The sequence below is a fragment of the Notolabrus celidotus genome, chromosome 19 (genome assembly GCF_009762535.1).
Source record: "Notolabrus celidotus isolate fNotCel1 chromosome 19, fNotCel1.pri, whole genome shotgun sequence".
Taxonomy (NCBI): domain Eukaryota; kingdom Metazoa; phylum Chordata; class Actinopteri; order Labriformes; family Labridae; genus Notolabrus; species Notolabrus celidotus.
In genome coordinates this window covers 6887209-7030350 of record NC_048290.1, presented here as the reverse complement: position 1 = coordinate 7030350, position 143142 = coordinate 6887209, and the positions used below count along the sequence as shown (strand labels likewise).

At 40.7% G+C, this 143142-nt stretch overlaps 2 protein-coding genes and 1 long non-coding RNA gene across 5 annotated transcripts; all 3 read left to right on the top strand.

The window, feature by feature from the left end:
• Positions 1-46408: 46408 nt before the first annotated feature.
• LOC117831566 lies at positions 46409-47511 on the top strand. Its single transcript, XR_004635031.1, has 2 exons — positions 46409-46972; positions 47103-47511. It is a non-coding gene; the product is annotated as an uncharacterized LOC117831566 (long non-coding RNA).
• A 27081-nt stretch (positions 47512-74592) lies between these two features.
• On the top strand, positions 74593-84925 carry zgc:63972 (protein CutA homolog). Of its 2 annotated transcripts, XM_034709727.1 has the most exons (6): positions 74593-74973; positions 75484-75632; positions 77987-78046; positions 78843-78888; positions 80311-80360; positions 83322-84925. In XM_034709727.1, exons 1-6 carry the CDS (start codon positions 74869-74871, stop codon positions 83422-83424), a joined length of 513 nt encoding a protein of 170 aa, XP_034565618.1. In that variant the 5' UTR covers positions 74593-74868; the 3' UTR covers positions 83425-84925. The 2 variants fall into 2 exon arrangements, with proteins under 2 accessions (XP_034565618.1, XP_034565619.1); XM_034709728.1 differs by lacking the exon at positions 77987-78046.
• A 4190-nt stretch (positions 84926-89115) lies between these two features.
• On the top strand, positions 89116-141625 carry si:dkeyp-72a4.1 (uncharacterized protein LOC100148058 homolog). Of its 2 annotated transcripts, XM_034710034.1 has the most exons (5): positions 89116-89269; positions 91063-91478; positions 112221-112345; positions 124313-124439; positions 141520-141625. In XM_034710034.1, exons 2-5 carry the CDS (start codon positions 91439-91441, stop codon positions 141609-141611), a joined length of 384 nt encoding a protein of 127 aa, XP_034565925.1. In that variant the 5' UTR covers positions 89116-89269; positions 91063-91438; the 3' UTR covers positions 141612-141625. The 2 variants fall into 2 exon arrangements, 1 of the variants encoding a protein (XP_034565925.1); XR_004634981.1 differs by lacking the exons at positions 112221-112345; positions 124313-124439; positions 141520-141625 and adding an exon at positions 109126-110297.
• The last annotated feature ends 1517 nt before the right edge of the window (positions 141626-143142 follow it).

The window sequence follows — 143142 nt, the reverse complement described above, 5'->3', positions numbered from 1 at the left end:
TACAGCCAGAATGAGTCACTGCCTTATTGTCAGTACTGGTAGCTCCACCCAATCAATAATAATGGATACAACCCACATGAGATTACTACCTCATACATGTTCCTGATGATGACTGATAACTGTCATTAAATGGGATGATAACAACACATAGCTCTTGCTTTGAGTTTATACAGATTTTTTAACTCTATTCCCTCCTTTTTTAAAACCACTGAGAAGTGATCTGTGTCAGCATCCCTCCCTCATCATCTTCATAACCTTCCTTCACCACATGACGGGATTAAAACCGGTTGAGCGGGCCTTCTTCAGCAACACACCACTCATCACTTATTAACTAAACGAGTACTGATGCAGCCGTTCCTGCAGCTCCCTATTAAGACAGCTCCTCCTGCTCTCTCAGGACCCCTGCCTGTTGAAATAGAATGCACCCACATGTATTACTGGAGTTAATATTTTCATTATTGACACGCTCGCTGTTATCGTTGTTTGAATTGAATTAACCCGGGGTGGATTGTAAAGAGGTGAGCCAGCTGATATTAAAGCCTTGGCCTTTAGATCAACATAACTGAGGTTTTCCAGGAGATTGGAGTAATGCTCTTGTCCTCTCCATATATGGGAGTGTGACCTGAGGCGAGAGAGTTTGGCTGAGGCAATAAGGCAGAAAATCTAATATGGTGGCACGGGCTGTCCCACTGGGCTGAGCTCTGTCAAACAGCGAAGGTAGGCATCTTTCTCTCTGTGTGTCTCCTCTCTTTTCTCCCACACATTTTCCCTCCCCTCTTCTTTTACTTCCTCCTAATGTATGCTTGTACACCCAAGCACTTTCCCAAACATAAAGTGATAAGCCTTGAGTCCTGTCTAACTACGACCTTAACCTCATTGCAGGGTTTATTGGGCAGCTTTCGCCAGAGAAGTAACCTCATTTTGCCTGGAGGAATACAGAGTCAGCTATTTGTTTGGCTGCTTCCAACTCCCATATACCTTTCTGTCTTTTCCCACTGTCCACCCCCTCCTCTGTCCCCCTGTTTGTTTCCACGATATATCAACCCAACCCTGACAATACACACACACACACACACACATCTGCAGATGGTTTAGTGGCCTGCTGCGCACCGTCGGATATGGTTCAATACCTCTAGGCAAAGAATAACATTGTCAACTTTCTGCTGAATCGCAGACGTAAAGTCCAAACGCAGCACAGCCATCGCCATTCACAGTGTGGAATTGTCTGCACTCGAAAGCAGGTAAAGGACGATTGCAGCAATAGCGTCTGCGATGGCCATGAGTGAGGACAAAAGAGAGGAGAAAGAAACTTTCATTTATTGTGTTACAGCCAAAGCGCCGACTCAACCAAGTAACCTTGTCTGCTAATTTTTTTTTTTAAAGCACTAGTCTCTCATGAGTTGTGTTATTGGATGTCAAATATCTCTTTATTTCCATCTTTCCATTTGATTTCCGCCTCACCACAAAGTGTCTGAGTGCAAGGACGGGTCCCACGACGGATTATTCATGTGCAGCCGTGAACAGACGTTCCTACAGACGGGGGGAGAATTACAGGCTTATTTCCATAACTTCTCTACATCGCTCCCACTCTCTGCACTAACTCAGCGTCATCCCGCACAGCTGACTGCACACTGAACTCCCAGGTCCTCCAGGGGCACGAGCGCACCACCTCAGCCAGCCCACTTTGGCACTCAGGTGTCTCGCACGATTGCTGCACACTTCACATCTATGATACTCGATTCTCTGGCAGAACATGGATGTTGATTATATTACCTTGAATGCTAAAAGGAAGTCAGTAGTCAATTCCCATGCATTATAAAGCTGCTGGGAGTGAGTTCCTACTAGAGATGACAATTTCCTGTTTAGTATCTTCCTGCAGTCTCTGTCTGTGTTTATCTTTGTCTTGTCTGTCCATTAAGACAGTTGTCTGTTAATCAGTGTCTTCCAAACACTTCAATTTGAGTTATTTTTCCCCCTCGCCAGCAATGATTACAAAGAGCTAAGGATAAGTGGCTCGATATAGCACTGAGAGAAGTTGGTTGGATAAGGAGCGTCTGAATTTGAAACCAGAAACAGCTATTCATACTCCTTCTCAGACATGAGTGAGAACATTTTGTTTCCTGAACCTAATCAAGAGTATAAATAAACCCTCTTATTTAAAAAAAACTTCATATAACACACATATTTGGTGAATTATATGATATTAATTAAATAAATAAACATACGCCTTATGTTCTATGGGTGTACTGACTGAATGCAGAGGCTCTGTGATGTGATGTCACTATAACTAGCTTTTAGTGGTTTGACTGTCATAAAATTACAACTTCAAATATTTCTACATTCATATTATTTTAGCTGAGGATCTTAACTGCTCACAAAGACCATCGTTGAGTAATAATTACCTAATATTCAGCATTTTTTAGCCTATTTAAAGACAAAACTCTGACCATAACCTGTTCCCACACTGGTTAGCTTTGCTAACTAGTTTAGCATGATCATTTTATGCATTCATTTATGCTTTTAGTGCTTCAGCAACTATGATTTTGCCTTCTAATCTTGCTTTGTAGTACACCCTTCAACATTTTTCTATTTTAAAATCCATTTTCGGTTTTAAAATGTCTTGCCATTATTGTATTTCTGCTTCTTGTTTTCAATCGCTGTCAAGCACTTTGAATTGCTTTTGATTTGTATGAAAGCTGCTATATAAATAAAGCTTGATTATTTTATTTTATTTGCAAGGTTTTTTCCTCGTAGCTGCATTCAGGCTAAGTGCTAACACTAATGGTGCTACTCAGTGCTTCCTGCTATAGTCTGCCTCATTAAAGGTGACTGTAGTGACTCCACCTACCCTCACATCAAGTATATTTAGCATGTGTTGATTGGATATTTACTTGCAGGGAGTTTCAAAGGCAAATGTAAACAGAGTTAATTCAGAGAGTAATTTAATGCATGAATGCTAGTTGTAGCAAAGCCACTAAAATTGCAATTTGCATGTGTATTGAACCATGGATGCCATACCGAGTGATTTAATATTATTTTGAGAACTGTTGCATCCTTGTAGGCATTTCAAACTATGCGGTTAGGATAAAGAATGACCAGTCAGCAGAGGCAGCTCCAAATATTTTAGCAAGTGAGAACACATTGTGTCCATCTATAATAGTTGGTGGTTGTCTCTCAATCAGAAGGTTGGCGGTTCAATCTCAGTCACATGCCACAGTCTACTTGGCCAAGAAACTAAACCCCAAACTACTCTGTTCACATGGTCAGTGGTGTTTGAACGTATATGCATTACATTCCTTATTACGGATGGTCCCCTACAATCTCTTCCTCTGCCATCAGTGTGTGAATGGGTGAATGTAAAAAGTGGTGTGAAAGCACTTTGAGAGGTTGGAAAGGCCAGAGAAGCACTATAAAAGTAAAAGTTCCATTTACCATGTGCCATTTGAGTGCCTGTTTTATGGATGGAAATCCGGCACTAGTTTGACCCATCAGTAACCCCTTTCTTCCACCAAAAGTGGACTCCAAGATTTGTGTGTCAACCACAGCAAAGGTTACATATTTAATTTCCTTTTTAAATTTAGTTTTTGTTTTCCAAATACATAATTCAAGCACATTACATGCCGCCACTTTTCTGTGCTCTGTTAAGTTTTGGTATCTTCAAGTATTTCTTTGAGACAATCTTTAGTTATCGGGGAATGTTCATTTTGAAAGTCACTGGCAAACAATCAGTTTTGTGGAGCTTGGGGGACTTTTGGTTTCATCAGTCACATCTTCTGTCTGTTTGTTTTCCTTTTCTTTTCCGTGGCCTTATCTGCTTTTAAAGAAATGGACGTTTTATTTGATCAAACCATCAATTCAGGAGTTAAAGTGGTTTTGTACTTGGCACTCATTAGAAACAAAAGTTTCAGCAGGAGATTACAAAAGAAGAACAACTTCTTCGGCACTAAGTTTCTGATTATATTATCATCTGGATTTTTGGCAGTGTGGGACAGGGCACGGAAGTGACTTTATAAAGTACCTATTGAGGCACACAATGGCCTCATCCATCTTCTTTGCTTTCCTTTCAGCTCTGATTAAATGAGTGTGATGGATCTGGCCATCATTAGGGAGACTGAGGGCTGGCGGATTGGAGCCATCACAAATCAGCTTTATGTGGGAAGAGCATGGAGTGGCAGTGACAGCTTTACAGCTCCTGTGATATTAATGGAGTGGACCGTTTTACATTGCATGGCCCTGCAGCCCTTTTTCACTTCAGATGTATGGTTACCATAGGTCATTATAGATCTCGAGGGTGCAGGTTACAGTAAGAGAATTTCCATTGGTGTTCTGTAGTCAGCACATTACTGGATGTCCAGAAGGGTGCTGGAGTTTTTATTTAGTATTCTCATCCAGAATTCTTGATGTTAATGCTGACCCAGTGCCTCAAGCCATGAATTATATCTAATAGTTGGAACCCTGACAAATCTAAGCCCATATATCTTTTTAAGAGAAATGTCTCCATGTTTCTGTTGCTCAGTTTTCTTGCTACTTTCCTAATGTACTAATGATATGTAGTTTACATAGCAATTCATATGGTGGTTTGGAACTCTGGTTGACTGTTTGGAGAACACAGCTCTATTTTTGCTTTTCTCAGCAGCCTAAAGTGTGATCTCACCGCAGATGGTGTCACCTTCACAGGTCGTCCTTCAACCCTACAGCTCATGCATCCCTGTTAGGGATTCAAATCTACACTTAAAGGCCTATAATGCTCCAAAAAACATCTTCGGTGGAAATCATATTTGTTCAGGTGGAGAAGAAAGGGTCAGTCTCACAATCTGAGAATCATTTCCAATCTAATTGAGGTTGACATGTAAGCAGCAACCTTGGGTGCCAGTTTGGCTCAATTAGTAGTGCAGGTGACCCATGTACAGGGGCTACAGTCCTCGTTTCATAGATTGATTCCAAGTCCCAACATGATATAGCGATGTAATCCCCCACACAAGGCAAAAAAGTGTTATCCTCCTATGAGGAATATATGCAAAAGACATATAAGCTCAAATGTATCAGTACTGGTGTAAATTTTCTCCTTTGAGCAACGATAAAACCTGTTTTCACAACATTTCACAACACTTAACGCCAAAAAAAATGTTTGGTTGATTCACATATAGTGTCAGCAAAGTGCACTACAAGCATGGTTGTGTTATTCTTAATGCAAAATAAGACTTTGTCTCAAGACAAAGCTGACAAAATGAGGAAAACCATTGGATCTGCAGGAGACTTTATTCAGCTTAGAACAGAGATGAGTTGACCCGGTCTCATCAACTGGAATTTACAGGCTTCAAATCATTTCTTATTCTCTGAAAGTGTTGCATGCTATAAGTAAACTCCTACAATACACAGAGCCATTCTATAATTCATGCTATCAGCTCATATTTACACTCTGATATGATCAGCTTTATTACTTTGGGAACACTCTAGAGGAGAACATTACTATTAGAGAACATGGTTCAATAAATCATTGCTATCAGAACATGCATTTTAATTAGGGGTCGACTGATCATTGGCCTGGTTGATCATCTGGGAACGGCGGTCAGCATTTGGTTGATTATTTGTATTGGCTTTTTCTTTCTTTTGTTTACAGATTGACGATACAATAATCAATTAAAAAATGCCCTACTTTGGCTCTGCTGCAGGTGTTTCCTTCCTACAGCTCTGTTTCCACTCATCACTTTGTCTCTACAAATGTCCCGCCAACAACAGCTGGTTAATACTTACATGAACTGTAAAAGGTGTACAGTTTTCAGAGATAAAAATACCCTTTAATGCTGTTGTACATATTCATCCATGGTAATAAATCAGCATGTTTGCTTGTTTGGTTCTAGATAAATCAAGTTCAGTTGAGTCAGCATTCCAATATGGTGACTGCCATTACTGGGCTTCAGAATGTCTCTTCAGAAACAAGTGTTAACACTGAGGCTTAGTCCCCTTTTTATACTGTACATATGTATAACCTGTATATTAGTAATAGGAGTAATAATAACTATTATAACAATACTGATAATGATAATAATAATAATAATAATGATAATAGTGATGATGATACTAATGATGATAATAATGACAATAATAGTAATGAAAATAATGATAGTAATGATAATATTAATATTGAAGATGATAATAATAATAATAATAATAATACTGATGATGATGATAGTGATAATATTGATAAAAAAAAATAAAAAAAAAATAATAATAATAATAAGATGATGATGGTAATAATGATAATAACTAGTAGTAGTAGCAGTAGTTGTTCTAGTAGTATTTCTTAACAGTCCTAAAAGAGTCATCAACAGCATATCAAATACAGTATCAGTGATGTAATCATGAAACAAAAACAAAAAAATCCCCTAAAAAATGTTTGAAAATTGTCTGTTTAATTATGAAAACACAAAGCAGCATGCCACTGCTCCTGTCACAGTAACTGTGTCTTCATCTATCTGAAGAGACCTGTGATAAAGATGTATGGTGTACTCTCTGTAATGAGGACAGCTTTTGGGGACATTTTTAAAAATGTATACGGTTACTCAGCTGATGTAAACACATCAAACTAGTTTTCCAGCAATGTGTCACATTTTCAGAAACTTTTATCTCACAGCCTTGTCACAATCCATACTTTTTGATCCATAATGCCATGGATCTGTATCAATATTTTAGAGTTTAGTTTTCATCTTGTCAAAATGTTGATATAGAGAAACCCAAAAAGTTATGATAAAAGCACAGACTTATTACCTGTTTCTACAGTGTACTGTAGCATTTCCTGTGCATAGAAGGGTCAACTTATGACATCTTACAATTAATCAGGTTCAATCAACTCAAGCAAACAGAACCAGAATCAACTCAAGCAAACAGAACCAGAATCAACTCAAGCAAACAGAACCAGAACCAACTCAAGCATACAGAACCAAAACTAAACTCAGGCAAACAGAACCAGAACCAAACTCAAGCAAACAGAACCAAACTCAAGCAAACAGAACCAGAACCAACTCAAGCATACAGAACCAACTCAAGCAAACAGAACCAGAACCAACTCAAGCATACAGAACCAAAACTAAACTCAGGCAAACAAAACCAGAACCAAACTCAGGCAAACACAACCAGAACCTACTCAAGTAAACAGAACCAGAACCAACTCAAGCATACAGAACCAGAACTTAACTCAGGCAAACAGAACCAAAAACCAAACTCAAGCAAACAGACACAGAACCAACTCAAGCAAACAGAACCAGAACCAACTCAAGTAAACAGAACTATAACCATCTCAAGCAAACAGAACCAGAACTAAACTCAGGCAAACAGAACCAGAACCAACTCAAGTAAACAGAACCAGAACCATCTCAAGTAAACAGAACTAGAACCATCTCAAGCAAACAGAACCAGAACTAAACTCAGGCAAACACAACTAGAACCAACTCAAGCAAACAGAACCAGAACCAAACTCAAGCATACAGAACCAAACTCAAGCAAACAGAACCAGAACCAAACTCTGGCAAACATTGTTAATGTCCTCAGTGCAGGTTGGCATTGAGGAAAATCAGATGCCTCAGCTTGGATGGGCTCTCTCAGAAGGAACAGATGAAGCCACGATACACAACCTCCCCTCCATCACCTGTATCCTACATCCTCACGTGTGATTGGCAGCATGGCCGCCTCTCTCTCGATGCGAGCCGGCTCTTCTGATTCAGTATAAAGCATCGGCTCTCAGAGCCGCAGCTGATCTGTTGCGTTCCGACCTGCTGGATCAGAGACACAGCCAGAACGCAACGGAGCGGATCTAGTGGGAGTTAACACATTGAATAGAATAGAAACCTATCAGGTGCCGTGACGGATTGGAGACGGACTGGACACAGATCTGGTGGAATTTGACCGTAAGACACGTGTGTAATGACTACTGCACACATACTTTGAACACTTGGCAAGATGATGGTGACTGAATCTTTGAACTTGAGACAATAATAAGCTGTTTGATCACATAATCATCCTCAAGCAGGAGTAATGAAGGAAGGAAATCTGGTGATGTATGTGCTTAGCCCCGCGCAAGCTATGTAAATATGTTATGTAAGTGCACTTACAATTAACCCTGAGATAACAATCAATTGTTTTTATCCCTCATTAACACATTTTAAAAAATGTTTTGCTTTTGTTGCTATTGACCATGAACTAGCACGAAGACACAGCAAGGTATTGTTGTCATTAGCAACAGGACCAGAGGTAGCACAGAAGCTATGACAGATTCACCACACCTGGAGTGGAGGTCACCTTTCTGGGGGGGGGGGGGGAGAATGGCATTACAGCTGCAGTAAATTCAGGCAGATTGTTCTCAAGTGAGCAAGCCAGGAGGAAAGCAATATTAGAGCAGCCGAAAAACAAAAACAAAAGTAAGCCAATAGGAGACACAGTGGGGTGTCAGGCTTTTGCTTTCAGAAATGAGTTATTTCCAAACCACGGGCAGCCACTGAATACAGAGCAGAAGACACACAGAGCCCCATGACTGCAGTGTGCGGCTTCCAACAATGTGAAGTGTTGCTTGAATCTGTATTCATTTCTCTGTGTGCGTCTGTGTGTATTTCTCTGATATGTGTGTAATGAAACAATGTCTCTGTTTGAAACCTCTCCGGCAGAATTTTCCTAGTGTGAAAATCCATCCACCCAACACGAGCTAACATTTTACTCATTAAAGTCTTGAGAGGTTTGCAGTGGAAACACCAAGCAGCCTACAGAATGCTCCTCTGTATGAAGATGACAGCATGTGCATTGTTGTTTGTGTCTGTGTGCGTGTTTGCTTGTTGTTTTTTTATGTATGTTTGGTTTTACCATGTGTTATTTCTCATCCCTTTGTGGGCTTTGACATCCACATTGCACACAGACTACTGAAGGACTGACTGTAATCTACACACTGTCTCCAGTGAGTCATACATTTTAGTAAAGCGATTCATATGCATTCAATGGTTTGTCACCAGTGAGGAAGTGATTAAAGGGGAATTACATGAAAAGCATAGTATTTTTGTGTATGCATGATCATGTACTTAAGAAGAAAAGAACCCTGGAAAGCATTAATTCATGCACACAGTAGTGAATTAACTCTATGGGTTAACTCAGCAGTTAAGAATCAGACATTTCCTGCAGGTTTAAAATGATTCAGGAAAGCTTTGAAAGCTTTTTGAAATAAAATCAATTAACAGAAAAGCAATTTCAGGGTCATAGTCACTAGAGGTGCATTTCGACCAAGAGTTCCAGGGTCTTTCAGCCCCCAGAACTACTTTACCCTGAACTAAAAGGTTCCTGTGCCCCCATTGTTGTCTGCGTTTCGACTGCGGGGCCGAAGCCCGGGGTAGATTGTGCAAATCAGGCCAGTGACGTATGGAGGAAATAAAAAGTAAACGCACTACACCACCAGACCAGTAGAGGGCAGTGAGTCAAAGACGAATGCCATTCATTACAGATGACACCACAGAAGATGTTTCAAACCAGCTTTAGAATCCTTTTTAACTCAAAAAGCCGTGGCAGAGATCGCCGGTGTTTTAGTGTAAACAGCGACCCCGTTAACTGCCGACTTTCAGCGGGATGCATCCCTCATAAACGTCTTTAGACGATGATTAAATACTTATCTGATGAGGATATTGAATCTTAAAACTACCTCTGTGTTTCAACAGCTGTGTAAACTCCACAAACACTGTTACATTCAACTGAAGGTCTCCAGTTTACAGGGTCATTTTTAAAACCATTACACCGGGGCTGAGAGAAGACTACTGTTACAAGCTGCTAAATCAAGTGAATCACAGCTTCTTCTTTTAAAAAGTACACACTCATACAAAACAGATACTTTTTTGAAACTCTGTTCAACCAAAAAATGATCTGTATCTGTATTGGGATAGAAAACCAAAAGTGGGTGTTTTATACAGGAAGTCATTAAAGGAAATCAGGTTAATTCTGGCATTGCTGTCACTTTAATTTGTTGCTGTCTCGTTAAATAACCATGAAAAACTTTCATAGCCATCACAATTCATTAAATTTGATTTGTTAGGCATGGGTTTAGCCTAATGGTTAACTTCCACTCCCAGGTTCAATTCCAGCCTGCAACCCCTTTCCCGCATGTCATTCTGCCACTGTCTCCCAGTTTCCTGCTCTATCCCCTGTGTTCTCCTGTCTAAATAAATGTGTAAAAGCCCCGAAAATATAACTTTAAAACATTCTGATTTGGCATCCACTAAGACACAAGGCATAACAAGATGCCTCACCAGGCTTTCATCTTCCAGTGACTGCCGACGGTAGCTCCTCCTATCCTTTGCCTCTCTCCTCTCAATGCAAGACTGAGTTACAAATGAACAAGAGAAAGATGAATCTATACTATGACTGGTTTTCCTAAGTGAATGCCCCCTACCCCAATGCTAGACACTGATAGATGGCTACACCACCAGTGTGCAGCCCACTGCCTGTGTGTAGAGTGACGAGGTCAACAATATTTGGTGAATAACTTCAATAATGTGGACTAAATGAAGTGACCTTCTACTGGGGCTTTTTTGAATGGATGAAACTGACACATCCAGCAGAAATGACAGTTTCTTAGTTGTATTTTAACGTAGTGATGGGAAGTTCGGCTCTTTTCAGAGAGCCGGCTCTTTTGACTCGGCTCCCAAAGAAGAGCCGGCTTTTTCGACTCCCGAACGGCTCTTAATTTATGGTCTTTTGTAGACGTATATTTTACCTTAACTTTGAAAAAAAATAATGGTTTGTGTTGAAAACACTTTAACGTAGTGTTTTTATGAGAAGCCTTATAATTGCCTAATTTTGTGCATTTATTCTGTTACAAAACCATTCCTACTATTGTTTAGTATTTCAATCAAACTTTTTTATTGTACAAATTAACAAAAAACTGCAAACATAACCAGAGAGCTAGAACCAGGGGTTTTAATTATGGTTAGGGTTAGGGTTATGATTAGGGTTAGGGTTATGATTAGGGTTAAGGTTATGGTTGTGATTAGGGTCAGGGTTAGGGTTAGGATTAGGGTTAGGGTTTGGGTTATGATTAGGGTTAGAATTAGGGTTAGGGTTAGGGTTAGGATTAGGGTTAGGGTTAGGGTTAGGGTTGGGGTTAGGGTTAGGGTTAGGGTTAGGATTAGGGTTAGGGTTAGGGTTGGGGTTAGGGTTAGGGTTAGGGTTAGGATTAGGGTTAGGGTTAGGGTTGGGGTTAGGGTTAGGGTTAGGGTTGGGGTTAGGGTTGGGGTTAGGGTTGGGGTTAGGGTTAGGGTTGGGGTTAGGGTTGGGGTTGGGGTTAGGGTTAGGGTTAGGATTAGGGTTAGGGTTAGGGTTGGGGTTAGGGTTGGGGTTAGGGTTGGGGTTAGGGTTAGGGTTGGGGTTAGGAACCAGTATCAAACTCAAGCAAACAGAACCAGAACCAAACCAGAACCAGAACCGATCCAGAAGCGGAACCAGAACCAAACCAGAGTCGAACCAGAACCAAACTCCATCAAACAGAACCAGAACCGAACCAGAACCGAACTTGAGCAAATATAACCAGAACCGAACCAGAACCGAACCAGAACCAGAACCAGAACCGAACTCGAGCAAACCGAACCAGAACCGAACCAGAACCGAACTCGAGCAAACCAAACCAGAACCGAACCAGAACATAACACAAGCAACCAGAACCAGAACCAACTCAAGTTACCAGAACCAGAACCGAACTCAAGCAAACAGAACAAGAACCAAACCCGAACCAGAACCGAACCAGAACCGAACTCGAGCAAACCGAACCAGAACCAAACCAGAACCAAACTCAAGCAACCAGAACCAGAACCAACTCAAGTTGCCAGAACCAGAACCAAACTCAAGCAAACATTGTTAATGTCCTCAGTGCAGGTTGACATTTTGTAAAATCAGATGCCTCAGCTTGGATGGGCTGATCCGATTTCTCCTCTCCTTGAGTATTTGCCCTGTCTTCGAGAAGACTCTCTCAGAGGGAACAGATGTAGCCAAGATACACAGCCTCCCCTCCATCACCTGTATCCTATATCCTCATGTGATTGGCCGTATGGCCGCCATGCTGACCAATCAAAACAAAGTTCTGCTGTGAGGAGAGCTGGGGCTGAGCACTGTGAGAGCTGAGCAGCGAAAGGAAAAAACTGGGAGCCGGCTCTCTCTCGATGCGAGCCGGCTCTTCTGATTCACTATAAAGCATCGCCTCTCAGAGCCACAGATTTTGATCATGACACATCACTAAGGGTCAATTGTAAATTGAAGCCAAAGCTCTGTTGCAATGGGCTCTGATATACTGCACTGGTGATGTATTTTGGAGCCAAAGCATACACTGAAGCTGTCAATTTCTTCTTTGGCCAAGTAAATTTAGTGCTACCATTCATGTCATCAGCCCCTTTATCATAGAGTTCTGAGTGACATTGGTTGGCAAATCTATTTTGAGTGCTGTTTTTTTTTTTATTGAAATATATGCATTTGGAGCCGGCATATCAATAATTGTATCAAACATGCCATGACAGTAATATATTGCCCTATAGATACTTTGTTCCACCCCTGTAGCAGTAAGTCAAGAAATATCACTGAAAAGCAACATTGCATGGGGTGCCGGTTGGCCTAGCAGTTTAAGCATGAAAAAAAAGAGAACATTTTAAATAAAAACCATTGGTCTTTGTCATACACAATTCTTCCCCCAACAGGGCTGCAAATCTCAATTATCCCTTACAAGACTGATCTGAGATACATAAGGTGATAGAAAATGCCATGTGCATTGAGAAATGTGTCTACATTGTTCTTATAGCAAGTAAGGACAGAATTTGTAGTTCTTGTTCAATGCAAAAAAAAAAAACATGTTTTAAAGTTCAACAGCAGCCACTTTCAAGCTTCATGAGTTTGGATACAGGTACTTTAACACAACAGTAGATATGGCGTGTGAGTGTTGTATTGAGATAGATCTGAAACAATCTTAACCTGTCATTTAAGACGTATGACTCGAAGCAAACTGTTTTTTCTCATCTAACCAACCAATTTAGGCTGAATGCATGGGCAGCCAACGCTTTTAAACACTGACAGTATGGCATCACGACACAACAGGTCACCCGGGACAGGTTTGGCACATCCTTAGATCCACCTACTAAACAGAAGGTGAGAGACAGCACAGCCAGCACATGTAGATCCTAAAGCATCAGCTCTATATGCCTCCTGTACAATAAATCTCTCACGCCCACTGGTCCCCTCTGAGTTCTAACATGAACCTGAAGGGAGACCTGAGCATAACACCAGACAGAGAGGAATACATTTCCACTCCCCAGCCATCCTTTCTGCAAAGCAAAATGTGGGAGGATAGTAAACCAGCAGAGGCAGGTCTAGGCAATGCTGCACATATGTCCTCCTCACGTTCCACTGATGTAGCCTGTTGATGCCGATAGGGATGGCCCTTGCCTGCCAAAATGTCAGCTTGATTTGCCCATTGCAAAGACAGCGGGAAAGCCTATGTTTAGACCGGGGGCTTAGCATGTGTTTGCACACTTGTCGTCCCATCAAATGTTGAGAAAACCAGACATGGGGGTATTTATTGAACATCCCCAGGCCAGTGCTTGCACCGATTTCGACAGCATTCCACCTTTCTCTTCAAGAGAATCCAAGTGAGCAACATATCTACCCAAATCTCTTTTGAAGAGAGCCTTCTTCAGGGGAGAGGGAGCAGTTAAAAAACAAGAAAGCAAAGTTGTGTTTTCTTACTGGAGAAAAAATAGGTTATCTGGAGGCCTGTGTTTTTGTTAAACACCAATGCTTTTTCAAGGCCTTTAACATCTGATACACCATCGGCTTAAGCCTCTGCATGAGATGTTTCCCACTAGCTCCAATGGAAAAACCTTCCGTAGCAACAGAAGACACTCAGAGTTGTTTTGACTGGCGTAGTGGAAAGACTGATAAAGTCCCCTCGGGATGGCAGTATAGGGCTGTTGTGATATCAGATTTTCACTTCATGATTATTGTGGCCACAAAATTCACAGTTCCTGGTGTTGGTAGAGCTTGCTTTAATCTGGCATCTCTCACATAGACTGTATAGAATATGGACGTAGTATCCGTGTTGTCATCCCATCTGTTCCAGAGCGCTGTTTTGAAGCCAATCATCTGCGGCAGCCATATTGGAAATGCAGAACTCAACCAGGCAGAGTGTGACGTAAAAGGGTGGCGTGTGAGCCTCCCAACCAACAGCTATGTGTTCCCGTATGGGAGTCAAGTCAGTAATCTTAATATCTTCTGAACCGTTGCGTTATAAAAAAAATTCCCCCCCCGTACAGTGTGTGCCAATAGAGAAATGAGCTACAAAGAGCCAAGATGTTTTTGAACCAGGCCGTAAACATGTTTATTAATGCTGCAAAGATCTCCTTTTTTGAATTGGTGTCTATGTGGTTTCCTGTGTTTCTGCAGCCAGCCTCAAGCAGATTCTCGATGAATTGCAGTTTATAACACTTCTGCATGGGCTTCATTTTTGAGACTAAAGGTTCCCGCTTGATCTCTGCCAGGGGAACTGGCGCACTGACACACTGGGATCCTAGCTCAACCCCCCCCCCCCGAACCCCTTCATCACTTACTTTAACTCTGCCTGTCCCATTAAAGTTACTAACCAAAGACCTTTCAGGAGCCCCTGAGCTCCATTGTCTCGTAGATTCCTCTGAGCTGCCGTAGACTTCCTCCTGCCGCGGATGTTCTGGACTCCAGCTGATATCGATGTGCTGGAGTCCAGCGGCAACAGCTTCTACTACTCGTCTCATCACTATCATCTCTCTCTCTTACTCCCCTATATCCGTCTTTCCAGACCCAAGTCAGTCGAGGCATGATGGCTGTCTAACATGAGTCTGGTTCTGTCTGAGGTTTCTGCCTGTTAAAAGGAAGTTTTTCCTCAACACTGTAACTAGCTAAATACTGCGATGTGCAATGCTCATGATGGATTAAGGTGGGGTCAGACTGAGTCTTACCCTGTCTTGAAGTTGGGTCTCTGTTCATAATTTGACATAGAGTGGTCTAGACCTCCTATGTTTGTAAAAGCGTCTTGAGATAACGTTTGTTGTGATTTGGCGCTATACAAATAAAGATTGATTGATTGATCTCTCATCATGATTTGAGTGGCAGTAGTAGCCACTCAATGGGGTAACGACTAGCTAGCTAGCTTGTTGGTGAGTCTTCTTCTACTGCTGCTACTTCTTCCTCATCTTTCCTATATTGTATGGCTGGTGGCTATCAGCTTAAAGAACTTCTACCAACCCGTACTATGAACCAATTAGTTACATGGTATTACTGTATGTTTATTTCTAGCACAATGTCAATATTTCTTATATCTTAAAGATGGTTATTATCAATGCTAGTATATTGCAAAGCAGTTTGATGCTAACTAGTTAAACAGACAGAAGCTACCGTTTGCGCCTAACAGGGAGAGAAAAAGGACGTGACAACGTGTTGGTACTTAATAGTCTGAGTTGAGGACTAATCTTTCAGACGGGAAAATTAGACTGTTGGGACTTTCACTGGGGTGGAGGGGCAGTCCTTGGTGGAGCTGCCCCCATATGGCCTCGCTGTCATCACAGCACATCCCGCCACATGAGATTACTGGAAGTGATCCCACCACTGCTGGCATCACGCCATCGCCAGACGGCTGCTGGTGTTGTTGATGAGTGGAACCAAACACTGCCAGTGTAGGTCAACCTTGCTGATCAAGCAAGGGCAGGAAGAGCAAAAGATTATCCTGATTTACTCAGTGCCCAGATGGGAAGTTATCAGCTTACAGATATGTGAGAAAGATTGAGTAAGCCTTCGGAGCCTCTACACTTATTCCCCACTTTTCCAATGCTTCTAGCTGGATCAGAATGGAAGCAAGGAATTCCTTACACCCTTCCCTCTACCTTCATTGTCAGGCTTTTACTGGGAGATCCAGAGACATCAGAGAGGATTTGTAAGTGCTCGAGTCCACCCAAGAGTCTACAACCATGTTACATTTTCCAAGTAAACCTCGTCTAACTACCTGAACTGGTGTCTTCCATTATGATTGATGGGTAGTTTTACTCAGGGTTTCTTCTGAGTATCTGAGCTACTCACATTGCCCTGTGAGTTTTTTGCCCATAGATGCAGATTTACAGCAAAACTGCTTCAGTTAACAAAAAAAAATTCGTCCGAAAAAATCTGCTCCGACGTGACTGTCAACTCCTATACAACCCTCTTGGATGCCATTCAGCTTTGATGCTTTCTTTGGCATCTTCTTTGTTCGCCCCAATGCAAACTCAATAAAAGAGTTTCTCCCTCTCTCAAACTTGCAGAGCCACTAGAGTATAGGACAGCCTTTGGTATTTCTGCTGCAGCAGATATTCCAGTGAACTAAGATGGAGCCTGTCACCACTAAGGGTATTAGCAGAATGTGATTTGGTATTTTCTGCTTTATGGGGCCCCCCTGCAATGTTATCTGGCAGTGGAACAGAGGACTTGGGGCTGTCATTTTGCATGGCATCAGCAGAGACAGTGTGCAGATAGTGTCAGCGCTGTGAGATCACAGGTAGAAAGGGGTCTCTCCCTCTGGGATGGGGCGATGGTAATAAGACAGCTTCAGAGAGGCAGGAAAATACAGGCCGACAAGCAGGGCTTATCTGCACTGTCACTACATTCCCATGTAGAGCATATGACATGAAAGAAAGGAGGTAATATGGTGAAAAGAAGCATAAAAGAAGCCATAGAACCAATGTCATGTAGAGATTATACCCTCCTATCCATCCTAATTAGAGATTGTATTTGCACTTATAACACAATGTGCAGAGATTTTTCGAACACTGCTGTTTAATGTGAACTTACATAACGGGCTTACCTTGGATAGCATTAACGCGCCATGAATATTACTCTAATGCAGACAAGGGAAGAAGAAACTTGCATAGAAAGATAGTGAATGCAGTGAAGCGGAAAACATTGAAGATTAGGTGATGAGTCAAAGGAAGAAAAGTAATCAAACTGAAGAAGCTGAAGAAGAAAGTAATAGAAAACCTTGTCCTTGTGAATATTTGTAGCATTCCTCATACTGCAAGAATGTCCCTGCTCTTACAGTCACTCATCTTCAGACATCACTAGTAGTAGATTGGTAAAGAACAACCTTTTTTGAGTAGGAGTAATCTACAGCCATATTGTTTTCTTCGTTTTATCTGCTCAGGTATCTCTACATTCTGCTTTGTTGCTCTTGACAGATTGGACCTTGTTTGTTTGTCTGCAGAAATGTCAGACAGGAAAACCGCCAAATGTCACTGCCAGACCTCCAGCAAGCAATCTATCTTCCCCTCTGGCTGTCTGTCTGCCTGCCTGCCTGTCTCCCTCTCTCACGCACACACCTACTCGCGCAAGTTTTTCATATTTACACCAAAGTCATCCCCAGACAGCTCTCTTGAGAAAAGCAAACGTGTTTCTTAATCCACCTGCAGAGGAGAAATCAATAGTGTTTTGCTCACCCACGCCGAGAAAAATATGTGAACACGGTCTCATCTGTCCAGCTTACACAACTAAATTGTTCCATGGTATTAATCCAAATATCAGGCCTGATGGCAGACTAGAGCCATGGGGCTGGTGGAGGAGTGTGAAGCTCAAAAAGCTTGTTTTGTTTATGGCATTTACTCAGAGTTCTCAAGCCTTCTTTTGAGGTATGTTTTATTTAAAGGAGCACTGCACCAATTTTGCACAGGAAGTTCAGATAAATAGTCATGAGGATTGTCCTCTGCAAGTGGAAAAGTTGAATAATATTATTTGTGACTTTAGGGGGGGCATTGTCAAAGTAAAGAAAGTAACTCAGATGGTGCCAAATGCTATTGGGATTCTTCAAGTCAAGCCTAGTACATCTGAACACATGGAATAATAATTTAAAGCCTGTATTCCAGAGAAATGCTTGTACATAAGGGACAAGGTCGAAAAGCAATACTGGGTGGCTGTAATCTTCAGGCCCTCAGGCATCTCTGCATTAGAAACAGACATGACTTGGGGTGCTTGTGGCCTAGCGGTCTAAGCGCCCCACATACAGAGGCTACAGTCCTTGTCGCAGGGGTCGTTGGTTCGATTCCTGGCTGGTCTACCATTTCCTGCATGTCTTACCCCGCTCTCTACTCCCCACATTTCCTGCCTCTCTTCAGCTGTCCTATCAAATAAAGGCAAAAAGGCCAAAAATATAACTTAAAAAAACCCAGACATGACTCTGTACTGAACAGAGAGACAGAAATCAAGAGCAATAAAATAGGTGATAGTAATATGAAATATTTAACCCTCCTATTATCCTTGGGGTTAATTGGACCCCATTCAATGTTTAACATCTCTAAATGAATGACTAACATCATTTGTTTTGGCTTTCATTTCATGACTTTTCCTAATTTAAAGGGGACAGCTGGGAAAACAAAAAATTAAAATGTTGATATGTTCCAATTTCCTATAAAAAAAAAAAAAAAATATGCATCAGTGTTCCTTAAGGTCAATTTGACCCCGGCTGTATATATCATTAGAAATATCAACATTTTACACGCATTTGTTTTTGGTTGTTTTGGATGATATTGAGGTCACTATAACCAAGGACACTTCCTCATGTGACTGCAGGAGCTGGGATTGAACCGCCAACCTTCACCCACCATGTCTCTAAAGACATTCAATGATGTGTCCTATGTCATATGTTTTGATAACAGAAAAACAAGGCAGGGCCCATGAGAGCATGACAAACTTGCAGCAGTTTGATGTTCTGTTTTACAAATAAAGTCCTTCTAAATGCTTGAAATTGTGTTTATGCTTGAAATATATTTTATTTTAAGGGCTATTAAGGTAGTCAACAAAGAAACATAGAGTAACTGACTCATAAATCTAGGTAACAATCAGTTCCTGTAGGTTTAAATTGCTGGGGTCAAATTGACCACAAGGAAAAAGACGTTAGTAAATTTGAGTGTAACATTTATTTCACAAAATAAAATCATTACAATAAAACAAGACAGATAAATATCAGAAAAATACAAAAACATCAAATAAAAAATTAGAAAATATAAATGTTGTTTGCTGTGGTCCGCTTTATAATAATGCAGTCAGAACAGAGAAGGGCCCATGGGAAAAATGCAACAACAATGTTTGATTGTATTATCTGAACCTGAACAAAGCAAACAAGCTACAGCAGTGAAAGCACCTTGAAACACCAGATAACATGCTGAACCATTTTCAACCTGTAAAACACAGATTTTAATCATTCTGATACAAATGTCAACATTACAAACAGAATTGATGTTTTGTCACAATATTATTTTAGTTTACTGCTTGAATAAGGTGAGCTGTTCCCTCCACAGGACGCCATGTAAGTATTTACTGTGCTGTGTTCCTGACCTGGTTTTTGCTCTTTGAAACATCTCTTGTGGGAAATGTCTGTCGAAAAATGTACACCATAACAGGAGAGGCACATTTTAGTTGGATGTTTTAGAAACTTGCATGAAGCCAAAGGGGGAGATTTAGAGTCAGAGGATAATTCTCTAAAGTGTTTATGACTATAATGACACCTTTTTCATTTTCAAGTTGCTCCAACGTTGACAATAGACAAATTTAAATCAATAACAGCTTTACAAAAATATCTGAAGGTGCCACGGCCTCTTTTGTACATTAAAGATTAATTTTAAAACTAATGGAGTGGCATGTAATCCAAAAATCATGCTCAATAGCCCCCAGAAAGAATTGTTCAGATCAGTTGGAATAAATAATCCCTTGCATCTCCCATTTAAAAAAAGGTACATCAGAACACATGGAAGAATAATTTAAAGCCTATATTTAATTGAATACAGAGCAAAGACAACATATGAAGTGTATGTATTTTGTATTTTATAAAAAAAAATTATGCCAGCGACACATTTCAAAACAGATGAGACAGGAACAACAAAACACTGAAAATGTTTTGTAATGCTAAGAAGTGACATCTGAAGGAACATCTCCTTCCTAATCAGACTAATTAGCGACACATTTGTAACATGACAGAGTGTAAAAAGGAAAGTCCAGAGAGGCTGAGTCTGTCAGAAGGAAAGATGGGCAGAGATTTATCAATCTGTGAGAGACTGAGTGAGGAAACAGTTCAGTAATGACAGAATAATGTTCCTGAGTGTGAAATTGTAAAGAATTTAGGCATTTCATAATTTACAAGATATCATATCATTAAAGGATTCAAAGGATCTGGATAAATCTTTGTACAAAAGGGACAATGTCGAAAAGCAATACTGGATGGCTGTACTCTCCAGGCCCTAAGGCAGCACTGCATTAAAAACAGACATGGCTCTGTAGTGGAAATCACTGCATGGGCTCAAAACCACTTCCACAGAAACCATTGTCTATGAACACAGTCCTGAGTGTGAAATTGTGAATTTAGGGATTGCATAATTTACAAGACATCATATCCTTAAAAGATTGAGAGAATCTTGAGAAAGATGGCCATAATATTCAGGCCCTAAGGCAGCACTGCATTAAAAACAGACATGGCTCTGAAGTGGAAATCACTGCATGGGCTCAAAATCACTTCCAGAAACCATTGTCTATGAACACAGTCCTGAGTGTGAAATTGTAAAGAATTTAGGGATTTCATCATTTACAAGACAGTCCCTCCAGGATTTCGTGGGATATTTTTTTGTGATTGTTGCGGCCCAAAAAGCCTGAATTTGCGACAGCTTTTTGAAAAAATTGCGGTGAAAGTTGCGTTTTTTTTTTTTTTTTTTTTGCTTTTCTCCCCCAATAACATCTCAGGGGCAAGTAAATATGCTAAATTACAGAAAACATTCTTGATGTGACCACTGTGACTGTATTTTGATTCTCTTGATTCATAGAAAAATGCCATGAAAGGTCTGTATTGCACATTTACGACGGTCCCTAAATGCACCTCGCAGTGACAGAGGCACAGTCAGTCAGTTCACGGCACTCTGAAATGAATCTGCATCTTTGATGATGAGGAGTTGATCCAAGCTTACTGAATGTGTCTGATGTTTCACCAATAGCAGCAATAACATCAAATATCAAACAGACGTCCCCCGGTTGTGTCTTTGTCACTAACGCACACCGGGGGTAAAAATCATCAATGAAGATGAGACAGATGCATGGAGGTGAGGAGAGCTGGTTCATAAAGCACACCTGCTGCAGGTAGAGACCAAGCTAACACTGAGCCCCTCAGATAATAACTCTAGTATCTATAAATAACAACGTTGTCATCGTCACTTGTCCTGCCTGCTGTCCTCGCTTTTCACCCGTTCTCTGTGCGTGTTCTGCTGTTGAAAAGTGCCGATCAAGTGAGGACTTGTTTTTGTTCCAAGGAAGTCAAATTGATGATGAAACGGATGACGTACAGGGGCTGAGATTAATGTAATTGGCCAAATTTGCGGGAAAGTTGTGGTGATTGTATAAAATTGCAAGGCCGCAAAAAAATCGCGCAGATAGGTTGAATTTGCGTTGGAAGATGCGATCGCGAAATCGCAACTTCCTGGAGGGACTGACAAGTAGACTCGCGTCTACTCGCACCTCTACATTCACTTTACATGTAATTCAAACGCACCATTACTTTCTGAAGAAACCATAGATTGTAAAAAATACGGACGTAGTATCCGTGACGTCACCCATGTGTTTCTGATGAGCTTGTTTTGAAGTCAAATGGCTGCAGCAGCCATATTGCTTCTGTCGAGCCAGTGTGACGTAAAGAGGCGGGCTTTGAGCCTCCTAGCCAACACCTGCAGTGTTCCCACAGGCAGCTCTGCCTCTCATTGGAAGACTAGTAATCTCAATATCTTCGAAATTGCTGCGTTAGAAAAAAATTCACCCTCCTCACAGTGAGAGGACATCAAGAAATGAGCCATCCAGACTACACTCATCTTTTGTACCAGGCTGTAAACATGTTTATTTCTGCTGTAAAGATCGTCTTTTTCCCATTCATGTGTATGTGACTGCCGGTACTTCCGGAGCCAGCCTCAAGCTGATCCTCGATGAACTGCAACTTTTAACACTTCCTCATTGGACAATATTTTTAGACCGGAGGTTGCCGCTTGGAAAAAAACACATAAAAGAAAAAATTATGGAAAAAGTCATGGAGACGGTGGGAATGTGGGCTGTATGCATTACAGCGGTGAGTTTTCGCCGGTGTCATGCTTGTGTTTGTTTTTACTTCCTCTTACGTCAGTCATCCGAGTCAGCTCGCGTCTTGATTGGCTTTTGCTCCGGTACACATGACATTACACACTGTGTGTGCTCGGCTCCTCTCAGAGCATCCCACACACTACAGGATTTCTAGTCGCAAATATTAAACATGTTCATTATTTACGGTCTCTCCTTCTGGTGTCTTCCGAGCGGCTCCGACCAGACAGAATCCCTCTTAACACACCCCACACCACAGGAAAATCACACACAATGTCTTTTGCAAACATCCAACAATCAGGCCTTAGCTGGCTTTGATCGTAAGGGGGAGATCGGGACAAAAATTAGCCTGATTATCCTGTAGTGTGTACCCGCCTTTAGACACATGAAGAACTTTGGGATGCTAATTGACACAGCAATCCCAAGGCTACTTCTGGTTTGACAGAGGACCGAGGTAATATTGTTTGAGAGCTTTGAGATGTTTGGCAAGTCTGGATTGACGTTATAATATTTAGGAGCTTAAGGACCAGTGTAAGTGTGCTCACACTTCATGTTGTGTTATTCATAGCTGTTTTCATTGTGCCGCACCGGCAATCAACGATGTGGCTGCTCCACGCACCGACTTTCTCCACAGCTTGCAGCTTTAATTCATTTTACTGTTAACCTGTTATAATCTATCACTGTATAACATTTTAAAGCTCTTGTGTAGAGTTTTTTAATGGTTTTAAAACAGCCTGAAATTAATACTGTTACTGTTTTATATGCTACATAATCAAATGAGACCATAAAAGACAAAATACATTATTTCTATTTTGTTATTTTAATGCCTGAAAACTGCTGGCGGTAGGTGACGGATCAAGTCACTTATTAGGCTACTGAATTACCCAAAATGTCTTTGTTTGCATTTTCTACAGCAAGCATTCTTGTTGAGTGGTACTTTTCACTGTTAGCGGACAGCAGGAGGACATTTTTCATTTAAACTAACATAGACAAGTACAGGGGAAAATGGTTGGAAATAAGAGGTACTGCTTAGTCCACAGGGGGCGCTAAAATGGACAGAAACCTCTTCTCTTAAAACTAACCCTAAGATGGTTGAGCTTTAGTAAACAAAATAGTCTGTATTTATGAGATTTGTGCATTTTTTGTTGTTGTTTTTTTGTTGGGCCTCCTCTATGGACGCCAATATGTACCAAAATTAAAATGAAAAAGCAAATTTGAAAATTGAATTGCCTTAACAGAAATGCTTATTAATTTTCCAAATATGGGAGCTAATTTAACGGGGCATTTTTTGAAAATTAAAAGCAATTGTCATTTTCTTTTTCATTTTAATTGTGTGAAATAATTTGCATTGTTGAAGATGACAATTAAAATGCAAATAGGATTTTTCAATATTCATTTAAATTATAAGTCACATAATGCAACCATATTTGGAAAATTAATAAGCATTACTTTTAATGCAATCTAATTTTCAAAGTTGCTTTTTCATTTTAATTTTGGCACATGTTTGTTTCCACACTTCACATGTTTACATTTGAATCATAGCTTTGAGTGTCACACTCTATGGTCACACTGTGATGTCACAAAGCACACCGGATGGGACATTGAAACTCTTGTGAGCAGTGACATCATATGAAATACAGACATCAAAGGACTGTTTCCATTCAGAGAGTATGTAAACCAGGACCGACTGTCCAAGCAGTCATATCATCTCAAACCTTCACTAGTGCCTACACTGTGAGACAGAGACCGAACACAATCGACAAAATGTTTCACAAACTGCAAAAGCGGAACCAGAGGGCCTTCAATGGCAATAATGGCAATGCTCAGCAGAGTGACTACATGGATGTCGACAGACAAAGACTCAAAATGACAAGGGGAACCTTGAACCAGATGCTGAGGGACGAGAAGGAGGAGAAGATGCAACTCCAAAAAGAGCTAGAGGAGGTAAAAACTCAGCTAGCTAAGGAGAGAGCGAAGTCAAGGAGCATGATGCTGGTCAATAGAAATGCGCTTAAAGTGGAGCCATCTACCAGCGCTAAAGAGGCTTCAACAGAGCTCCAGGCAGAGAGGAGGAAGAACGAGGCTCTGCAAGAAGAGTTGAGAAAGGCCTCCGCTGCTCAACAGAAGCTGGATGCCCGGTACAACAGCAACATGAACAACAGAGGCAAGATGGTGCAGAGTCTTCAGTGTGAGCTTGACAAACAAATGGAGGCTCACACTGCCAAAGAATCACAGGATCAGACTACTATCAAAACTTTGACAGCTGACCGTGATGCCCTCCGCCTGAAGATGAACCAGGAAGAACAGAGGTTCCAGGCAGAAATGAACAACGTCAGGAAGGTGGTGGAGAACCTTCAGCATGAGCTCCAAGAACAAATGCAGGTTCATGCTGATAAAATCTCTCAGGACCAGTCATACACCCAGTCCATGACGGCAGAATATAACACCATCTGTCAGAGAATGGCGCAGGAGATGACCATCCTGCAGCAAAGTGCCGGCCAGAGAGAGAGTATGCTGCTGACGGAGATGGAAAACCTCAACACCCAGCTCCATTTCCAGAACACTCAAACCATGAATGAGACCGGATTGGAAACCTTAACAGCAGCGATCCAGGAGGAAAGGAGGAAGGCGGCTTTACTCCAAAATGAACTGGAGAATTACAAAATGGCTCACCGGAAGCTCCTTGAGAGGCAAAGATCTGCACAGAACAAATACATCCCAAGAGCAGTACAAGAACGGTTAGAGCAGTTCTGCAGAAACCTCGAGAACTACTACCTGGAGAAAGTAAATGAGCTGAGCCAGCAGCTCTGTCTTCAGGAGCAAAAGAATGCAGAGCTCTCGGAGGAACTAGAGGCCGATGACAGACCTCCAAGAAGGAAGAAGCGCCGCTTGAACACCTAATCCTCCTGTGAACTTGTGGGTTTCCTCCCACACATCCAAAAACATAAGCATCAAATAAAAAAATAAAAAAAAACTTAAATCTGGGCTTCTGAAGTTGTATTCTACAGTAGAAAGGTGTGCTTCTGAAGTTGTATTCTACAGTAGAAAGGTGTGCAGCAATGCCATTAAGAGCCTGATATTAAATGTGAAACTTTGTCATAAAGGTTAAAAAGTTCAAATAGAAATGTAAGTTAGAGGTATCTATCTTTATTTCAGATATATGCAGTCTCAGGTTTCAGATACTTTTTTATCAACATCCCAACTTAATAGCATTGTGAAGATAAACAGCAGGACTCACTGACTGTGTGAAGCTAAACGTGATGTTGTAAAACTACAAAATGAGGTGTAACAGTGTGAATGAGAGTTTTTTCAATGGAGTGGGATTTTATTTTGGGTGGTAGCTGACCAGAGCTGTTCATTTATTGGACTGAAACTTGGGATAGCTTGTGAAATGTTTCATATAAAAGAAGCATCTCCTTACTTTTACATTGAGCCGTCATCTCACAATAGACTCGGTTTAAACAGAAAAATGAGTTGTTGTTTGTCTTAACTAAACTTTTGTGGACATTTAAATTGGCTACATTTACATGAGACTTTTAATTCCTCTTTAATTCAGAATAAAACCTTGTAAACACCTAATTCTGAATGAAAATGACCAATCTGAATTAAACTTAAATCCGAAGTAAATGGCTGGTTTATTCTGATTTTAAATCCAATTGAATAATTCCTCACTCATGTATACGTTCATTCCTAATTCTTTAAATTAATTCAGGTCGTTCTGCGCATGCTCATTCCCTTGTCCTGTCGCCATGACGCACATATTCTGCGCTGGCAGGCACATATTCCAGGATGGCCGCCCAAAGCAAGCGTTGGACTTGAGCTGAGACTATTTATTTAATAGGAGCCTTAGGAGAAAAGGATATCATGAAAAGAGAGGGATGTGGCAGTGGGAGCAGCCGTTGCACTAACCGTTAGCTTTGATTTGCCAAAGTACGGTCTTCTGCATCCGTCGTCTATCTCTCTTCTCCTCCTCAGCTGACGAAAGTGAAGCAGTATGTTTGTGTGGAGCGGCTTATTCAAAAATCAAAGCGAATAAATTGTACTTATTGTGTGGTCTTCCATGTTGTAACCGAAAATAAAAGAAGCAGGAACTGGAGTATTTTGTTCAGGGGAAGACATGCCACCAACAGTGACCATCAGCTCTGCCTATCTCTCCAGGGCTCAGATATTCAACAGGTTCAGGAGACAAATTTGCTCGGTGTGACACTTGATGAGCAGTTAACATGGGAGAAACATATTGGCAACATTGTAAAGAAAATGGGTTATGGGATCTCATGTATTAGAAGATGCTCCCCTTTTCTCACCCCTGCCACTAGAGTGTTGGTGACACAGGCACTAATTTTATCTCATCTGGATTACTGCTCACCAGTCTGGTCAGGTGCTGCCAAAAAAGATCTGTCTAAACTTCAAATAGCTCAAAATAAAGCCGCAAGAGTCGCTCTGGCCTGTCCATCAGGTGTGTGGCTGAGTATAGACAGTATGCATGCCAGTCTTTCATGGCTCAGTGTAGACAGGAGGTTGGCATGCAACCTTGCAGATTTTATTAGGAATATTTGTTTTAGTAAACAACCAAATTGTCTTTTTTCACAAATAAAGTATGTGAGGGACCAACACAGTCACAGTACCCGGCAGGCTGTTCAGGGTCATTTAGTTAAGAAGAGACCAAGAACTGATGCGGTGAGCAGATCTGTTATGTATAGAGTAGGGATGTACATTTTAAGTTTTTTCTGTGATCGATTTTTGGAAATGTTAACGATCAATTATCGATTAATTGATAAAAAAAAAAACATTATTATTCTTACGTCAAAAACAATGCCAAATACGTTGTTATCCCCCTAAATTGTATTTTCTACAGCAACAAAATGCATATCACTGACGGTATTGAATACGGGCACACGTTTGACACGCAGAATATCAACGATCAGGCTCATTAAAATATTCTCAGCGGACATAATCTTATAAAGTGAAGGCTCATAATACTAATAGAAAAGTACTTCAGACTCACAGTGTCCAGTTTTCTGTCTACTCGTTCTTATTGAGAAAAATAAACACGTGTATTCGGTCAGGTGTCAGCCAGGAGCGCAACCGGGTCAGAATCAGTCCCGCTGGAGAAAAGCCCAGACGGCTCTGATGTTGCTGGTCTGTAAACGTAGCGTACCAGAATTTCCCACCTGTCTGTTGCCTTCGTATCCAAATTTAAAAGCAAATGTCATTTTCTTTTTCATTTTAATTGTGTGAAATAATTTGCATTGTTGAAGATTACAATTAAAATGCAAATAGGATTTTTGAATATTCATTTAAATTATAAGTCACATAATGCAACCATATTTGGAAAATTAATAAGCATTACTTTTAATGCAATCTAATTTTCAAAGTTGCTTTTTCATTTTAATTTTGGCACATGTTTGTTTCCATACTTCACATGTTTACATTTGAATCATAGCTTTGAGTGTCACACTCTATGGTCACACTGTGATGTCACAAAACACACTGGATGAAACTTTGAAACTCTTGTGAGCAGTGACATCATATGAAATACAGACATCAAAGGACTGTTTCCATTCAGAGAGTATGTAAACCAGGACCGACTGTCCAAGCAGTCATATCATCTCAAACCTTCACTAGTGCCTACACTGTGAGACAGAGACCGAACACAATCGACAAAATGTTTCACAAACTGCAAAAGCGGAACCAGAGGGCCTTTAATGGCAATAATGGCAATGCTCAGCAGAGTGACTGCATGGATGTCGACAGACAAAGACTCAAAATGACAAGGGGAACCTTGAACCAGATGCTGAGGGACGAGAAGGAGGAGAAGATGCAACTCCAAAAAGAGCTAGAGGAGGTAAAAACTCAGCTAGCTAAGGAGAGAGCGAAGTCAAGGAGCATGATGCTGGTCAATAGAAATGCGCTTAAAGTGGAGCCATCTACCAGCGCTAAAGAGGCTTCAACAGAGCTCCAGGCAGAGAGGAGGAAGAACGAGGCTCTGCAAGAAGAGTTGAGAAAGGCCTCCGCTGCTCAACAGAAGCTGGATGCCCGGTACAACAGCAACATGAACAACAGAGGCAAGATGGTGCAGAGTCTTCAGTGTGAGCTTGACAAACAAATGGAGGCTCACACTGCCAAAGAATCACAGGATCAGACTACTATCAAAACTTTGACAGCTGACCGTGATGCCCTCCGCCTGAAGATGAACCAGGAAGAACAGAGGTTCCAGGCAGAAATGAACAACGTCAGGAAGGTGGTGGAGAACCTTCAGCATGAGCTCCAAGAACAAATGCAGGCTCATGCTGATAAAATCTCTCAGGACAAGTCATACATCCAGTCCATGACGGCAGAATATAACACCATCTGTCAGAGAATGGCGCAGGAGATGACCATCCTGCAGCAAAGTGCCGGCCAGAGAGAGAGTATGCTGCTGACGGAGATGGAAAACCTCAACACCCAGCTCCATTTCCAGAACACTCAAACCATGAATGAGACCGGATTGGAAACCTTAACAGCAGCGATCCAGGAGGAAAGGAGGAAGGCGGCTTTACTCCAAAATGAACTGGAGAATTACAAAATGGCTCACCGGAAGCTCCTTGAGAGGCAAAGATCTGCACAGAACAAATACATCCCAAGAGCAGTACAAGAACGGTTAGAGCAGTTCTGCAGAAACCTCGAGAACTACTACCTGGAGAAAGTAAATGAGCTGAGCCAGCAGCTCTGTCTTCAGGAGCAAAAGAATGCAGAGCTCTCGGAGGAACTAGAGGCCGATGACAGACCTCCAAGAAGGAAGAAGCGCCGCTTGAACACCTAATCCTCCTGTGAACTTGTGGGTTTCCTCCCACACATCCAAAAACATAAGCATCAAATAAAAAAACAAAACAAAACTTAAATCTGTGCTTCTGAAGTTGTATTCTACAGTAGAAAGGTGTGCTTCTGAAGTTGTATTCTACAGTAGAAAGGTGTGCAGCAATGCCATTAAGAGCCTGATATTAAATGTGAAACTTTGTCATAAAGGTTAAAAAAGTTCAAATAGAAATGTAAGTTAGAGGTATCTATCTTTATTTGAGATATATCCAGTCTCAGGTTTCAGATACTTTTTTATCAACATCCCAACTTAATAGCATTGTGAAGATAAACAGCAGGACTCACTGACTGTGTGAAGCTAAATGTGATGTTGTAAAACTACAAAATGAGGTGTAACAGTGTGAATGAGAGTTTTTTCCATGGAGTGGGATTTTATTTTGGGTGGTAGCTGACCAGAGCTGTTCATTTATTGGACTGAAACTTGGGATAGCTTGTGAAATATAGCATCTATGCTTCTTTTTTTCTCAAGAAACAGGGTCATATAAAAGATGCATCTCCTTACTTTTACATTGAGCCGTCATCTCACAATAGACTCGGTTTAAACAGAAAAATGAGTTGTTGTTTGTCTTAACTAAACTTTTGTGGACATTTAAATTGGCTACATTTACATGAGACTTTTAATTCCTCTTTAATTCAGAATAAAACCTTGTAAACACCTAATTCTGAATGAAAATGACCAATCTGAATTAAACTTAAATCCGAAGTAAATGGCTGGTTTATTCTGATTTTAAATCCAATTGAATAATTCCTCAATCATGTATACGTTCATTCCTAATTCTTTAAATTAATTCAGGTCGTTCTGCGCATGCTCATTCCCTTGTCCTGTCGCCATGACGCACATATTCTGCGCTGGCAGGCACATATTCCAGGATGGCCGCCCGAAGCAAGCGTTGGACTTGAGCTGAGACTATTTATTTAATAGGAGCCTTAGGAGAAAAGGATATCATGAAAAGAGAGGGATGTGGCAGTGGAAGCAGCCGTTGCACTAACCGTTAGCTTTGATTTGCCAAAGTACGGTCTTCTGCCTCCCTTCTCCGGTCGTCTCTCTCTTCTCCTCCTCAGCTGACGAAAGTGAAGCAGTATGTTTGTGTGGAGCTGCTTATTCAAAACTATAATCAAAATCAAAGTGAAAAATTGTACTTATTGTGTGGTCTTCCATGTTGTAACCGAAAATAAAAGAAGCAGGAACTGGAGTATTTTGTTCAGGGGAAGACATGCCACCAACAGTGACCATCAGCTCTGCCTATCTCTCCAGGGCTCAGATATTGAACAGGTTCAGGAGACAAATTTGCTTGGTGTGACACTTGATGAGCAGTTAACATGGGAGAAACATATTGGCAACATTGTAAAGAAAATGGGTTATGGGATCTCATGTATTAGAAGATGCTCCCCTTTTCTCACCCCTGCCACTAGAGTGTTGGTGACACAGGCACTAGTTTTATCTCATCTGGATTACTGCTCACCAGTCTGGTCAGGTGCTGCCAAAAAAGATCTGTCTAAACTTCAAATAGCTCAAAATAAAGCCGCAAGAGTCGCTCTGGCCTGTCCATCAGGTGTGTGGCTGAGTATAGACAGTATGCATGCCAGTCTTTCATGGCTCAGAGTAGACAGGAGGTTGGCATGCAACCTTGCAGATTTTATTAGGAATATTTGTTTTAGTAAACAACCAAATTGTTTTTTTCACAAATAAAGTATGTGAGGGACCAACACAGTCACAGTACCCGGCAGGCTGTTCAGGGTCATTTAGTTAAGAAGAGACCAAGAACTGATGCGGTGAGCAGATCTGTTATGTATAGAGTAGGGATGTACATTTTAAGTTTTTTCTGTGATCGATTTTTGGAAATGTTAACGATCAATTATCGATTAATTGATAAAAAAAAACATTATTATTCTTACGTCAAAAACAATGCCAAATACGTTGTTATCCCCCTAAATTGTATTTTCTACAGCAACAAAATGCATATCACTGACGGTATTGAATACGGGCACACGTTTGACACGCAGAATATCAACGATCAGGCTCATTAAAATATTCTCAGCGGACATAATCTTATAAAGTGAAGGCTCATAATACTAATAGAAAAGTACTTCAGACTCACAGTGTCCAGTTTTCTGTCTACTCGTTCTTATTGAGAAAAATAAACACGTGTATTCGGTCAGGTGTCAGCCAGGAGCGCAACCGGGTCAGAATCAGTCCCGCTGGAGAAAAGCCCAGACGGCTCTGATGTTGCTGGTCTGTAAACGTAGCGTACCAGAATTTCCCACCTGTCTGTTGCCTTCGTATCCAAATTTAAAAGCAAATGTCATTTTCTTTTTCATTTTAATTGTGTGAAATAATTTGCATTGTTGAAGATTACAATTAAAATGCAAATAGGATTTTTGAATATTCATTTAAATTATAAGTCACATAATGCAACCATATTTGGAAAATTAATAAGCATTACTTTTAATGCAATCTAATTTTCAAAGTTGCTTTTTCATTTTAATTTTGGCACATGTTTGTTTCCATACTTCACATGTTTACATTTGAATCATAGCTTTGAGTGTCACACTCTATGGTCACACTGTGATGTCACAAAACACACTGGATGAAACTTTGAAACTCTTGTGAGCAGTGACATCATATGAAATACAGACATCAAAGGACTGTTTCCATTCAGAGAGTATGTAAACCAGGACCGACTGTCCAAGCAGTCATATCATCTCAAACCTTCACTAGTGCCTACACTGTGAGACAGAGACCGTACCTACACTGTGAGACAGAGACCGAACACAATCGACAAAATGTTTCACAAACTGCAAAAGCGGAACCAGAGGGCCTTTAATGGCAATAATGGCAATACTCAGCAGAGTGACTACATGGATGTCGATAGACAAAGACTCAAAATGACAAGGGGAACCTTGAACCAGATGCTGAGGGACGAGAAGGAGGAGAAGATGCAACTCCAAAAAGAGCTAGAGGAGGTAAAAACTCAGCTAGCTAAGGAGAGAGCGAAGTCAAGGAGCATGATGCTGGTCAACAGAAATGCGCTTAAAGTGGAGCCATCTACCAGCGCTGAAAAGGCTTCAACAGAGCTCCAGGCAGAGAGGAGGAAGAACGAGGCTCTGCAAGAAGAGTTGAGAAAGGCCTCCGCTGCTCAACAGAAGCTGGATGCCCGGTACAACAGCAACATGAACAACAGAGGCAAGATGGTGCAGAGTCTTCAGTGTGAGCTTGACAAACAAATGGAGGCTCACACTGCCAAAGAATCACAGGATCAGACTACTATCAAAACTTTGACAGCTGACCGTGATGCCCTCCGCCTGAAGATGAACCAGGAAGAACAGAGGTTCCAGGCAGAAATGAACAACGTCAGGAAGGTGGTGGAGAACCTTCAGCATGAGCTCCAAGAACAAATGCAGGCTCATGCTGATAAAATCTCTCAGGACAAGTCATACATCCAGTCCATGACGGCAGAATATAACACCATCTGTCAGAGAATGGCGCAGGAGATGACCATCCTGCAGCAAAGTGCCGGCCAGAGAGAGAGTATGCTGCTGACGGAGATGGAAAACCTCAACACCCAGCTCCATTTCCAGAACACTCAAACCATGAATGAGACCGGATTGGAAACCTTAACAGCAGCGATCCAGGAGGAAAGGAGGAAGGCGGCTTTACTCCAAAATGAACTGGAGAATTACAAAATGGCTCACCGGAAGCTCCTTGAGAGGCAAAGATCTGCACAGAACAAATACATCCCAAGAGCAGTACAAGAACGGTTAGAGCAGTTCTGCAGAAACCTCGAGAACTACTACCTGGAGAAAGTAAATGAGCTGAGCCAGCAGCTCTGTCTTCAGGAGCAAAAGAATGCAGAGCTCTCGGAGGAACTAGAGGCCGATGACAGACCTCCAAGAAGGAAGAAGCGCCGCTTGAACAACACCTAATCCTCCTGTGAACTTGTGGGTTTCCTCCCACACATCCAAAAACATAAGCATCAAATAAAAAAACAAAACAAAACTTAAATCTGTGCTTCTGAAGTTGTATTCTACAGTAGAAAGGTGTGCTTCTGAAGTTGTATTCTACAGTAGAAAGGTGTGCAGCAATGCCATTAAGAGCCTGATATTAAATGTGAAACTTTGTCATAAAGGTTAAAGAAGTTCAAATAGAAATGTAAATTAGAGGTATCTATCTTTATTTCAGATATATGCAGTCTCAGGTTTCAGATACTTTTTTATCAACATCCCAACTTAATAGCATTGTGAAGATAAACAGCAGGACTCACTGACTGTGTGAAGCTAAACGTGATGTTGTAAAACTACAAAATGAGGTGTAACAGTGTGAATGAGAGTTTTTTCAATGGAGTGGGATTTTATTTTGGGTGGTAGCTGACCAGAGCTGTTCATTTATTGGACTGAAACTTGGGATAGCTTGTGAAATATAACATCTATGCTTCTTTTTTTCTCAAGAAACAGGGTCATATAAAAGATGCATCTCCTTACTTTTACATTGAGCCGTCATCTCACAATAGACTCGGTTTAAACAGAAAAATGAGTTGTTGTTTGTCTTAACTAAACTTTTGTGGACATTTAAATTGGCTACATTTACATGAGACTTTTAATTCCTCTTTAATTCAGAATAAAACCTTGTAAACACCTAATTCTGAATGAAAATGACCAATCTGAATTAAACTTAAATCCGAAGTAAATGGCTGGTTTATTCTGATTTTAAATCCAATTGAATAATTCCTCAATCATGTATACGTTCATTCCTAATTCTTTAAATTAATTCAGGTCGTTCTGCGCATGCTCATTCCCTTGTCCTGTCGCCATGACGCACATATTCTGCGCTGGCAGGCACATATTCCAGGATGGCCGCCCGAAGCAAGCGCTGGACTTGAGCTGAGACTATTTATTTAATAGGAGCCTTAGGAGAAAAGGATATCATGAAAAGAGAGGGATGTGGCAGTGGGAGCAGCCGTTGCACTGTTAGCTTTGATTTGCCAAAGTACGGTCTTCTGCCTCCCTTCTCCGGTCGTCTATCTCTCTTCTCCTCCTCAGCTGATGAAAGTGAAGCAGCATGTTTGTGTGGAGCTGCTTATTCAAAACTATAATCAAAATCAAAGTGAAAAATTGTACTTATTGTGTGGTCTTCTATGTTGTAACCGAAAATAAAAGAAGCAGGAACTGGAGTATTTTGTTCAGGGGAAGACATGCCACCAACAGTGACCATCAGCTCTGCCTATCTCTCCAGGGCTCAGATATTCAACAGGTTCAGGAGACAAATTTGCTTGGTGTGACACTTGATGAGCAGTTAACATGGGAGAAACATATTGGCAACATTGTAAAGAAAATGGGTTATGGGATCTCATGTATTAGAAGATGCTCCCCTTTTCTCACCCCTGCCACTAGAGTGTTGGTGACACAGGCACTAGTTTTATCTCATCTGGATTACTGCTCACCAGTCTGGTCAGGTGCTGCCAAAAAAGATCTGTCTAAACTTCAAATAGCTCAAAATAAAGCCGCAAGAGTCGCTCTGGCCTGTCCATCAGGTGTGTGGCTGAGTATAGACAGTATGCATGCCAGTCTTTCATGGCTCAGTGTAGACAGGAGGTTGGCATGCAACCTTGCAGATTTTATTAGGAATATTTGTTTTAGTAAACAACCAAATTGTCTTTTTTCACAAATAAAGTATGTGAAGGACCAACACAGTCACAGTACCCGGCAGGCTGTTCAGGGTCATTTAGTTAAGAAGAGACCAAGAACTGATTCGGTGAGCAGATCTGTTATGTATAGAGCCATCACACTTTGGAATAATTTACCAGTCACTATAATTGAAGTCCCAAGTAAAGCCAGCTTTAAAAGACTCTTAAAGGAACACCTTAATCAGAACTCTAACATTAATGAATTTGTCAAGTCAAGTCAAGTCAACTTTATTTATATAGCACATTTTAAAACAACCAGTGTTGGCCAAAGTGCTTTACAAGGTAAAAAGTAAAAATTACATGAAGACAACCATAAACAACAACATAACAGGATATTAATGTCCTCTTCACGAGTAGAAGGCCAAAGAGAAGATGGGTCTTCAACAAAGATTTAAAACATTCAACAGTTGGGGCCGATCTTAATTGGAGTGGCAAGCCATTCCAGAGCTTGGGGGCCGCTGCTGCAAAGGCTCGGTCTCCCCGGGTTTTAAGGCGACTTTTAGGCACATCCAGGAGCAGCTGGTTTGTTGACCTCAGTGCTTGGGTTGGGTTGTGAGCATGGAGAAGATCAGCCAAGTAGGATGGTGCCAATCCATTTAGGGCCTTGTATGTTAAAAGTGCAACTTTAAAATCAATCCTGTGACGGACTGGGAGCCAGTGGAGAGCACGCAGCACAGGTGTGATGTGCTCCCTCTTTTTCCTGCCAGTCAGGAGGCGAGCTGCCGCATTTTGTACAAGCTGCAGGCGCTGAATAGACGCCATGTCTAAGCCCACATACAAAGAATTACAATAATCAAGCCTAGCCGTAATAAAGGCATGTACAACTCTCTCTAGATCCTTAGGAGGGAGATATGCCTTCACCTTCACTATGAGTCTCAGCTGAAAGAAGCTGGACTGAACCACAGAAGAGATTTGTTTCCTAAATTTGAAGGCTCTGTCAAAATGAACTCCAAGGCTCTTTACAGAGGAGTGAACATTTGCTGCGAGAGAGCCGAGAGTGCTCCCATCGAACTGTTGGGGCTGTCCAAATACAATGACCTCAGTCTTTTCCTCGTTAAGGTGCAGAAAATTTAGGCTCAGCCATAACTTTACATCTTTCAAACAGTTGAATAAGGACTGCAGGGATCCATTCCTCTTTAAGCTGAACGGCATATAAATTTGAATGAATTTTAGTAAACATCCTGTTTTGTTTTTTTGATTCATTTTATTGCATGTTTGAAGCATTTTTCATTTTTTTCTATTTTATGTTTGTAGCATGTTTCTGTTTTTGTATTTCATGTCTGTAGCATTTTTCTGTTTTTTGTATTTTATATCTATATAGCATTCACAGTTTTTCTTTGTAATGTTTGTTAAATTCTTAGGTTTGTATTTTATGTATATTTTGTATGTTATGTTTTGTTTTATGTAGACCCCAGGAAGAGTAGCTGCTGCGTTAGTGGCAGCTAATGGGGATCTGAATAAAGAAAGAAAGAAAGAAAGTCTGTTTTCTTCTGGTAGACATAAATACGTCACGCCCGCCGGCCCTGTCCAATCAGAACCCTTCCCGACCACCAGACCTTAAGCGGAATTGAATAAAGACGATTAAACGTGTTTACATGTAAACCTCAATTCGGAATTACTAGTTCCATGTAAACGCGAAGGAGAATACTTTAATTCTGAACAATTTAATTCTGAATAATTAATTCCAAATTAAAAAACATCATGTAACCGTGGCCATTCACTGAGATCTCAGTGGATTGAGCATCAAACTCCCCTTCAACAATCATGTGGGGGTTTTTACTATTACAAGCCTACTTTCTGGATGCTTTAAACACCAAAAATGCAGCCTTAACTCACACAACAAGGTCAGCCAAAATATTTAGTTTGAAGCTGATTAAATATTGAAAAATATGGAGAAAGAATATGATCTATGTTGCAGCTCAACTAATCTCATCTTTATAGCTGCTTTCATTCGTCCCAGGCTCACGCTTGAAGCATGAAGCCCAAGGTGCGTTGTCAATAATCAAAAACGAATCAATAACAGCTTTAAAGGTGACATATTACTCTCTTGTTCATCAAAATATATTGGTCTAAGAGGTCCCCAAAACATGTCTTTAAAGTTTATTGCTCACTAAAACACTTTGAAATCAGATTGTGGCATGCCTGTAAACCCCTCTTTTTCAGCCCTGCTCAGAACCGGCTGTTTTCTGTGTCTGTGCCTTTAAATGAGAATGAGCTCTCTGACCACGCCCCCTCAGGAAGTGGATGTGGCCTCGGCTCTCCAGCACGTTGATCTAATGTTTACATGCTGGCTGCATATACACGGCTACTCACGGACCCACGTTACTTCAACCCTCTGAAATTGATCCAGAATCTGATCCTGATAGAGAGGCGCCTGCAGCAGGACCTTTCTGAAGGATTGGTCACAGATTTAGTGTTTCTTGTTGTTTTATTTGTCAGTATGTCGACGTGTCTTGGTACACAGCTACGAACATGTAGCTATGTGGCTATGCTAACTAGCACTAGCACTTTTCCATGAAAAATAAAAATCATCCACTAGATCTTCAAATCTGCAGACGTGGGGAGTAAAACCGACCTTTGTGTTTATTAAGACAGCCTGCAACTAGCATGCCTCCCTCCTAAGCTCCTTGATAGCACACATGTGTGCAGGTAATGAAAAACGGAGGAGGGGTTGAGTTGTATTTTATACAGTCTATGGGCTGAACATGCTCCAAGCTCTGACTTCCGTTACAGACTGGATGGCGTTTTGACGTATGAAAAACACTGAAAACTGAAACGACTCGTTTCAGCACACATTTACAGAAAGGTGGAGAAATCAGAACAGGGACAGCATGGATTTTTTTCATTTTCAGGGAGTTTGTAGACATGCCAGGGACACATATTCAGGTAGAGAACCATTAAAAAGTTGATTTTGCATGATATGTCACCTTAAACAAAAAATATCTGAAGCTACCATCCTCTTTTGTACATTAAAGATGAATTTTAAATCACTTGAGTGTCCAAACATCATGTCCAATAGCCACCAAAAAGCGTTGTTTTAAAAGTTCACATCAGTTTGAGTAAATAATCCCTTTCATATTCAAATCTAGGAAAGATTTCTTTAATCTGATTTCCCTGTTGAGAGCGGTGAAGAATAACACACAGGAACCTGTTATACAGCAATTACTGTGCAACTGTGTCTTTGTATACGGTCAGAAGCCTGTATGGAAAATGTTCGCCTTTCCCACACAGCAATTGTAGCATATCGTCTAAGAGCACTTTACCCAGCATGCCCTTACTTTATTGATGTCAAAAACATACTGCCAAGAAATCTGAGCTGCCAACTTTATGTCCTGGAGGATATTTGAAATGTGAGAGTGAATAAAAGTGTTCAAATGTGTGAGATTATACCGCATGAGTATATGTTGTTGATGCCGTGACTCCTGTCACACTCCGCTATTTCCTGCCTCTCATTTTCATCTCTAACTGCTGTATGATTTCCATCTTTTCTCACAGCATTACATGTCTGCTCTCAGAGATGCAAATACTCAAAGGTAACGCTTTATCAGCTCTCTCTTTCCGTCTTCCAATGTCCCCCCCACCCCCACTCCTACACACACACACTCCCACCCTCTTTGCTCTTCCTCTGTGTGTCTGCCTGCCATGATCCTGGAAGACAGCCATGTAAATGAAGAGGCATGAGCCTGGGATGATGCTTTGATGCTGGTGATTCATTCTCATGAAGAGGTGTCATCCAATCCAAGTCACTGAATGAAGGAGCCTGCCTCCTGTGTTTTTCACATACATGGCAGGATGGGTACGCCTGAGGGCCCAGATTTGTACTGATATACTCTACTGACTAGACATTATGCTCAGTCAAATGTGTTTGAGAGGAGCAGACATTGAAAGGGATGCTTGAACATTTGGATGTGGGGTTGTTGATAGAAGCTTAGCTATGTAGCGCTGGTTATAACTGCACCTACTACGGCCCCAAAAAATCCAACCCAATTTTTTTTCACTTTAGGTGAACAGTATGTGTTCTGAACTTAAAGATGATTTTATTGTTTTAAAAATGATGCAGCAAAAAAGAAAAGTCCCAAAGCACTTCAACAGCAACAGTGTTATCAGCCTACTTGCAGGTCGATTTAACATTAAACTTCACATTTTCACTCACAGTAAAGTGTACACATTGATGTTTTTCCTTTGCAATATTTAATAGATCCAGAAAATAACAGCAGCTTCTGTATAAGGTCCTCTTCCCTGTAACTTCTCTCTCTCACTCAACCAGTCCTGTAAGACAACCAAAGCCCATACCTTGTTCTGGTTTTTGGTTCCTTTGTGTCTGTTTTCTTCTATTTGGTAGACGCCTCTTTCCCTCAGCTGCATGGGTGTTTTAATATCCCTCGCCAGTTTATAGGTAGTTTTTCACCCTCTCATCTTCCTTTCTCTGCTGCTGATTGGTCAGCCATTAACCACAAATCTAAAATGTTGTGCTCTCCAAATAAATTGAGAGTAATAAAAAAGATGTCCTTAATGTTGTTGACCAATGCCACTGGAAACTAAGATTTTTGCCATTGTGTAAATGGTAAATGGACTGTATTGGAAATGGTTTCCATTACCTCCCAATGGTTTATTCCAATCAGGGCAGGGCCAAAGCATGTATAAAAGAGCGGCCAGACATTGTGGGGTGAGGGACTTTGCTGTTAACAGCCTGATGTGAGGCTCTGGTTTTTCCTGTTGAGTCTTATCTACTTTTGGTTAATTCATTCAGGGTTTTTTTTCGTTATTTTTTAAATATATTTACACTTTTTGATTGATAAACCATACATTTTAATTTCAACTGTCTGCTGTCCTCAGAGACATTTCTACAGCCCATAACTTTTTGCTTAGATTGGTGACTTACAGAGACGCTAAAATCCCCATTTTGATAGGATTACAAGTTGTTATTCTACAAGCACTCTCTCTAGTCTTCCGACCACTTAAAACACTTTTATATTACATATCACATTCACTCATGCACACCACATTCTATGATGGCAGAGGCTGCAATGTTAAGCACACATCAGTATTAACTCATCCCATTCACACATTGCTGGCACAGCCACTGGAGGCAGTTTGGGGTTCAGTGCCTTCCCCAAGGACACTTCGGTATGTGGGAAGTGGGACCTGGGACCCTAACCTTCCAATGGAGGGACCACTGACTCTTAAGAGGTAGATTCATGAACTTTACATGAGTTGGACTCCTTTCTATAGATTCATTTGATATGACGTAGGTGATCTGGTTGTCCTAGCATTGCTCTTTCTATTCAGGATTAATCACTGCTGTTAGTTGTTTAAGCTGCCACAATTAAGTATTTAACACAGCCAGGTGATTAGTAAGAAAGCCGGGTAATAACATGCTCCAGCATTACATTAGTAGTACTCTCTTCCTGTTTGTCATTGGCCTTTACAGCTGCAGATTCTGAACCGCAGAAACATAAAAAGTCTGTTTTTACCTCGGCGAGTTTGTACAAGAGTGAACTGACTCGGCAGGTAACTTAGGGACTTGTGTATACAGCTATCGATTTTTTTGTGTTGCTAGCTGAGTCACAATGTGTATGGTCAAACGGATCATGGAAGTCCCCTATGGTTATAATTTTTCAGATTTTCTTTTCTTCACTCTGCCTCTCCTCATGCCCTCGTCTACCCTCCTGCTTCTTTTCCGGCCAAACTTACAGCCTTACAACTTACAGCCTTGGCACCCACAAAGAAGAAGAAAAAAATGCATCAGTTTTGCATTTCTTTTATGATGTTTCCCCATTAGAGGGGAACCCATTAATTTCTAGAAGTGCTAATTTTAGCAGGACTCAATTCCCCACGGTGTCACGACAGATTTGAGACTCTGGCAGTTGGTGTTTTTCCCTCTTCTCATCAGAGACAGACACACAAAGCCACTGCTGAATCCAAAGAAGTCAGCAGCTACAGAAGGACCACCAGAGCCTCCCAAGGAATCATTTCTGTAATTAAGTGACTCTGGTCCAACAAAGTATCGGTGCCAGTAGAGGAAGTAGTGTGATGTTCTGAGTTGGACGATTCTCACTTTTTATTTCGCACTGGAATGGAATTGGATTTTCATTTAGGTCACTTTGCGTAGAGTTTGAAGATTTCTGACTTTGGCTCCAAACATAAGTAATCAATGAAGACACACTGTTAAACTACTCACAAATAGCTTTTTAAAAGAAGGAAATTCCTTCAATAAAAGAGACAGCTCTCGTTTAAAGGCAACTTTGACCACCCTTTTCCATACGACATAAAAGTATAGCCTTCTGTTTCAAATGCTGGTCTTAAATATATAACAGTCATGGTCTCAGTCTCAAAGGTGAATCATTTGTAACCTTGGCAAGGCCAGTCTCGATTCTGAATTCAGAAGCTTTTTATAAGTGAGCTGGCAAGTGCAATGTTAACAATTTTATGTCTCAATGTCTGAGTCACAGTCTTTCTAAATGAAGGTGAAGTGGGGCATGTTTGAAGCATAGATTGTAAAAAATATGGACGTAGTATCCGTGACGTCACCCATCTGTTTCTGAACGCTGTTTTAAAGGCAATCGGGAGCGGCAGCCATATTGCTTCTGTCGAGCCAGTGTGACGTAAAGAGGCAGGCTTTGAGCCCCCTAGCCAACAGCTGCAGTGTTCCTGCAGGCAGCTGATCCTCTCATTGGAAGACTAGTAATCTCAATAACTTCGAAATTGACGAATTACAAAAAAATTCACCCCCCTCACAGTGAGAGGACATCGAGAAATGAGCTATTCAGACTACACTCGTCTTTTGTACCAGGCTGTAAACATGTTTATTAATGCTGCAAAGATCGTCTTTTCCCCATTCATGTGTACGTGACTTCCGGTACTTCCGGAGCCAGCCTCAAGCAGATCCTCGATGAACTGCAGCTTCTAACACTTCCGCATTGACTCATATTTTTAGACCCGAGGTTGTCGCTTGGTTTGAAGTAAGAAGAGAAGGATATATAACAAGTGCTAACTGGCAGGGTTAGTTTTTTGCAAAACCTGCAGTCATTCATTTTGTTAATACATAGGCAGTGGCCCAAGCTGTAAACACCTACAATACTTTCACCCCTCAAAGCTATCGTGAGCATTTGTTAGCATATTCTTAAAGTAAAGCCTCAATCCTCTTAAGCCTGATTTATACTTCTGTGTCTCCCCTATGCAGCAGGGGCTGACGCGGACATGAGCACTACATACTTCTGCGTCAATGTGTCCGTGTCGCGCAGCAATTCTCCACCGAAACGCTTGAGGGCAGTGTGGTCTCTCTGATAGTCTGGTCTTCCGGGCCCCGTTACAATCTCTGTTTACTTTTCCACAGCGATTCAGAGCGTGTTATGTTAATCTACAGCTGATGCATGTTGCTTTTTATCATACAGACATGATTACGGGGAAGAATACAGAGGAGGAGAGGAAACATACGACCAATCACAGGGCTTGTGGTCCGCATCGATTCTACGGGTAGTTACATTTTGGAGGAGGTGCACGTCAGCTACGTGTGTAGGCCTCTGCGTAGGTATGGGAGATACACGGATCTACGGGGTAGGCTACGCTGTCCATTCGATGCAGAAGTATAAATCGGGCTTTAGTGGGATGGTACTTTATTTTAATGGAGTTTTATGAGATCAATAGTAAAAAGCTTCAAAACTGTAGTCCCCAAACAAATGGTTAACGTCAACCTCAAATACAGTCTTTGGTTGACATTGACATAAGCATCAGGACTCTCCTGAGACTGTGCAAAAAGCTCGTAACACAATGACTTTATTCTGAACATATACTGACTTTAATCTTATAATATATATTACATTATATAATATATATTACATTATTAACTCTTTATTTTCGTAATAACTGCAGTAATCATTTTTTCCCCTTATGTGGCCCTTATGCTCCATCATCACGAACACATTTTATTGTTACGATTCATTATTTCAATATTAAAGTTCCTGTGAGGAACATTTGGTCGGCATTGATTTTGGCGCCCCCTGTGGACAAAGTGGAAAGTCTTCTCTCTATGCTGATCTTCTGTACATTCATAAGAAGTGTTTTCTGACAACAAATCCCATCCAGCTGTACATTGAATATCTAAAGTGCAACTGGCGTGAATTATCACTTCAAAGAAATGTAAGCAAAGTCTTTTTCCACAGCATGACACTGACCCCTCTGGTGGTGGTACTTGTGGTTGTAGTTGTGAAAAATATTTATATGGAGATAATCTTATTTGTTTCTTTAGGCCATAAAAAGACATTGGTATTACTTTCTGTCTGTTTCCTAGGAGTCCATGGGAGTTTTAACCCTTGTTTTAGTTTTGTTTTTGGTCTCCACCAACCTCTGGGCGAAACATTTTACTCTAACTTCTAGCCCTTCCAATAGTTTAACAGCCTGTAACCAACAGCTTTTAGTTATTTGGTGCCTGGACAGTAGCATACAGTTATCAGACAGAATTATCAGAGCATTGTCAAAGCAGCATCATCCGAAAAAGAAACATTCCTCCTGCAGCTTGCAAGGACGTGACAAAAAGCAAAAAACATCCATAAATAAACTAGCTGCTTCTCCCGGAACGGGAGCCACATCATCCTTAGAATTCTGTTACAGCTAAAGAAAAATTGTTCTGAACGTCTTCAAAAAGAAAAACCTACCAGCAAAAGAACTGGATCTCAGACAGAAACCAAACTGAATGGGAGAAACTGTGGGAGGAGGCGGAGGAAGTTGGGGTCTTGAAAAGCAATAAAAGCTATGGATTTATGAACAGAGGCATCAATCGTATAACTTAACTCAGAGTTATGGGGTTCCCAAAGGAGGCCAAAGACTTCTACAATGTTTGTCTTTTTTTAAAGAAAATAAAAAGACTAAATAAATTAGAGAAATCAGTCATGAGCAAAAGAAGGAGAAAAAACTATCATTTGGGACCCGAAAAGAAACAACGCCTCCAAATATGACAGGAAAACATCTTTGTGTGACAGTCGTGGAAGTGGAAATGGAGGGAAAAACAGACTTTCACAAATTAAAAAACAACAGCTATGCATGACTAAGATGGCCTGACTTTGAATGGTCATACTTGACAAACAAACACATCTGTTCAACTGCATTTAAAGGTAACATTTCTCAATGTTGATTGTAGAGATTCTGGTTTAAAGCCATACAACACTGTCTAACAATATGCAGGTATGATTCTCGTGCAGTGTGACTACGTGACACACTTACAACATATGTACATGTGACTCTTCTGTGCCTCACCATGTTTCTGAAGAATTTCCCTTGGGGATCTTCGTATGAAACCCACTTTCACCATCAGTTTTTTTTTCATCCTGCTTGATCCATCCCCATCACGCCTCTGTGATTTGCACGCTGGCTCCGTGGGAACAATGGTTGTCCCTTGACTGTTGCTTGTGTTTCACAGGAATATCTAGCAATTAGTTTAAAATTAATTTTCATCTCCTCAGCAATCAAGACTGCTAGTTCTGCTTGACAAGGTGGGAGTAGGAAATAAAATAGTGGTGCAGTCGGCTCGACATAACACTTGGTAACTTTAATTGCTTGGGATGATACCTCTAATTGGAATGAGAATTTCATGCACAATAAAGCCTGCTGCTGTTGAAACATGTCCATTTGTGTAGAAAGTATATCCAGGAAATAGTTACTATACTTGCAATCTACAGTATGATAAAGGGTCTGTTACTTCCACAACCAGAACATCTATAAACGGGTAGTTTTTGAGCCCTCCTGAGCAAACTCTTCAAAACTCTCAAATATTAAGGTTTGTTTTTCTTATGAAAAACATGACTTTCATATTGAAGGGAGAGACTCACTAAGAATGAACTGCAGTCACTAACAGTGCCAGTAATTGTGCACCATTTGTCCTTGCTTTCAGCTCCAACTCGGGGTCTCATTCACAAAGCATATTGCACTTATGGAGCGCCGCCTGCAAGCTAGTTCAGACAGACAACTCGAGCTGCACTGAATCATACTGACACGTCATCCTCTCTATCAGCAGATCTCAACATCCTCTCATTTGAGCTGTAAGACTTCCTGTCTCTGCCTCTGCCTCGTCAGTGCTACTGCTGCCCTGCTCCAGTGCTGCGTGCAAACTTTCAAACCCACCTTGTCCCCAGCATCAACCTGTAGGCTCCAAGGGGGTTAGTCCGATCTCATTACTCCTCAGTCTCTGCTTACATGTTATTCTGGGAGGAGTAATGAGGTTCGGAACCTATACCCCAAACACATTACTGTATGCTATGACAAAAAACACAGCAGCAACCTCCGGTCTAAAATTGAGTCCAATGAGGAAGTGTTAAAAACTGCAGTTCATCAAGGATCCTCTTGAGGCTGGCTCCAGAAGTACCGGAAACCACATACACACCAATTCAAGAAAGACGATCTTTAAAGCAGAAATAAACATGTTTACAGCCTGGTACAAAAAAGAGTGTAGTCTGGATAGCTCATTACTCGATCGGCACACACTGTAAGGGGGGTGAATTTTTTCATAACGCTGTTATTTCAAAGATATTGAGATTACAAGTCTTCCAATGAAAGGCACAGCTGACTTGATTGACAGGCGGGAACACTGTAGCTGTTGGCTAGGAGGCTCAAAGCCCGCCTCTTTACAACACAATCTCTTGACAGCAGCAATATGGCTGCCGCCGCCGATTGGCCTCAAAACAGCGCTTCAGAAACAGATGGGTGACGTCACGGATACTACGTCAATTATTTATACAGTCTATGTGAAAAATGAAAGCTTGAAATTCTGTGAGTTGTCTGACTGAAATGATATGGAAGCACGAAAATCCCCCCTAAATTCTGCAGCTATGTGCAGTTTGCTCTTGTTTTGCGTCTGCTTGTGAAGATGAGCTGTAAGCATTGCTGCACTGTGCATTGGTATCCTAATGGGGTTCAATTCTGTCTATAAAAATGAGCTGAATGTGGAGTACTATCAACACAGTACAGCAGAGACAGAAATTTGGTGTTAAACAGTTTTGGCAGACCTTGCAAAGTTGGGAAAATTTGGCCCCTGTACCGTTACTGATAATCCTTTTGGGTTCTCTACCATGCTTTTCTTCTGGCTGTGTGTTTCTAGCATGTCCACATGCAGTTTAAGCTACTTGTAGTTCTACTTGTTTGTGGTTTAAAGCGATCCGGCTGTGCTGGTTTGAGGCAGGCTGTTAGATTAGTGTGGATAAATGTGTCACTGCGGCTGCTGTCCGTGGTTCTGATCATTGGCTGGTTTTGATGAGAGTTGATTCTAGTCTCTTCACTGTGGGCCCATCGCAGACTTGTTACACTACTGGCTTGAGTCTCAGTTTTGAATTATCTTTGTGTTTTGTAATCTTGCAAAAGTGTTGCCACATAATCATGTTTTGTTTCTCCTTCTGTTTATTTTATTCTTCTGTACAACCCTTGGACTGCATTTTGGTGCTTAATAAATAAAGTTGAATTATAGTATGTGCTGTACTTTTTAACTTGAATTAATTCCTCCTATGATTCAATTTGTCCAATTTTAAAAAGCATTAGCATATTGCATATTTACCCTCAACATTTCATCTGTGTCTTTTTACAATTTGTTCCTCTTCCGTTCTGCATTTTTATGATCAACAGTTGTGGGAAGGTAGGTGTTAGAATGCAAGTGTATCATCCACATTCAATTAATTCACACATATCTTTGTGCTGTGTGTGAAATACATGTATGGTGGTGTCCTAAATAAAAGTGGACTCGTCTTTTCCCCCGGTTAAGATGACTAACAGTCGGCATTTGGCACCACCCACCCTGTTTAGTTTTAACACATCATGACATGATTGACGTGAGAACATGAGCAGCAGGATTGCTGAGTACCTTGCTGTCAGTCCTGCAGATGTGAAGTTAAGTAGAAATGAGTCGGCATGTCCTCACCTTTCATGTTTGTCTGATATCTGATGGAACAATAAACGCTTAGAAAACGGTCGACCACTTAGCATGCAGGCCGATCTGTCAGTCCTGCTGCACCGAGCTCAGCATAACAACCTATCTGGGATCTGAGTTGCAGGGCTGTCGACTGTGTGCTGCTTTACTGAATACACTGTGGATATTTGTTAGATAATCATTTACATAAATTTAGTGTGTTTGTGAATGCTAATGATTGTGTAATGCTCATTTGCTTTAGGAAGCTGCAGCTCAAAACTGTGACATGGAACAAATCAGGACAAACTTTGATGAATAAGTCGAGCACTTTTCCATCTATTCAGCTACAAATCTTACAACACTGAAGTGAAGGCATTTTCTCTACTTTGAAATATCCAAGGTTTGTTTGTGAAACTCGAACGATTGACTACTGTGCCTGACAATATTTTTTTATCCTCTCTTCTTCTTCTTCTTCTTCTTCTTCTTCTCCCCCCTGGCTGTTCTTACTCACCTGTAACTCCTGTCTTCAGTGTTCCAGGTAGAGCTGAGACTGATGCAACAGCCTTTCTCCACAGACTTTGGCAAAGTATGTCTTCAGGCAAGAAATCAGGAGCCTCCATCATCTCTTTATGCCATGCAGTTTTCAGGAGTGCAGACTTTTCAACCATAAACTTTTGAATGCTTTCAGTAAACTTTGGGAATATATGCCGTATTTTTAAATGTGTTTACTCTCGTTTACGGATCAACATGTTTCAACTCCTCAATTGTCAAATGTGGCAGTTCAGTCAGTTAGCTACTCTTCTTTATTTCACTAATGCAGGTACCTCTCTTGAGCCAGTTTTGAATCTATCTCTAAATAGATTCTGCATGTGAATAAAAAAGGAAAAAGTGCATCTATTTGTATCCCAACTAATAAAGCCAGCATCAGTTGTATGAAGATGATGCAGTGTTTTATTTGTCCATCTGAAGAGACGCCTGCATTCATCTGGTCATAAACGCCTTCTCTCAAACTGTACTTTAGTGATCTGAAGTCACAGGATGGACTGTAAACAATGATGGTCTCACAAAAAAGGACATTAGCCCTGAAATCCCCAATCACTTTTTTGAAGCCCCCCAAAGATTTGTCATTATCCCAGGTAGCTTTAGAGTGAATTGACGGCAGCCTATGGTCCTTGAGGCAGAATCTGAAGACTTCTGTAGTAAGCAATAATACATATGCAAGATGTGCTCAGAATTTTAAATAAAGCACTTATGTTACTATGAATACATAAGGTAGCGCAACGTTAGTCAGATATTTGGAACACATTTTGTAGAAGTATATTTCCCACTGAATGACTTGTAGTTTGGATGTTAACCATGTTTTAAGTATTGGTGCCCAACAGCGGCTTGTCATAGTGGGGGCGTGGGGTGGCACGGCCCCACTTTGATAAGATCAGTGATTGTGACTTGTTGTGTTTTCAGATTTGTAAAGGTCAAGGTTACTTTATTTGTATTTGTAAATATATTAGGTTTGCTGTGAGTGAGCCTCCTTTTAACAACAAACAGCACAAGACAAGACATGAAAAAACAAAGTGCTCAGTATACAAAGCTAACCCTCAATAAGAACAAGAAATAAGCAATCAATACAAACAAGGTCAACAAAAACAAGAAGGAAAATAAATCATTGTGTTTTCAGATTTTCGTCATGTTTTCTTATTTATTGGGTTTTGCACTTCTGGGCCACCATACTAGGTTATGTTTATGATATGTGCAAAAAAATACCCAGGTTAGGTACAAGACAATAACACGCTTAACGTTTAAATATGTACTTACTCTTGTCACATAGCTAACATGGGAAGTTCTGGAACTGATGTCTGAAGCATTCACACTAACCCTAACCCTAGCAGTTACCTTAATAATGTGTGTGTGTGGTACATAATGGACACATTACGTACATACATTTCTTTTAACATCCTTAACCATTCAACATTGGCAAATGGTTTCACAAAGGAATCAAAGTGGTCTCCTAGATATGGAGTTCCCAAACCTTTTAGCCCATGACCCCCAAAGTGACAATGCCAGAGACCGGTGACCCCCACTGTCTCTTGAGATGGTTAAACATTGCTCATAGCCGCGAGAAATGCAAGCATTCTTCATGTTGAGGCTGTCGCAGTGTTGTATGTATTTTTACAATAATAGATGAAGTAAGCCATTTTTTTTGGAAGGCAAAATGAGACCCCTCTATCAGTGTCTTGTGACCCCCCCCCCCCAAGGGGTCCTAGCCCCCACTTTGGGAACCACTGTCCTAGATGAAAATCTTGTGGGGTTTTTTACCCATTGTTTGTCTTGAACTGTTGGACTTTCCTGCTTTTCATACAACATCACCTTACTGTAACCCCACATCAACACAATAAGCTACAGCACAGCTGCCTAGAGACTAACCTTAAGTGTCATTCCATAATTTCTGCCTCCATCTAAGCTTCTATGATCGGCTTGTTGGTAGTGAAACTGTGATGTTATGGACAGTGAATCTGCCTCAGTCTTAACAGTGATTTGATTTTATAAGTGTCTTCTTTATGAAATCTCTCACCTATGAAAGTAAAACTCCCTCAAGAGTGACTTCCCATGACCCAGTAAACACTGTGGGTTGTGAAATGTTAGCACTGACTTGAGGAAACGTTGCTCTCACCAGGTCAGTCTGTTGCGTGACTCATGGATGTTAGAGGAAAATGTTGCCAACCTTTGCTTTACCAACTTCTTTTATTCAATGAGGTAGTTTACTCCTTCTCTACTTTCCGGCTCTCAATCCGCCGCCCCTTCAAAATGTCAGAGAACGCCTGCCTGCTGCATGCCGCTGCCTCTTGGGTAGCGTTTGTGTTTTTCATCTAAAACTAATAATAACGAGACAGGCCCTCGGAGGCGCTTTGTAATTTTTCTTCCCTTTTTCCCTTTTTCACAGATCACTACGTTTCTTTTTATACCGCTGCACATAAAAACCCTATTATGGGCCAGTCAGGGAGTACTGCCATCTCTAATTTTCACTTGGATAGTGATTTTATTCCAGTTTTATGTCATGATATTTGCTACAAAGATTTTTCTGTTCAAGAGCCTGTGAAACCTGCTGCTTTACGTGACAAGGAAGTTGAAATCTCCAACATTCATTTTAAAAATAATGTTTCTTGTTTTTCTCCCTATTTCTTTTCTCACCTTGGACCTCACTCAAACTTTCAAACAGACTTTTTCTTTCTGTTTCTGCAACAAAAGGAGGAGTGTGGCTTTTATTTTTCACTCCAAGCATCAGTAAACAGTATTGAGTGGTCAAATCTGTTCAGGTGTCATAAAGAATCCCTGATACGTTTGACACCGGGTCAGTTGATTTGTTCTGCTCTCTGCAGAACGAGTAGCAATAGACTTTCATTATTATAGACATTGATTTTCAATAGGTGTGGTGCCAATAAGAAGGGGGTGGCAGGAATTCTCACTCTTGATATTATTAACTGTTTCCCTTGACAATGGCTATTACCTGGATCACTGCAGTCAGCGAAATGTTTTGACAAGTGATGAGAGTGAGTGGGCGGAATGAGACACCGATGGACCCCACGTGAAAGAGCTGCAAGGGAAGAAAAACCAAACCCTGTTGATACATTCTGTTTGCAATTTGTCCATACAAGCCAGGTTTTCTGGATTATCTTAAGGTTTGAGTGAAAATCAATGAGCTCATTGTGTATCAAGCGTTCATATATCTAAAAGCAGGCGGAATTGGAAAAGCAATATTCTCTCTATGTAGCAAAGTCTCCAGTGTGATGCAGTTAGCAGTGACAACAAAACTAATGGTCCTCTGAAGTCAGCCCCAATGGGTTTGGAGTAGGCCAAGCACATGAATCAAATTGCTATACTTGGTGCCCAGCCATTTCCTTGGAGTGTGAAGTACATCCTCACTTCATTACTCAAAACCCATGACTTCCATTCATTCATTATATAGCCTACATGCATTACAGGTTGATTATCCGAGGTATTAATAACACATAGAGCTTGATCCAAGATAAATATGATTGATAGAGCAAGTGGAGAGTAGCTTTCTGCGTAATTTCCTCTTCATATGCATTTGTTTAAATGAAATACCATTATGAAAGGACAAGCAGATGCAGGCCGTGAATGGGTGCAAGTAAGTTGATAATGAGATTACATTACGTGTGAAGCTGGAGTATCAACACTTCTGTAGACCACATCAATGCCGGCATGTGTTATTTCTTTACATTAGTGTGCACAGCAATGGAAGGTTGTTAAAGTGAACCAAGCAGTTTGATAGTCATAGGAATAAAACTAGAAACAATAAGTGATAGACAGGATGGAACAGTAAGTGGGAGTTTTCTTGGGTCCCAAAATGGCAGACCCATTGCAAATGGTAAATTTGTAACAGGGTCCAATAGGACGTGTGTTTTTTTTAAGATGCATATGCGGTTACATATATATTCTGATAGATTAGATATATATTGACATAGAGTGGTCTAGACCTCCTATGTTTGTAAAAGCGTCTTTAGATAACGTTTGTTGTGATTTGGCGCTATACAAATAAGGATTCATTGATTGATTGATTGATTGATTGATTGATTGATTGATTGATTGATTACCATTTTCGCATTGTACATCGCAGACCAAATCCAGTGCATATGGACTAAAGAGGTAGAAAAAAGGAGGAAAAGCAAGGTTTAGGACCAAAGACTGTATAAAACATGGTCATTGTCCTGTTGATATATAACCCTTTGTTTCTTGAGAGGTGTTTTGAAGCCAAACAATAGCAGTCGCCATATTGGAAATGCTGAATCAACCTTACCTTTGGTCAACCAAGGCACAGGCAAAGAGGCAGAGTTGTGGCCTCCAGGCAAGCAGCAGAAATACAACCGCCTGTTAGTCAAATCAACCACCCATAATGAAAATATATGCATAACTCTAAACCGTGCTGTGATCAAAATGGAGGAGTTGAAATTAAATTCATCCCTTGTAAAGTGTGTATGAATGAAAAATGAGCTTTACAAATCAAATACATTGTTTGGTACTGGGCTGTAAGAATGTCTAACTTTGTTATGGGTTCTGTTTTTCAACGGCAGATGCTGATGCCGATAATTAGAGCACAGGTTGGCTGCTGGCCAATATACAGTATAATGCTTCATGCTGTTGTCGAATAGACATGGGCATCTAAGCCAGTAACATGTGTTGAATGGACATTGATTTGATTCACAAAATAAAAGAATGCATTGTGTTGTGCTATAGATTTCAGAGCATGACTGATATCTATGTCAGAAGCAATGCTAAACTGCATTATTCATAATAGAATATATATTGAACACTACTCAGTAACTGTTTTGATTTGTTAAGCTGTCATTTAGGATTGTAAAAATGTGGTTTCATTTAAGGAGACAGTGATATTGCTCGACAGCAGCTACTGACGAGGCTGCCTGCAGTGTCTGCAGACGTTATTTGTTTATTGTTTTAATTAGCTTTGTAAGCAAAGGCATGAAATGCCGTTTCAAAATGGCTTAAATTGGCTTCATTAATAATCTGATAACCATGTTCATCAACTCTCTGTACTGAAAGACTCTTAAAGGAGTCGTCCATTAAAGAGAACCACAAGTAATATAGTTAACAGAGCCTTGTTTCTTGTTTGCAGGAGGCCAGAGGGGCTGCTGGGTCTGACCTGTTTATATTTTTATCTTTCTTTTCATGAGAGCGAATAAATTATTGATCTTTCCACTCGTCTGAGTCACAAGCACTAGGGCTTAACACTTTTACTTACACGTTTGTATTTTAGTCCCAAGTTAGCTTAATCATCACGCAGGTTATACACAGCTCTTATGTGTTTCTGTGGTTAACTGCACTGATAATTGGTCTCCAAGGCAGTAGAGGAGATGCCACACACAGCTGATAAAACTAGTCAGTGTATTTAGATTAGAAGAATTAATGTAGTTAGGGAGCAAAACAAAAGGTATGAGTATTTCTTATGTCTTAAGGCTGCTTCTATTTTACCTGTATCATTGGCACCAGGAATTGTTGTGTGGTCTCCTTTTGGATTCAATTGTACAAAGGTGTGAATATGCAACGGGTAGGGAGCTAGCATGGAGGGGGTTGACACCAGAGCTAACTATAGCCCTTTGCATACAGCCAGTTAAAGATGTGATATTTATGTCCCCGTAATATCTCGCCTTCAATATGAGTGTCTTGTGATGGTGGGACCGCTGTGTGTGCATGTCTGAGTGTGTGTATGTGAAGCTCCTGCTGTGTGTTTACCTCATGTGTTCCTATTGCGCTGCAACACAATGTGAAATCACACACTGAGATGCCAATAATACATTGTTATATGAACGCACAAAGGTTAGATGATGGTGGAGTTGTGTTATGACGAAAAGGGCTTGTTGAGCCTCTTCAAAGTGTTGTGGGCATGACTTGTCGAAACACCAGTGAATGGAGCCGCCCAATGAATAATCCCATTAGTGTCTTGGCTGTCGCTACCTATCTACATGTTTGGGTTGTAGGAGCCATATGGTAGCTGCGTCAGTGTTGTCAATACGTGGAAGCTTGTGCCAATGGATCCTGGGTCTGATGAAGGTGGCAGTGTTCGGGTTGTGTTGGCCAATGGGGTTCAAACGTATAGGGCAAAAGTATTGGGAGGGGGTTTCTCCACTGGATGCAGAACAAGAGCCTTGAGTTCATTTTAAACTGTTGGATCACTCTAGGATGAAATATAATGACAAACAGACTCAACATCGACGTTGACCCAACCCCAACTGGGTCTTGGGTCTTACTCAAGGGACTTGCTGCCCACCTATTTGGGTCTTAGGACCCATGTGGTAGTTGTGCAAGTGTTGTCAATACCTGGACGTTTGCACCAATGGATCCTGGGTTTGTTGAATGTGGCTATGTTGTTTGGGTTGTTTACTGTCCTTCCACCCACCGTTATGGGGACTGTAAGATCTGTCTACGATAAGGTGGACAAGCTAACCCAGTATCAGAGTAGCATCATGCTAACAGAGCTAACACTGGACACGAACGCCACATTGGAAGGATTTCACCTGCTGTGGGCGGGCAGGATACAGGAGAGCGAGACTGAACTAACTGGTGAAGAAGGCCAGCTCAGTCCTGGACCCTGTGGAGGTGGTGGCTGACAGGAGAATTATGGCCAATCTGTCGTCTTTGATGAACATTTCTTTTCTATATATATTCTTGTTGAAATTCTTGTACTGTACACCTTTTTGTTTGCTGCTGTAACTCCATGAATTTCCCCGTAGTGGGACGAATAAAGGAGTATCTTATCTTATCTTATCTTATGGCCACTGAGGTTATGACAGTTATTGGTATGGCTGAAATATTAGGAGAGGAGTTTCCTCGCTGAGCGCTTATTATTTCATAACAAAGATCAAGAGCCTTGAGTTTATTTCAAACTCTTGAATCACTTGTGTTGATCTAGTATCTATAATGAGAAACATACTTAACAACGATGTTGACCCAAACCCAACTGGGTCTTAGTCAATGGAAATTTGCATGGACTTCTAACAGAATGCACATTTAGAGCGACCTGTATGTCCTCATAGTGTCAGATAGGAGAATCAGTCGTCCTCACAGAGCAGCTTTCTTGTGGACAGCAATAGAAAAACTTTCAGAATATAGGCCTGGATGTTACCTTCAGCCTCCTGCTGTGTTGTTTCCTCCTCCTGCTGTTGTTGTGACTCCCTCTCATGCCAGGCTGCTCTCACAAATATAAGCTAACTGATGCAATAGGAAAACCTTTTAAAGGTTTTTTCCCCCTCTCTGCCTCCAGTGCAGTTACACACTAATGGATCTATTTTCCAGCTAAGAGCATATCTTACCCAACGTCCTATACAGGATTAATAAACAATTTATGACTCTCAGTCCTCAGAAAGACTGATAGGCAGGATGTTAGTGCTGAAATGTCATCTTTTTTTCAAATGCAGTCATAAAAGTCCATCAAGGCATGTTTGGTGCTCAACAATATACTTAATACTGTACACAATGCATTTGCAGGTTTCTGTTATTATCCAACTAGAGACTCATTTGTATACATTTATGTGTAGTTGACTCACCAGGTGCTGTCCCACTTACAAATATACCACTAATCAGCTTAGCAAATGCTGTTATTAGATGATAAATGCTTGGAAATTGGCTGTGGAATTGCTGCAGAGATGAAAGCGGTAGCTGCGTTCGGAAACAGTTTATGAAATGTACTATAGTTAAAGAGCCGGCAGGGCGTACACCTGTACAATTCATCGTTTTTCAGGATTTATATCTGAAATATATCCTATTATAGATTATCTTTAATACTCCTCAGATGTGGAGACAACAGAGATCCTGCTGGAAACTGCAAGAGAGGGAGCATAGATTAAATCTCCTCTGGCAACTTTAACACACAATCGGCTGACTGGCTCATCGCCAAGACATCGCAGAGAGTTGGACAGAATTGGAGAGTGCTGAAATGTTTGGTGGCAGAGAGTGTTGTGTGTGTGTGTGTGTGAGTCTCTAGGTGTGTGCACAGGCGATGAGTGTGAGCTTCGTACTCCTGGAGGATGATTTTGTGTCTGTGACTCCCTATTTCCCTGGCCATCTGTTGGACTATTCTCTCTCTCATCTATATGGATAACAAGACATGCATTAGAATAACTAATACAACAGGCCTCATATGGTCCCTGTGCACTAACAAGGTGGTACAGATTGTGTGGGAGAGTCTTCGGGGTTGTGTTTTGCTGTGGTTTAAGTTCATGCCGTGGACCGTGGAGCTACAGTAGCACCTTGAATAATGATGTATAATAAATCTTGTGAGAGGCCATACACACCCAACATGTTTTCAACTCCAATTCACCAAATATGGCTAGCTCAGGCTACATGGTCAAGTTGGCAACAGAAATGTATACAATGTTAAACGGGAAATATAATTTGTAATGACCATTAGATAGCCACGTAATTAATGTACATACAGGCATAATCAGTCTCTGCAATTTTCCCCATTTCTGAATTGCACAACTCTCCACTTGATTTCCAGCAACTGGCGCAAATATCTTCTTCTTCTTCTGTAATTTAATGCAGTAAATAAGCAGCTTTTAAACATGCTACAGTCATTGTCTGGTGGTAGTGCCACATTACAACCAGGCACCTGGAAAAAACTGTTGAGAAATGTCTTTTTAAGATAGTAATAATGACTCTTTGATTGTCTACAAATTAATGACTATTCAAATGATCGTGAAATCAAGGATCCCTGGTATCCATCATGAGTTGCCTTTGTTTAGTCTCCTAGTTTCACTTTCCTATTTTATTTTGTTGATCCCGCCTTGTGTTGTCTTGTTCATCATCACTCTGGTTCTGTTTTGCATTTTTCATGTTGTGTGTTTCAGTTGCTGTTCCCTGTGTTTCATGTCTTGACTTTTATTTCTTGTGTTTGTATCTTCACTTGTGTTTCTTCGTTCAGTCTCCACTGTTTCCTGATTTATTTTGGATCACTTGCTCCCTGTGTGTCTGGTTTAGCTTTACTTCCTACTCTTGTGTGCTTCCCTCCTGCTTGATTACTCTAATTAGTTTCACCTGGGTCTCGTTGTCACACCTGTGTTGATTACCCTGAGTGTATTTAGTCTCTCTGTTTCCACTCTGCTTTTGTCACTTCATTGAGTCTTTCTTCCGAGTCCTTCCCTGTGTCTTCCAGGGTTACCTGTGGATTTTGGATTTCTATTATCAAAACCAATATTTATGCTGTCTATAGTTGGGTCCTCTTCTTTTGTTCTGCTTTCAAATTGGAACAGTACCAATGTAATATGAAACTAAATACCTCCATCCCTAAACATATACCATGCAACTAATTTAAGTTAAGTGAAATGAAATTTATATAACAGTGTTTTAGTTATGCAGATGACCCAACTTTATATAGCAAAAGTACTTTATACAACCAAGGTAACACGAAAAACTTGTGTATATAACTTAAATGATGATTACAACATGACTTAATAGGAATGGGAAATACATCCCAATCCAAAATCATCCTAGCCTGCTGTTTTTGTTGTTTAGATTGTATTAATTAACATTTATATATACACTACCAGTCAAAAGTTTGGACGCACCTTCTCATTCAATGGTTTTTATTTATTTTAATTATTTTCAACATTGTAGATGAATACTTAAGACATCAAAACTATGAAATAATCTGGTTTTGCCATACTATAGATTACAACAGTAGTCAAATAGGGCTATCCATTGTGTACTAACCCTAATTCTGAACAACACAACTGATGGTCTCAAACACATTAAGAAGGCAAGTCATTCTACAAATGAACTCTTGACAAGGCTCATGTTAAGTAGAAACCATTCCAGTTGTTGTATTGTATAATACTGAATCAATGGTCAGAATTGGGGTCCTCAGAAGGTCTTTGTACTGTAAAGAGGGGTCCATGAAAAACTCTCCTGCTGTTTTAACTCCAGATCTAAACCCCTGTCTTTGCTTAAAGTCCCATTATATGATATTGATTGAAATCCCAGGTGGCCTACCACACCACCTGATTCTAACAACACATCAAAACATGAAGCTAGGAGACTGTGTCCAGATATGCCCCCAAAAGGGAGCCCACTCCTTTGTATTTTGATGCTTTTGGCCTCTTTCCAATCTGCTGTATCTGCTGAGCTGGGAACAAGAACAGGCTGACACAACATGAGCTAGACCAGAGTCGCTTCCCTTTGGCCTGTGAATACATCATGTTTGACCTGTTTCTTCAAGCAGTAAATTTATCAAAACAGGTACACTATAAGGTTGCAGATTTTTCTTAGCTCAGTGTCTGCAGGTGAAAGTATACATAAGAACAAACTATTTGAAAGGCAGGCAAAGTCCAACCCACGGGAGGAGGTTATGGTACCAATGGTCCCACAAAGGGAGAGATAGATGGAGACATAAAGAGATGGAGCGTGGTAGTTGTTGAAGGAGATTCCTCAGAGGAGCCTCCAGTGGTAAAATGAAGTGGAGGGCCAGAGCTAGGGCTGGGCGAAGCAATCCCTCAGGATGAGCTATATGCTAAAATTGAGAGATCTGAAGTGTTTTCATCCTGAGGGGAAGAATGTCCACATCCAGATGTTGAGTGCAAAGCTGATGATTGATGCCTGGAGGGAGCGGAGTGATTGTAAATGTGCACACACACACACAAACACACACACACACACAGACCCACACACTCATATAGTTATACTTAATGTGTGTGTACGGGTTAGTCAGGGATTCTCGCTAAATATTTCAAAGGCCAGGAGACAAAAACAAAGGGAAAATGGATATCAGAATCTGGAGCAGCAGTCCCAGAAGAGACACCCAAGGAGCCCCCTTCCCTGAGTTACAACAGAAATAAAATCGTTTGATCTCCATCGCTCCTGATTCTATTGTTATCTGCTGTAAACCTCCACCCTCCTTACAATCCTCGCCGTGAAACTGCAGAGGCCAACAAAATACATGCCGATGAATAGTCTGTGTAAATATGTTTACTTATGCAACCTGCAAAACACTTGATATCACCAGGGATGTACTGCTAATTTGTAGCATTTTTACACACCTTCCCACTTTAATTAGCACAGTTAGAGGCAGCCCCCCCTCCTTCCTCCAACACCTAGTCACACACCTGAATTTGTCTGACTTTAACACAACAATAACCACTTTATTCTTCTCAACTGGAGCCTTGTGTAGACAGGCAAATGTTCTATTAGTTGAGTGTGTGATTTCACTATGGTCCAATCGCAGCCAGAAAGGTGTGTTGCTTTGTTCGCATGCAACAGCTACAGAGGTGTTCAGTTTTGGTACACATGGCAAAACATGATGTGAAAAAAGCATCCTTTTCTCTCTTCTTTCTAACCAAAAAATCAATCCATGGCAGCTGTGCTTCACTCACACTGACTCAGAAGTAAGAATCGTGTTGCGAGACAATAAAATCCTACCAACTCGCTCCAATTCCTTCCGGTGCGGCTGCTTATTTTAGCACCATCAGTTGCGCCAGACTCCCTGCGACTTTCTCTCTGCGAGGCGTTTTATCGCCAGGAAGAGATAATGTTTTCACAAAGCCCGTTTTGATTAGAGACCGTCTAACCATTCATCCGTATTGGCTGCTTTTTTCTGAACCACTGCAAACTAGAAGCTAAATCAATACAACACCCTGAGATATTGACCAGATCTTTAGTTTAGAACACTTCCTAATGGCTCGGGACACCTGTGTTTGCTGTACCCTGCAGATTGGGTTGTTCATCCAAGGTACCAAACATCCTTATCGGCTTCTGCTTACACACGCACACACACACACGTGCACCTGCAACATCCTTTTAGGCTGGTCATTTCCTTATCGCTGCCTTGCATGGACCAACCCATTCATTAGCATTGATTTCCCTTTGAATGACCATAAAAAACGTCCTCTCTCTCTATCTCTCATACTCTTTTCCGTCCTAACCTTCCTCTCTCTCTCTCTGGCTCTAAAGGGATCCCTCCTTCTGGACGCTACAGTAGCTGAACTCTTGTTAATTGCTCACAGCAGTTGGAGGTTATCAGCTGGCCAGCAAGTGAAGGTCTGAATAATAAGACGAGCTGCAAAAACGGCCCAGGTGGAAAACAATTAAAAACAGTGACGAGGCCTCTGCTCTCGTACAGCAGCGAGGGTGAAGTGCGAGAGGCTCAGTGTGAAGAGGTTTGCTCGCTAAGGCACAACAACCAGGCCAATGAGATTAAAAAAAAAGTTTAACCAAGGTGGAGAACGGACAAAAAAAGTTAGAATAAGAAGGGCAGAGGAGAAGGGTAAAACTTATCTAAGGGGATCAGGCAGGAGAGCAGGAGCACAAAAGGCAGGCAGGAGGTCATCACAGGCAGGACTCAGGCAGGCAGAGAAAATAGCAAAAACACAAAAGATAATCTAGCTGGGAATGAATGGAAGGAGCTGAGTGCACGCTCCACTCAGGTGTCCAGGTGGAGGAGGAGAGTCAGAGTGTGGGGAAACCAGGGAACTCTGTTGCAGAATCTGAACCCAAAAGAAGGGGGAAGACTGGAGGAAACAAACACTTCTGGAACTCAGAGTACCTGACCACTGAGGCTTTCCTAAGAACGATATATCTTCAAGGGCTGTTCTCTTTCCAAGATTTGCATTTGAACCTGCAGAAGGAACAGTGAAATGAACAACTAACGTACACGAAAATACGAACCAAGGTTCCTCTCCTCTCTGTGACTGTTTAGTAAAAAAGAAGCAACAACTTATGTTTCGTTTAAGCCGCTAAGTTTTGACTTCAAGGTCCCATACAATGAAAGCATGTTTTTCCTTGCCTATATATACAGTTTAGTCATTCTCCAGCAAAGCAACCCTGAGAATGTAGAGGGAAAAAAAGCCTCTGCTGTGTTTCTTTAGCCCACCTCCAGGAAAACATGGCTTCTACGAGGCAATTTGAATTTGCTTCTGCGATGACGTAACCGGATGGATTTGAATGCATGAAAACTACTCTCACTCCTCGAGTTATTCTGCCTCCTCCTACGCTGCTGTGATTTCCCTTCGGTGTATAAAATGTTAGTGGTGGTGCTGCATCAAATGAAGTTTTGGGTCAGTGAAAATGTAGGAATGTAAAAACATCTTCCAAGGTGTGCCGCTGGCCTAGCGGTTCAAGAGTGCACCCCATGTACAGAGGCTGTAGTCCTCGTTGCAGTGGTCGCTGGTTCTATTCCTGGCCTCGACTATTTTCACGCATGTCCTCCCTCGCTCTCTGCTCCCTATGTTTCCTGTCTGTCTTCAGCTTTCCTATCAATAAAGGGGAAAATGCTGCTGTACATGGGGTGATTTTTTTTGAGAACTTCAAGATATTGAACTTACAAGTTTTGCCCAAATAAGGACATAACCATAGACTGTATAAATAATGGACGTAGTGTCCGTGACGTCATCCATCTGTTCCTGAGCGCTGTTTTGAAGCAAATCGGCCGCGGCAGCCATATTGGAAATGCGGAACTCAACCAGGCTGAGTGTTTGAGCCTCCTAGCCAACAGCTATGTGTTCTCAACCGGGAGACAAGTCAGGCATGTCCTTATTTGGGCAAAAACTTGTAATCTTAATATCTTCTGAACCATTGTGTTAGAAAAAAATCCCCCCCCCCCCCCCCCCCCCCCCCCACGTATAGTGTGTGCCGATAGAGAAATTAGTTTCGTAGAGCCAAGCTGTTTTTTGAACCAGGCTGTAAACATGTTTATTTCTGCTGCAAATATTGTCTTTTTTGAATTGGTGTGTATGTGGTTTCCGGTGTTTCTGCAGCCAGCCTCAAGTGGATTCTCGATGTATTGCAGTTTATAACACTTCCGCATGGGCTTCATAGTCTGAGGTTGCCGCTTGGACATAACTGACTTGATTGAAAGGCGGGCACTCTGAAGACCCGCCTTGTTACCTCACACTAGGTTGAACAAAGTTGGGTTGAGTTCTGCGTTTCCAATATGGCACCCGCCAAGTATTGGTTTCAAAACCACGCTGCAGGACAGATGGGTGACGTCACAGATACTAAGTCCATTTTTTAATACAGTCTATGGTTTTAAACCATTTCTACATTGATGTGGGGACGGGATTTTTTTTTTAATGGAGGAAAACCTCAGTTTTTAAAAAATACCAGCCTCTGTTTGGACTAAACCTCAATGTGCAAAGGGCATAGTTTTAAAATAGCTGCCAGAATGAACACTGCTGTGGCAGCCCATCCAGGTGTTGCGCGTGGTGGTGCATCCTCAACTGCAAAATCTTCACATAGTGCCTTCATGTCTGAACACCTCTTTAAATAATGGAACTGCAACCTAATTCTTATCTCACTGGTTTCAGTCAACCCTTACGTGTACTGATTTTTAACTGTCTCATGAAGCTCTGTTACATCTCTACTTTTTTCTCCAGTGTTAGGTCTGTTTGGTTTAGAGAGGAGGAGACCTTGGTGGATAGCACGACTTCCCTAAAGAGTCTTAACATCTTGAGACTCAGTTGGTCATGCTGCTGGTACTACATTTCTCTGAGAAAATGTATAAGATACAAGAATCAATAAAAAAGTGCATATGAATATATATATAAATATAGATTTTTTTACGGGGATGCCCCAGAAAGGAGCAAAATACTCTTCCATGCACGAGGAGCAGCGACCGTTTCCTGTTCATGCTGTCTCACTAAAAGAAAAGGTGCAGGTTCCTCCCCTCTGTCCTTGAACTATTAAAAAGTTCCTCCTTTGCGCCTCACGGTGGAAGGAGAGGCGTTTAATGAAGAGGTTGCAGGTTTTAGGGGTGACTCAGGCGGGGTAAACAGCAGCGAGTTGGCTGGTTTGCCGATTAGCTGCTGTACATACAATTTTGCCCTGAGCATGCCTCCGGCTGCCCTTTTCATGGTGATTCTGCATTTCCATAATGCCACTGTCTGATGGTTGAGTGTCTGAGGTTGACACACACACACACACACACACACACACACACACTGAGAAGCACACACCCCAACTTTACACTCAGCCCAAAGTTAGATCCACATGGACAGCATGTTAATGAAAATATTTATATTTCTCACCGCCATCTTTTTCAAAATGACCTTGCCTCTGCAGACGGAACCTTTAGAGGTCTGTTTTCCCTCCGTCTATTTATATGCATTATTTGAATATTCTTTGTAAATGCATTCTTATGCATTCAGCGTGAGGTGCACCCCTGCATGCATACCATATGAGCGAGGTATCACCCTAACTATGAGCCCAGATGTATGGATCAGTTCTCATTATTTGAAATCCTCACTAGATTTGCACGTGGATAATTATTTCAAATGTAAAACGTGTCAATCATGTGCTGTATGTTTTGAATAAGTGCATTTGAGAGAATTTGAGGAATCTAAGTGAAGACATGTTTCAGGTGAAAGCAGCGTTTCTGCTTCTTTTTCAGATCTAAGCCTCTTTCGAACACACGCACGCACACTCTTCTTCCATCAAGTCTGCACTGTTCATCCACCTCTTTACTGCCTGCAGGCACTCTAACTCAGAGTCTGAACTTATTATGCGTCTCCCCTCTCTGAATTTTGGTGCACTCAGCTTGTGAATGGATAGGGGGGAATGAGCCCATTCTACCTGCGTCAGCGGCAGGAATGGTTCTGCTGCCGACGGTTTTCGGTCAGGAAAGTGTAATGAGGACGCACAAGGGGATTTTTTTACTCTGAGTTGGAGGTAGCAGCCCCCCCACCGCCACCTGCATTTTCAGGCATCGGCTTCTTCCCTCTCAGCTACTCAAGCTTGACGTGATTTAAGACTCCCGCCGCTGCAGGTGAACTCCACTAGAACAGATTTATGAAAATGTTTAACTTTCTTTCCCTGTAAGACCGCTCCAGGCTCTCTGTCGTCTCTCAAACCCAATCAGCCAAAGAGCTCCATTTCCCCCTCTTTGTCTTTCCTCTACTCTGTCCTAGCTGTGTCTCTCTGTTTCACACGCTATCACACCTTTGTCCTCATCTCCTAGAACTGCAGAAATAGGGATGACAAATCTTTCCTCTCAGCAGGGATAGCTGGGGGGATTTTTTCATTGATGATGGCTGATTCTTTCATGCTGTGTTCCAGGAAGGTAATGTGCCCATACTCGGCTTTTTGCTTTTTCCTCGCGGCAAGAATTTAGCTTAAATGCTCGCCCATGTTTCTAGATATGAAATGTGAGCTTATGTGGCTAAACAAACATAAATACTCTGTTGTTTTTTTCAATCTTTCTCTTCCTGAGAGAAGAGACAAAGTAAACAAAAAGACAGACAGCTCGGTTTTCTGATAAATGGCCTTGTGAGCTCTGGTAGTTGTGACATGGAGGGAATAAAAGAAGAAGATGGAGGAAGAGAATGGAGGGAAGATGACAAGATATGGTGTTTGTCTGATCCTAGAGAACGGAGAGGTTTCATTACCTGAGGGACGTCTCGGTGGTGGTGTATTTTTTTTTCTTCTCACTCCTTGTCAGAGTTGTGCTTCTGCAACATACACCTCTGTGTTTTCAGTCACTCAGGGATTTCAGCAGCTCCAGGAAAAAGCCAGACAGCCCAGGAATCATCCATGATGGATGGCGTTGTCCATCCTAGAGGATGAAGGGGTCACCAGGGTTCGCAGCAGTGATGGAGACACTTCCCTGCTCAGCCCCCATGACTTTTTTAATTAACCTCTTTGGGAGGGCCTGGCTCTTCCTTCAGAGGTAATCACAGGCTGTAGAGTCCCTTAGTTAGGTCTTATCTGACCTGTGTGGATCCAGTGGTGTGCACAGTGTCTGTCCTTACATCCTCTGCCTCTTATGCAATGCAGTAATGCCACACAGGGAGCAACACGTTCTCACCTCATACAGCAGCTAGATCTGTGACCCTAAGCTCTCCATGGTTGCATAGTCAAGTTATCTATTATACATAGTTTAAAGGTGCGGTGTGTAATTAGCGCAACAGACATTCATACATTTAAATTAGTGTAAAATCACCTATATATGAAAAACAGTTTTGAATGAGCCTTTTATATCCACAAGGGAGTGTATCCCCTTCCAAAGAGGCTGCCATCTTGCACCACCATGTTTCTACGGTAGCTCAGAACAGACAAACAGTAACATATGAGTTTTTGTATTTAGTCAAGGGCCATGCAAGAGAGACCAATTGGAAGAAGAACAGAAGGGTTTTTGTTGTGCTCAAAATAGTTTGTATTGATAGAAGTTTTAAAGGGTAAAAACTTTGCTAATGGAGGATCATACTTATCATGCTTAACAGAAGCTTTTTTTCCTCTCAGGCCACCGTAGCTTCACTGATAGGAGGGGCAAGCAAGGGAGCGTTTCAATCAAGAATCTGACTTCTAGAAATCACTAATTACTCCCATTTTGGCACACTGTACCTTTAAGTGCAGTCCGTATTTTTACATAAGGTAGTCAAGTTAGTGATAGTAGAGCAAACTGATAAAAGTTTATCTATTTTTTTCTCTTTTGGGGGGGGGGTTTGTGCATTTTTTGAGCGTAAAAGACGGGACATGTTTATAAAAAGGACGGAAGCCTCTGTTTATGGGGTGTTTATTCAACCACTGAGATAACCTGCATTTCAGATAATCCAGAAATTTAACATTTGAAGAATTTAAGATTATTCTTTTTCTCAAATTAACTCATTAAAAACACTTGTCTAGCATTAGGAAGTGAACTCAATATACTGTAGTTAGGTTGTGGTGACTGCATGAGTTAACTAATTTAAGATAGAACTTCTAGATTGAACTTAGGTCCCAGTGTTCAAAAAGTATAATCATATCAAAGCTATCAGCTGTTTAAAAAAAAAAGATCCAGAAGGAATCAAGGTTAAAAATCCTATAAGATCACATAATTTAATATTTGTGTACTTCAGGAATGAAACTTTAAGTTTGTGTTGCTCAAAACTTTTGAGTAGGATCGTTCTGTTCCCAGCTGAGAGGTGGTTTCAGACTGGATTATAGGAACAGAATGTATCTAACCAAACAACATTTTCATAATAATGTTGATACTTGGGATGTTTATTTTATATTTTGCGAAAGAGGCAGAGTAGATGAAGTGTTTGTTCCACCAGTACAGTCTGTTGGGACTTGGCTTGGGGTCGCTGGTTTAAGTCCCAGTATAGATGGAAGTCAGGAAGTCAGGACTTGTTGCTGGAGAGGTGCCAGTTTACCGTATTAACCAAATATAAGACCGTTTTCTTTTTCAATGAAATATATCTGAAAACAAATGGGAGTGTCTTGTATTCAGAAGAGCGAGAGAACCCTTCATGACTGTGGCCAGTTGTCACTTTCCACTACAATGCCAGCTGGATGAAAGATGAAGAGACAAAGTGACCAGAGCAAAGTAGCAAAAAAGTAGTTCAAGTGACATTAAACAACTATTAACCCGACAAAAATGAAGAAATGCTGTCACAGAGGGAAATATCTGAAGATAGTGAGCACATAAAGGAAATGCATGCGTGGGTATGTGACTGAAATTACTTGACCCATCATCCGTCCAATAGACTGCAGGTTATTTGAATTTGTATGGTATTAAAATACTGACACCATAAGGGCTTCTAATAGGAATATGGCCATATTTAATTTCCGTTTCAATATGACAATTCAATTCTAAAAGACAACTATGGCGACTGAGTTGAATTGAAGAAAGTTGAACAGCACCTGACCCCAACACAATTACTATGAACAAGAAAAGAGAGGAAACGTTGGAGGAGATGGAATGTACGGTTCCTGTTGAAATGTTAAAAATGCAGGAAGTTATGTATGATGCTATCCAGTGAACCAATCACAGAGCGTACTGTCTGTGTTGTTTCAATCATCAATCAATCATCAATCAATCAATCAATCAATCTTTATTTATAAAGCACCAAATCACAACAACTTGTCATCTCAAGGCGCTTTTACAAACAGAGCAGGTCTAGACCGTACTCTCCCATCTTACAGACAGGACTCGGTCTGATCTCATCTTAATCCACCATGAGCAGAGCAGAAATCCATGAGTAGTGGGGCACTTCAGGCTTCTGCAGGAGTACAAGGTGATATGAACCAACGGCGTATGCTTTGGCGTAGATGTAGAACTTCCTTTGCACTGCTGATGTGCCCTTGAGCAAGGCACCAACCTGCTTGGAGCACTCATTCATTTAATTTCCAACCTTTAGGACCCTGTTTTTTCATGTGCTATATTAATAACAGAGGGAAAATATTGATCTTTTCTGTCTTTCTTTTTCTTTTTTCTTCTTCTTCCTCATCTATTTCACCTACTAACTCCTATCCACTTCGAACCTTTCAAACAGCCAGGCCAAGGTTGTGCCAACCACTACACAGTGAACTATAGCAGGTTAGCTATTTTGTAGTATGAAATCATGCATCCTTTAAAGTTGAAGTGGACGCAATGTCTCCATAAAAGAAGTGAACAACCGATGCTCTCCAGGACAGACCTCGAAAACAGCAAAGATGTTGCAGAATACCTAGAAATCAAACTTCTCCTGAGGAGCTTTGATTTCCTGTAACCTCTCCATTCCTCCGTCTTTGTTTTCTGGACTTGATTCATTCATCTCTCTTATCCACCTTGTTAGAACTTGTTTTATTTCACAGCGAGGCAAGTGCATCGATCCCATCGAGACACAATCGCAGTTTAATGCCGAATTAGTGGAGCTGCTTCTTGCCAGACATCTTTAAAACCTTCCCTCTTGTCATCTCTCATTTTCTCCGCCCTGCTCCGACTTGTAGACCTTCTGGCCTCATTATACACAAACAGATAAGAAGTACAGACCGAAATAAATATTATCCTATTTTGCACATTAGACTTCTGAGGGACAAACAGGCCTCAGTAGTCCTCAGGGGAAGAAAAGTCCTCTGAGTGATGCCCCAGAACAAGCAGATCAAACGCCTCTCCTCCAGCGCCTCGCCTTCCTTCCTATCTCTATTTTGGTTGCCTTCTTTCATGTTGGGGAATAGTGGCTTAAGTGGCTCTATTGGAGCTCTCTGATGGGCTCTCAAATGAAGCCTGGGTGAGCTTGGAAAATAAATTGGTTTGTTCTGAGGCTGTGACGACCGTGGCGCCCCCTGCTGATCGCCCTCTGATCTGTGATGTGTCTGATGGAGGAGGGAGGAGGAGAAGGAGGGAGGAGTAAGGAGGAAGAGGAGGGAGGGGAGGCAAAATAAAGTACACCAGGCTGGCAGGGAAGAGGTCAAGAAAAAAGGGGGGGAATGGGATGAGTCATGCAACTTGCTTTGTTGGAGCATTTACATTTCATTTCAGTCGATGAGAGTTTTCTACATGCAAAATGAACACTCTACGTTTTATGTATTCAGATAAGAAGGAGGGATGAAGGAGGGCATGCATGGACCCACAGCACCCCCATGTGGACAGTCTGCATGAAGTCTGAAAAATCCAAAGCTTAAATGAAATCATACTTCTGTCTGTCAACTGATTTATGTTAGCCCACCCTGCCTTTCTTTTTCACTCTCTATTTATTTATTTCTCTCTCTCTGTCTACTTTTTGCTTTCTTTGTTTTTTCTATAATTTCCTCTTGCTTTTCCTTTCTTTCTTTTCTATTAATTTTTGCTTCTTTCTTTATTTTCTTTATTGTTCTCACTCTTTGCTATCTTTACTTTTTCTTTCTTTATGCTCTATATTTCTTTCATTCCCTCCTGTTTTCTTACTCTCTTTTTGTCTTTCTCTCTCTATTTTTTATTTTTTCTCTGTCATTCTGCTATTGTTCCTCTTGCTTTCTTTGTTTTCCCCTTTCTTCCTTTATTTTGTCCTCCTTTATTCCTTTCTCTTTTCCTACCCTATTTCTGTTTTGCCTCCTTTCTTTCTTTCTTTCTTTCTTTCTTTTTGTCTTCTTTTTGCTTTCTTCTTTTTTCTATCATTTCTTCTGTCTTTCCTTTCCTTCTTTTCTAATATTTCTTGCTTCTGTCTTTCTTTTTTCTCACTTTTTGATCTTATCCCTTTTTCTTTCTTACATCCCCTCTCGTTTTCTTACTTTCTTTTTGTTTTTCTTTCTCTCTAGTTTTTCATTTTTCTCTCTGTCATTCTGTTATTGTCTCTCTTTCTTTCATTGTTTTCCCTTTTCTTCCTTTGGTTGTTGTTGTTCTTTCCTTTCTCTATTCCTAACCATATTCCCTTTCCTTCTTCCCTCCTTTCTTTCTTTCTTTTTTGTCTTTCTTTCTTAATCTCTTACTTTAGTTCTGTCTTTCTCACTTACTCTCCTTCTTTTTATTTTTTTAATTTTTTTTTCCTCTTACTGTGTTTTATCATTTTTAATGAAGACTCAAACTCAAACTCTCTCCATGCCCACTCCCCTTCTTTCTTTATAATCATCTTGTCTCTTTCTTTTCCTCCTGATTCTAGTATTTTGTTTTTATACTCTCAGTTTTTTCTGAGTTTATTTGCTTAGAAAATCTCTAATAGTTTGGAACAGGACATTTTGCACATATGTTTAGTTATTTTTATGTGTGCATTTATATTTAGTCATTTGGAAAGTTTCTACCTATGTTGCTTTAGTAAAGATGTTACTAGCATTATTGCTTAATCAGGCATGTTGACAACTTGTGTTTTCACACTGATGTTCATTAACAAGCATATATTACAAATGTTTTTTATTGTAATGTATCTTAATGTAAACACGCAATAGTTTTGAAGGAGTGTTCTCTTCATGCTGCATCGATAGCATGTGTGTCTGTCCTGAGCAAGGAATTCCTCCAGTTTGGCTCTGTCTAAAGTTTCTTCTGTTTCCTCTTTTACATTTTTATTTTTTAAATTAGAGTTTTCTCAAACCCTAAATGAGGATCTCTAGGGGGGGAAATGTCCCACACTGAACAGCCTGTGAAGCCCTTTGAGCCAAATTATGATTTTAACTTGACACGACATGACACTGAAGCCCCAATGTTCCAACGTATGACGATGCAGCTGACAGAAATAGCCACAGCGCTGACGTCATTTGTTTATAATCTGTCTATTCTCCATTATACTTCTGCTCTATTCACTCCAATGAAATAGCAAACACACTGTGTCAGTTAGTTTTTTCCCCCCTCTGAATTATTCATCTTTCTTTAATATTCCTGTTTGTATCTGCTTCATTCACATGCAGCCTGGCAGGGCCCCTGACTTTTCTGTTTAGCTTATCTAAAAGGGCAAGTTGCTGCAGTCACTGCGTGTGGCAGCGATGTGTGTACACACACAAGTGATTGGCCTTTTTTGCTGACAGTGAGGGGCTGCAAAGAAACTATTTGTTTACACCCAAAGTAGAGGATGCAGGGTCTTTTATTCAGCTCTTTATTTCTATTCTGCAGGTGTTTTGTGTTTCTGTGTTGGCTGTTTTTTCTCTTCGTACAGATTAATTAGCACTTTCAGCCTGACTACAAACACACATCTGTCTTACCCAGGTGCTGTAGTGTTAATTATTAAACACCACTAAAAGCTAACTTCCTCTTCCTCCTCCCCTAAAAGACTAATAGCAGCTCTATTAACTCTGTAACAAGTGTTCCTTAAAAGTGAAAGGGTATCTTTAACATCTGGGCATTGGCTTTAAGTCTTTAAAGTTTACAGCTCGCTGCAGTGACTAAAGAGGCCTTTAGTCCCTATTGAACCCTTGTGTGCAAACGTTTATTCTGTGGTGATATTTTTTCTGCAAAGTGAAAAAAAAGTGGATTAGGCCTCTTTGTGTTGTTATCACATTGACCAAAACAGAAGCCTATTTTTAATCTTATAAATGAGTCAACACAAAGTTACTATAAGGCAGTAAGAGTACTATCAGGAAGGTTCAGCTGTACAGAGACCATTTCTATCAGATGTTTCAGTTTAGCATTATGTTTTGTTGATTTTTGCTTGAGTATCTGAATAACTGGGTCCTCACACAGTCATACTATGATGGCAAAGTCTGCTATGAAGGCTTTCCATCAGAAACATCTAATCAACAACTCATTCATACACAGATGGCAGTTTGGACTCGGGACACTTCGACATGTGGAGTGAAAGGGTTGGGGGATCAAACTGCCAATTGGAAGACTCTCTGCTCCTCCTCTGAGCCACAGCCACACATCAGCTCACCAGTTTGAAGTCATGCAGTTCTCATGAAAAGAGCCAGTCAGAGTGTGTGAAGGTAGTAAAGAGGGATGTTTCCAAAAGCCACTACATATTTATTTTTACAAACTGAAATTTAACCGAGTAGTCTAGAGGTAAGAAAACAACCAGGAAATAGTCCAATTTGAGCACAATTTATTCAACACAGCTAAACACTGGATCACAGACTTTGCTGGTAACCAATGACAAATTAGTTTGCTGTGTGGCTAACTATAGCAGAGCTAGCACCACCATTCTTTGGTCCTCCTTGCATGCAGGTTGAAGTCCACATGCCTGTGCTGGTTACACATTGCAGGTAAGTTAACCTGACACAGCCTAATTACAACTTACCTCCATTTTATAGATCACTGCCAAACCGCGCCACACTGCTGTATGCCATTTGTCATCTGTGTGTGTTTACATCCAGGTAGTAGAGCATTATAGCATTATGGCAGAAGACGGTTACAGCCTCAGCTATGATGACCAGCATTTTGGGCCTGCAATCCAAAAACTATAAAGGATTCCTTAAACAGACTACTAGTTCTAGGGCCAACTAGCAAGGATGATGATGTTGACTAAATGCACACATCCCTAGTATCAAAGCCAATGTGATTTGAGTTGTTTAAGGTTCAGTAAAAGTGACAATATCTCAATGTTATCAACTCAGTTTGATACATTTCAAAGTCAGTAGTGTGAGTAGGTAATTGGTCAATTGCTGACTAGATATCGTCCTTAGTTATAAGCAATAATCATCTGAATTGTTGCATCTTTGTTGCCTTAGAATGAGCTCTTTACTTCTCCAGAGGGAGCAGGGCTGCACCCCATTACCCATATGTCCATACTGAGGATGGCAGACAAGATTTAGTATGTCCTCACACTTTATGTCAAATGCATGACAAGCCACAACAAGGCTAGAAATTCTGACCTGAATCTGTGCATACCACACTCGACTGAGATACAGTAGATGGCAAAAAACTTTGAGCTACAAACCGCGATGACTGTATGAGCAAGAGGGTGAAAAGTCAAGGTGTGGTTTTAAGACAAAGAAGTCCCAATTTTATGTACAGCATGGCACATGAAGTGTGTACTTAATCAGGGCAGCTCCAGATAGTTGTTTGGTTTCTGGTCTCTGTTCATTAATGTTTTGCTAAACCTTGTTTAGTCTCACAGCAAGGCAGTTTGACTGACCACCTTTGTTCCTTTCCTTGTGTTATGACTCATTTACTCCATTCTGCTGTAACCTTTGTGACTTTATTAAATACAAAAGAACCAAATAAATAATATATATGGTGGTGGTTAAAATGTGAGATATGACCCCAAATTAAGTTTGAATCATGTCTTCCCAAACTGATTGTTGTAGTATAACTAACAGGAGGCTATTAATGTGTGAAGTGGTTTTGTTGACACTACACCTATTCAGGGTGAAGTTATTTAACATTTCTGTGTCACTTCTTTTTTCAGTATCACACTTTGTAGATCCTCCCTGCGGCAGGCTGTGCATAGAGGCCAGTGTAAATTGTCTAGCTCAGGACGCTTGCACACTAATTACTTTACTCCCCTGTGTGGGTTCTCCTACACACTTTGAGAGGGAGCTGCTGTCTATTGCAATCTGAAACATCAACACAAGATAAAAACCTACATACAGCTTCTTTAGAGTATCATTTAGATCTGCCATGTTATGTAATATGATCATTTTACTATAACATAATTGTGTATTGTAGTGGATGTATTTTAGCTGGGTGGGGAGAAGCTACATTGACCCAACTTGTTACAGGAACTCAGCATCAGTTCAATATAAGTCTAACGATATTAAAGGTACAGTGTGTGGAAAGTGGAATATATAACAGTATTGCTCAACCTCTGCAAAAAGAAGCTCCCGTGATGCGTGATAAGTATGATCCTTCCTTTATCAAATAATCTTTATAAAAAAAATGTGCATGGTGTATAGTTTGTTCATTTTCGTGTGCATGCGCCAACCGTGCATGCAGCCTGTTACAGTCTCTCCTCTTCTTTCAGACCTCTTTTGGCCTTCCTTTGGTGAGAGTTGTGGACTGTTTTTCACGATGAAATCACCAACTTTAACTTTTACTTGCACTACTGTTACCCGGCAACCCCGCTTTGGTTTTTTGTTTTTACTCATGCTAAGCTGGTTGAGCTGAAGCCGGCCGGCTCGTCGGCTTGGGCCGCTGGATATTCCTGCAGAGCTCTGGAGATTTAGGACACACAGAGGCAGAGGAGGCATAGAGCTACGAGGTATAAGAAGAAGGATGTTTATGGAGGGGAGATAGAAGCCGTGACTCTCCTCTCTCGTCATTGGTAACGTGATATCTCTGGCTAATAAGATGGACGGGCTAACAGGACTAGCCAGGAGTCAGATGGAGTTTCAGGAATGTAGCATGTTGTGCTTTACGGAAACGTGGCTGCATCAGAATATTCCCGACCACAACATCTCCATTGATGGCTTCCTGACTGTCCGGGTAGAACGAGATAGCACAGAGAGCGCTATGGGCCTCTGACCATATTATCTGCACAGGGAGATCTCACATGTCATACTGGTAGCTGATAACATCCCCCCTCTGTCAAGCCGACTACGGCGTCCAACGTTCTCAACGCTGCTATAGCCAGACTCCAGACAGACCACCAGAGGGCCCTCTTCCTGATCTCCGGGGACTTTACCATATATTTATTTTCTACATAGCTTATTATTGTATTTGTATAACTTATTGTGTATGGAGCAACATAACTGAATTTCCCTCCCTGGGATAAATAAAGTATTTCTGATTCTGATTCTGTGCTACTGTAGGAATGTTGCAGAGCAAGATGGCGGCCTCCATGGAAGGGGTCCCTCTCCTTAAAATATAAAAGGCTCATTCTAAGTTAACAAATACAAAAATTGTTAAATAAGGTGATTATACACTCATGGAAACATACTTATGAATATTATATTCAATTTCTGTCTGTTCTGCTAAGCACTGCTGAATACTACACACTGTACCTTTAATGTAATAGTTTAATGAAAACAGTGCAGGTTATTTATTTTTCTATCCTCTAAAGCAGTGATTCTCAAATGGGGGTACACTTACCCCTAGGGGTATGTGGGAGTACTGCAAGGGGTAGCCTACGTGACAAATGTAAAAAAAAAAGTTCCATCGCAACAAATTTAAAAAAAAAATTAGAATTAAAAACAAATTTATCAACAGCGTTCAATTTGTATGTCAATGCAACATCAAATAGGGCACTAACTTTTTCCAAATTGAGCATATTCATTCATAAAATATATTATTCGCAAAACGGCTTGGACCAGACGGCCTCCCCTCCCCAGGGCGGGGTTAGTTGTAAATGGGAAGACATAGGGAGAGGAAAAGAAATGCACTAAAATAAAGGAAATGTGTTTCAACTCTTGTAACTGTGATACATCTTAATGCTTCTTGTTTGACAGAAATATATTGGTGTGCTCCTTGGGCCATCAAAGGTACTAGCTGCCTCAATCTTTAATTATTTCTAAAAAATATTGCACTACAAAAGTATAGAATGTGTGTCATCTTTCATTTCAGTGTTATTATGACTCTGTAAAACCACATGCATGCATTTATTCATGTTATTTAATCCATACTATTTCCTGATTTTTCTTCTCGGCCATACAAGGGGGTACTTGGTTGAAATTGTTTTTAAAGGGGGCACACAAGCCAAAAACGTTTGAGAACCCCTGTCCTAGGGGTGAGTTTTATTCTTATAATAGTTTTTATTTATTTATTTATCATCTAATTCAAATTCTAGTCATTTTTATTCTATTTTATTTATGTATTTATTTTAAGTATAGTATCTTATTTTTCTTTTATGGTTTAATATTTAAGTGTTTTATTATCTTAGTAATTTACTTTATTTATTTATTAATTTTAAGTATAGCATCTTATTTTGTTTTAATGGTTTAATATTTTATTGTTTTATTATCTTAGAAATGTATTTTATTTTGGTGATTTTAATTTCTTGTCTTGAGTTTTAACATCTTATTTTTACCTCCAGTGTTTCCTGAGAGAGTTTCCTCAGTTCGTTCAGCAACTTATTTATTTATTTTTTTAATTTGTATTTATTTATTTTATTTTCATTGTTTTTAATATTATTGTTGCATATATTGTGTTCTTCACTTTAGGATTGTGGGTGGGTTTTGGGATTAGGATTAGGATTTGTTTGTACAGCACTTTGTGTTACAATAACATTGTATGAAAAGCGCTCTATAACTAAAGTCTGATTGATTGATTGATTGATAGGGGGTCCCGACCCACACTTTGGAAACCCCTGCTCTAAAGGACATCTTTATAAAAACAAAGTTACTCTTAGAAAGTCCTGTATTCCCTGTTTTATATTGCTTCATCACGGTCACGCTGTGAGTCTGAGTGAATCCTTGTTTTTACTGTAGACAGTATAAAGACACCAAAGCCGATTATGCCTCGTGCAGGGCCTCTGGGCGGGGCAGCTGAGGTGAGCCGATGATTCTACTGGTCGCGCACGTGTCCGGAAGTGAAGACGACCAATCAAACAGCGCGGAGCTTTGCCCCAGCTGGACTGTCCGAGTCCGACCTGCAGTACCTGTCAGCACAATGCACTTCTCCCGTGACAGTAACGACTTTCCACGGTGATTTTCTCCCACAGAGCAGCTGACGCGCTTGTTAAAATGACGGAACACTAATTACCTTTGTGGAGAAAGCTCGAGCTCAGTTTGTGCCTCTTATTATCTTGCACGCGCCTGGACTCTGGAATGACATTTGTTGCCTCTAACAGGATGGAGTGGCTTCTTCAGAGATGCCATAAAGAGGCAGCCTGCCACTCTGTTATTCGGACGTTTCTGCTCATTTTATGTTTGGTAAGACCTCCAGAGATTTCATGGACTTTTATCATCACTTCTGACTTGAAAACTGCCTGAAAAATCTTCCACATAAGACTGTTTCTAAGTCTGAAATGCTAGAATGTTATATTTTTTGCACCATTTGTAGCATATTTGTGCAGGATTTACGTGCATCTATGTGTGGCAGTGATGCTGTGCAGTGCAGAAAAGTAGGACAGATTATAAATTGGTCACTGAGCTCAAGCCAAGGCCCATACTCATTTATCTGTGACAGACAGCGCCAAATAATAAGAGGATAAATACTGAATCCAATCCAATCCAAACATGGCAATGCTTTCAGAGGGCAGCACATAATTAAATTGAGTTACAACTTTGTGCCTCATCTGAACATAAAGTAACACAAAACAGCTAAATGTCTGAATAGTTTATGACAGATTCAAACATCCAACAAATATAGTATTTAAGTCTGTTTGTTCTTTTTGTTAATTCAACATTTTATGATGTTCTTGTTCTTTTTGCACCCTCCAGCTCCTCGTCCTGTCTGTGTCCATGTATCCTGGGTTGAGGTCCATTGGGATCCAGCTTCATTCAGCGTTAATGGGGAGTTACGTACCAGGCCACCACTCTCTTCTTCTCATCAACAGTCCCAACGAACAGGCAGCGAAGGACATAGGGAGGTAAATGTTGTGGTCTACTCCACACTACTGTAGCAGCACTGCTTTCACTATAGCTCCTTATAGTGCTCATATCAGGAGTTCATAACGAAACAGACTCATATAGCATCCAAAAGGCCACCTGTCAGTCAAATCACTCCCTGTCAGGCCCACAGGGAATGAATCAAGCCAAATACACATTAAGTTTATAACACAGATTTAGCCTAAATGTATTTTAAAAGGAGTTCAACAATAAGGGAAATAAGCACATGTGTGTGTGTGTTTTCCATTAACAACAAGAAGAGTAATAAAGCTCTTCATGCATTTATTATGGAGCTGGGAATCTGTTATCTTTGTTAGCCCAGTACTGGAATCAGGCAGAAAACTCGCCCAAAGGTTAGAAATAAAAATAGTAGCCCCAGGGCTTACTTATTAACTCTTCTTCTGTATCTTGTTTGAATAATAAGTAGTAGAGCCAACATGTGGTTTAATACGTTACTCTCTGTCCCCATGTTTCATGGCAGCTTTCCCTCAGGCAGGAGAACTACCATGTTGTTATGACAGGGATGTTATTGTTCTACTGGGTGCAGTTTGTAGCCTTTACATATAGGGAAATTGATAGAGCTTTAACATTTTCCAGCTTCCTGACTGATGAATGACAAAAATATGGAAAATCAAGGTAGCGTGAGACTAAGGCTAAGTTTTGAATTCTACCACTTTGAACATAACATAACTACTTATTATTGAAAAAAAGGTGTAAAGGTATTCTGGATTATCAACCATGCATCTTGGACATATGTATTTACACTTTTCCTATGTGTTCTGTAACATTCTGCAAAGTTTTAAGCTCCTCAAATACATTCAAGTTAATTAAAAAGAAAATTCTCCTCATGGGGGTGCTGTTAGCCTAGCGGTTTAAGCAAGTGGCAATCTCCGGTCTCAAAATATGAAGCCCATGCGGAAATGTTATGAAACTGTAGTTCATCGAGCGTCCACTTGAAGCTAGCTGCAGAAACTTCGGCAACCACATACACACCAATTCTGAAAAGACGATCTTTGCAGCAATAATAAACATGTTTACAGCCTGGTTCAAAACACTGCTTCGGTATGAAGAGCTAATTTCTCCATCGGCTCACATGAAATGGAATTTTTTTTCCTAATGTGACGGTTCAGAAGATATTAAGATTACAAGTTTTGGTTGTGTTCAGCATTTCCAATATGGCAACCGCTGACGAATGGCTTCAAAACAGGGCTTCAGGAACAGATGGGTGACATCACGGACATACGTCCATTATTTATACAGTCTGTGGGTTTAAGTGTGCGCCCCATGTACAGAGGCTGTGGGCTTTGTTGCAGTGATCGCCAGTTTGATCCCAGGCGATGGTCATTTGCTGCTCATCTTCCCCCACTCTCTATATTCCCAACATTTCCTTTCTCTCTTCCGCAGTCCTATCAATAAAGGCCAAAATGCCCCCCTAAAATATCTTTAAAAAAAATCTCTTGATATTTATCTGATCAGAATGCTAAGCAGGCAGAGGTGAACGTGCCAGACTCCTCTCAGCAGATTGATTTGATTTGGCGTGTGGTATCAGGTTGTCTCTGACAAAACTTGGCTGCCCAGAAAAAACACATCATTGCTTTGGAGTTTTGACCAATCAGAACCAAGCATCTAACATAGCCGGGAAATAAGCTAGGCCAACCAAACTACTGGCTCCTGCAGCTTCATGTTTACCAAACAGACATGAGTGGTGTTAGTCTTCTCATTTAACTCCTGGAGAAAAGCAAACGCGTATATTTTCCTAATAATAAAAAACACAATGCAGACTCTTACTCAGAATTCTTGTTATTTTGGGTTCAAGTTTGAAATATGATAGAGCAGTTCAAACACTTTACAGTCAGTCAGTCAGGCGTAACTTTCACATTTCTGTAAGAGAGTCAAAGATACAATCTTGTGAAACTGACAAAGAGTGGATGGCAGTGTTTGCACTCTCATCTTCTTTGTTTGCAGTCTAGCTGCATGTAAATGAGCTCTATTAACTGAGTGTCCAACAAAGAGAAGCCAAAGTGTGGATGCCAGATATGTAAATCACCTCCTTCAGAGACACTGGCTAGAGGAGAGGGCACAGCTGAGCTGGTAATGAACTTTAATATCATGCAAGCAGAAGCAGAAAGCAAAGTTTATCATCTTCTCTGAATTAACAGCATGAGAGTATTTTCCTGCAGGCTTCCTGAAGAGCTCCACGATGAAGGGCTCAGTTTCACGCTGTAATTGATAAACAGCTGGTGGCTTGTAAGTGTTTAATTTTTCTTTCCTCTCTTTCCATACCTTCCCTCTCTGCTTCCATCCACGCTCCCTACCTCTCCCGTCTTTCTTCCAGGGCAATCATGGAGAGGCGGCTTGCAGCCAGTGTTAACATTCTCAGCAGGACGTCCACAATGTAAATTATATTTTACCCCTTACCTTGAGTCAACTTTGCTTCTTATCACAAAACCTTAGATCAGTTAAAAAGTTGCTAAAATCCACACACACGTTTCTATCTTTGCTAAAACGCATATTTCCAAGGCAACCGCGTATGAATGGGCTGTACTTGAATGCTTTTATCAGTTTTCCCATCACTAGAACCTGAGTGACAGCATTCAGAGGGCCCATATGTTTGTATGCATGGGTGAGCGTTCCTGTTAATGCATAACCACAAAGGGAAGGGAAAAAACTCAGGGCGTAGAGGACGGAGGGCTGCTGAATAGAAGAGGCAGTGTTAAAACATGTATACCAAACACAGGTTTTAGACTATAAATAGAGGACGTGTTTGGGTTAGTTTAGGGGGTGAGGGTGTTGGTGCAAGAGGTGGAGGGGGTTTCAGATTCATAATAAATGTGTTCCAGTTAGATCCAGGCTAATTCAGCCCCATACTGCAGTAGTTATTTTGACAAATGCTTCAATATGGGCTCTTAGTTTGTGTTTTGCTGTATTTCATATCACTATATTTAAAGTAATTGCTTATAATACCATAAAAGCCTCTAAGGCACAACTTGATGGTATTCATGTAAATCACTGCAGCCAATAATAGTCAGTTTGGCTATGTTTGATTTTGTGCTCTTAAGGAAATTGCAGTTTTCATGATAGCCTTTATTGACTTTATTTGTGGTACCATTCAATCCTTGCTGATTTACACGCCTTCATATGTGTTTAGGAAACACTACAGTTGTAATTTCTTCTGCTTTATGGTTCTTCAGGTATTACTGGAAAGGTGAAATCCAGGATGCAAGTGAGATTCTGATGGTAAGCATGGTGGGAAAGTCACACCGGGATCATTATTAAGCCAACAGTCATGTTTCAGTGGTACGCAGAAGTGTAAGATAAGCCACTTAAAGGGGTATTTCATTTTTTTTTGGAGTGGTGTTTTATGTCACTAGTAATTGCACTAGCCGCAACGGATGCCGGTCAGCTCGGCCCATTTAATGAGAAACTCCAGGGAGAAACAGCAAGCAAGCTAGGCTACAGTTTTCAGCAGATGGGTCAGTTCTGTCATGTAATTTAACCAATTTTGAAGGACACATGGCCAAATTCCACCAGATCCGTGTCTGATCAGTCTCCGATCCGTCACGGCACCAGATCTGATAGGTTTCTATTCTAGTCAATGTGTTAACTTCCACTGGATCCGCTCCGTTGCGTTCTGGCTGCGTCTGATCCAGCAGGTCCGAATGCAACAGATCAGATATGCAAGACTTCTATTTTTGCTGGATGCCGGAGCATGACGCATCAATTCAGGACAGAGCAGATGGAGTGGGACAGGAAGTCACGCAACAAAACAAAATTAAAACCTCTGATTAATCTTCAGAATAAAACACACTGTGTTAGTGGTAGATCGTTTTTAACTTAATTATCACAACAAAATGTCATATTGAATGGAGGCAGGTCTGGAGTCATCAAGTCAGAGGTTTTCAGAGGCTGACAAAGACAACATGGATGAGGAGAGGAGCAGGATAATCCTTGATTCAGTATTTACAGCGGGAAAACCTCGGTCACATGACTCCAGATGTCCGGCGGTCCTGCTCTGTGCTGCGTTCTGAAAAAACAATTGGTGGGTGTTGATGGACGAGAGAGCACGGAGCCAGACCGCAGCAGATCGAAAACGGATCTGGTGGAAGTCCCGTGTCAGTGCGCTGCAGGTGAAAGAGCACATCTGTATTGTGCAAAAAAAAAAGTTCTTTCTGGTGGCAAAGTGAAGTGCTGAAAAAATCCCTCGTAGAGCGTACACTTAAACCAAGATGAGTGCTCAGGTTGGAATCTTTCAAAGTTAGCTAAATCACGTGGCAGGACTGACCCCCTCTGCTGGAAACTGTAGCCTAGCTTGCGTGCTGTTTCTCCTTGCGGTTTCTCTTTAAAGGGGCTGAGCTGACCAACATCCGTTGTGGCTAGTGAAATTACTAGTGACATAAAACATATACAACCCCACTTAAAAAAAATGAAATATCCCTTTAAAAGATTCAGTGGTGGTGCGCCATACTGGAATGAGGGGAGCGCTGCTGCTGGCCAAAGCCCAGATTCAAAACCAATCAGGGTCGCACTTTCAGCAGGAAACACATCTTATATCGCCATTTCAATGTTGCTCAAATTGCTTCTGAACCATCTGCACTGTGTTTTGACCATTGACTTTATATATATATGTATTGACTGATGCCTCTGTTGTTGTTGTTGCAGCTGGTGAAAACAAAGACCTCTAGAATCCAGCAGGTCATAGACTATGTGAGGTGAGAGCTTGCTTTATATCATGTTTGTTTCAGATTGTTGTGAACACACAATTACAGTTTTAATGTATTTTACTGCTTCAGCTTTGCCTACTTTACTGTAGAAGTGCATTAAAGCTTCATGGTAGTTGTTTTCAATTTGGGCCCTGTTGAGTACTTAAAATTTCACTACTTCATTATTTAGCTGAATAAGTAGAGCATTCAAAATACAGCTGCACTGTTCAACAAAGGCAGGCACCAGGTCAATAACTCATCAGCAGAGCACTGCTTGTACAGAACGGACGCTTCTATTCAACCATGATAAGGTAGACAGAGAACTACGACCTGATTTTCATCAGCGTGGGCCGTCGTCCAAGCTGGACAACTTTCAGTGGCTTCTATGCGCTGGCAGCTGGGACTCAAGTGAGCAGGGGTCGTCAACAGATCATTTCATACATGAGTGGGCTCAACTTAATTACACTGCAGCAATTAGTTTGGGGAGAACAAGTTTCCAGTACCTGTGACATACAGTAGAAATTCAATTAAATTAGTGAGATCTTACAAAACTTCCTCAGCATCTTGCAAAAGTGCCTCAACATCTTCCACATTTCACAATGTTGCAAATATTTCTTAGGTTATTACATGGTTTTCTCAGTATCTTGCAAATTTTCTTTGGGTTTATCAAAAGTTAATCAGATCTGATAAAAGTTCTGTCAAAATCTTGTAAATGTGTCTCAGGACCTCACAAAAGTCTATTAGGATCTTGCAAGACTTTCTCAGCATCTTCCAAATTTCTCAGGATCTTGCGGAAGCATCTCTGGATTTTTCAGACGTTTTTCAGATCTCATAACAGTTCTGTCAGGATAATGAAAAAGTTTCCCAAGATCCTGCAAAACTTCCTCAGCATCTTACAAAAGTTTCTCAACATCTTCCAAATATCTCATGATCATGCAAATGTTTGGAAGGATCTCATAGAAGTTTTTCAGGGTCTTGCAAAAGTATCTTAGGATCTTGCAAAACTTTCTCTGCATCTTACAAACTTCTTATGATCTTGCAAACTTTCTCTGTATTTACTTAAGTTTCTTAGAACTCATAATAGTTCTGTCAGGATTGTGCAAAAGTTTCCCAAGATCCTGCAAGACTTCCTCAGCATCTTACAAAGTTTCTCAACATCTTCCAAATATCTCATGATCATGCAAATGTTTGGAAGGATCTCATAGAAGTTTTTCAGGGTCTTGCAAAAGTATCTTAGGATCTTGCAAAACTTTCTCAGCATCTTACAAACTTCTTATGATCTTGCAAACTTTCTCTGTATTTACTGAAGTTTCTTAGAACTCATAATAGTTCTGTCAGGATCGTGCAAAAGTTTCTCACGATCCTGCAAAACCTCCTCAGCATCTTGCAAACGTTTCTCAACATATTCCAAATTTCTATTGATCTTGCAAATGTTTATAAGGATCTCACAAAAGTTTCTCAGGATCTTGTAAAACTTCCTTTGTATTTTTCTTAAGTTTCTCAGATCTCATAACAGTTCTGCCATGATCATTCAAAAGTGTCTCAGGATCTTGCAAAATATTATCAGCATCTTTCACATTTCTCAGGATCTTGCAAAGTTTCTCAGTGTCTCACAAAAGTCTCTTAAGATCTTGCAAAACACTCTCAGCATCTTCCAAATTTCTCAGTATCCTGCAAAAGTTTATCTGGATTTTTCTGAAGTGTCTCAGGATCTTCAAAATATTATCAGCATGTTTCACATTTCTTAAGATCTCACCAGTTTTTCAGGATCTTACAAGAGTGTCTCTGGATTTTTCAAACGTTTCTCAGATCTCATAAGACCCTGACAGCTCTCATCTGTCAGGGTCTTGCATAAGGTTTTTAGCATCTTCCAAGTTTCTCAAGATCTTACATAGCATTTCGCAGGATCTTGCAAAAAGAGTTTAAATAGAATTGATATGCTTCAACTTGAATTAGATTTTTAGAGGTTTGAGTTTATAAGATACATGCTAAAAAACGTTTTTTAAATTAATCCATGAATATAGCTGTGGTATTTTTTAAATTAAATTCGGCTGCAGGAGCTGGAAGACATCCTGTTATATCTGTAATTACATTCTCACAGTTGGAATGCCAGATGCAAAATCAAACGGTATACAACACTTGTCATAACTAAGACAACCATATGGAGTTAATCATCTTCTCATTTGGCTATTTAAAGCATCAGTCTATTAGACTTGACATTGTGCCAAGGTATTAAAAATGGCATCACTTACATTACACAGAGGCAATGGATTGTCAGAACACCGGATGAGGACAAGCTTCATCGCAATCTTACCGTTATTGTGCTGAGATGCATTTTAAAGCACTTTTTGGAAACAGTAGTAGAACCTTTTTTCTTTAAGTGTACTGGAAAGCATTACTATAAACAACAGAGGTGAAAGCTTTAGAAAAGACAGTCATTACGTGTTGAAGTGAAACACTTAGAAAGGAAGTCTTAGTTGAACATAATTAGAATAAGAAGTAACTTCTAACGGCTGTGCTTTCTGTTCCATGGCTATACTGCCTGATTTTCTGCTTAGCTTTTATTTTCTCTACTTGAGATAACAAAGAAAACCCAAAGGCAGTCCCCTGTAGCATAGGGCAAACATACATGCCTGATGTTCTGCTCTTTTCGAACCACTGAGACCTTAAAGTTCTGTTTACTCTCCCTTGAGTCCAAACTTGGAAACATGAGGCGGCGGCATTGAGAAATCTGCCTTCCAGTGAGTCAGCTCCAACTCTTTGAAGTAAGGGTTGAAGGGTTTCACATTTGCCTCTACTTTTTTTACTAAATCTTATTGTAGCCACCTGTTTTATCAACCTCTTAAACAGCATTACCAAGCATTTTTTGGAATTAAGGTTGCAATACTTACATCCCTTCTCTTATTGTCTTAGTTTTCCTTTAGTTTCTTTAACACCTTTCTGTCTTGTGACCATGTTTGTCCCCTCAAGGTCAGTTCATCCCTACGCAAACCCAGAAGTCCTCAGCTTCCCGGTGGAGGACGGCAGTCTGGCTTACATGAAGTGGATGGATGAAGCCATTCCTGATGACTGATCCGTCATCAAAAAACAAAGACAGTGATTACCTGGACTGCAGGTGAATAAGGACGCTGAGGACAGCATGTTTGAAAGCTTTACACCGAGTTGGATTGAAAAGCTGAATACATCTAGACCCGTTTGGGCTCTGACCTTTTAACTGTGCATTCTACTATGTACTGTGTTGATTTGATTTGTACCACAGCTACAGGAATCAGTTGCTTCTCACTGCCTCACAGATTGCAGCTAACGTTTTTTAACAGAACACCCCTAATAAGTTGTTGCATGTGACAGGTCAATTCAAAGTCAAGGGAAGTGACCGTAACAGGACGAACAAACATAGCTGCTTGAAAATTTAAAGGACTTAAGAAAGCCCCCACAGTATGGGTGAGATAATACGGTCTAATGTTTCCAATAATGGACTTGAAAGTACTATCACTTCTCTGCATAATACATTCAATGCCCACCCCTCAATATGCATAATACTTATGCATTTTTGCACAGCATAACACTATCCTGTTGCAGCAATAATATTTCAGGATTAGAATCCTGTCACTCCAGTTCAGCTTTTAACCTTTGTATTTATTTAAGATGACATCAGTCTGGGAAGCCGTTTGAGGGTCGAGGTAAAGTAGGGCTGAACATGGTGAGAACTTTTAAGTCATTGTCATGCAATGGTATTCAACTTAATCAGCGATACTGATTGAACTTCAGTTCAATAGATTATTATTGATCTGTTAGGCTGGAGGAGAGTTCCTGTGTTGGTACAGAAATCTCTGTAAGCAACACAACTGTTTGATTTTCTCACTGTAAGTACAGGAGAGAGAGTAATACTGCTGAATCTCAGAGCTTGGACTGTTCCAGCGTTTTGTAACATGTTTTTGTATATGCAAATACGGCTACATGAATCCACTGAGGATACTTCTTAACAGCCAACCTTTGCCCCATCTCTCCTCTGTGTTTTTATCTAACAAGCATAAAATGTTTTGTTTGTATCTTAGAGAACAGATGCTGACTGTGTCTGTCATTCTGTAGTTACCTGGATTCCTTCTGTTTCAAGTATGCATTGATCAAAATTGTGTATTTTCTTTTGTTTTATGTTTTTTTCCGTCGTCACAATTTCCAAGGGCTTTAAAATTCCGGTTACACTGTGTCGCATTTGGGATAACACCAATCAGACAGCCATGCACGCTTACCTCCCTCTACAAAAACACACACTAAGCCTCCGTCTGCAGAGCGTGTTTCCGGCATGAGGCCTCACTCGACAAAAAAAAATGCAGACACAGTTGAGTTGGCTGTTGTGTCTGTGGAGCCAAAATAATCCTCCACATCAAGCCAGGAGATCAGGACATGTGGGCAGTGAGAGAGTGAGTGAGTGTGTTTATGTGGGAGTGAGTGAGTGTGTGGGTGTCTTTTCCTTTTAATGCATTTGTTGAATTGAATGTGTATGTACAGTTTATATACATGAGCTTGGTTTGAATAAAACACACATTTGCAGAAAAAATAAAAAGTATAATGCAGTGTGGTTAAATGACCACTAGATGGTGGTATTTCAATGCACAAAACCACATGTAACTGTAAACATATTCATATAAAATCACACTGAGTTGATGCAGGTCTACTATCTTTTTCTCACAGTTTTTTTTTGGCAGATGTTTCAATAAAACCCAAACATTCCCAAATCTGGCATGCCACCACTTCTCCCTCACAGAGAGAAGATGTTTTTGATGTATTTTTTTCAGCAGCCTTCCTCCTTCACTGAATATGAAATCCAACTCAGCCTTTTCTGAATATGAAATCAGTCCAGGCGTTATAAGCTGAAGATAAAGAAGAAAAGAGAAAGAGTGTAATGTGTGTTGTCCATATATTGGTATTACTTCAAAGCACAACCTCAATTAACACCAGCAGCTTTACGTCAAATACATAATTAGCTTTCACTTTTGAAATAATCAGACAACTTATGCGTCAAGTCTTTTAATTGTTTCAACTAAATCTCATTCTCTGCTTTAAGACTTCCTCTGCACTGCGTTCAATCAAAGCCTCACAGGCTGAGGTAATTAAAGACATACCATACATTTCCTCATGAAAATAATCCCACTTCTGTAAACACAGAAACATATGGCGGGCTCTTTTTCTTCCCGTGAGTCATTAAATTCTCTGTGGGTTAGAGAGTTAGGAAGAGGATAATTAAGAATAAGCTGCAAGAAGCCGACACTGATAACATGCTCCCACTGAGCAATTCAATAAACTGAGGATAATAACACACACACGCTCACACACACACACACACACACACACAGATAGCTATCTGATACACAGAGGGATTGATGTGTCGACAATAGACTTGTTGGTGATGGAAAGGCATCACTGCAGTTTTGTCAATGACAATGAAAAGTGGTCCAGCACTGTGCATCAAGCAACTTAAGGCTTTCATGGGTTGCTGCAGGTACAATGTCCATACAACAGTCAAGGTATACTAATCCGAAGTGCAAGATATCTATGATCTATTTATAGTAACAATAAGAAATAGTTAAACTACTTTTTACAATCCAAATTATGCCATTTCAGAACATCACATCCTTCCAGTACACAACAACCATCCCTTTAGACTGCACTGTGTTGCTTTTACAAATTTAAGAGCCTGTAGTGTTATCAAATGTTACTCTAGAGTTTAAAGAATGATTTAGACTCATGGCAGAAACTGCTGTGTTAGAAAGCACAATTGCCTGACTAAATAACCTACAAAGCAAAACTAGCCAAATATGGAAAGCCTTTTTGACTTATGTTGGTAGTGGAACATGCAAGAGAGGGTACAGTGTACTATTGAGCAGGACTTATCTACCTGGGGTCAGTTTATACTGTCAGGGAATGTATGCATTTAATTGTAATTACAAAAGTATGACATATTAGACTGCCGGGACATACATATATGGATGAATTATTTTGAGGCTGCCTTTTAAAATTCATTTGTTTTACTATATTGTTTGGGTGTTTTGTTTTCTCTTTTTTTGGTATGTGGTTATTTTTTATTTTTTTATTTTTTGGATGGTAGTTTTTATTTTTGTTTTTCGGGTGGTATTTTTGGTCTGTTATTTTTTTCTTATTTTGGGGGTAATTTTTGATCTGTTTTTATTTATTTTTTTAGGGGGTGTTTTAGTTTTTTTCTTATTTTTTATTTTTTTTACTTTTCAGGGTCATTTTTGGTCTGTTTTTTATTTTTTTTATTTCTGGGGAGTATTTTTGGGCTGTTTTTATTTTTTATATTTTGGGGGGTATTTTGGTCTGTTTTTTTATATATACTGTATATATATATATTGGGGTCTGTTTTTATTTTTACCTTTTTCCAGAAAGGATTCTTTCTCCCAAAAATTAGCTTTATCGTCTTTATGTCTGTATCATTTCTATTGTTCTATGTTTCATGTGATAAAATCAATAAAAACTTGTATAAAAAGAAAAAATAAATACTAGTTACATTACTCCAGTCCAGGTTTATTCCATGGGAAACAGGTTAGGTTCTCAAATAATGTTCTTCAACTTCCTGAGCCAGCCTGTCACATGGCATCTACATCTAAGTTAAAGGTCTACTGTTCTCTTGAGAGTTTAAAAAAAGACTTTTTGAGCTTCTGTTAACTCCCTAAGATCACCATAGCACCATCTGCATATAATACAGACAGTTGGTGCTTACAGAAAGTGAATCAGCTTTAAAGAGGCTGGTCAATAAGTCTGACCGACATTAAAAAGTTTGATGCTTTTATAATTTATGTACAACAGAATGTTTGTGCAAATGAGTTTTTGCTCTGTGTTTGTCTGAGAAGTCATTTAAATTTTGATTCCGGTTATGCAACTGATCCCATTTTCTCCTTTTCCCATGAAGACAGTAGCACTAAATCTTTTGAAAAACTAGGCTACAACACAGTGTCTGTACAAGCTGTGACACAGTTTCAGTTTATCTTGAGGAAGCTGATAAACAAAATGAAGGAAAATCAGGTTAGGGGTATCTTTTCTTTTACCTTCATGTTTTTAATGAAGATAAATCTGTTTATATCCACACAAGTTGTTGAAATGACAATTAGTCTGACTGCTAATTATTTCCAATGAATGACCAAGATTTCAAAAATAGGAAACCATGAAAGATGAGATTTTCCATCTCTTAAAATAAATAAAAGAATGTGTCACAGGTTCTACTGCAGTGACACTAACAAAATCCACCTTTAATGTCTTCTACTTCTTCACTTCAGACATCTGGAGTAGAAATGCACAGTGCATTGCTGTAATTGCAGTCACTTGCAGTCAACTGAGGTGGTGGTTGACTGGTTTTGCAGTTCTTGGTGATCACAGGTGCAAGCGCACTCCTGTTTCAGTGGCACATTCTGTAAAGTGGGTGGAGCAGGGTGAATACATTGTAGGTAGGAGGAATATTTCAGATGGTTTATTAATGCATATGGAGGAAAGTCCTGGCCAGCTACTGCATGAGGAAAACGGCTCTCTCCTGAGGACATGTAACCTGATTATTCAGCATGGAGGAGTTTCATCCAAGGGCAGTTGATATACTTTTTAATCTGAATGCATATTTTAGAATAAAATTACATATTTTCAACTTCGTTTAAGTTTTGCTTTACAAAAGATGTAATCTCGCAGAGACTATGCCCTCACGGTGGACCGAGATGGCATTTTTAAGTAGGTTGATAATGAGTTTTCATATTTAACACAGACTGGATCAACGTGTCTTGAGGCAGCAACGTTGACAGACATTGTTAGATCTTACCTGCCAAAGAAGACAGGTTAAGGCCTCCTGCAGGGGTAGAGGTTCTGCTGTAGAGTTTCCTCCACACATGGTGCACAACTAAGATTTAATGGCCTGAATGATAGACAAATATTGCATACAATTAGCACTGAAACAGCACATAGTAGCAAAAGAAGAGTTCATTTGCAAAAACAGATTACTCAGTTTTTATAAATTTTCAAAAAACATATTTCTATTTGATATAGATTCCTAATATAGTTACATTTTCAAGATACCTCTGATTAGTAAGGTCATTTTGACTTAGTCAAAGCCACCTAACCTCAGTTGACCGATACTACCAGAAGCTAGTAATAGGAAAAATATGTTTTTTGCAACTTTTTTTTTAGTTTTTCAAAAGTGAGTTAATTGTTTTTGCAAATGAACTTTTGAAAAAGATAAATAGTTTATTCATACCAAGTGGAGAATACAACTGACCAACCAAATTCTTAACTTTATGATGCATCCTTTGTCCTATCAAGGGACGCCCGATTTACATTGTGTATGTTCTATTCCTAATAAATAAATTAAAATGCCCAACTTTACAGCAGAATTAAATATGACCTATTAAAAATAAGTATGTCTTCATATCTTTTTTTAATTTTACCAATATTTACAATTATTTTTGCAATAATAATCTTCATAGCTATTTTTATTTTATCAGTAATTTCAATTATTAATGCAATAATAATCTTCACAGCTATTTTTCTCTTGCAAATAATTACGATTATTTTTGCAATAATAATCTTCATATCTATTTTATTTGACTAATAAATAAATACATTTTTTTTTTACAATAATAAACTTCATAGCTATTTTTATTTTACCAACAATTACAATTATTTCTGCACTAAGTACAATGAGTAGAAGGGGCGTGGCCTTTGCGTGACAGGTGACTTCCGTCAGCTGTTCACAACCAGGTGTCAATTAGCTAATTAAAACCACTGAACTTAGCCTCTGACCTGCACAACATGTTGGTGTCTTCCAATGAATTTCTCATGAAATATCAGAAACAACGGAGGTTGCTGTGCCACTTGTTGCACTAACAGACCATTCAAGAAGTCCGTGCTGCAGCTTCTCTCCGGTGAGTAAAGTTAAACTAGTATTTATCTAAGCCAGTGTTCTGTCCAGATGTGCTGCTCAGTGGAAAAATGCTTTGAAAGCATGAATCAACAGCATGGACCACCTTTATATTACTCCCTTTATTTGCGCAGTGAGAGTAGGGGAAGAATATTATGATGCTCTATTACACACTTTTCAAAACACTATAAAGCTTAGTCGCGTTGTTCTTTGCACTAGCGCAGAGGTTTGTTGTTGTGCGCACGCGCAGATTTAGTAGAGACGCTCGTAGCACATCTCGATAGGTAGTACTTTTCGATAGAACACCTTGTAAACTAGCACGAATTTATAGGTTGCACGCTCAAAACACCAATTTTTTAAGCTCGTTCAGTGTTTTCCTCCAATGTGTTTATTTAGGATGGTTTATGCTTTGGACTTGTATTAAAGTATATAACGTTTTCACTATGAAAATGATGTCTTTCACTGTCTTTTAGCAAGCTATAGCCGTAGCATGTACTGTTCAACTTTATATCAACAACTAAGATAAGATATCTTTATTGTCCTTGTTACAGTTTAACAGTGAAATTTGTAAGGAGCAGTCCTCCAGATGCCTAAAAAAGAAATGGTCTAAAGTAAAGTATTTAACTATAAGAAAATAAACAATAGAATTTAACTTAAAACTCTAAAAATATACACAAATAAACTGTATAAAATGTACAATAGGATACATTAGAAAGATATTGAAAAATAATATACATAACAGTATAAACATCAGTGTGGGGGGCTGGGAAGTGTCTGTTGAGAGTTGAGTTGTGCTCCAACTCTCACCTTCTTTTAAATCAATGACTAAGACTTTATATTTGCCACTGCCTTCCTATCTTAGCTCATTTTAACCCACTTTAAATTGAAATTTTAATGTCATTTTTAATATATTTCTAATTTTCCTTTTCTTATCTGTTTTATTATATTTGTCATTTTAATTATGTTCTTTTATGCCTGTCTGAATGTCTCCAATGCTTTTATTGTTTTAATGTAAAGCACATTGAGTTGCCCTTGTGTATGAAATGCGCTATACAAATAAAGCTGCCTTGCCTTGCCTTGTGTAAGAAGCTTCATGTTTTTAGAAGTGAAGGCTATTCCACCTCTAAAGCTACATTTTGTTGTAATGTTCAGTACTATTTCTTTATTACCCCACTATACATAACTTTATGGTCTCAATTGCTATTTCCATGTCTTCTGATAAACAATCGTTTGTAAATAGCTGAATTACCAGCCAAAAATAGTTTAATTGATGACAAAGAATGTCATTTATTTTAAGGCATGTGCTGCTTGTGACTTCAATTTGATTGGTAGCCACTCATTTGTCCAGATGAATTCACATCTGGATCCAAAAAATCCAGATGAAAACACAATCCAGACTCATTGCTAACAAATGGAACCAATGGTAATGTCACAGTATCTTCAATAGTCAGTGGTGCTTTTCATTTAAACCAATGGGGGAAGAAGGTAATTAAAAAGTTCCCAGGATTACATAATGACATGCATAATTACACAGTCCTGGAATCGGATATTCCAGTACACCTTCCAAGATTCAGTCTCATCCCTTCTCATGTATGTGGTCGCATTTTTCCACTTAAGCCAGTACATCTCCTCAAGATCAGATCCTTCACATCCAAACAGATGTTGTGGATCATGCAAGCCTTGAATTGCCTGAATGTTGTGTGTTGCAAGGTTACGTGTAGGGGAGGGAAGAGTAATGGCTCAGTGCCTGAATGAGTAAGCCAACACTAAAGGTGATTGCTTTCTTTCTCTCCTCAGCACCTCCTCTTCTTCAACCTCCATGGATCCCTCCCCTCCTCGAGCTCCTCCCTCCTCCCTGCCTCCCTGTGTGCACCTCATAAATCTCCATCTGCACCGCATGTGCTGTGTGCGTGAACGCTCACAGAGAAATCAGAATGAGAGGAATTGGGGATGAGATTGGAGGCACTTGGCGAGGTTTTAAAGAAGCTCATTCCTCCTTCTCCCCGTACCCTCCTCCTGGCTCTGTTGCTCGCTCGCTCGCTCACTCCCCTGAGCTGCTACGCCGATTCCGTCATCACAACACACAGTGAGGCGTGCTGCTGGCGCTCACTCCCTGTAGCTCGTGGACGCACACACACACACGCAGAGCCTCACAGTGGAGCCAACAGTCAAGATGCAGCAGCAGGAGAGCATGTCTTCTGATTCCTTGTCAGGTAAAAGAAACTATAGATGCATACCTCTGCTACCACTCCCCTTTCCCTGCATCATTTCTCATCTTTTTTTTCCCCCACTCTTTTTAGTGTCACATTCTTATTTTCTCTCTCCCTAGTTCTCCCGCTCTGCATCCATCTGTCCTTTTTTCCTTTTTTTTTTCTTCTCCTGTGTTTCTTTTCCTCTTATGTATGCCCATAAGTGCATGTGTTGTGCTACACGAGGTGATAACCCTGATGATTGCTAATGCAGAAAAACAGAAGGTGTATATGTATTTTCCCATATGGCAGTGCTTGGAGGTGTACGTTAAAGTAGAGTTGCTCCTGCTACTACAACTAGCTCTCATCTAAAGCACAGCTGTGAAAAGTACATATCGGCAGGAGGATATCGTACACTTCTGACCTAGATGCAGTGACAACGCTTGTGCTACTTTACCTTGTTTTTCTTTAACTTACACCATCTGTGATATGCCACAACCAACTGTGATAAACAGCTGTCTTTAGGGTCCTCTTTTTGGACACATTTTGCACATATATGGAAAGTCAGTGCGCTTAAAGAAATAAATCTAGAGGGTGAGAAAGTGAGAGATCAGAGTAAGAGGCTTGGTTTGAAAGTCAGTTTGAATATCAGTCCCCGGTCTGTGGAGGCTGATAGCTGTCCTGACTGATGCTGGATATTGAGCTTGGTACTAGTTATGTAACTTCTTTGATTGGAGCCATTTTAAACATTAACCAGGGGGTAAAAGTTAATTGAAATGTTAACAAGGTTGTGCGGGTGATAATTGCAGCATTTAAAATCAGGTAAATATAATAATAGGATCTTCTCTTGTTCTCCTGTTTCACAGCAAACTCGTTAAGCTACTTAACGAGAGCCTGGGAACCTCCAAACCTGCAAATAATGAGACTGTGTTAGACGGAGGGAATGTTTTCTATTTGGATTCATTTCAACTCTGAATGACCCGAGGATTTACTGCTAAATTGATGTTTTGGGTTTCCTGTTGAGGGATGTTTTTCAACAAGTAAAATCTTCAGAGGATTTTTTCACTGAAGTGTTGAATTGTTTGCTCACGCAGTCTCTCACAGAGTGTCGAACCACTTCCCATCTTTACATGCAAAAGTTATATTACTGATGAACGCTAACGTCATTATTTTGGAGATGTTTCTCCAGGTGTTGTTTTTAGCATTACCCAACTTTCCCAGTCTTTTGTTGTCCCTGTCTTTGAAACGTGTTGCTAGCATTTTTTAAATGAGCTTATATTATCATTTTTAAGTTATATTTTTGGGCATTTCCGCCTTTAATCGATAGGAAAGCCAAAGAAAGACAGAAAATGTGGGGAGTAGAGAGTAGGGGAAGACATGCAACGAGTTATTCAGGCTAGGAGTCGAACCAGTGACTGCTATGACGAAAGTTACATTGGGCTTCCACCATATCTGTGTCCGGTCAGGCTCCGTGCTCTCTCGTCCGTTAACACCATAGACTGTATAAATAATTGATGTAGTGTCTGTGACGTCACCCATCTGTTTCTGAAGCGCTGTTTTTGAAGCCAATCATCGGTGGCAGCCATATTGGAAATGCTTAACTCAACCTTACTTCTATCGAGCTAGTGTGAGGTAAAGAGGCGGGCTTTGAGCCTCCTAGCCAACAGCTACAGTGTTCCCGCCTAAGTCAGCTGTGCCTCTCGTAATAGAAAACTCATAATCTTAATGAAATTGCTGAAATTCACCCCCCATACAGTGTGTGCCGATCAAGAAATGAGCTATCCAGACTACACTCGTCTTTTGTACCAGGCTGTAAACATTTTCATTTCTGCTGTAAAGATCGGCTTTTTTGAATTTGTGTGTATGTGGTTACCGGTACTGCCGGAGCCAGCCTCAAGTGGACACTTGATGAACTGCAGTTTTTAACACTTCCTCATTGGCTTCAATTCTTACGGGCGGAGGTTGCTGCTTGGTTTACACCCCAAGCACGGAGCAGGACCGCCAGACAACTGGAGTCATGTGACCAAGGTTTTCCCACGGTAATTACTGCTTTAATGAATATCCTCCCCCTCCTCTCCTCATCCATGTTGTCTTTATCGGTCCTCTGAAAACCTCTGACCTGTTGACTCCAGGCCTGGTTCTGCTCATCATGATGGTTTGTAGTTGTAGTTAAGTGAAATACTATCTGGCAATAACAGTGTTTTATTCTGAAAATTAACCGGACGTTTTCATTTTGTTTTGGTGCCTGACTTCCTGTTCCGCTCGATCAGCTCTGTTGAGATTGATGCGTCGTGCTCCGGCATCCGGCAGAAATAGAAGTCTTGCATATCTGATCCGGAGAACTCCAGCGTGCTGGATCTGAGACGCAGTCAGTACACAATGGAGTGGATCCAGTAGAAGTTAACACATTGACTAGAATAGAAACCTATCAGATCTGGTGCCCTGACTGATCAGAGACAGACCTGTGGAATTTGTTTGTTAGCCTCTGTATATGGGGCTCAGCTTATATTATTATAAGCATATATTTTTAATTAAATAATAACACTGAAGGTCTTCACGTCCCAACCTTTTCAGGAATAGGACTTGTATGTATTTTAGGTGCTTTTAAGGTGGGAGAGTCAGGGGGAGATCATATCCCAGCATGCTCTGGGTGAAAGACAGGGCCATCAGTTTGTTAAAGCTTGAATATAAAGATGAACATGATCTAAACTTACATGACCCCACACAAACACATAAATAAAAGGATACCAGGTAATCTTTATCATCCCTGTGGGTGGCAGTTTGTTTTGCAGTCAGCAGTAAAACATCCATCCATCAGGCCAACAATACAAACAACAAATAAGACACTACAATGGATAAAAGTCCAGTGGACAGTACAAGTTAAAAACATGCAGTTAACACCACCGCACAATTACACAATTAGTCCTTTACAGAGCCAGAGGGAGGCAGGACAAATGAGCTTTTAAGTGTCTTTGTCCTGCATGCTGGCAGGCTGTGTCTGCAGCTGGACAAAGGTACCTTTTAACTTTGTGAACAAGGGATGACATCGACCAGCCAGGTCTGGTTTTAAAGTCCTTACTTTGTACAGATGTGAAAAGTGATTCAGGCTTATCGATGTCCTGCAGTCTGTTTTGATCTGTTACACTGAGGGACCCTTACCAAGATGAAACAAGATTAAAACATCTTCTTAAAAGTGTTGCCATAATTACAAATTCAAGGCTTCCAAAAAAGAGTGTAAGAGCTGTGGGGCTTTCTTAGAAACAGCGTCTACCTGAAGCTCTGAAATCAGTCTTGTTAGGTCATAGCTCACTGCACACTCATTCCCCCTCACTACCACTGCTGCCACTACCGGTGCCATCCTGACATGTGTTATTATGACACTGAATTAAATTGTGAGCTGTTCGGCTCATTTTGGCAGCGTTCCTTGTCCTCGCTCCAAGTTGTTGGGCGATTTATTTTTTATTGCGAGTCTTCTGCTTGTCAAAAGAAGAAGAGAAGCATCCAAGTTGTTTGTAATTCAGACAAATGACTTCCTCAGTTTTCATTTGAATTCTCCACATGCATACATAAAAATGGATTTGAAATACCAGGTGCACACTACTCCTTATAGTTCTGAAGAAGACTACACAGATGGGACTGGGGAATATAGACGATCAGTGAAATTTCTAATGTAGCCAATTTGATGGTGCCTACGTTATAATCTTATCAGCAGGTGTTTTCAGGCTCCTGTTGTCATGTGCAACTTTTTCTGGAAGACTCCTCTTATCCTCAGTTGCGTGCCAACGATGGAGATGTTGGAATAAATTAGTCATGCGGCTGCTCCCAGTCACCACACATTTTTTTACATAAACTCAGCAGCAGATAGAAGTTTGCTGTTAGACCAAACCACTTCAAGAAGACCGAGGAGCATTTTAAAGGGAACATTCACCTTTTATGAGAGAAATCTTATGTTGCTAGATGTTACTTTTAAGTACTGTAGCTCAGGAAAGCTCAAAACTATAATCAGAATGGCATCATTACCCAAGTTAAAGTTGTGATAGTTTTTGATTTTCAGTAGGGGATGAGGAAACTCTGAACTCACAAGATGAGACAATACTTGATGTAGTGGCCATTTGTCATAAAAAACTCAAAGAATAATTAAAGTATCAAACTCAAACTTTAACTAAACTTAATCAAAGGGTCACTGATGCACCGTGGGGATGTGATGTACGCAGGCAAAAGAAGTCTAATGTCCATGCAGAAGTTCAGCGGTTCTCAATGGTTTATTTTAATGGAAGCAAGCAAACAAAAAGGAACAAAGAAAATCACGGCTCCTGCTGCCTCTCTTGCGCTGGTAAAAAACCATAGGCCCACCCAGGTGCATGCCGGCCTTCTGCCACCTACCTACCTAAATAACCTCAGGTGCCCACAGTTCGTGATTACCAAACAAACAAAAACAAACAAAAGAAATACTAAATATACAAAAAATCTAAATATACTAAACAAATGACTAACAAAAAATATAACCCCAAAAACCTAACTTTATTGAGTTATAAAAAGAAAAGTTTTAGATAAATCTAACAACTAATACTACTTATTAATTCCAAACTAAATAAACAACTAAATACAAAAAATAAACAAATAGCTCCAACACTTGATATTGGGTTCATTAGAACGAAACAAAACGAGACGATATATTTAGGAAAACTTCAGTCATGAAATAAATGGTTCAAAAATTGGCGAGGGCCAAGAGCAGTATGGAAATTAGGCTGAGATAGCTGCCTTATCACCTAGACCAAGGTTTTCCAAAGTGTGGCTTTGGACCCCCTGGGAAGGTTGCGAGACACTAATGGGCGATCTAGTGATGTCTTCCAGAATTTAAATCCATTATTGTAAAACATTTAAACAAAAATAGTACTTACATTTTAAATAAAACCTTGCATGACTCCTTCGGTTAGCTGGGACTTCCAACAGATTCAGATTCAGATCCGTGTCCGGTCCGTCTCCGATCTGCTGCGGTCCAGCTCCGTACTCTCTCATCCATCAATGCGCACGGGTTGCGTTTTTAGAACACAGCAGCCAGCAGGACCTCTGGACAGCTGGAGTCATGTATATACTCCTCCTCTCCTCATCCATGTTGTCTTTATGGTCCTCTGAACTCCTCTGACCTGTTAACCCTGCCAGAACGCAACAGAGCAGATCCAGTGGAAGTTAACACACTGACTAGAATAGAAACCTATCAGATCCAGGGCCATGACGGATCAGAGACAGACTGGTGGAATTTGGCTGTTCAGGTTATTTAACAGTTAATTCACAAAAGCCTCAGTAGCAGCAGGTTAATTCATAACAGCACAGGAAACACAGCCACATGTAAATGAAGGAAGGGTAAATTTCTGCCAACCAGCTAAGTGAAATATGAAGCAACATATAATCACTTTGAGGGGGTCACAAGACTTTGGCATCATAGACTGTATAAATAATGGACGTAGTATCTGTGATGTCACCTATCTGTTCCTCATAGCTGTTTTGAAGCCAATTGACGGAGGCAGCCATATTGGAAATGCTGAACTCAACCAGGCAGAGTGTGAGGTAGTTTGAGCCTCCAAGCCAACAGCTATGTGTTCCCGACCGGGAGTCACGTCAGTCATGTCCTTATTTGGGCAAAAACTCGTAATCTTAATATCTTCTGAACTGTTAATGCCGTTTCTGGTGTTGATCCAGCCAGCCTCAAGCGGATTCTTGATGAATTGCAGTTTATAACACTTCCGCATGGGCTCCATAGTTCGAGACCGGAGATTGCCGCTTGTTTGGCACCTATATTTTGGGGTCGTGGCCTTAAAAGTTTGACCTAGATGAGAAATATTGTGACTTTGATATTGCAAGATTTAATGTCATGAGATCACGAGGTCACATCCCTGATTCTAAAGAAACTTCCCATCAATGATAAAATTGATAAGTATTCTTGATCATCAAACTCCACATACAACAAATGAGATGCTAATGATGAAAACAAACAGTAAAATAATTGAGCTTTAACACAAAGTTCCTCTCTGTTAGCAGGAGTTGTTTGCCTTAGGTGAGAGCAGGTGAGACTGAAATAGCAGTCAGGGATTTTATTTAAGAATTGTAAAAATATAAAACTTTCCCTGCTTCCACACTGAGCTTTGTTCACTGATGAACAAAAATGCTGCAAGTTGAAGTCACACTGCAGTGTTTGGAGGAAGTCAGAGTCTAAATTGGAACCTTATTGTGCCTCTCGCAGTGTTTTTTTATTTTTTTTATTTAGTGACACTTCAAACATCACCCTTGCTCTGACGCCTCTCCTCTCAGCCATTGCCGAGCACCCAGGTGAAATCATTATCAGTAAACTCTCTGGTTAAGTGTTGATTCACATCGCTGTCACTGCTGCGCTTACTCTGTGACACACCAACCTGAAAACAACATGGCAGCACGGCTCTGAGGTGGTGCAGATGCACAGTCTGCCTCACGGGCTGCTCAGACAGATGGGCGTTATTAGCAGCACAATCTCAGCATGGACCGGAAAGGCATCATTTAGCCTGAAGTGTGTTGTATTGGCTTACAGCAGGGACAATAGCAGGTGGCAGAGAGGCATTATGTAATCTGTGTGAGAGGGCGAGAGAGAGAGAGAGAGAGAGATGTGGAGGTTCACAGGAAGTCAAAGTGAGAAAAAGTTCAAACTGCTGGAAAAGGGAAGGTTTGAAAACATGAAACAGAGAGGTAAACAACATTCACTCACAGGTTCTTTTAGTGCAGCTCTCCTGCTGCACGCCTCTCTGCTTTTCATACTGATGACAGAACACTTTTCTGATTGCCTTGGCGTGTTTTCTCCAACAGTCTGGATGTGAAAAAAGTCTTCATCAAAGAGCCAGACTGCACGGAAAAGAACTGGCAGAGATTTCCTGTTTCACTAAAAGTATGAACTAAACAAGAGAGACGCATTAAATACAGACATGACAACATGGAGCCTAAAAACATAATGAAATGAGAAGAAGTGAAAACATGAAGAGATGTTTGTAAGTGACGGTCTCTCTCCTCAATATTGATTCTTACACACAGAACCTGCATTTCATCAACAGAGAGGATGAGAGTGAATGACTTCTACCTCACTGTACAGCGATTTACAGTCTTCTTTCCTTCCTTCCTTCCTTCCTTCCTTTGTGTTTGTTACACTCTTGCATTTTCTTTCTTCTTTCTTTCTTTCTTTCTTTCTGTCTTTCTTTCTTTCTTTCTTTCCCCTCCTTCTTTCTTTCTTTCTTTCCCATCCTTCTTTCTTTCTTTCTTTCCCATCCTTCTTTCTTTCTTTCCCATCCTTATCTCTTCCTTCCTTGGTTCCCTCCCCATCCTCTTTCTTCCTTCCTTGCTTCCTTCCCCTCCTTCTTTCATCCTCTCTTACTTTCTCCTTTCTTTCTTTCTTCCTTTCTTGCTTCCTTCCTCTTTTTCTTTCTTCCTTCCTTGCTTCCTTCCCCTTTTTCTTCCACCCTTCCTTCCTTCCTTCCTTCCTTTGTGTTTGTTACCCTCTTGCATTTTCTTTCTTTCTTTCTCGCTTCCTTCCTTTCATCCCCCTCTTTCCCCTCTTTCTTTCTTCCTTACTTCCTGCTTTCTTGCCCTCTTTCTTTCTTCCTTCCTTGCTTCCCTCCCCTCTTTGTTTTCCTTATTGTCTTTTTCCCCTCTTTCTTCCTTCCTTGCTTCCTTCCCGTTTCTTTCTTCCTTCCCCTTTTTCTTTCTTTCTTTCCCATCCTTATCTCTTCGTTCCTTCTCCTCCTTCTTTCATCCCCTCTTTCTTTCTTTCTTTCTTTCTTTCTTTCTTTGTTTCTTTCTTTGTTTCTTTCTTGCTTTCTTTCTTTCTTTCTTTCTTTCTTTCTTTCTTTCTTTCTTTCCTTTTTTATCTCTTCCTTCCCCTCCTTCTTTCTGCCTTCCTTGCTCCCTTCTCCTCCTTCTTTCATCCCCTCTTACTTTCTCCTTTCTTTCTTCCTTTCTTGCTCCCTTCTCCTCCTTCTTTCATCCCCTCTTACTTTCTCCTTTCTTTCTTTTTTTCTTCCTTCCTTCCCTTCCTTATCTCTTCCTTCCTTGCTTCCTTCCCCTCTATCTCTTCCTTCCTTGATTCCTTCTTTCTTCCTTCCTTGCTCCCTTCCCCTCCTTCTTTCTTTTCTTGCTTCCTCTATTTCTTTCTCCCTTCCTTGTTTCCCTCCCCTTTTTCTTCCATCCTTCTTTCCTTCCTTTCTCTTTCCCCTCTGTCCTCTTTCTTCCTTCCATCATTTATATATTTTTACTTAATTTTTAATTTATGTAGTCGTCAGTCACACATTAAGAAGTGTACTTAAACAACTACTTCAAACTCTTTAGATATTTTAGAGGATATCTTTTACTAAAACAATGTCTCACCTGGAAATTTACACTTAAAGCTTTTACAACAGCGAGTTTAACAGCAGAGAGAGAAACAGATCTGTACTGATTTGTTTGGATTGGTATACAACATATTGAAAATATTAATGCTGAAGTAAGCAACCGATGAAGTGAGAGTAGAAATGCTTGCTTACCTGACGGGGTGTAAAATAACTGGAGCCTGCACAGTGAAAAACAGTGAAAGAATGTAGGTGAACCACAATGGAATATATAACGGCATAAAAAGATCGAGTGCAGGAGACGTCCTGGGACTGCAGAGTCAAAATAAATCCCCAACAAACACAAGAACCTAGAACAAAAGTTGTGTTCCTCCCCACTAGAGGCTGGAGCTCCTCTCCCTTTCAAAAACTGTTTCAGACCACTACATGTCTGCAAAATGGAGAGAATGAAACAGAGTATGAACACTTGATGGAAAATAGGTTGCTTATTAAAAAATTATTTCCTGAAGGACCAACATTTTCCTGTTACAGATTATTACTAAGTCAGCTCTGCTTTTTGTTTGATATCAAAGTCTTAAAATCCTAAATTATTGCAGCGTTTGGCCTCTTCGTTTAAAAATGATTTAATCTCCTTTGAAACTGTGTTGCATCAAAAAGAAGCCAACAACTTAATGCAAATAAAATCAATGAAAACAAGCAGATTTTGAGCAATAAAGCAATGCAAATAAAGAGATCAAAGTAAGTAAAGTAAAGCAAGCAGTCGTACATCTTTGAGTGCTGTTTGGTGAAATGGGAGCATCTTGACGGACAGCTGAAGTTAAAACAGCAGAGAGTTGAGAGAGTTCAGAAGTCTGGGTCAGTTTGTACGCTACAAAGCAGTGTTGCACTGCCTCCACAACTCCCACCCAGCTCCTCAATATCTACTACCAGGTCAAAGCTGTAAAGCAAAGATGATTAGAATTCAAAGGAAAAAGAAGTTTTAGCACTTCCCTATTGACCTGCTTGAATCACTTGACTTGTATTTGTATTCATGGTAGCATGATTTTATTTCGTTTGTACCTCTAGGGTTCTCTTTCAAGTGCTCTTCATCATCAGAGAAACACAAGAATACTGCAACTTCCAGACAGCCTTTTTCACATCTCGTTTCACAGTGCAGCTGTGATTCAAAGAACTTCACAGAAACTGATTGTTAATATGTTTACCTGCGTCATCATTTCAAGCGTAGCCTCAATAACAGACCTGGAGGGTACAAAGCTTGAAAAATTGAGCAAACATCAGTTTTCCCCAAGGCCCATCTTGCTGTCTTTCTTTACTTTTTTAGTGAACTTGTTCAGCCATCGATGTAAGAACCATTCAGAGTATAACCTTGGGAGTGAGGCCATATTTTCAAAGTGACTGTCTTTTTGGCAAGTCTTCACTGAAGTTGAGAATTTAAAGGGCTGTCTGGAGGTTCAGTCATGGTGTTGAAGTTCCTGTTCAAATGATTAACTTTGTTTCATTAGCCTAGCTTAAATGTTTTGCATTAGTTGGTAATGTCAACTAGTAACTAATTACTAGAGGGCCACCTCCTTGATTTGTAATAGCTGCAGAGTTTAGGAGCCTGGGGCATAATCGAATAATGTTGCTAAATTACAACAAAATACAGGCTTAGCTCATCTTATGCAAATGCACCACATAAACAACAGGGATTCAATGTTTAAATACACACACAATCTTTATCTACCAACATCCTGAAAGTCAAACCTGCTTTAATCAGCATTTAGACCAAACGGCAACCTCCAATGTTCAAAGATGAAGCCAATAGCGAAAAATGCCAAAAATTGCAGTTCCTTTAGTTTCCACTAGTGGCTGGCTGCAAAAGCCCCGAAAGCCACATACACACTCATTCTAATAGGCCAATCTTTACAGCAAAAATAATATGCTTACAACCTAGTACAAAAAAACTTTGGTCAGAATAGCAAATTTCTCTATCCACACACACTGTCCAGGGGGTGAATTTTTTTTAACGCATTGGTTTTGAAGATATTAAGGTTATGAGTTTTGCATAACTAGGGACACACTGTAGCTTTTAGCATGAAGGCTTCTTTGTCTCTTGCTAAGTTGACCAAATGTTAGGTTGAGTCAGCATTTCCAATATGGTGACCGCCGTTGATAGGCATCAATACTGCACAATGGAAACAAGCCAATGCAAAAGTGTTAAAAACTGCAGTTTCTCGAGGATCCACTTGAGGCTGGCTCCTCAAGTACTAGAAACCACTTACACACCAATTCAAAAAAGCCAATCTTTACAGTAGAAATACACATGTTTACAGCCTGGTACAGAATAATGAGTGTAGCTCGACAGACTTTAGGTTGAGTTCAGCATTACCAATATGGCTCCCGCCGATGATTGGCTTCAAAACAGTGCTTCAGAAACAGATGGGTGACGTCACAGATACTACGTCCATTATTAAGACAGTCTATGGTATAATGTCAGATCATAAACTCCCTGGGGTCACTTTTTCTGTTAAGGATTTATAACTGTTGTTTTGGGGTTTTGACCAATCAGAATCAAGTATTTAACACAGGTGAATTTCTTTGTAATGTCCCACAAAGTGACTTGAGTAAACATGTGACAATTAGCCGGCCTGTTAACAAGCCTGATTTGAAACAGGTGTGCAAATAGTAACCTGAAATCAAATCTATGCATGAACTTGAAGTTTTCTTTTGAGTAGGCTTTTTTCTGTTTTTTCTTCGAGTATGTGCTCAAACATCCTTCTTTAGTCCTTGTGTTTTTTGCTTCCAGAGTAAAATGTGTAACATCTTCCAAAGAAAAAGCAGAGACAGCGAAACCCTGAGGAGAGAAGTGTTTTCTTGATAGTAGTTGTAGAATTTCTACCTTTCTTTATTTGCCATTACCCAAGTGACGCTGTGCCACATTGATCCGTGTGTATGTGACCTTGCATCGATTCCTTTCAAGAAACCCTCAGTGTAGTCTACAGCCACAACATTTTCCTGTACAACACAAAGTGCAAAGGTGCATTGCAGAGAGGGGAGTGATGTTGTCATTGTGTTTGCCTTGTTTACTTTAAATCCTCCAATTTTTCAGGCGCCTGGATCATTTCTGCACAAATGTACCACTTTCTGCTTTCTTGGCAGGCATTGTTCGACTGGATTCTGAGAGCTCTGATGTTTTCATATGTAGAACACTGAACTTTGATCATTTCCTCACTTGACTGAGGGCTGCAGCTGTAGATTAAATTTTAATTAATGTCCAGGAGCTACAAAACTGCTCAAGCTCCATATTAATGCAGCTGAGGTCAAAAGCAGCAGCTTCTACTGACTTCTCCTTCCAGCTTGCTCTGTTGTGCTATTGACTGGTTGACACAGCACTTCTGGTCTCATGCCAGTGGTATCGTTATGCTCCTAGTGTGCATTGATTGCTGCCATCCATTTGAGCCTGTTACTCCACAGCTTTGGTTCAGTGAGATCTTCAACCCCTCTGTAAATGAGGATGAACCCATGTTTAGATAAGATTACCAATACCTTGTTTCTTGTGCGTTTGCATCCTCCCTGTCTGTGTTTCATGTTGGTGACGGCAGGCAACTAAAGGTACCAGGCAGTCTCATGGCATTTGTGTGCTTGAATGGCATTTCCAGAAAGCTCTAAGAGGAAGCTCAATCAGCGGCTCTGCATGTGGGCTTACCTCGTGGCCTTTGCAGTGCTGCTTTGTATGTGCAGCAAATGAGATGAAGCTTCCTATCAGCGGCGCAGCAAATCCAGGGGGCTCTAAATCTCTCCAAGCTGCATCAGAGCATGCTGGAGGAGCCAGCGGCATGGAGACAGGCTGGATTTATAAGTTTTCTTTAAATGGATGTATCACATCCAAAGTGTTTCTTTACAGGGTTATGAGTTCAAGAGCGCAAGAACTACTTCCTGCAAATTTGTTTTTATTGATTAAATTAAGAACACAATCAGGAAAACATGATGTTAAACCAATAGTTACACTTTCACACTGAATTCAGTCATTTGCTTTAACAATTTGGATTGCACTTGATTCCAAGGATAACACAGGAGCAAGAGTAGAGAATGGATTTAGTAGAAATAGTGTCTATTATTATAAGGAGTTGTGAGGCTCAGTCCACCATGTCAACCCAAGAGCTGTTCCCATACCAAGACTAGAATCAGTAGTGCCTCCAATGCTGCCTGGTGTGTGTGATTGGGAAGCAGAAAGTACGCCAGTCCATGTTCGGGATGGGTCATGAATTTCAAATATTCCTTAATATATTGAAGAATCAAAAAGTTAATGCGACCTATTATTTCATCTGAGAAGCAACATTTTCCATCGTTTTACCAGTGTGGGGTTGTTATGTTGTCCTCCTGCCAGATGGTGGCTGTAGCAAATCCAAAAGCTGTTTGCAAACCTTATTAAAAACCATGAAGAAGAAAACATAAAGGACAGCTGTTGAAAATATCTGCAGCGCTGAGATTCAGAACCAGAGTCAAATACTTGTACGCCAGACTGCTGCGTCACAGTTAAACCAGCGTACAGCTTGAGACAGACTCTTGTACCCTTGTTCGACCGAGGCAGTTTCAGGGCCGATTCGGAGCCGCTGCTCAATTGAGAACCGTTTTTTTTCAAGTTTTTGTGAACCGGCTCCTGGCCGGGGAAACCGGTTCCAGAGCAGCACCAACTCTTTGGTGGTCTAGAACCGCGAACCGCTTACTTGAGGGGCGGGGGGTGGGGTTACAGTGAAAAAAAAAAAGACTAATGGATTCCAAGGCAAAGCAGTGGTCAGCCGAGGAGACAAGCTGCCTCCTTGCGGTTTGGTCCTCCGTTGTCTGCCATCATGGTTGTCGTTAGGGAAAGTTCGCGCTAGCGCTGCTGGGAAAAGCGGTCACGTAAATCTGACTTCATTACGTGTCTCTTCCACGGGCTCGAACAAGTGGAAAATCAAACGGGTGCCGTGCTACTTAAGTGTTGTGACTAACTGTTACTGTCAGGCGGCTGGACACAGACAAATAGACTAACAGACTAATAAAAAGGATGATTGTTTGATGGAACTTGTTTCTTTTTTTTTTTCACCCATTAAGCCGAATAAAAATGTTTAACTCATTAAAATGTCATAAAGGACCCTCGTTTTATTCTCTGACCATTTTTTGAGCTACCATATAACAAGTCATGAGGACGGGAAACAAGCATGTGCAAAACAGATCCCAAAACAATACAGACAAAATGAGTGTTTCCACCATTGATTGATCACAAAACTAAAGAAACATATCACCTTTTTTATCTGATTTATAATTCAAATCAGATCATCAGTTTTAGTCAGATCAAAGTGTTAATATCAGCCATTTTTATTCCATTTGGACCATTTTTTTCAATTCTAATCTGATTAGAAGTGGTCATGTTAACCCACCGATTAATACCAAAACAGATTAAGATTAAACTTTAATTGGGACAGCTTTGGATACAAGTTACTCAATACAATTTAATTGTCACTAAAAAGGATTGTTTTTTTTTTTCTGTTGACTGAAAAATGAATGATGGCTTCACTCCAACCGGTGGAGCCAATCAGCCAACATCTCCATAGTAGGTTCCTGGAGCCGGGACTGATGATTCTTTTTGTCGTATCCTCCATGATGAAGGATTTTGGCCAGCCCTTGATGTCTTCCCCGAAAACAGCAGTACAACCTGACATCTGAAACCATACATGGTCGATACCCTGCTGCATGGTTTTGACACTTCTTCAACTTTTACATTTTACAAACATGTTTTCAAAATGTTGTGTTTTTGTTTGACACTCAGAGAGAAAACTGTCCCGAGCACTGAATCCTCCAGACGGACTCCAGATCATCCTGCAAACAGTAAAATGTCAGGGAACTAGAACGCCTGAATCCATATCATGTGGGAGTTGTGTGTGCACAAGGTGTTCTGTATTGGAGAGTCAATTTTAGCCGCTGTTTTCATTTCACTTGAGTGATGCACATGAACATGAACTAAGATAACCTCTCAAAAAGTATAGTGACTTAATCCTCACTAACATTGGATTTCTTTAGATTAAGCTCCAGACACAGTCATTTGGTAGATCAGCGAGTCAACCGTCCTACACTCACACTCTCTGTTTGTGCTTCGCTCCAAAGCCCCATATTGGATCACATCCTGTGTCCCATTTTCCTCTGTCACTCACACTACATTGTGTTCAGTTGCTTTAAAAGCAAAGCAGAAATTTCAAACAGAATCTCTGAGTCATTTCCCTCCAACTTCAAACATTGATGTAATACCAAGAACCTTTCTTATTTCTCCCTTATCAATACCTGACTCTGTAGGAGCCGGGGGAAGGTGAGCTTTATTGTCATATTGCTGTACACTGCTATCGATGCAAGGGGGGGATAAAATGCTAATACTGTGCTGCTATTGATCTCAGTCCGCTAACATGTAAGACACAAGAGGCAGAGCATGCCTCTAAGTGTATGCAAATACAACGTGGTCATGCTTTTCAGCAGAGTAAGAGTGGAGCATCTGAAGCTGTTATCTGATTGGAACAGTCCTTATCTTTTACAAACAGAGTGAAGCACACTCAGCCATGACACTCTGCTGTCATGGACACAAACATCAGAGCTCTCATTCACAAGCTGAGCGTGATCTGTTGTCTCCTTCCCCGGCTTTTCATTAGTGCTTCAGTGAAATGTGCTTGGTTACATAATTACATTACAATCAAAGGCAATACACGATCATTGAAGAGTTCTTATTTTCTATAACATACTTCAATTAAGTGTATTAGCTATGTACTCTCTATTTGCTTCCTGTGATGTAAGTGTGTTTTCTGATGAATTAGACAAAGCAGAGAACAACAGTAGCTTCAGACTGTTATGATGATGCATGCTTTAGTTACCTAACAGTCGGGCTGGGCGATAATTCGATAATGATAATTATTGCGATATCATTTTGCTCAATATAAATATGACAAATGTTCGATACAAATTTGATATAAATAAACCTGTAATTACACCCTCCAACCACTGGAAAGGGTGGCGCTAATGAGCCTTTAACGCAACACAACATTAGACAGAAAAAGAAGACTGCATTGAACAGCCAATCATGTTGCAGGATAAGAAGTAGGCGGGCTTAAAGATGTTTGGAGTGGAATTTAAAACCAAGCGGCACCTCCTCCCAAATGTAACTACGCGTCGCATCGACGTGATCGCAAGCCCTGTGATTGGTCGGCTCGGCTGCATTGTATTTCCCTCATTTAAAGCACTTCCGGGATCCCCGCTCATCGGCCGCACATCTGCCGTGTGTTTCATCTCCTCCTCTCTATTCTTTCCTGTAATCATGTCTGTATGATAAACAGCAACATGTATCAGCTGTAGATTAACATAACACGCTCTGAATCGCCGTGGAAAAGTAAACAGAGATCGTAGGGGAGCCAAGAACAGGCGACCCAGCTATCAGAGAGACCACACTGCCCTCAAGTGTTTCGGCAGAGAACTGCTGCGTGTCACGGACACATTGATGCACAAGTATGTGGTGCTCATGTCCGCATCGACCACTGCTGAATAGGGTCGACGCAGAAGTATAAACCAGGCTTAAGAGAGAGGTAGTAGTAGTACAGTAGTAGTAGTAGTAGTAGTAGTAGTAGTAGTAGTAGTAGTAGTAGTAGTAGTAGTAGTAGTAGTAGTAGTAGTAGTAGTAGTAGTAGCTGGAGTCTGAAACATTCACAGCAGCAGGTCATCTATGGCAGTGACTCAGAGGAACCTACGAGACAAGGGAGCCCAGGGACAGAAAGGACTATGGTTAGTAACTTTAATGGGACAAGGAGAGTTAAAGTAAGTGAGGGAGGGGGGTGAGATAGGATACCGGTATGTCAGTGTGCCAGTTCCCCCGGTAGTCTAAGCCTATAGCAGCATAACTCAGAGCTGGTCCAAGCCTGAGCCAGCTCTAACTGTAAGCTTTATCATAAAGGAAGGTTATAATATCGTGCAGCTCTAGCATTCACTTCTTATAGGTCCACATTTAACACCATCTGGGCAGAAGGTTTTCAATCTATGCAGATATGCATCCCAAAGAAAACCTATAGGACATTTGCACTGGCTGCAGACATTCTTCATACTATGTTTGATACAGATGGAAGGAGATGAGGTTGAAAATCAGCGAAATAGTCCAACTTTAAAATAAGCGATGTGCTTCTTGGAACATCTGTTATATTAGTATTTGCAGATGACTTCTCTGTGTGTCAAATATTCAACAGAAAGCATGTTTGCCTCAAACATTCTTATTTATAATGAAGAAGCCTTGATCTTAAAGTGGGTTGTCTTGCCTTGGGAGAGCAGCTGCAGTTTGTTACCATGGGGAATGGAAAATGCAGTTAGTGTACATTTAATCTCATCTGCCTACCTGGGACTGCAGCTCCTGCAAAATATTGATTGACAACAGGATATGTACCCGTCATAAGCTGAATCAATACATCACCGAGGCCATGAAAATGAAATCAATAAAATGTATGCCACGTCAGCAAGATGTCTTTGGTGTGTCCATCAAACTGAGTCATGCAGTTATGTCTCACACCTGCTGGAGAAGTGTAGAGTAAGACTGAAGTATAATTTTATGCATGTTTTGAAAGATCTGATTTTTCCTCTCCTCTCTGTAACGTAGATGCAGAAGAGCCGAGTTGTAAAAGGGATTTACTCCATCTGCATCACAGATGAGCTCTGACTTTCTCCCCCTTTTTTCTTTATGGAGGAAGATGAAGCTGCATCACTCAAAAGACTCCTTTAATTTCCATGCTTCTTGCCTTTCTGACTCTTGTCCCTCTTTTCATAATTCCAGAGCTTTTGGATTCTGAAATGCGCAATTTAATCAACACCAGGATGAAAAACCTGTCGCTGCTAAATGGAAAAGTGTGTGTGTGCTTGACCTGCCCCTGTCCACGACGTGACTGTAAGCTGTTCAGACAGATGCCTTGAGCAATAGCTGTGCGTGTGTGAGTGTGTTTGTGCATTAATGCGCCTGTGTACCTGTGACTTTGTCTAATTTCACGCTGATGAGGCTACCTGGGACATGAAGCAGCATAATGATCAAAGGGGAACCACTGACTTTGTCGGGACAAGTTTGAACTCAATGGGTGTGTTACTCAAATTTTCACACCCATGCCCAGTTTGCAAAAGCTGCTTTCCACACTACTTTAAACCAGATTATTTCACTTATACATGACACAGATTCTGAGTGGAGTGGATGAAACATACAGTATATCTCTCATGGCATATTTACTGTGAAATTTTGCATCACTGAAGATTCTCTGCAAGCACACTTATAGTTTAATATTCTCTTTCACACTTTCATATTTCAGAGAACACAGATAGAACCCCCTGCAGATCGGACTATATGGAATAAATAAGAAGGAGGAAGATAGGATTCCCTCTTTGGACTTTTTTTTTTCCAAGAAGAAAACATATTTTGATGATTTCTTATTTATTTTTTGAGGTGTCTGAACTATAAATGAATGATTTTGTGAATTAATAGAAATGTTCTGTGCTATCTAAACAGCATACTATGACCAAAGTTCCTACTTATTAGCTTCTATGACATATAAATCATACTCTTCACATATTGTCAATTATATAGAGATGTACCAGGCTTCATGGTGTTCTTTTTCTGGTATAAAAGGGGCAAGAAATTCTAAATTTTTTACAGGAATATGCCCTTACAGCTTTAGTTAAGATCAATACATGAAAGATATCCAAGACACCTCAGTTCTGTAGCCCATATGTTCAAGCTTTCAATGCTATAAGGGACCAATTATTTTAGAATGAAAAAGCAATAGACTCATAAAGCAGTGTCTATTATAGCTGACATTGATTGGTTAACATTTTTTAGTTTCTCTTTACATAGCAGCATTTCCTCATACGTTAAGATGCAATACAGAACGATACGATATAATATGTTAACAGTAATGCACACACCAATCACATCAATAAACAACATACATTGCACATTACCCAGATCTCCTGTTCTGTGTAATAGACAACACAAATAAATGAAAAACATACTAACACCATAAAGCTATTACAAAACCCCTACAACCTGAAGGAAATACAAATAAAAGTAACATTAAAGGGATATTTCAGAATTTTTGATGTGGGGTTCTATGAGTTGTATGTCACTAGTAAATGAACTAGCCACAATGGATGCCGCTAAGCTCAGCCCCTGTAAGGAGAAACTGCAGGGAGAAACAGTACGCAAGCTAGGCCACAGTTTTCTGCATATGGGGCCAAGTCTGCTATGTCATTTAGCTAATTTTGAGAGACTCAGACCCAAGCACTCATCTCGGTTTAAGTGTGCGATCTACTGAGAAATTTTGCAGCACTTTACTTTGCAATCAGGAAGTCCAATTCCAACACTTTTTTTTACAATATGACACAATACTAAATAATAAACAACATGAATTGCACATTGCCCAGATCTCTTCTATTCTTTATAGTAAACAAAAAAACAAAAAACGTCATCACACCAAAAAGTCATTTAACAACCCCTAAAAAAAAATGTAAACATTTGATTAAAGGGATACTTCAGAATTTTTGAAGCAGAGTTGTATGTCACTAGTTATTGTACTAGCCACAATGGATGCTGCTCAACTCAACCCCTTTAATGAGACACACCAGTCACAACAATAAACAACATTAATTACACAATGCCCAGATCTCTTCTATTCTTTATAATAAACAAAAAAGTGAAAAACATAATGACACCAAAAAAGTGAACTAACGACCCCTAAAACCAGATTCTCTTTTGATTAAAGGGATATTTCAGAATTTTCTAAGTGGGATTCTATGAGTTTTATTTCACTAGTAATTTTACTAGCCACAATGGATGCCACTCAGCTCAGCCCCTCTAATGAGAAAATGCCGGGAGGAACACCACGTAAGCTAGGCCCCAGTTTTCTGCAGATGGGGCCAAGTCTGCTACGTAATTTAACTAATTTTGAAGACTCAGACCCAAGCACTCATCTCAGTTTAAGTTTGCACTCTACTGAGAAATCTTGCATCAGTTTACTTTGCCATCAGAAAGTCCAATTCCAACACTTTTTTTTATGATATAATACGTTATGATACGATATTAACAGTAATGCACACACCAATTACAACAATAAACAACATGAATTGCACATTACCCAGATTTCTTATATACTATATAACAAATAAAAAAAAAGTGATGAACATAATGACACCAAAAAGTTAATAAACAACCCCTAAAACCTGAAAATAATAACATTTGATTAAAGGGATATTTCAGAAATTTTGAAGTGCGGTTCTATGAGTTGTATGTCACTCGCAATTTTACTAGCCACAATTGATTCTGCTCAGCTCAGCCCCTTTTTAATGAGAAAAACCCAGGAGGAACACCACGCAAGCTAGGTGATAGTTTTCTGCAGATGGGGCCAAGTCTGCTATGTCATTTAGCTAATTTTGAGAGACTCGGACCCAAGCACTCCTCTCGGTTTAAGTGTACACTCTACTAAGAAATTTTGCAGCACTTTACTTTGCCATCAGGAAATCAAATTCCAACACTTTTCATTCACAGTCAATAATGCATAAGAATCAATTAAGCTCCCTGTTGGTTAAAACTGTTTCCATAGCATAGGTTTTTTAACTTCTTGTCATGTTGACATATCTTTGCGTTTTACTTAAACAACAACCATACTCTACAAACAAATCATCCCTGCACCAGAAGAGGAGCTTGATCTTCCCAGAATATTGTGATGAATGTAAAAAATGTTGACTGTCAGAATTTTCATTTGTACTCTGAGCCAACAGAGAACACCTGAGATGCTAATAAAGGTTCAGTACACGACACGGATCTGTAATGAAACTCTTGTATTAAGCTCTGCGGTGATGGATGCAGTCACCGTGTCTCTGTAACAGTATAACCCATGTGTGAGAAGTGATGGGTTGCATTTATCTGTGTGAACAAAGCATATGTATTGCTTTCCTGAGATTTATGTCAGCTCATCATTGGAGATGCGGGAGAATCCAATTTACGCCTGTCTTCTTGTTTTATATTTCGGCTTTCTTCACCTGACATCTGCAGAATGATTGAAGTGAAAAAGTAGAAAACATGCAGTATACATTACCTCTCCGGTGACATTTCCAATTAAGAAAAGATTCCTTGAGTTCTCAGAGTGAAACTGTTATTTTCTGGATGTGAAAAGCTTTTGTTTTTTACGGAGAGAAAGAATCCCTACAACAAAAACTCCTCCTGTCCACTTTCTTCTTCTTTGCCTTCTTCATTCTTCATTATTGGGATATCACTTTTGAAACTATCACTCCTCATTTAAATCTATAACCAAGTCAGATCCGTAGTTCCTTTTTTATTTTCTCATTCCTTCTGTCTTTTATCTTCTTCCAAACCTAAAAATGTGATTTTTTTTTTTTTCTCTCTTTCTAGACGTGAGGTGTCCATCAAGACACTGGATGACACGCGGTCACTCCTATGAAGAGCAAACTGCGTGGAACCCGAAGTACTGCGTGGTAGCTGACTGTCAGATGCTGCTTCTGAATGAGGAGGAGGTGGTGAGAGCGGACAGTACAATCTCCTGTCTGTCATGTCCTTCTGTGTCACCATTGTGTTTCTTGTCTGTTCATCTTCTCTTTCCTTTTGGCCCTTGTCAGTTCATTTGCTAAGGCTGCGTAGCTCTTTCTCATCCAGCCATTGTTTCTCCACATAGATTTATATTCTTTTACAAATCTTAAATTCATTTTAAAATCTAGCCCTTTCACATTTTATTTGAATATCCCATTTCTTCAGTCCCAGCTGGTTGACTTATCAGTATTTCATTGCAGGGGTCAGGCTTGATTTAAAGTAAAATGTCGTGCTCTGACATCTTCAAACCATGAAATGCAGATTTTTATGGATTTCGTTTAAAAAGTTATACCAATTAACATAAGCAGTTGTTTGCTTAATTGCAGTCAAGTGTTGAGGTCCTTTCACCAAACCTTGAGTCTAAAGGTGCATTTCAACCAAGAGTTCTGGGGTCTTTTAGCCCCCAGAACTACTTTACCCAGAACTAAAAGGTTCCTGTTCCCCCATTGTTGTCTGCGTTTCGACCTGAAGTCCCGGATAGATTGTGCAAATCCGTCCAGTGTCATATGGAGAAAATAAAAAGTAAATGTACTACACCACCAGACCAGTAGAGGGCAGTAAAACAAAGACTAATGCCATTCATCACAGATGACACCATAGAAGCAGACGGACAGGCAGGTATCATTATGAGCAACACAACAGTTAGCCTGTTAGCATGAAGAGACCATGCTACATTGCATCGCAAATGCATTCTCTGAATTAACACTTCAGAGGAGATAAGCGCGAGTAGCAAAGACGTTTCAACACGACTTTGAAATGGTTTTTAACTCTAAAGCTGTGGCAGAGATCGGCCGGTGTTTTGGTTTAATAAGCGACCCTGTTAACTGGAGATTTTCAGCCGGATGGATCTCTCACAAACGTCTTTAGACGATCATTAAATATCTGATGAGGATATTTTTAAATCTTAATAAAAAACTAAACTAGATGCATTCCCAGGAACTCCCTCTGTGTTTCAAGCACAGGATATTTGCCCTTACCCACTGATATCAACAACTTTATCAGTGTAACTGATGAAATACACCAAGTTGTCATACTTGCAAGTTTGTACCAGACCAATATCAGAACCTAAAAACACCTATGTAGAAACACCTGCTCCTGAGTTAATCCTGTGTTGTGTGAGAATTCAGGCTTCATTTACATTCCCCTCAGCAGAGACCCCCAGCAGCCAGGTTATGCAGAGTGAGCTGAGTCGGGCTCTTTGGCTCTGTTGTTTTCATTAGTGTCACGCTGGATTATGCAGGTGTCTGTGAGATTAGAGGTGTTGTTGTTAGGAACAAATCAGGAGTCAGCTGGGTAATCAGAATTACATTCTGCAGTATCCTACTCTTGCTTTAACAGCTTTGTGTGAACTCGTGTTTCTACTATACACCTACAAAACCAAGCACTTTTATCTTATGTCTTCTACACAGCAATATCACTTCATGTTTTATTCACCACACAAAGCACAATTGTTCAGTTGTGAAAAAAGTTTATTCTTTATTGATTTGAAAATTTTACCTCAGACTAGTCCGTCCATCCATCTTCCTATGCTTATCTGGGTCCGGATACCGAGGCGTTCCCAGGCCAGCTGAAAGATATAATCTCGCCAGCGTGTCCTGGGTCTTCCCAGTGTCCTCCTCCCAGACGGACATGCCCGAAACACCTCCCCAGGGAGACGTCCGGGAGGCATCCTGACCAGATGCCCGAACCACCTCATCTGGCTCCTCTCAATGCGGAGGAGCAGTGGCTCTACTTTAAGCCTCTCCCGGATGTCTGAGCTCCTCACCCTATCTCTAAGGCTGAGCCTAGACACCCTGCGGTGAAAGCTCATTTTGGCAGCTTGTATACGCGATCTTGTTCTTTCGGACACTACCCACAACTCTTGACCATAGGTGAGGGTTGGAACGTAGATTGACCGGTAAATTGAGAGGTTTGCCTTCTGGCTCAGCTCCCTCTTCACCACGACAGACCAGTACAGTGTCCACATCACTGCAGACGCTGCCCCGATCTGTGTGTCAATCTTGCGCTCCCTCTTTCCCTCACTCGTGACCAAGACTCCTCTGCTTGGGGTAAAGACTGTCCTCTGACCCGGAGTGTGCAAGCCACCCTTTTCAGACTGAGCACCATGCCCTCAGACTTGGAGGTGCTGAACTCAGACCAGTCAGCTACTCCTATCTATTTGTTCATCACCCTCAACATTTTTAGCCAGTTCTGCAAGCACCTCCTGCCATTGATGCAAATAAATCCTGCATTATACGTGCATGCACATAGATGTTCGTGGCTGAGCTTGACCAAATGCATGCACTCATGGGCAGCACAAAATAATATTTGACATTTTATTGCAGACTTTTGCAAAGGATGTATAAAGACGACCTGCAGGGCATCCCATCATGTGCAGTTGCGACTTATACCACTATCTGAAAATCAGCTGTTGCCTTGAGGCTGATTTTCTAACTCCCCTTCTTTCATTTTTATGTACTCCACACTATAACCAGCACAGAACACTGCCACCCTTAGGAAACAAGCACCTTGTGAAAGAACACAGGCATAAGTGCGGTTTCAAAGTCACAAAGGCATCTAGATAAGGCTTAGTTATTTAGTTTGCAGAACCTTGCATGACTGTCTAAACTACATTGAAAACTGTTCCTCAGATTTTCCTTTTTCTGTGAGTACTGAGGTGTGCCGTGTTGAAATAAGGCTGTAATTGCAGGGAGGAATTATTTGAATCGACCCATTGGCAGCCTTTCCACCAGAGTGCTTTTTAGTTTCCCGGCAGCAAAGAACAACAGCTTTTAAATGCCTCCATCTGGAGACTTAGACTGTGAAAGGTCACCTGTGGCAGTGCTGGGATTCTTTGATGTCAGCAAACTGTGGTTCTAAACAGCGGCACAGTCTCAAGATAAACGCGTGTTAGCAGAGCGGCGGGTCAGAGCATTTGAATGAGCAATCACATAGGACAGGTTCAACATGTTTGTGCACTTAGAAGGGACATTTTAGTGACTCTTCATCCTCTGACAGAAAGGTGGAAACACATTCTTGGTCCTGAGGTGAGTAATACAAAGTGAACACAAAATAATGCATCTTAAGAATCACGTAGCCCTCTTTACTTTAGCTTTTGTTCCATGTTTGTTTATGCAGCATTATCAGTCACTAAAAAGTCATAGAAAAAATCCAGATGAAGCCTTTAACATCTTTTTAAAATCCCTTTTTTATTAATGTTTCACTGGGCCGTAATAAATATCAAGGCTTACAATACATAATACATTAATACAGTATGTGAGAAAACAGTGGGGGCTTTGAAATACACAAATAATTCAGATTATGCAACAAATCAAAGATGAGAACAGTTTGAAATGCCCGTTTGCTTCGATGTGTGAAGCTGAGATGCTTTTCATTTCTTGCTGAACTTTTAACGCAATTGCAAAATCAATCATTTTGGCACTTTGAACACTTCTTTTTTTCTACATTATTACATTAGTCACAACATTTCAATAGTTAATCACAAAGTTTATAATTTTGGACCTTAATCTTATCGTAAATGACAGCCTCAAGTTATTGTGTTTAATAGAAATATAAGTAAAACATGGACTGTATAAAACGTAGGCTCGTGATGTCCCCAACTTGTTTCTGGAAAGGCGCTATAAAGCCCAAAGATGGCACTCTCAGTATTGGAAATGCTGATCCCAACTTCAGGCTAATTAGCCCATGCAGTGAATGCCACTACAGAGTCATGTCTACTTTTAATGCAGTGCCGCCAGAGGGCCTGAAGATCACGGCCATCCAGTATTAGTTTTCAGCCCTGTCCCTTTTTTACTGAGATTGCTTCAGATTCTCTGAATTTTTGATATTTCATACTGTAGATGATGAAACCCCAAGTTCTTTGAAATTTTACTCTGAGGAATATCATTCTGAAACTGTTGAACTGTCTGTTCACTCGAGTGCATTCCAGAGCCTCTCTGGAATGCCTTTTTATACTCAGTCCTGTTACTAACCTGTTTCAATTGAAACTAGTCAGGAGATGTTCCTGAAGTGTTTTTTTTTTTTTAACATTATGTAACCTTTTCAGTGTTTTTCTCTCTGCTCCAACTTGTGTGAAACATTTTGCAGGCTTCCAATTTAAAATCCGAATTTATTTTCATAAAACAATATATTTTTTTAGATTTAAATAACATCAATATATCATATTGATATATAATATAATATAATCTATTTTCATAATTTTCTGTTAAATATAGGGTCCAAATGATCGCCTTGGCAAACCATCAACATCTAGTTTCATTACCATTCACACAATGTCGCAACTTTTTGGGAATTCAGGTGTTAAAGGTGACATATCATATATTTTTTCATCAATATATATTGGTCTAAGAGGTCCCCAAAACATGTCTTTAAAGTTTATGCTCAAAAAAACACTTTGAAATCAGATTTTGGCATGCCTGAAAAGCCCTCTTCTTCAGTCCTCCTCAGAACACTCTGTTTTCTCTCTGACCACGCCCCCTCCGGAAGTGGATGTGCCTCGGCTGTCCAGCACGTTGATCTAATGTTTACATGTTGGCTGAATATACACGGCTGCTCAGAGATCACGTTACTTCAACCCTCTGAATCTGATCCAGAATCTGATCCTGACGGAGAGGCGCCTGTAGCAGGACCTTTCTGAAGGATTGGTCACAGATTTAGTGTTTCTTGTTGTTTTATTTATCAGTATGTAGACGTGTGTCTTGGTACACAGCTACAGCTACAGCTATGAACATGTAGCTATGTGGCTATGCTAATTAGCGCTAGCACTTATCCATGATAAATAAAATTCATCCACTAGATCTTCAAATCTGCAGACGTGGGGAGTAAAACCGACCTTTGTGTTTATTAAGACAGCCTACAACTAGCATGCCTCCCTCCTAAGCTCCTTGTTAGCACACATTTGTGCAGGTAATGAAAAACGGAGGAGGGATTCAGTATTATTTTATACAGGCTATGGGCTGAACAAGCTCTGAGCTCTGACCTCCGTGACAGACCGGATATTGTTGTTACGTAACAAAAACACGGAAGTCTGAAATGGCTCGTTTCACACAAATTTACAGAAAGGTGTAGAAATCAAAACGGGCAGAATGGATTTTTTTCATTCTCGGGGGGTTTGTAGACATATTTCAGGTAGAGAACCATTAAAAAGTCAATTTTGCATGATATGTCACCTTTTAATACAGTGAATCATTTAGCATTTTGGGCCAGCCTCAAGTGGACCTTCAGGGAACTGCAGTTTTACACACTTCCACATTGGCTTGACTTTTTTGTAGGTTGCCACTTGGAGTTCAATTGAATCTTAATTTATAATAAATTAACACTTTTTTCTTCTTCATTCACTCTGTATTAGTATATCATTTTCCTGTATATTGCTTCATTGTATTCCACCCCATACAAACACTGTAGTAAACATAATTGGTCAAAAGTGAGAGGAAAGCTGATTCATTGTGTTCAGAAACACCATAATAGTCCCAGTGCAAAGGTTTGATTGATTTTTGGATGTGAAGTTTGAGTTGTTGCTCTGGGGGTTTCAGCAAAGAGTCATTTTTTTTATTCCTTTGTTTCTGCCTTTTTGTTTTATTGTGTTTTTCTCACTTTAGATTGTTTTTATTTATTTGTCTTCATCCCTCTGCAGTCAGCTTTTCTCTTGAGCCTTGACTGCTGTTTTCATCCTGACATTCATGGCCTACTTACTCTCTCAGAGACACACAGAATGAAAATGCAGCATAAAGTGCAGCATCACTGTGAACAGCTGATGCTGATGTTGTCTTTTGTGAAAAAATGTTTGCTAAATAAAAGACTTTGGCACCATTCGCTGGAGAAAATAAGGGCTTCAGCCATTCGCACAAGTAACTCTGCATTTCAATCTTAAAAAACATCATAAACACAAAGGAATACTCAATCTCAGAGAGCGATTGAAGACTGAAAGAGGTGATAACGATCTCTGCATTCAGCTGCTGTGGCTCATATCTTCAGGGCTGCTGTATCAAAGTCATACAAATGAAAGAAAGGTGCGATTCTGGAGGGGTTTCCAAGGTTTTGACTTTTCTTATTTTCACCTTCAGTGTGATGTGAAACCTTCATGTTTTTTCCTCATAGTCCCAAGAATCACACTGTACAAGATCACTACTTTCATTTACACTTCTAAAGTTGCACATGGCCGCCTGCAGGGGGAGCTCTTCATCAAAGACAGAGGGGTTCTTTTTATGCTGGTGTCAACACTCAGTTGTACTAGGTTAAGGACACCTGGAGGGCCTCATGGACTTCAAATGTAGTTGTAATGCAGGTTAGCATCCCGTTTTGCATCACAGACTGACTCTAATCAGTAATATTACCATAATAAATTAGCAGGGAGTAAAAATGAGGGCTGAGGGTGGTTGATTATTTTAGTAAATTAGTATTCCATCGTTTATTCTGGCAATTAATCGAGCAATCAAATAAGAAATTTTGCGTTCTCAGTTTTTTTTTCTTCTCCATTAAATGTATTTTTGCCTTTACTTCTGTTCTCAGACTGATAAAGGGTTATCCTATCTTGTCTTATTACTATGCCTGAATAAGTATACTTTGTTTAGTAATCTGGCTAATGAACATTTACTTATTTTACACCATCATACTAAAATTATACAGGAATATAATATCCGTAAAACAGTTTAATGATAGTTGTTAAAACAGATAGCAGTGTGTGCGCATGCATACCCTGGCCACCCCTACCTATGTCATTTTCCCGTTTGTGCCACCCCAGTCTAAAAAATCTGGACACACCCCTGCAAAGAGTACAGGTAAAAGGGTTCAGGACTTGGATGCTGTCCCAAAAAGACTGGACTTGCTGCTGCTCGTACGTTTCTTTGTGAGCAATGAAGCTGAAAACACAGAAGTGTAGAATTATTATTAATAATAATAATAATACAATTAAAAAATGTTATAATAATAATAATAAAACATTATACTATTAAAAATGATTATAATAATAATACTTTTGAAGGATAAAATAATATTTAAAAAGGTTAAAATAATAACAGAAATAATAATATTAGTAATAATATTAAAAGGTTATAATAATCATAATAATAGTGATAGTAATAGTAATAATATTAATTTAATATAGAAAACAGGGTTCCAATGTAGCCGTATATTTTACCTTAACTTTGCAACAACTAATGGTTTGTGTGTTGAAAACCCTTTTACGTACAGTGTTTTTATGAGAAGTTTTATAATGCCCAATTTTGTGCATTCCTTCTGTAACAAAACCATTCTCACCCTGATCCTAGGGTTAGGGTTGTGATTAGGATTAGGGTTAGGGTTGTGCTTAGGGTTAGTATTAGGGTTATGATTAGGATTAGGGTTGTGGTTAGGGTTAGGGTTGGGGTTATGATTAGGGTTAGGGTTATGATTAGGGTTAGGATTAGGGTTAGGATTAGGGTTAGGGTTAGGGATATGATTATGGTTAGGGTTAGGATTAGGGTTAGGGCTGTGATTAGGGTTAAGGTTAGGGTTAGGGATATGATTAAGGTAAGGGGTTAGGGTTAGGGTTGGGGTTAGAGTTGGGATGAGGGTTAGGATTTGGGTTAGGGTTAGGGTCTGGGTTGAGGTTAAGGTTAGGATTTGGGTTGGGGTTAGTGTTAGGATTAGGGTTGGGGTTAGGGTTAGGGTTAGGATTAGGCTTGGGGTTAGGGTTGGGGTTAGGGTTAGGGTTAGGATTAGGGTTAGGATTAGGGTTGGGGTTAGGGTTAGGATTTGGGTTGGGGTTAGGATTTGGGTTGGGGTTAGGGTTAGTATTAGGGTTGGGGTTAGGGTTGGGGTTAGGGTTAGGATTTGGGTTAGGGTTAGGATTATGATTAGGGTTAGGATTGGGGTTAGGGTTGGGGTTAGGGTTAGGATTAGGGTTAGGGTTAGGATTAGGGTTAGGATTAGGGTTGGGGTTAGGATTAGGATTAGGGTTAGGATCTGGGTTGGGGTTAGGGTTAGGATTTGGGTAAGGGTTGGGCTTAGTATTAGGGTTGGGGTTAGGGTTGGGGTTAGGATTTGGGTTAGGGTTAGGATTAGGATTTGGGTTAGGGTTAGGATTAGGGTTAGGGTTGGGGTTAGGGTTAGGGTTAGGATTTGGGTTAGGGTTAGGATTAGGGTTAGGGTTGGGGTTAGGGTTAGGATTAGGGTTAGGGTTAGGATTAGGGTTGGGGTTAGGGTTAGGATTTGGGTTGGGGTTAGGATTTGGGTTGGGGTTAGGGTTAGTATTAGGGTTGGGGTTAGGATTTGGGTTAGGATTTGGGTTAGGGTTGGGGTTAGGATTTGGGTTAGGGTTAGGATTAGGATTTAGGTTAGGGTTAGGATTAGGGTTAGGGTTGGGGTTAGGGTTAGGGTTAGGATTTGGGTTAGGGTTAGGATTAGGGTTAGGGTTGGGGTTAGGGTTAGGATTAGGGTTAGGGTTAGGATTAGGGTTGGGGTTAGGGTTAGGATTTGGGTTGGGGTTAGGATTTGGGTTGGGGTTAGGGTTAGTATTAGGATTGGGGTTAGGATTTGGGTTAGGATTTGGGTTAGGGTTGGGGTTAGGGTTGGGGTTAGGATTATGGTTGGGGTTAGGGTTAGCATTTGGGTTAGGGTTAGGGTTAGGGTTGGGGTTAGGGTTAGGGTTAGGATTTGGGTTGGGGTTAGGGTTAGGGTTGGGGTTAGGGTTGGGGTTAGGGTTGGGGTTAGGGTTAGGGTTAGGATTTGGGTTGGGGTTAGGGTTAGGGTTGGGGTTAGGGTTGGGGTTAGGGTTAGGATTAGGGTTAGGTTTAGGCTTAGGGTTGGGGTTAGGGTTGGGGTTCGGGTTAGGGTTCGGGTTACAGTTAGGGTTAGGGTTAGGATTAGGGTTAGGGTTAGGATTAGGGTTAGGGTTGGGGTTGGGGTTGGGGTTAGGATTAGGGTTGGGGTTAGGGTTAGGATTAGGGTTGGGGTTAGGTTTAGGATTAGGGTTAGGGTTGGGGTTAGGATTAGGGTTAGGGTTAGGATTAGGGTTAGGGTTCGGGTCAGGATTAGGGTTAGGGTTAGGGTTAGGGTTGGGGTTGGGGTTAGGGTTGGGGTTAGGATTAGGTTTAGGGTTAGGATTGGGGTTAGGGCTAGGGTTAGGGTTGGGATTAGGGTTGGGGTTAGGATTAGGGTTGGGGTTAGGGTTAGGATTAGGGTTGGGGTTAGGGTTAGGGTTAGGATTAGGGTTAGGGTTAGGGTTAGGGTTGGGGTTAGGATTAGGGTTAGGATTAGGGTTAGGGTTAGGGTTAGGGTTAGGGACCAGAACCAAACTTAAGCAAACAGAACCAAAACCAAACACATGCAAACAGAACCAGAACCAAACTCAAGCAAACAGAACCAGAACCAAACCCAACCAGAACCGAACCAGACCCGAACCAGAACCGAACCAGAACCGAGCCAGAACCGAACCAAAACCGAACCAGAACCGTACTAGAACCGTACCGAACCTGAACCGAATTCAAGCAAACAGAACCAGAACCGAACCAGAACCGAACCAGAACCGAACCAGAACCGAACCAGAACAGAACCAGAACCGTACCGAACCAGAACCATACCAGAACCGTACCAGAACCTAACTAGAACCGAACCAGAACCGTACCTGAACCATACCGAACCAGAACCGAACCAGAACCAGAAACAAACCGAACCAGAACCGAACCGAACTAGAACCATACCAGAACCGTACCAGAACCTAACTAGAACCGAACCAGAACCGTACCTGAACCATACCGAACCAGAACCGAACCAGAACCGAACCAGAACCGTATCGAACCAGAACCAAACAGAACCAGAAACAAACCGAACCAGAACCGAACCAGAACTGAACCGAACTAGAACCATACCAGAACCGTACCAGAACCGAACCAGAACCGAACCAGAACCGTACCTGAACCGTACCGAACCAGAACCGAACCAGAATCGAACTAGAAACATACCAGAACCGTACCGAACCAGAACCAAACTCAAGCAAATAGAACCAGAACCAAACCGAACCAGAACCGAACCAGAACTTAACCAGAACCGAACCAGAACCAAACTGACCTAGAACCATACCAGAACCGTACCAGAACCATACCAGAATTGTTCCGAACCAGAATCGAACTCAAGCAAACAGAACCAGAACCTAACCGAACTCAAGCAAACAGAACCAGAACCGAACCAAACTCAAGCAAACAGAACCAGAACCAAACTGAAGCTAACATTATTAATGTCCTCAGGTTCCGCATTGAGAAAAATCTGAGGCCTCAGCTTGGATGGGCTGATCCGATTTCTCCTCTCAGTGAGTATTTGCCCGGTCTTCAAAAAGACTCTCTCTGAAGGAACAGATGTAGCCACGATACACAGCCTCCCCTCCATCACCTGTATCCTATATCCTCACATGTGATTGGCCGTATGGCCGCCATGCTGACCAATGAAAACAAAGTTCTGCTGTGAGCAGAGCTGGGGCTGAGCACTGTGAGAGCTGAGCAGTGAAAGGAAAAAACTGGGAGCCGCCTCTCTCTCGATGCGAGCCGGCTCTTCTGATTCACTATAAAGCATCGGCTCTCAGAGCCGCAGCTTTTGATCATGACACATCACTAATGTGCTTAATCTGTGTTACAATTATGAGGGGTCCTTGGACAATTTTCTCACTTGTAAGGGGTCCCTGGCTCCAAAAAGTTTGAGAACCCCTGCTCTAGCTATTGGAGTGCAAACTCCCGATAGTGAAAACAAACGGAACAAAAAGAGCGACACAGCTGCACAGAAACTCCTAGACTCCTAGACTACATGTCTTTTCAATGTAGACTTCCACTGAGAGGAACATATTAGACTATTTAGGAGCTAAATTTAGACTGTCATACCATCTTGATCATCAATGAAAATGTCCTGGAAATGTCCTGGAAAATGATCTCTGGAAAAGAGTGGGAACCCTGAGAAAATAAATATGTAGAGAAGAGAAAAAAATATAAGAACAATAATAAAAGTACAATAAAATAGATGTGCTGGAGAAAAGCTGCTCTTTTGTCTCCTTTTGTTTCTGAGGCATTAAGACGTCTTTAGATCATTTGTCACAGACTTTTCTTGGCATAATCAGAATGGTCTACTTCTAAAGTAGAGAGCTACAATTAGGCCACAGGTTATTCTCCAATCCCCTGTTCAGTTTAGTTCCAGTAACTCAGATATCCCAGCCCTCGCTGTATTACAAATTTAACCTCCTGACAGAGTTGTTTCAGGGAAAAGTGAGACCCAACTTACATCTCATTCTGCTTCATCAATACGACTCAGAGCACCAGACTTTGTCTCCACACCAGAGACAGCTGTCCTTAAACCCAGGAGGCAAGTAAAGAGGTGAGGATAAGAGCTCCAGAGATAAACAGACGGACGTGGAAACAGGGACAGAGAAAGTAAGCCGCATCGAGCAGAGCGGTGTGAGGATGTTCGATAAGCCATTATCAGTCCTCATGGAGGACATCAGGCCCTTTTTTCTTTCACCCTGTGGCCATCCTTTCCTCCTTTGTGTGTTTAATCTATTGGAGGCAAACATTCTGTATGCAAGCTATAGGACGATACAGGCTGACACAGACTGATGTGCTGCTAATGTCTGCTCTGTTTTTATCCAACGACCTCTCATTAATCAGAAACTCCTCTGCTATTGTATGCTGTATGCTCCAACACAGCATTAAACAGGGTGACCAGAATAACCACGACAGCCTAGATAACAAGGCCATTGTTTGAGCGTTTCTTACATTTCAAGCAGACACCATTTTTCTTCTTGTTAGCTCTCATTCCTCTGTCTTTGGACTGTTTACTCACTTTGTCTCTGTTCATTCTGTTGAATTTACTCAGCCTTCTATCCACTTTGAATTTCTTGCTCTGAGTTTCTTTTCCCCCCTCTCTCCTCTCTCTCTCGGCAGATCCAGCCATTGTTTCTGCAGGAGAGGCGCTCTGCGTCATGCAAGGTCCATCTCCTGCGACGCACCATCAGCGTTCCCGTGGAGACACAGTTTCCAGAGTTCCAGAGCCAGCTGTCCACTGGGAGCGGTGAGTAGCCGGAGGACATACCTTTGCAGTGTTTAGGAGACTCATGCAGACACTATGAAAACTGCAACGGCTGCCTGAAACCGTTAGTTAGAATTAGAATGATTAATCGCCTGAAAACTAAACATTAAACGCTTCCTTCACTTGATTAAAGACATTTAAATACATACCTCATATATACCACTCTAGAGAATAAGAAAGAAGTAATGCTATTTCACACTTTGGCCCACATTTCAGCATTTTTCTACAACCCTCTCTGTCCAAAGCTGCCAACTTGAACTTAACCTTATGCAAATCCTCCTCACCTTTTAAAAGGTTAAATGTGCAGTGTTCCCCCAGAGAAGCACTTCCCTCTGCTCCTCAGTGACATCATTATTGAAGCACTCGCACATGCAAGCGAGCCGTGCATTGCTCACATGCCCGGTTGGGCCTTTAAAGTTGCTGAATCGCTCTTCTTCCACCTCATATCCACTAGATGGAGAGCTTGCTGCTTCGTAGCACTCCTAATGCTTCGTCCAGAGCACTTCAGCTCTCACTGGCAGAATGATTTGGTCTCTTTCTAACAGGAGGTGTCATGCTGTGTTTTTCATGTTGCTTTTATGACAAAGTGGTCTCTATCTGGCTGTATCTTTGGACCAGAGATCAGCTCACTGGAAACAGGTGAAATCTGTGTTTGTGCATGTTGGAGTGAGTCAGATTTGAACACTAGAGGGTGCTGAGCTTTGACATTCAAACACTTGCACCGCACAGTTACTGTTGCTGAGTGTGTACATGGAATGTAACCTTATACCACCCACCTCTGAATTAGTGCTATCACTCTACCACAGTATAGCACAAGGTACTCAATGCAGGTTTCAGTAAGTCCTGAGGTGCTGTGTTCCTGTTTTTCCTTGAAACAGTGATATTTTAAACTTTTAGCTAAGCTTTAATTCTTGTGTAAGCAGTTTTTAAGCCAAGATTGTTGCATGGGTGTTTGGGATTTTGGTGAGCTTTGTGCCGGGATCAGAATGAGTCTTTCATTAGAGCTCATGGTGAGGATTTGTTACAAAGATTTAGATTAAGAGATTTTAATTAATTAACTCTTAACCATCACAGAGAGCCACTCACAGCTCAGCATTGTATCAAATCATAGCTTGAGGGAGCTAACATGAGGAAACATATCTGGAGGGATGTTTGAGCTGGAAGAATATTTTGGGTTAATGTCTTTTCATTCGATACATATTACTAATTATTATTATTATTATTATTATTATTATTATTATTATTATTATTATTATTATTATTATTATTATTATTATTATTATTATTATTACTATTATTATTATTTTATTGTTATTATTTTATTTCTAACATGAAAAAAAATAGAAAAAATGTACAATAAATAAAACAAGTCCATCAGTGAGCACTGAAACATTTTAATTTTGCACATGTAAATTAAAATATTTCAGTGCTTACGGATGAAATTTTTAGATTTTTGGGTGGGAGCTATTTCTTCTTTTTACTCATATTTGTTTTCTATTATTTTTGTCATGTTTGAAATTAAGACATCAAATCAAAATACGAGGTTGTGATTCCAACCATTTTTTGTTCTTCTGGATTTCATGGGATTCCAGATGTTCTGACCTGAAAAGTTAACCCATGAGGATGTTTGTTAGTAATCAGCTTGAACTCCTTTTCTTGGTGTTTAGTTGCAGAGCTGTGAACGTAGTACTCCCCCAGTAATGTAACGCATCTTATAACAACTGACTGATAATGACATAGATGTGTTGAAGGGTAAAAGTTAGGGCTGTCAGCATTCATGTGTCAAAGAGTTGACCACTATGGGATTAACTTTCAAAATTAACACATAATTTCATTTTAATCACATACTATTTTTTCCCTTTCTGCACACCATAGCTAAGCTGACGTAGCATCTTTCTGCTGCCTACAGCCGCCTAAATGGAAAAAAAAACACCACTGGGTTTTTAACTGGCACGTTTCACTTAACAAAAAACTCCCAGATCTCTCAGCTGATAAGTCAAAAGTGATATGCAGGTTGTTCCAAATGGAACTAGAATATCACTCCGCGTTTCAGCCACCGCCTACAAACTAAGCATGCAGGTGCAGCTAATCAGACAGATGTCAGCGAGCAACCGCATCACAAAAACCAGCAGAGCCCTATGTTGGAGCGAGTGAATCAACGCAGACCTGTGGATGAAAAGGAATTTTGGAAGTTAACATTGCTAAATAGATGGACTTCAAACTGGATAAACTATTGAAAATCACACTTAAAAGAAATGATAAAAGCATGAGGACATATTGATGGCAACCATGTTTTGGTATGTTTCAGTCACAATGTCAGCTATGGCGAGGTCCAAACTTGAGTTATTATTTCCTACATGAAGACGAAATACAGCTATAATCAGGATATTGTTATTTATTTCTGTACATAGTGATCAAAGTATACACAGAAGCAGAGCTACTCTCTCCTCCCTTAAGCTGTCTCTGCCGCTCTGAAACTTTCTTTCAACTCTTCATTTCGCTTTGGCATTATAGTCTGATTCATATACATAAATAACCTTCTAGAATAGCATCAAATTGTCTTTGTTTGCACATGATGCAACCCAAATAATTATAGTTGTTTGAGTCATAACTTCATACTGTATTTTCGAAAGCTACAGATGCATTAACTCCTCCTGCATGTGAATTGATGCACGTTGCACACGTATTTAGGTTTACTTCTCTTATACCACCAGTTTTCTCTTTTAGTGCACCTACTTTGGACGCTTGTCTTTCTCTGTCATACCCCATATCTCTGAAGTGAAGTCACATTCTTGCCCAGAGTATCATAAGTGCTAAATGCAGATGATGAGACGAGCCTTGATGTCCTTGTCTCCTCAAAGTCATGGCTGGAACCCAAAATTCCCTGCATAGCACAAGTCTGGCCTTTAAAAAAGAATCACAAGGACAATTTTCTGCTGCAAATGTTCAGTGCCAAATCACACACACCATCAATTTCAGTCCACTAAAACAAGTGTTGACATGATGATGAGAAGAGACAGAAGACGCCTTGCTAATGCTGGGTGTATGATTTGGTTGATTTTGTTTATTTGAGGGAGACAGAAGCTGAAATAACAAACACAGTCTGCCTGCTACTTCACTCATTACAGAGAACCTCTGCGACTCTGCTAGCGGCATCTGGAAACTTTTCCATGAAGGTGATGATGAAGGATGATTTCTTAATTGCTGATTCAGATGCATTCTTACTTTACTGCAGTGGTTATTACATCAGCTTGAAATACACATCGGCCTATAGCATGTTGTTAACTGAGGTACTGCCACAATGCTGTAATCAAGTCCTGCTGTCAATACGCCTTTCTGAACCGCACAACACTGGTGTTTACAGTGTTGTGTGTAGTTGTGATCCCTGCCCTTCACTGTACATACGCGGCGTGCCAAAGCCTGAGGCTGGGAGAGCAACAGATAAGACCCACAGGGCACAAAACAGAGCAGGCAACAGTGACAACACATGTCAGGGGTCAAATCAGACACAGCATTAAAAGGACTTGCATTGAATGCCAAGGCCTGAGGCGGGGAGAGCACATCTCCCCTCCTTTTCATGTGCATACATGATATGCCAAGGCAGTGAGAGCAGCAGCAAAAGACCCCCAGGGTTCAAAACGGAGGAGGCACCAGTGATCACACATGTAACATAAGTCATAATGACATAATGTCAAGGCCGAAGGTGGGGAGAGCACCTCATCTTCCTTCCCTTTCATATCGTACACAATAAGCCAAGGCAGGGAGAGCTCCAGCAAAGAATCCAGGGCTCAAAACAGAGTAGTCACCAGTGATAACACATATAACGGGTAAAAAAAGAGGTGCGAGGAATGTCAAGGCCGAAGGTGGGGAGAGCACCTCATCTTCCTTCCCTTTCATATCGTACACGATAAGCCAAGGCAGGGAGAGCTCCAGCAAAGACTCCAGGGCTCAAAACAGAGTAGTCACCAGTGATAACACATATAACGGGTCAAATCAGACACAGCATAGAAAGAAGGTGAGTGGAAGGGCAAAGCCTGAGGCGAGGAGAGCACATCTCCCCTACTTTTCATGTGCATACATGATACGCCAAGGCAGGGAGAGCAGCAGCAAAGATCCCAGAGTACAAAACAAAGCAGGTACCAGTGACAACACATATGTCAGGGGTCAAATCAGACACAGCATAAAAAGGAGATGCGTGGAATGCCAAGGCCTGAGGTGGGGAGAGTACTTCATCTTCCTCCCCTTTCATATCGTACACGATAAGCCAAGGCAGGGAGAGCTCCAGCAAAGACTCCAGGGCTCAAAACAGAGTAGTCACCAGTGACAACACATGACAGGGTCAAATCAGACACAGCATAAAAAGGAGTTGCGTGGAATGCCAAGGCCTGAGGTGGGAAGAACACATCTACTCTCCGTTTCATGTGCATACATGATACGCCAAGTCAGGAAGAGCAGCAGCAAAGACTCCTGGGGTACAAAACAGAGCAGTCATCTGGGTTTGAGGTGGGTTGCAAAGCAGTTTGTCAAGGAAGCAGGCAGTGTAGGCAGGCTGAAGCATTTTTAATGGAACGCCCATTTTGATATTTGCCAGTTAGATGCACGGAAGGTTATCTGCTCAGCTGTCAGCTGATTTGGGCTGCTGTTAAGATCGTCTTATGTACTGTGGACTGAGATAACGCTTTGCTCAATCTTTCAAACACGGTAGTGCATATCAGTTATTTTAAAAGGGGGCAACCAGTATCTACAGAAAGTGTTTATCAATGAGAAGGACGGCACATAAGTTCATGTGTAATGTGGTTAATATTGCTTGGACATATCAACCATATTTGTACTTTAGTGCTCATCTCAGTCGAGCTTCATTAAAGACTTAAACTTTACACACTAGCTGTAGAAAATAAAAGAGGCACATACTTACGCCTGAGTGTCATTCTATTTGACAAACAAATACATGTTCTAGTCCCATTCAGTATCTAACCTTTAAAGTTGCATTAATGAGTGTGTGTGTACACCTGTATCACAGCACTACAAACAATCACATGCTCCGTGTTGCACTAAATTATTCAGCGCTGTAGGCCCCACCTGCTCTTGTCCTTGTGTGACACAGGCTCTAAACAAGCAGCGTGATGAACAAAAACTACTCTGGGATGAATAGGAATCCACAGCGAATCAGAGAGGGCTCTCATCTCGTCTTATCCTCCGACCGAACAGTGAGCGGAACTGCTTCCTTTTTTTTCTTTTCAACTCAACAACGTTTTGGCACAAACATGCTAGAGACGGAGAGCGCTGCTACGCTCCCACCAGAACAGCTACACTTTATTTTACTCAAAGTTTTTCTTTCCGTGGATGATGCTTTGTAAAAATCTCAGTTCTTTAAGGATGCTGTGGCACATGTTGACCTATTTTTTACTCTTTGTTTTTTACTTCCTAAATATTTTCATGGTGGCAACACTTGAGATATGATTGGAATGTTTTCCAACAGCCTCAAATGAATTTTAAGTATCTTCATATTCATTGTGATGGTTGATTTTACAATGAGCTGTTTCCGTCTACCCTCAGAGTTTATCATCACAATTAGCTCTCATTAGCCAAAATGGGATTTGACCTTTTGCCAGTCACTGCAGTGCTTCCTGCAAGTGCACCACTCAATAATGGATTGTTTTTCCTTGCCAGTGTCTTGTCTTACAGATCTGATGAACTCAAAACATCACCAATATGTGAGGCCATAACTTATTAAGGCCCTTGGATGGCTGAGATTAGAGTAGAGGTTGGCAGGGGTCCATTTGGCTACGTTAATGTTACTGAAAGGACGAGCGCAGGGAGTGGTTGATACCATAGACTGTAAATGAAAATATACAGCGTTGCTCCGCCTCTTCCCGTTGTACAGTTCTGAAGCCAAAAAATCCCTCTCCTGGGCGCCGCCATTGTGCAGCCAGAGCCTGTGAAGCCACTGTAATAAGCTCCGCCCTACAGCGTAACGTCACAAGACGCTGTGTGCCCTTTGAAGTTTCGTTCTACGGCGGCTGTGAATCAAAGGAAACCCGGAAGTAAAACCCCGTTTTTTAAACTCTAATAACTAACGAAAAAGAAACTTTTCAGAAAAAAGAGGCCTTGGACACAAAACAGTCAAATACTTACTACATATCACCACCGCATACGGATGTGAGAAACATTCGTACGACGTGTATTTATTTTTTAAAGTTTGACTGCTCCCCCATTCAAATGAATGGGGGAGACGGATTTTTTGACCTATACTGCAGCCAGCCACCAGGGGGGCAGTCACACTGCTGAAAGCCTCACCACCAGGGCTGTATCCGGCATGCTTGGTTGATACATGGATGCAACATCCTTTTCAGCTGATTGAAATAATAACAGTAGTGGCAACGTAGATGTTGTGTTTGCACAGTAAAATCACTGCACCAGAAATAGACCTATTAGAAAAGCAAAGCTGTAAATAGCATAGTATTCATATGCAACTCAAATAATTGTTGTTTTAGCCCAGCTTTGCTTTCCTCTGAGAGATTTTAAGCATTAAACAACTTTTTATTTAGACCCAACCATTTGACTGTTGGACCAGTATTGGTCAAACAGCTTCAATGCTAACAGAATACCTGTAGCTAGCTTTAGTCACTAAATTAGAGCATTTCAAATTTTATTTATTTGACTTATGAGGTCAGTAAAATGAGGGAAGTTGGATAAAGTATATCCATCCATCCATCCACCCATCCATCATCTTGACCACTTATCCCGCACGGGGCCACGGGGGGCTGGAGCCTATTCCAGCTGACTTTGGGCAGAAGGCAGGGTACACCCTGTCAGGTCGCCAACCTATCACAGGGCAAACATGGAAAGACAGACACCCACGGGCAATTTAGAGTGACCAGTTAACCTGATGAGCATATTTTAGGACTGTGGGAGGAAGTCAGAGTACCCGGAGAGAACACACACATGCAGGGGGAGAACATGCAAACTCCAAACAGAAAGGCACGTGTCCGACCAGGTACTCTAATCAGGAACCTTCTCGCTGTGAGGCAGATAAAGTATATTGATGATTTAATATTATTGGTCTATCTCGCTGTCTCATCCTCACAGCTTGTTTTTCTCTGGTAAATAATCCCAATGAATAGCCTGAAGTGAAATACTTTGATATTTCCAGCTGTTCCTCATGGAATCACTGAGGAAAGTAATAGTTTAACCAAACAAAGATGAAATCCAGAACGTAGCTTCAACCTTCACAGTTGCACTGGACCAGTTATTTCTGCAGGGTCCAGCGGTTTTCTTAGCTGATGCCCAGCACAAATTATTTGTCTTTCCTTTTTCCCTCTTCCTGAAGGCTTAGCGCATCCCACCACACAACAGCTTTTGAGCATTTTCTGTTATTTGCTTGCAGATGAGAGTAACAACGGTGCAGCTAAATGTAACACAAAGTCAATGGAGAGGCATGTGCTGGTTTGGGGTGTGCGCAAATAGTCAACACAATTTACTCACCCTTGCCAGTCCGTTCCAGAATTACTATTCAGGCAAACTAAAGTATTTTAAAGATGTTTTCATTTTTTCAAGTCCTGCCAGGACCAGGAATTAGTCCTACCACCAGTGCGATGAGGACTAAAGCCTCTGTACATGGGGTTCCTGCTCTACCAACTGGGCAAAACTGCGCCCTCAGGTGTTAATATTTTATCAATGTTACTGTCAAATGTTGTTTTTAAGCTGTAATACAGCCACCCGCAACTAACAAAGGCTGTAGCTCTGGACAATGCCTCCTGTCATGATGCTATGATGCTCTAGAAAAAGGGGATGAAGTTGTATGCAGGCTGTGTTTGATTAAACTGGTATGTATAAACTCGTGCAGAGCAATGTGTAACCAGCACAGTCATGTGGACTTTAACCTGCCAGAAGGACTGAATGCTGATGGTGCTAGCTCTGCTAGTGTTAACCACACTTGGCAAACCAATTTGGCATTTCACCTGCAGTTTCTTACTTGAAACATTATTCTTATTTGTGACTGTTTTGAGTGTTTCCTTACGTTGAGACTAGTAGACACGGCTCAATTCAAATTTGTGTTTCATTGACAGGAAAATTTGTTGCTAGAAACATCCTAACTGTTTGATGTCCCATGTTATATGGATGGGACTCCATTGTGATCTCTGTGTTTTGTTACTAGAGCTAAATGGTTTGTCCATAAATCATTTAGTTAAGCTCAGATTTGTCAGCAACTCTTCTTTCATTTACTTTTAAAGAAAACTCACAAACGTTCTTTACTTCTGTCTTCCAAATTTTGTGAATTTCTCATTTTTTAATCACAGGGAAGAGAACATCTTCAAGTTCTATGGTATGTGTGACAAATTAGGCTAATTAAAGATTTCACTTTAAGCTCTGAGAAACTGTTAGGAGCATTTCCCACACTTTTAAAGTACTTTCTATAGACTATAAACAGTTAATTTTTTAATCTTAGCTGCAGCACTAATGGTATTTTGCCACACAAGCTCTCAATTCAGGTCGGCTTAAGCAGCACGAGCGGTTTCGTGTGCCAGATTGTGCCAAACGGGACACGTTTTCTGAGTCCACCCATTGTTCGAATCCAAGCTGCAGTGTTGTTTAAGTCCCTAAATTCTCCTGGTATGTCAGTGTTTTCCGAACTTTTCGGGTCTCTTTATGATGAGAGAAAAATCTGCTGAGGGTGTAAAATTGATCAAAGTGGAAACATTCAGCACGGCCACAGCCCTCTCCACCCATATCTCCCTCTCTCTCCACCACAATGTGGAAACTGCTCTCTCTCTCTCTCCTCCCTCCCGTCCTGTGCTCTGTTGTACTCTCTCTCTCCCCGCTCTCCAGAGAGAGGCTCGGTCAGACAGATGTAACACAGCGGTAGCAGCCTGAGCTGAGCTGGCAGGCTGCAGGGGCCAGACCCGAGCCAGCAGCTCTGACTGAGAAGAACAGCAGAGACGAGACGGCACAAGAAACTGAAGAGCTCAGTTGTAGGAATACTTTCAGTTTAGTTCCAGAGCCGACTTTGCCTTGAGGATATGGGTGTAATGATCTCAGCGCTTATCGAGCTGTGAATTTAACATGGATCCTGACACCAGCACCCAACCGGAGGCGGAGAATGGTGAGTGAGATTTGAAGCTTGCGGTTTGGAGAAAATGATCAGACTGATAACTGTGGAAAAAAGTTGGTGAACAAGAGAGAAGGTCACATGGTTTCCCTGTTAGCCTGCTACTCCATTTGGCTCTTGAGGTGTTGACTGGGACCTCTGTGGTCAGATGAATGGGACTTCAGTGTGTCCCGTTAGGCTGCGGGTCAAGGGGTGAGGGGTGTTACATGGCAATGTGATGAAATCAACACTACGCTGACGACACCTCGCTCTTCTGTACTTTTTTTGTTCTGACTTCAACAAGGTTAGAAAGTTTTTGTGGATCCAGAAAAGTTCAAAATGTTGAGTGCCGTCCCTCTGGATTTGTCTCCTTCCATCTGGCTGTTGTGTTCGTGAGCGTCGTGAAGCAAGAAGCTCTCCTCCTTGTTCTTTGAATGGAATAATTAACTGTGGCAGATGTGAGGGGCCGTGGGTGTACCGTTTTCTGTTCACAAGCAGCAAGATAATTTGATGGTTACGTGGATCTGTATATTTGTATGCCGTGTAGCGGTTGCAGCATGTGGGTGTTTGTGTTAGAGACGCAGAGCGGCACGAAAGAATGAAAGTGGGAGAGTGAGAGAGAGAGGGGGGAGAGAGACAGAAAGAGAAAGAGTTATGCACACAAATAAATCCAGGGGGATCTAGACTGCACTGTAGGCCAGTGAGAGTGCTTTCTCTTCCCCCTCATTTTCCACTGCTCCTTTTTTCCCTCTTTTCTCCACTGCTGCAAATGTTAGAGTCTAAACTAGATAGTTAAAAGGCAGAAAAAAAATGGTGTGTTATTAACTGGGCCAGAAGAGATGGTGTTTTGTCTTCATAGCCGATGGGAAGGACTCTGCTGATGAAGAATGTGGTAACAGAATGAGTCAACAGAGAGCATATTTCCAAGAGACCAGAGCTTCTCGGAGCCACAGTGCTGTATGCACCAGGCTCCCTGCCATGACTGAGAGGGAGAGACGGAGAAAATAAAAAGAACACTGCAAAAGAAGAAACTTCACCGTTTTCAACCATCTACTAAGACCTCAGTACTTCTCTTAACAGTCTCATCCCAAAATGTGAGAATTTAGCCTTTTTCACAGCCAGGTTCCCACAAATACTGATCCCCATCTCCTCTCAACCAATCAGCTGGCCTCTTACAGAGAATACGGGCCTCAGTAGATCCTCTTCTGACGGTGCAATATAAATAGAAACATGCAATTAGAAAGGGTATTAATCTGATATCATCCGATTACATTCTCACCTCATGCTCTCGAGCCTTGGGAAGAAGCTCGTTGGCATCAATTTACACTCTCACACATTTACACACAAACCCATGCATGCACACTGACAATATTACAGTGCAGTGCATTTTATATGCATGCTCTTCTTATTCCCGTATGTTTATTTTGCATATAAAGTAGATGTTGATCTCCTGTCTGCATCCTGCTGACTACAGCAGCCACTGTAAATGCATCCATACACCTATTTCCTGTATCTAGGAAATGATTGCTGATGCTGGACAAACTTTGACAAACTACTTAAGATAATATTCTAAGAGGTATTACTTTGAGATCAGCTATTCTACATGATGTCGCTTCTTACTCATACAGTATTTATAGAGGTGATCTAAATCTGCGTCTGCAGTTTTAGCACACACATCAAGGTTGTGGTTTTTCAAGTGTACACAACACCTCACTCAGCAACTAACTCACCACTGTCCACTTATTTCCCTTCATAAGTGCACTACACATACTAGTACTTAATTTTATTTAGTTATTACTTTAAAGTTTAAAATGTATACATTAAGAAAGTTAACCATTAGTCACAATGCTAACACTTGAATGTGCAATAATAATGCATGAGTCAAAACAATCAGATAAGAGACTGGAAGCTTTGAGGTTTAATGTCAAAGCAGTAAAATATCTTCCATCATACCGTCAACTTGAGCCTAGCTAGCATTATTAGCCTGCTGTTACCTTTCTAGATACCATCCCATGTGCCCTAGGTTGAAGGCCTCTAAACTCTTTGATCAAGTTGCCAGTTGCTGAGTTTTAGCAGGTAAGGAGCTCAGCAATCTTAGAACCAATCACTTCATAACATTCTAAAAGCAGTACTTGATCATCCGTTTCTAGTGAGTCTCAGTTTCACTGTTTAAAGCAAGTTACGGGGCGCCGTTGGCCTAGCAGTCTAAGCGCGCGCCCCATATACAGAGGCCATAGCCCTCGTTGCAGAGGTCGCAGGTTCCATTCCAGCCTTGTCCATTTACTTCATGTCCTCCCCCACTCTCTACTCCCCTCATTTCCTGTCTCTCTTCAGCTGTCCTGTCCATAAAAGGCGAAAATGCCCAAAAATACAACTTAAAAAAAATAAATAATAATAATTATTTTATTCAATTTACTAGCAATTGAGTCTTAAGTATGTTGAAGTGGCTTAAGTGGTCTGGAAATTGACATGCTGATTGGCTTTTGCTACACAGTGTTAAGCAGACTCATCATTCAGGTTCAAATGTTGGATCTAGAATGGATGTAAGCCAGACTTAGATGCAGATTCCAGTTTTTGGAGATGCATGGATCATTGTTAGATTACCATTGTTGGGAGCCGGGATGCCATTACGGCTGAATGCACGTCTGCTATTGCTCTCCATACATACTATTTTCCCAGCACATACATCAGACTCTGCTGGTACCCCATTGGTCAGCACTACAAATGCACTACAGATGGAAGCCTTAACCAATATAAAATCCAATCCAGATTTTTTTAACCAATCAGTTTTGAGCAGTTATGAAATGTCATAGGGATGCTGCATTAAACTGATTCCTTATTCACTTAGCACTGGGGAAAAGGATGCCTAATCCTTTATTGCTACCACTTTAGTGAATTAAATTTTTGCTGACGACGGAAATTTAAAACCTGTTAAAGCATCTGTTTCACTCTTCCCCTATTCACTTAAGGGGGAGACTTGTTTCCCATGGCTTATACAGTCGTACATACTAGACTGCATCACATTCTCCTTTGGAAAACTTTGACAACTATTTTTCCTGTCAGCTAATGGCTTGAACAACTATGTGGTGGCAGCAATAACAAGCAGACATGCCTTTACCCTGCATCAAAATGTGGACCTTTACAGGCCTATAGGAGCACACAGAGATCAGAGGAAGTTTGAGGACAAGGAGAAGCTGAGAAAAGTCGTCATCCATGGCCCTCATTGACATGTAAATAGGTCTCCATGTTGTTGTCCTAGTTGGGAAAGGTTGAATTCCTGCCCATGTGCTAGAAGAGAAAATACATTTCTGTGTGTTTGTGTAAAACTTGATCCAGACAGAGGGAGTCTAACCAGTTGGGATTTTTCACTTTCGCTCCAAAGCCTCTCTGGGACAAACAAGGGGCTTTCTTTGACGTGAATTAGGGTTTCTGAAAACATTCCCAAATTTCCCAGATTTTATCCAGATGAAAAGTGTGGGCTTGTGGGTGAAAGCGCTGCAGGGCTTTGTCTTGAAGAATGTTCAGCGTCTAATAAAAGATTTATTCTAGCTTGTGGTGTCATGTGCTAAAATCTCGCCTGACTTCAGAGCTGGGTGGTGCAGAGTGTGTAAATTTAGGAACTGGGCTGTCAGCTTATAAGGTTTAATTCAGTTTTAGGAGAGTTAACACTGTCTCGGCAAATCAAGTTATTTATTTTTGAAAAGAGACTTTCTTCACTTCGGGAAGCTGCAGCCATGTCAGATGAGTCCTGTTTAAATGGTTCAGAGACTGATTAAAAACAACAACATGGTGTTTAGTCTGTTCTGTCCTCAGCTGTAAACATGTTTTTGCATGTTTGCCTGTTTGGTGTTTAGGTTTTGAACTTTTGTTGGAGAAACATGTTGGAACATTGAGCTCATTTTAGACTCAACCGTCTTTTAAGAGGGCTGGTTTGGGTATTGACTTGTCTTGGGTTTTGGGTCAGGGGTTTAAACACCCACAGACTTCTAAGAAAATCTCTCTCTTTTTTAAAAACTTGCTAAAAGGCTCAATGTTCTGAGCGAAATACTCGCTTCCTTAGTTTGGATTGACCCTGATACCAAAACAAGATCTGAAAAAGGCTGAAGATCTTATACGTTGCAGGGCTGGCTGTATTTCTCCATTCAGGTTAATTTTATGTCAAATCACTCCACGGAAAAGAGTCTGGCACATTTGTAAAGGTTTTTATTCAACCTGTTTCTGACACTGTGGCATCCATGAGCAACATGGAGGATGTTTTTGTTCTTACTCCAAATTTATTTGGAGAGCACAAAACTTTGGATTTGTGGTTAATGACTGATCACTTAACTGCACAGAAATACAAAAACACAAGGAGGAAACCAGCAAGGGAGGTTGAAAGACAAAAGGAGCTAAGTGAAAGAGACGTAGAGTATGTAGGAGTTGTCTTTTCCACCTTGTTGGGATTCTATTTTGCATAACTTTTTGCTCACTATACATAATCCCTCACATAACAGATTTTTTTTGCTCACTTTTGGGCAAGTTTTGACCAAAATACTGACTTTTACTTTTGTTTTGTATTTTATTGTTGTTATAGTTGTTTGCTTTCTCTTTAATTTTCACTGTTAAGTAAGACTACACATTTTTTTTCACTCTTATCCTCTATTTAATATTCTTATTATTGCTATTATTATATTTTTGACTTATTTATTTTCAAACTGTGAATTCCAATTCTATTTTAATTATATATAACTTTTTGTGTCTTTATTTCCTTTATTTGCAGAAAATGCAAATAAAATAATAACTGAGTACAAATGATTTACTTTGACTGTAAGAAATAAAAAAAAATATCATTGTAATAATAATACTGACTTTTTATAATTGAATATCCAGCAGACAGAGAAAGTGTATATGTCCATAGAACACTCTGTTTTAGCTCCTTGTTTGGTCTCAACCACCTCTTAAAAATAATAGTATCAAGTTCCTAACTTCTTATTGGCCAAGTTAGAGTACAGTGAGGACTTTGGAAGTCTTTCACCCAAAAAATCTGCACACTGTTGCCAAATGCACTACTGTAAAATATATAATAATCTACATTTTGGGTCAGACAGTCAAACTATTGCAATCAAAGTTCACAATTTTATTATTTTTCCATTCCATATTAAAATCCATCAGTTTCAGGTACCATTACAAATTTTGTGTCAGGTATGTTATCATATCAAAGCCTTCATATTAAAACAAATATATCAGTTGAACTCACATAGAGGCACAGCATTGGATTAATGCATGCCTTCAGCAATCATTGACTCATTATTGGTCAGTCGTCACTGGCTGTTTGTTTTCACCACCTCCCGTCAGGCAGCCAGTACCAACAGAGCAGAGTTAGATTGTGTATTGATGTGAACTAGGGTCTGTTTTGACTTCAGGATATTGAGTAGACTACCTCATGCTGTGATTTGGGTCAACCAGCCAGCCTGAGCGGGGGCAGGCTGGAAGCTAATGTTTATTTTATTTATTCATTTTATTTTTATTTTACAGGAACATTGCATATTAAAAATCAGTTCTGTGAATATACCAGAGTTAGCCAAAAGGCAAGTCCCATCTGCAGTCCCTGGCAAGGCTCCTTTTAAGAAGAACAAAATGAAACAAGGACAAGGAAAAAAACTCAATAATTAGGGTGCAAGCAACACTTTGCAATGAAATATTACTACAATTTAGAAATACCATGACAGTAATCAAGTGGGGTAAGTAGCCACAGTCATAAAACACATGAAGCATGCAGGACAGACATGAAGCAGCATTAAGCACACGTTAAAACATACATTAAGCACATTAAACAAGAGCATAAAGCATGCAGGCAGTAACCTACCAAAGTATATGTTAAGTGTACACAACAGGAGATCATTAACAACATTATACAAATATTAGCATACGTGATCGCTGTCTTAATCTGGCTGCTTTGGTATCAGAATGATTACAAGCTGTGTGAACAAACCAAATTAAAAAAAGGCACTCTGCTTGTTGGGCTCTCTGAAAGGAAGCCTATTAGAGGATACTTGATGATTCTGAAGACCTGATATCTTGGTAAAACGTTCAGCATGTTTCTTAATCCATACGAGACGGATTGCATTTCACGCTTTGCATACAATTCCTCCAAAATCTGTAACTCGAGTATACGCTCATGATGGAAATTCAACTCCATGCTCCATGCTGCAGCTGGGAAAGAGACACAAATCACACATACTTGCATCTATAAAGCAACACAACATTATCACTGTGGCTATTTGCATAATAATAAATACTACAATTAAAACTCTGAGTGTTCCCCTCTTTATGTTCCCCTGTCCTTCCTTCTCACTCAGAGGGACAGGAGGGAGGGGCAGGACCCCGGTGGTCTATGTTTGGTAACTTTGTAGGGCTATATTTTACTACAAACCTGACTAGGTGGTCCTTTTTAAGAAGGTCAAGAATACATTTATGTTGACACCACATATTTGGATAAATGTTTCTCTGACCTGACCCTGTCCTAAAGTGGGCGGGAACACTTAGGTCCCAATGCACCCTGGGTGCATTATGAGATGCTTTAATTAGAGCTTGTTTGGACCACCACATTTGTCCTGCAGCTAGAAAATCCTGCAAGTCTTGCTGCAAGGAAATGCCTCAGGATAACCAGGAATAAGTACGACAGGTTTATTCACAGAGCATTTGTGCCTCTTGTACAGTTTACCTTTTGCCCTCGGGAGCTAGAGAGCCTCTGGGAATACGTTTACTTTGAGGTGAACCAAACCTCCATTGCAAGTTTGCTTGGTTTGAGACTTTATTATTATGTTGTGGTTACAAACTGAATGAGCATAAATAGACTGGAGGTCATGGAATCATGCTTTATTTCTGAATGGGTGATATGTGATGGACAGTTATAAAGACATACTCTGAGCAGGACTCACCACAGTCATTTTCATATGCCCAGTTCAAGACACAATATTTACACTCCTCGCCCTTTTTATATTGGAAGTCTGAAAAAGCCCCATCGTCACAACTTTTTACTTCCATATCCATCATGTATCGGCTTAATATATTGGTGTTCTGTTGTGTGATTTCATGAGGTAATCACCCTAGTCTGTATAATACATGGATGTAGTCTCTGTGATGTCCCCCATTTGTTTCTTAAGCAGTTTTGACGCCTGTTGTTGGTGGTTGTGATATTGGAAATGCTGACTCAACCTAACTTTGGTCGATCTAGTGTGACGCAAAGATGTGGAGCTGAGGCAGGCTTTTAGCCTCTTTGCTAATAGCTAAAGGTTGCCTGCCTGTCAGTCAAGCCAGCTGCGCCTCTTATAATGCAAAACTCCTAAGTTTAATATCTTTGAAAGGAATGAGTTCTAAACAAATTCACCCCCCGTACAGTGTGTGCCAATAGAGAAATGAGCTGATCAGACCAAAACAGTTTTTTGGTGCTAGGCTGTAAACATGTTTATTTTTGCTGGAAAACTCAGCTTTTTTTGAATGTGTGTGTATGTGGTTGGATCCAGCCTCAAGTGGACACTTGGTGAACGACTGATCATTGGTTTCATTTCTCACTGCTGGAGTTGCCGCTTGGTAATCACACAGTTGGAGCTTTAAACTGATCACTAATCAATGCATGGATTGGCTCAGATCTGGTACATCCATACTTGTTTTATTATCGCAGTCCACTTACTCCTGTTTGTAACCAAAACCACAAATAAATGGCGCAAATTTAAAGCCTCTGTTCCAGATTGGCTCCACTCTAGCAGCACAACTCCACAGAACACCAGCACAGTGACAAGACAACTTGGTCCCACCACTACGCCTCTGTTGCATTCATATTGAAAGCAGTGTGCAGTCTGCTGAATCTTATGTTTCCTTCTCTATTGTCTTATTATAATTTGCCTTTGTGTACTCAACCACAATGAAGCTGTTGGCATATAAAGTAGATTCGTTTGCACTGACTCTCCCTTTCTTGTTGTTTTTTTTCAACAGTCAAGTCATTCAAATGTCATTCATATCGAAGTACACACCACATCTCGGTCCTGAAAGTCATACTCCAGCAGATTATACTTTCAGTTGAGTAACTGGGTCATTGGAGTGATGTCTGATACAACACAGACTAACTTAAAAGTTGCTGGCCCATTCAGAAAGTTGTGCTGACTCTGGAAGCAGACATAAAATTGTGTGCCAGCTTCCTCTGATTAAATAAAAGTAAAGTTATTGTGATCCTAAACATGTTCCTGCGGCTGGAAAAAGGCCATTACTGACTCCAGCGCTCTCAGACGAAGCTCCAGAATAACTATATTTTGGATTTACACAGTAGTTAAAGTAAAGCAGTAAAAGTGATGTATCCCTCACCACTTCTTTTTTCAAGCTGCTTCACTTTGGCACTTTTATAGTGAGAATAAGACACTGAAAGAAACTCATAAATACAAGAAATCCAGCGTTTTCTTATTCACATTTCACATTTTCACAACCCAACACGAGAAAAGAGAAGATTTCTGCCATCCACAGAGGAGCCGGCACATGAAAAGTTCATCAAACACTTAAAACTAGTCTGGTGATGGTGGATATAAATAACAGTGTAAGCGCAGAGCTAAGCAATAACCTCGGAGAGCTGACTCTTGGCCAGCAGCAACAGTGGCACCACTCCATTTGGCCCCATTTGTCAGAAAGCCTCCCTGATGGGAGACTGTCAGTCAACAGAGAACGGGGGAGGGAGGGAGGGAGGGAGGAGGAGTGGGGAAAAAAGCATTGCATGAGACAGCGGAGACTCACTGGTGATAGGAATGGTTGTAGAAATGTGTGTTTCCCGTGCTTTACGATACATGTTAAGGATGTTTCGCGTGCGTGGGTGTATTTGTGTGCTGCTCGGTGTCCTTGGTGTGTATCGCTGTTGGGAGTGTGTGATGTGTGTCTAAGTCGAAGTGACTGCGAGCCGCAGAAACAGAGCCAACACACAGCCTTGAGCTTGTTACATGCTCACAACAAATTCATGTCGGGAATGTGCTTTTCATGTGTCTGCGAATCTTATGTAAATGTGCCGGTCCCACACTGAGAAAAGATGCCAGAGAGGACGAGAGCGAGCGGAGGAAATACTGACTGTGTGAAAGGAAAGAGGTGATGTCACAGAGAGCATGAATATCAGCAGACTTAAGCCTCTCTCTTCTGAGATTCTAATCAAGAGGGGGGGGGGATGCTAGAGTTGCAAGATAAACTGATCCTAATCACTGTTTTGTTTACCCTTCCTCTTTGTTTGTGTGGTTTACCCAGTTTCTGATCTGTGATGATCCACTGGAGTGTTTATTTCGGCAGCGCTGGTGGGAAAAAAGCAGCAATTTGAGCCTGAAATGAGGGCTTTGGAGAGGCAGTGACACAAGCTTTCAGAAGTTTCACATACAGTCTTTGATGCTCTCTTTCTGCTTTGCTTTTTTGTTGTGACTGGATGCCTGCCTCAAAATGACTCTTTAACTTCTAGCAATTGGAGCCAATTTTCCAATGAAAGAATGACATGTTGAGGTTGACATGCACCCCCATTATCTTGGTCGCTGTGTTCCTCTTTAAAGTTATTTTAGGGTGTGTGGTTTTTTTGCCTTTTTATTTGATTGGACAGCT

Excerpts from the sequence above, each read along its gene's own strand:
- si:dkeyp-72a4.1 (XM_034710034.1), top strand. The coding sequence starts at position 91,439 with ATGCAGCAGCAGGAGAGCATGTCTTCTGATTCCTTGTCAG. Across the intron at positions 112,346-124,312 it reads TTCTGAATGAGGAGGAGGTG|ATCCAGCCATTGTTTCTGCA; the intron begins GTGAGAGCGGAC and ends CTCTCTCGGCAG. Across the intron at positions 124,440-141,519 it reads CCAGCTGTCCACTGGGAGCG|TCAAGTCATTCAAATGTCAT; the intron begins GTGAGTAGCCGG and ends TTTTTTCAACAG.
- zgc:63972 (XM_034709727.1), top strand. The coding sequence starts at position 74,869 with ATGACATTTGTTGCCTCTAACAGGATGGAGTGGCTTCTTCAGAGATGC. Across the intron at positions 75,633-77,986 it reads GCAGCGAAGGACATAGGGAG|GGCAATCATGGAGAGGCGGC; the intron begins GTAAATGTTGTG and ends TCTTTCTTCCAG. Across the intron at positions 78,889-80,310 it reads ATGCAAGTGAGATTCTGATG|CTGGTGAAAACAAAGACCTC; the intron begins GTAAGCATGGTG and ends TTGTTGTTGCAG.